Source organism: Danio rerio, chromosome 20 (assembly GCF_049306965.1).
Source record: "Danio rerio strain Tuebingen ecotype United States chromosome 20, GRCz12tu, whole genome shotgun sequence".
In the NCBI taxonomy this organism is placed as follows: Eukaryota; Metazoa; Chordata; class Actinopteri; order Cypriniformes; family Danionidae; genus Danio; species Danio rerio.
The window spans coordinates 10,136,230-10,273,130 of NC_133195.1; the positions used below are offsets into that span (position 1 = coordinate 10,136,230).

The window sequence follows — 136,901 nt, forward strand, 5'->3', positions numbered from 1 at the left end:
CTGTGGCAAACGCACAGAATTTTCAGTTTTGTTGTGCACCATGGGAGAGCTTATTCTCACGGTGTTTAAAACAAAGGAGTGCAAAAAGAACTTTTATTCTCCGTGTTCACCATGGTTGAATGAATGATTAGCAAAACTCATAGACTGCTAAACATTTTGGAGAAATAAAACAATTTTTTATGACTAATTTATAAATAGAACTTTTAGTGTTTTTTTTCTAAGATAAGCTTTTTCTGATTAAAAAAAAAAATTAAATAAAAAAATAAATAAAATAAATAAAAACTACCATCGCATGCAGGGACCAGCTTGGACAAATATTTTCCTCATCTGCAGTTCAAATAGGATCTGAATTTCCACATACGGAGATGAATGGAACTCCCAGCTCCCGGACTATTCCCCATTGGAAATGAATGACTTCCGGTCTTTCGTTTGTCGTGTGCAGTGGAAAGGCAGCTTCAGAGGAAAAACTCAGTTTAATTTCAAACTACAGCTGATCAAATCATTAAAAAACAGGTGACTTTTTGAGTCATTCTATCTTCTTTATATGATAGTGCTGTATTTATACCACAGGAATCTAGTAGTGTTTGCTTTTCTTTGGCTTTTTTGGGGTAATTATTGTGATTTCCCGATTGCAACAGAGAAATACTGGGATATCTCTGTAGACTGATACCATTTCATGCTGTTCAGTTTTATAATCTTAAAATGTCAGCACCTGTTTTGTCATTACTTCATGCTAGAGAATCATTTAAACACTAGCTCTAAAGTGATGTTGGTTCAGCTGCAGATGTGAATGAAGGGTGGAAGAAAGTAGTTCCTCATTCAAAAGGATTTTGAGACTCTCTGTGTTTAAATTTTTTGTTTATATACATGATTATGCCATCAAACTGTTGTTTAAATGCAATGTCACACTTGTAGCAGTGTAATATGGCTGTATATCATCACTTTTGGGACACTAAGACACACTTCCCACCAGTGTCGATAGAGAGCCACACTGCTACTTGTGTATATATTCATTCATTCTATTGTCGGCTTAGTCCCTTTATTAACCCGGGATCGCCACAGCAGAATAAATCACCAACTTATCCAGCAAGTTTTTACACAGTGGATGCCCTTCCAGCCACAACCCATCTCTGGGAAACATCCACACACACTCATACACTACAGACAATTTAGCCTACCCAATTCACCTGTATCACATGTCTTTGGACTGTGGGGGAAACCAGAGCACCCGGAGGAAACCCACACAAAGGCAGGGAGAACATGAAAACTCCACACAGAAACACCAACGGAGCCAAGGTTCAAGCCAGCGACCCAGCGACCTTCTTGCTGTGAGGCAACAGCTCTACCTATTGTGCCACTGACTCACCCTCGTGTATACATGAGGCAGTGGCGCAGCAGGTAGTGCTGCTATATATATATATATATATATATATATATACATATATATATACATATATATATATATATACATGTATATATATACATATATATATATACATATATATATATATACAYATATATATATATATATATATATATATATATATATATATATATATATATATATATATACATATATACATATATATACATATATATACATATATACATATATATACATAAATAAATATATATATATTTATATATATATATATATATATATATATATATATATATATATATATATATATATATATATATATATATATATTTTTTTTTTTTTTTTTTTTTTTTTTCTAAATGACCAAGACATCAAACATTTATAAAAATAGTTGTCTTTGTAAAAAAAAAAAAAAGGACCCAAATGCATTATTTCAGCATTATTTTTAATTTTGTATGATGCATTAATAGAGGATTTAGGACAATTTTGAATATAAAAAAAAATATTTCCTCAAAGTTTTTTTTTATTATTGTTTATTTAAAAACCAATAAATATTCACATACAAATTAATTTAGGAACAAGTACATAACTACAAAAAATGTGCACTTTGGTGTAAACATACTGTACAAGGAAATATAAAGGCAAAAACTGCCTGCATGCATAACATGCGGAGGTAATGTTAAGAATTTGAGCAGGTTATCATTCAAAATCAGTAGCGTATCCTGGGCATCATTACATTTAGAAGCACTTTCTATGGACGATGGATGGACCGGCCTCATCATATTCCTGTTTGCTGATCCACATCTGCTGGAAGGTGGACAGGGAAGCCAGGATGGAGCCACCAATCCAGACTGAGTATTTGCGCTCAGGGGGAGCGATGATCTGTGAGAAGGAAGACGGTTGTTATCATACATCTACATGCTTGTCAATAAGACAGGAAAGTTTAAGAAATGCTGTACCTTGATCTTCATGGTGCTGGGGGCCAGAGCTGTGATCTCCTTCTGCATACGGTCAGCAATACCTGGGTACATGGTGGTGCCGCCAGATAGGACGTTGTTGGCATACAAGTCCTTACGGATGTCAATGTCGCACTTCATGATGCTGTTGTAGGTGGTCTCATGGATGCCAGCAGACTCCATACCTTTAGTAGGCAAAAGAAGCAGTTGTTAAAATATCTGTTTATTAAAAAATAAAAGCAAATGCCAGATAAAAGACTAAATTGCTAATAAAAAATAATAATAATACTAGCCCATACAGTGAAATTTATATTATAGTTTACAAATATATCCCAAGTGACTTTTTAACAGAGCAGGGATATTTTATATTTGTCTTTTATATTTCATGTCTTTTAGGTTGCTCGGAGTAAAAGGCAGTTTTATTTTCACCTTTAGGGTCAATATCACTAACCCCCTTATGAAATTATTATATTTGATTGACTACAGAATGGCGATGCAGTGGCGCAGTAGGTAGTGCTGTCGCCTCACAGCTGGAAGGTTGCTAGTTCGAGCCTCGGCTGGGTAAGTTGGTGTATCTGTGTGGAATTTGCATGTTCTCCCTGCATTCATATAGCTTTCCTCCAGGTGCTCCGGTTACCCCCCATCCCCCCCCCCCCCCCCCCCCCAAACCCCAGTCCAAAGTCATGCAGTTCAGGTGAATTGGGTAGGCTAAATTGTTCATAGTGCATGTATGTGTGTGAATGAGTGTTTATGGGTTTCCCAGTGATGGGTTGTGGCTGGAAGGGCATCCACTGCATAAAACATGCTGGATAATTTGGCGGTTAATTCCGGTGTGGCGACCCCAGATTAATAAAGGGAGTAAGCTGAAAAGAAACTGAATGAATGACTTGAGAATTAATGGTTCATTCTGCTCTGGTGACCTCTGAAATAGAGAATAAGCCAAAGGAAAATGAAAGAATAGCTACAGAATAAACCACTGTTGTCCAATTGCTTGCCTAATTAATACAACTTGGCATAATTAAACTAGTTAAGCCTTCAAATTGCAATTCATGCTAATTACTAGAATCTTACAAAATGACGAGTGCAATATTATGTGCTGTCATCATGTAAAAGACAAAGAAATTGTTTTTAGAAATGAGTTATTAAAACCAAGTTTTAAAATCTGCACTTGGGAAATATTTGGAAAATAAAAAACTATTTTGCCTTACAGTAACATATATAAATAATAAAAGAAATATGAAAATTGCTTAAAGAAATTACTTTACTTACTACATTTTAAATGAAAAAAAAAAATCTTAAACATCTGAAATATTACAGCAAATATAAACTGAATGACTACGCTCTGAAATAAATAATAGAAGAGTTTAGATGCAAAAACCTCTAAATGCTGTTTGATATTTTCTTCTAAAACTAATATTTTTTGTCTGACTCTTGTATGTACTAATTTTTCTTTTACAGTGATGGATAAGTTATTTGTATTGCCTTTAAAGCTAAATAACTGAACATAAACATAGGAGGCTAAGAAAAATGCAAATTTTAAAAACACATTTAGAGGTTTTTGCATCTGATTGCTTCAATTTTAGATAAAACTAATCAAAAAGTAACAATAAATACAGTAGTCTATATGTATTATTCCTTCTAAACTAGTTTAGGACAACACACAATATTATCATACTTGTCAGTATGACAGTTCTATCTTACAGTTTTTACAGTTCTATCCCGCTATCATCCCGTAAAGGTATTTTCTCATATTTCTCCCGTATTTTCAGTCTTTCTCTGAAGAGTGGCAAATAAACATTAAAGCACCAATCCTCCCTATATGCAACCCATACCGCCTTGCTCTTAAATGTGAGTCTGTTCTGTGCTTTCGCTTTGTTTAGGCATGAAAAAACTTTGAAACAAATATAAAAACGGCGGGATTCCCTTTTCTTTTCATTACAGGTACTGTCTCGTCTTCATAATCCTCAAAACAGCCATACAGTGGTGCATAACTGTCAGCAGATGCACTCCATAGTGATAAACAGACGCTGTTTCCCAAACGGATTCTGTACACGTGATTTGAAGAGGAACGAAAGTCTGGGTTTTGAGTGCGTGTTTGAACAGACATATACACATAATTATCAATAATAGTATCTAAAGATGTTGATCTTGGTGGGGAGTTTTTCAAACACAACTAATTTTGTCCTAAATGAGCATAAAAAGTAAGGAAAGAAATTGAATGCTTTCATTATGTTGTTAGATGTGTGCATTTTTAAAGTGACACATCTGTTAATGTAATCAAACAGAACAAAATCTAAATAAGAGATTCATTCATTGCACTTTAATCAGAATGTGTAAGTTATGCAGTGAAGCAACGGCTAATGAGATTTGATAGCTTGATTCTATTTCATTATAAAAGCTATTAATTTTAATAAGCTGAAGTGTTTGTATTTGCTGCTAATATACTATTTATTTTTTCTTTTGTAAATAAAAATAATAAAACATATTACTGACCATTTAAATGTTTATAAACAATGAAACAGCTCCAGAAGAACATATTTAGTAATGTGTGGAATTTTAAAAGGGGGTCAAGGAAATCCCTTATTATGGTGGGCATATCCCTTACTTTCACATCCCAATGTTGACAGGTATGAATATTAAAGATGGATAAATTAAATAATATCACGCACCAATGAAGGAAGGCTGAAATAGGGTCTCGGGGCAACGGAAACGTTCATTTCCAATAGTGATGACCTGGCCATCAGGCAACTCGTAGGACTTCTCCAGAGAAGAAGAGGAAGCAGCAGTGGCCATTTCATTCTCAAAGTCCAGAGCTACGTAGCACAGCTTCTCCTTGATGTCACGCACAATCTCACGCTCAGCTGTGGGAAGCCAATTCCAGTGTTAACCGAATATTAGTATAATATAAAGTGCAATACATGGTTTAATAATGACAGCTTATTCATACCAGTGGTCACAAAAGAGTAGCCGCGTTCAGTCAGGATTTTCATCAGGTAGTCAGTCAGGTCACGACCGGCCAAATCCAGACGCATTATGGCATGGGGCAGAGCATAACCCTCGTAGATGGGAACGTTGTGGGTCACTCCATCTCCAGAGTCCAGCACAATACCTACAAACAACAACAAAAAGTGAGCTCCCCTGCTCTTTCAATCTTGATCAGTGTTTTCTAAACCTGTTCTGATTGGAGGACTACAGACTTACAGCCAGGGCCGGAGTGGGACTCTTTTTCAGCCCTGGAGTTTCAAGCCTTAGAACGGCCCACCTCAGTTCACCACTGACTATCTTAAAATAAGGTCATTTCCAATTCAGTTTCTAATTACACTATCACGTCTTTTTTTGAGAAAACAGCTGTTTTAGAAACTTCAAATGTTCAACAACCCTTACAGTATTATATGTCTTAACAATAAAAATGAAAAAAAAAAAATCTTTATAGACCTGGACCAAACCCTGGCTGGCCATGTCATAACCTAACATGCTAACCACTGTACCACAACAGCTGTACATTGAATAGTGACTTATCTTGTTATATCATCATTAACCTGCAGGCTGCATCTTGCTCACGAGGCTACGAGAAAATAGATAAAAAGAGCAGAGCTTCTGTAAAATAATAAATAAGAAGGATGTGGTCAAGTAAATAAATAAATTATATTTAAATAGTGTAACTGCTGAGAGCAACAGATTCTGGAGCTAGGGACACCGGCCCTCTAGGCCAAAAAATGGACCGGCCCTCCGGGAATTCTCCTGGTCCTCCCGATTAGCCAATCTGGGTCTGCTTACAGCTCTAACTCTAACAAGAATGAAATATTGAGAAGTAGAGGGATGTTCGAGAACTTGTCCCAGGGATGGTACAACGGCTGCAGCATATGTGATAATCAATAGTGGAAAGAGTACTGAAAAATCATACTTAAGTAAAAGCACTTTACTTGCCTAAAAATGTAGTGCAAGTAGAGTAAAAGTAGCCTTTTTCAAAAAATACTCAAGAGTAATAATGAGTAGTGAGTATTTCGCTGTAAAAAGCTGATGCATTTACATGTAATTTGTGCATGTGTGTAAACTTAATATTCTGTATTGTGTTTAGTTATTGCCCAGCAGGAGGCACACAACGTCATAAGATGTTAATATTACAGTAGTTTAGATTTAAGTTCTGTCGGGTGACCAAAATTTGATGTCTAGTCAGCATCTAAGGACAATGTTATTTTGACGTCCAATAATGTCATTAAACCACATTGATATTTGGTTGATTTTAGGTCAGTGACCAAAATCCAAAGTCGATCCAACATCTTAAACCAGCAACATATTGACATTAAATACTGACATTTATTCATCAGGTATAGCATTCAAAATCCAACGTCTAATAGAATTTATAGTGGTAACGTCTACATAACGTAAAGCTATAACATCATCAGATGTTGATATTTGGTTGGTTTTAGGTTGGGCATTGACTTTGGCCTGATGTTGAGTTCTGAAGTCAACCCTATTTTTATTTCCAAAAAAATGCAACATTCCCATGATGTTAGGGTACAACGTCAAACTTGTGCCTGTTGGGTGTTTAAGGCCATTTCGTCAACATACAGTAAACATCCATCATCTTCTCATCAGTGACCAGTCTCTGGATCAATGCATGTAAAGATTTTGGGCATCTTCTTGGACACTTTTACTGCTTCCAAAAGGTTTGCTGCATTTATAAAGCGCCCTTGACTTGAGGTAGTACATTCTGAGGTGATTTATCTTCTATGTGCGCTCTGATTGGACTTTAATTACAGGACTGACTTTGCTAATTCTCATAGACAAGTAATAATGAAATAGTGACTGCAGATTGAAGGAAAATAATTCTGTAAAAGTACAGACACAGCACTAAAAATATACTCAAGGGAAAGTAAAAGTACACATTTTTAAAACTACTTAATAAATTACAATTCCTTGAGTATTTGTAATTAGTTACTTTACACCACTGATAATAATTTACAAGTTTAAAATTGAATTTCATCAAATTGAAGGCATATATGCATATTTGGCATACTGTAACAGAGGACGGCTCTAAGTTTACATTTTTGGCTTGAAGCCAGAGTATATTGAGTGCTGCTTGAAAACTGTTCTGGGACAGAAGTGAATTAGCTATGTTTATGTATATAGATCTCAAATCATGCTGGCTACACAATCTAAACATCTTCCTCCCAAACTTTGTCGAAGTCATTTGATCCGACTGAAGAAGTTATGTCGTTCCATACACAATCTTGGAACTTAGGTGTCATTTATACATATGCTTCTTTTAAAATAAATGTTATTTTATAAAGCAAGCATTTCCAAACTAAAGCAGGGTCATTATCAGTATCAAAGCACTCCATTTTCGCAGGTTAAAGATGATTGTAAGAAATTTGTATGATTTTTAGAACAGCATGAAAGCCTACCCCTAACATAGGTGTCATCGAGGCATGGTCAAACGAAACTAATGAGATTTCATTTAAATTTGTCACTAAATTAACTACATTTAATATGGTTACTTGTCATGAGATTGTGTTGGTCCTGTGCAATCTTATAAGGAATGTGGTATTTTAGTTCATGTCTTCACAAACACTCACCAGTGGTACGGCCAGAAGCATACAGTGAAAGCACAGCCTGGATAGCCACATACATGGCCGGAACATTAAAGGTCTCAAACATGATCTGCAAATTAAACAACACAAACAACAGGTTAAGTCATTTAAGTATTTCTGCATCATTTTAAGTTTGTAGAGTTGTTGCTAGATGCTAGAGGCTATGATCTTTAGCCTCCTTGGTAGAGCAACAGACCCTCATGCAGAAGGTCGCCTGTTCGATATCAGCTCGAAGCGGGTTGGGTGGTGTAAGACCGTCGGGGTTACACATGCACATTTTAAAGATTTTCAAGCAGGATTACCTGTGTCATTTTCTCTCTGTTGGCTTTAGGGTTAAGTGGAGCCTCTGTGAGCAGCGTAGGGTGTTCCTCAGGGGCCACACGCAGCTCATTGTAGAAGGTATGGTGCCAGATCTTCTCCATATCATCCCAGTTGGTGATAATGCCGTGCTCAATCGGGTACTTCAAGGTCAGGATGCCTCTCTTGCTCTGGGCCTCATCACCCACGTAAGAGTCTTTCTGTCCCATACCTACCATCACACCCTGTTCAGGACAAGATGATGTCAAAAGTTCAGTACATACAGTATTTGCATTATGCATTTGGCAACAACATTTATTCAATACAACTAATGGTATATAGAAGGGAATCAATCACTTGACCTTGGCTATGTGTTCTACTGTTAAACTAAATTCATTGTAGTCTCAGCACTAGCTGACAGCTTAAAACTGGCATTATGGCAAACCCCTCATATGGAAGAAAAATCCATATAACTAAAAAAACGCATTAACATGTATTATGATCAACCTCCTGGAGTGTTTTTATTCTTTATCAAATATTTCCCAAGTCTTATATTCTTATACTGTGAAAAATTCCTTGCTCTGTTAAACATCATTTGAGAAATATTTTAAAAAGAAAAAAAAAGTATTTAAAATTCAAAGGGGGGCTAATAATTCTGACTTCAACTGTATATATTTATTTTGGAGAAAGTTTTGTTTCTTTTAGTTTAGCTGGAATAAATATATATTTTTTATTTTTAAATGAAAGTCAAATGTATGTTTAAGGCATGTTTAAATTAAGGTCAATATTATGAGACTTCTCAAAAAAAAATATTTTTTTTTGTTGCAGAACAAACCATGTTTGATCTGCCTAATTAACATAACTTGCCTATTAACCTAATTAACCTGGTAGGTTACAACAATGCTTAGCGAATGTAAAAAAAAAAAAAAAAAAAAAGAAAGAAAAGAAAATTAAACTGCCTAAAAAGATCAAATAATAAATCTAACTTTCAAAACTACAAAACTGCTCAAACTATCAAATAATAAATCAAAATTCATTCTCAAACGAGAAATCAAATGTATTTGATATTTAATTTTCATGAACAACTAAAAATCCTGTAAGATTTCAAAAACGAGTCAAATGCTCAAACTATGATTCAAATAAAGGAACCAGTTTCCTGATCACATACACAGCTGGAAGTTCATGATGGACTACTTATTAGGACACCATTTACAGACTCTTGGCTGAGTCTTGTTTTTTTTTCCCTGTGAGTCATTATAAAGCATTTTCCCTGTTTGTCCTGCCATGTTTTGATCCTTGTCTTGTTTACCGTCATTGTTTTTTTGCCTCCTGTCTTGTTTCTAATAAATGTTTTGTTAACATTTGTCTCTGTTTTTTTTTTTCCCCATAATGTAATACTTTTCATTTAAGACATTTTAGATCAGTGCAACTGATGTTTTCAAAAGTCAAGTAAGCAAGAAAAAGTGAAAGGAAATATAGATTGAGTTTTTTTTTTTCTGTTCACTCAACTTCAGGCATTCGTTTTGTAAAAAAAAAAAAAACATTTTCACTTGGCACAGTTTAAATGGTTTTGTTATAGCGTAGCTGACCTCTCCAAAAAACAAATAACCTTATGTTACCCCAACAAAATGTTTTTTTTGTAATACTGACAAAAAATTTTAGGTCAGTGCAACTGATATTTTCAAAAGTTGAGGAAACAAGAAAAAATTAAAGGAAATAAGGATTATGTTTTTTTTGTACTAGTCAGTTAGTTTTGCTGTGTTTTTCTCCCTGCGTTCGCGTGGGTTTTCTCCGGGTACCCCCACAGTCCAAAGACATGCGGTACAGGTGAATTGGGTAGGCTAAATTGTCCGTAGTGTATGAGTGTGTATGTGTGAATGTTTCCCAGAGATGGGTTGCGGCTGGAAGGGCATCCGCTGCGCAAAAATGTGCTGAATAAGTTGGCGGTTCATTCTGCTGTGGCCACCTCGGAATAATAAAGACACTAAGCTGACAAGAAAATGAATGAATGAACCTGCATGTGTTGCTAATGGTTTACACTCTGTAAATTACTTTCAAGTTTCCTACATACATTTTTTTTCTATAAGAAGTCTCAAGGTTTCAATGTATATGTTCATAAAAATGATGCAGAACAAAACACATTGTGATGTATTTCTTTACATGAAGTGATCCATAACCAATAGGGAATGGAAAAGAGTCCAGACCTTGTATGTGTGAAGCTCTGGCTAAGTGAGACTAAGTTTAATGAAAGTATAATGTTGCTATCTTGCATTAAGAAATAAACATTGTACCTGGTGGCGAGGACGACCAACAATGGAGGGAAAGACAGCACGAGGAGCATCATCTCCAGCAAAGCCAGCCTTCACCAGGCCAGAGCCATTGTCACACACAAGAGCAGTGGTCTCATCGTCATCACACATGGTGTCAGCTGGGGTTCTGGGTGAAGATCAGACACACAACTGTTAGAAAATTCTGTGAACATACATGACAGTTTGTTTGCATTCCAGCCAGGGTTGTGTTTTCACTTCATTATAAATCATATTGATCTAAAACAATTGTCATTAATGACTCTATGATTTAATGTCCATAAAATGTCTTCATTGGATATTATTATTTTGCTGATATATGAATAATTATTTGACTGTGTAACAAAATTAATCATACTATTGTATTGCTGCAAAAAAAAATAAAAAATAAAAAATCTTATTGGGTCTTTATTTTTAAGAGAGCAGTTTAGTAATTCATGCTGCTGACATGCTTGTCCTTGATTGACTTCTCCTCATAACAAGGTTTTAAAAGTAAGAAAATTAAAACTTCACTAAAATTCAAAGTCAGCAAAGTATTCTTAACTGGCAACTCTAAGCCTCTGAAAGGTTTGTTTAGCTCAAGTCAATTACTTGCATTGTAATTCCAGCCATATAACTGACCTAGTTTAAATCCTAGCATTCAGAAGATCATCCCATTAAATGAAGTCTGACATTTCTGAAAGCTTTAGCTGTACTTACCAGATCAGCACCAGGAGCTGGTTCCCTTGGAGAGTGAATGGTAGAAAGCGCCTTGAGTCACGGCCAATTTATAGACACTGAGTGGCCCTGGGTCGCTGGACTTCCCTCTCCATATTTGGTAGCCCGAGCGCCATTGAGAGCGGAGTGGCCATGAATGGAAGGGCGCAGAGAGGAGAGCCCGAGACCCGCGCTAGGCTTTTCGTCCTGCGCCCATGTATGGAGACTTGGAGAAAGACGCGGAAAGGCATCGCAGGGGGCGAGTGATGTCATTATTAATCAACGCGGAGCACACTGAAATACCATAGAAATGACATCCCGTAAACTCTGCATGTCATAGCCTATATATACATTTGAAGTCCGAATTATCAGCCCCTTTTCTTTTTTGAATATATCCCAATTGATGTTTAACAGAGCAAGGGAATTTTCACAGTATGTCTGATAATATTTTTTTTCTTCTGGAGAAATTCTTATTTGTTTTATTTCGGCTAGAATAAAAGCAGTTTTGATAAAAAAAAAAAAAAAACATTTTAAGTTCCAAATTATCAGCCTCTTTAAGCTATATTTTATAGTCAACAGCAGTGGTTCTTAAATTTTTTCATCAAGTACCACCTCAGAAAACCCTTCAAGTACCAAAATAATAAGCATTATTGAAATAAAGTAGCGTAGTGGGCACAGTGAAGCAGCTACAGCTCTGTACAGTTCAACAATGAGTCGGATTATTTTTTATTATTAAGAGTATTATTGTCAGCCACTTTAAACATTATAAATTGTTTAAACATTAACACTGTAATGTGCTTATACGTAAAAAAAAAAAAAAAAAAAAAAGTCAAATTTTAATTTAAATTGTGCTTTTAAAAGTAAAAAAATGTTAGGTTACTATTCTTAAAGTTAAAAAAAAAACTGTACTTAAATGTGAAGTATAACACTTAGAAATATAGGCTACATGTCATCATATTCATATATAATCATTTTTTATACATTTTTAATATATGTATCTACATATGACATATTTGATTCCTCAGCGTATCTAATGAAGCCCACATACCACTTGTGGTACACGTACCACAGTTTGAGAACCACAGGTCTACAGAACAAACCATCATTATACAAAAACTTGCCTACTTACCCAAACCTGCCTAGTAAACCTAATTAACCTTTAAACCTTAAAATGTCACTTTAAGCTGTATAGAAGTGTCTTGAAAAATATCTAGTCAAATATAATTTACTGTCATCATGGCAAAGATAAAATAAATCTGTTATTAGAAATGAGCTAATAAAAAAAATATGAATTATGTTTGTCATACACACTGAAATTGGGCACAAAATAAACAGGGGGGCTAATCATTCTGACTTTAACTGTATATAAATCATACAACACGCTCTTTAAACAACAAATAATCCACCATTTACACTAAATGTTGTCTTTTTAATTTCGAAATGAAGATGAATTCTAAGGGTATAAAGGGTTAAAAAGAGAATTGTATGTAAAATAATACTATAGTAATGTGTAGGTTATATAGTATACTGTTTTTAAGCCATACAGTTTGTTATACTGTATATATTATAGTACTCAGAATTTACAGCACTTGGTTCAGAATACTGTAACAATAGTGAAGTGATACACTGTAGGTACTGTTGTGTACTTTAGTTTTACTAGTGTATTGTGGTATAATATACACTAAAGTTGGAGAAAATGCAGTACATTTATTGAATTTCTTTTCAGCTTAGTCCCTTTTTAATCTGAGGATGCCACATCGGTCGCTGTGGCTTGAACTATCTATCTATCTATCTAAATTCATTTTCTTGTCGGCTTAGTCCCTTTATATATCCGGGGTCGCCACAGTGGAATGAACCGCCAACTTATCCAGCAAGTTTTTACAGCTGCAACCCATCTCTGGGAAACATCCACACACACATTCACACACACACTACAGACAATTTAGCCTACCCAATTAACCTGTACTGCATGTCTTTGGACTGTGGGGGAAACCGGAGCACCCGGAGGAAACCCACGCAAAGGCAGGGAGAACATGCAAACTCCACACAGAAACACCAACTGAGCCGAGGTTCGAACCAGCGTCCTTCTTGCTGAGAGGCGACAGCACTACCTACTGCGCCACTGCCTCACCATCTATCTATCTATCTATCTATCTATCTATCTATCTATCTATCTATCTATCTATCTATCTATCTATCTATCTATCTATCTATCTATCTATCTATCTATCTAAAGTCAAATATCATATCAGTATGTGATCTGACAATATAAATGTACAAATGCCCTATTCAGACCCTATTAAGTCTTTCATCCCCTATTGGTTCTCAAACTGTGGTATGTGTACCACCAGTGGTACACAGGCTTCCTTCAAGTGGTACACGGAGTAATAATTATAGTAAAAAAAAACAAAAAACACTTTTAACCCTTTGGCGCGTGCAATAAATTGATTTTAATAAGCTAAACCTTTTATTTTATTTAAAATTTTCTGTTTAAAGCTAATTTCCTCCCTATATTTGTAATGGTTGTTGGGCTTGTATTTTTATATCCCAATGTTGACAGATATAATCACTTGCTTTTCTGAAACTAATAGCCTACTATAACGTGCAGTAGGCAGATCTTATTTCTAATTTAAATATGTAAATCCAATTCATGTATCTGAAATACAAGTTAATGTTTAGATTTCAAAGAAATGCAAATATGTTATATATACATGCAACATATTTTAAAATTTATTTATTTAGAGTTTATATATGAATATGATAACATATAGCTTATATTTATAAAAGGTTTTGATAAATAGGATACTTTATGATAATACTTTACATTTAAGTACAGCAGATTTCTTTTTACTTTTTAAGAACATTTTTTAAATAACTTTTTTTAATTGTACCGTAAACTGAAGAACATCTCTACCGTATTTTTAACGATAGATTTCTGGCAACCACAGCTGTCAGTTTTTTACCGTAAAATTTCTGTTTCACTTACATATACCGTAAACTGAAAAACATCTCTATCCTATTTTAATGATAGATTTCTGGCAACCAGAGCTGCCAGTTTTTTACCATAAATTTTATGGGTTTTTTTTATATACTGTGTGTTTTACCTGTAAGCACAGCGCAGTGTTAATTTTCAAACTATTTATAATGCAAGTGGCTGACAATAATAAACATTCATAATAATAAGAATTAATCTGTTTCGTTTTTGAACTGTGCAGAGCTGTAGCTGCTTAATTAGGCCGGCATTGCTACTGGATTTCAATACTGGTCATTATGGTAATACTTAGAGAGACAATTGTCTCTGAGGTGGTACTTGATGAAAAAAAGTTTAAAAACCACTGCCATAGCAGACACCTTGATATCAAACAATATAAATAAATAAAAACTTGTCACATGTGAATAATGATTTGATATCAAAACTTTAAGTTCTGTTTGACGTAAGGTCTGGGTGTTTCCCAGTTGGAAGGACATCTGCTGTGTAAAACATATTCATTGCGATTCATTGGCAACCCCAGATTAATAAAGGGACTAAGCTGAAAAGAAAATGAATGAATTATTATTATTATTATTATTATTATAAGCTTTAGAGTAATCATCACCCATCTAAACTCTAATGATTAAGTTGCATTTTATTCAAAGTGAGCCGCTCTGATTCTGACTGGCTGCCTTTTTAGGAGCGCTTTAAATAACACCTGAAGTTCCAAATCAGCACACTTGAAAATCCATGTCAAAGACCCTCCACCCTTAGGTTAGCAGAGTTATTATGACGAATAGAGGATTGTTAAAATAGGGATTGTAGAAGCCACATCACTCACCAGCACCGGTGTGCACTGTAAGTATTCAGCCAAAAAATGCTGAGTTGTATTATGGTTTCACCTCATCACTCCTGTATCAGCATTTCGCTTCACTTCTGGATTTATGGAGGTCAAAAGAAAGTGTGTGCTGTGCTGCGATTCCACTGAAACGTTCATTTGCACGACATTGTGTCTCCTAGTAATGATGGTTTCCTCTCATAATGTTCAATTCATCTGATGTAACGTGCTGCTTTTTGAATAATCCCCAACATTCTCTGTCTGAGCATCTGTCAGCCGGCAGGGGCTTAGGGTTTGCTCTATTTGAACTTGTTTCAGTGTTAAGGGGGATTTGGCTGATGCAGAAATAACCTTGATATTTATTTCAACCGCTTGTGGGCAAATATGTCAATGTTTGTGTATATACTGCACAGTTGAAGGCAAAATGATTAGCCCTCTTGTCAAATTGTTGTTTTTTGTGCTGTTAGATGGAGATTTTTTTTTTCGGACACATATTTTTAACCCTCCTGTTGTGCTTACATCACTCTCCTTACGTTAGTGTTCCCTGTCAAAATTGGACGGTCTTTTCACCAGCATGTTTTTAATTAGCATTCTATAGCTGTGAACACTGTCTCAATAGTATTTAACAGAATTTGTAGAATTAGACATAAAATAACTGCAGTGACAATAATAGGCATGAAAATGTATTACAAAAGAAACTAAGTAAATTTGGTAGACAAACTTTATGGTGGCTTGAGAAAGCCTCATCTGAAAGTTGTTCCTGGAGGGCCGGTGTCCTCCAGATTTTTGCTCCAACCTTAATCAAACACACCTGAACAAGCTAATCAAGGTCTTACTATACTTGAAACACCCAGGCAGGTGTGTTGAGGCAAGCTGGAGCTAAACCCTGCAGGGCACTGGACCTTCAGGATTGAGATTGGTTTAAATCATTGAAGTAGTTTTTAAGAAGTTTGAAACAGCTGCCATAGACAGATCATATAGGCTAGCATGTTTCTAGCAAAGAGCTTAGAATGACCAAGAGGCGACACTCAATAGAACGTTCCATTGCAACAGCAGCGCCCAGCAACAGCCCCGGATTCTGCCATTTTGGAGTGAAAGTGATCGGCCGTCGATAGGATCTCATTACTGTCGCGATGGCAAGCAGCTGCTTTGTTTTTTATTAATTTATTTTAAAAGCGCATTAAAGCCGAGATACAACCTGAAAGACGACAATACAACATTTGTTTTCATAATCATCAGCACTTTTAATAGTTTATTTTACAGACTTATAATATGCTGTTGTTCTATTGGAGTTTTCATTCCATAAGGGCCGACGCCCTCTAGTGGCTGTTTCCCAAATTACACTAGAGTGTCGCCTCTTGGTCATTCTAAGCTCTTTGGTTTCTAGTATGGATTGGCATGTTTATTGTTGCTAAGTGGTTGCTTAGGTGTTGCTAGGCGATTGCTAGGGTGTTCTGAGTGATTGCTTGGTGGTTGCTCAGGCATTACTAGACGGTTGCTAGGGTGTTTCGGGTAGTTGTTAAGGTATTGCTTGGTAGTTGCAAGTTGTTGTTATGCAGTTGCTCGGATGTGGTTCCTAAGATGTTGCTAGGTGGTTGGCGGGGTGTTGTGGGTGGTTGCTAAGGCATTGCTAGGTGGTTGCTAAGGTGTTGCTAGGGTGTTATGATTAGTTGTTAGGCAGTTGCTAAGGTGTTTTAAGTCGTTGATAGGGTGTTTTGATTGGTTTCTAGGCGGTTGCTAAGGTGTTGCTTGGGTGTTCTAGGGCATTGCTAAAGGCTGATTTATACTTCTGAGTCAAGTGCACGCATGTGTTATGACGCAGCCTATGTGTGGTTGCATAGCCCTCACCGTGGCCATTGTCGTCGCTGACGTTGCTGATGTGCACCTCTTAAAAAATGTAACTACACATCGCACAACACGTAGTGCAAGCTCTGTGATTGACACAGATAGAACCTTATAATTCCAAGGTGACAATATATTTGTATTCAGCTTAAAGTGTCATTTAAAGGCTTAATTCGGTTAATTAGGCAAGAAGTTGAACAACAGTGATTTAATAATATGTTTTTTAACAGCTTCCAGCTAAATAAAAATAAATAAGACTTAGAAAAGAAAGAAAATAGATACCTTACTCTTGCCTCCAACTGTATATCTATAAATAATTCCCAAAATAGTTTGGTAATACTGAAGAATAATCTTTATATTCATGTTGCTATGGAAAAAAAGTCTTCCTGACTTGCAGATCACTCACTTTGAACTTACAGTAAACTTTAATCCCTTTTAGAAGCAAAACAGACTGTAAGGGCCCAGCAGCAGTTATGCTTAATCTGCTTGCCGTTTCTACTGCAGCTCGACCAGTAATCCACTGACACTTCAAAAACTGTCATGATGAGGGAATCTCCTTGTGGTTTTCCAGAACTGTGGTAATCACAATGTTCCTAGCTAATCTTAAAAGACTATGCAGTTCGTTTCCCTGCCATTTTTTTACAAGTACATCTCATATGTCCTTTTGTGCTGATTAGTTACTTTAAAAAGACAACTGAAGGTCATCATTTTTAGATGAGCTGTGAGCTGAGAAACAATATTATTCTAGGGTCACATTCTCTGGATAGTTATGCCACCTGGTCTTGTCACAGCATATGTTGCCTGTTGTCAGCAAGATCTTTCAATGGGACTCTGAGGCACTTACCACACAAACATGGGTATTTTCAAAACCTCCTTTTTTCTGTTTTTGCTGTTTGTCCTTACGCATTATTACTGGACTGAAACTCAAACTTTTTGAAAACCACAGCTAGGGTTTAGAGTGTTGTTGTGTGGCCTCTGGAGTTTGTGTCCCACATTGTTTTCTCCTTTCTTATTGTCCAACATGTTTTAATTTTGCTACTTTTTCGAGAGGGGTCTGGATGCAGATTTAGTGCAGTTGCATTCTGAGCTGCATGCAATATTTTTTAATTCCCACACCTAACCTCACCCCTAACGCTGCCTTCACAGTGACACCACTAGCTCCATAACAGCTTGTAGATGCTTCTTACAGTCAAGGATAAGTCTTGCTGAAGGCATTTTGGAGCATTCTTCCTCGCAAAAAATTCTCCAGTTCAGTCAGGTTTGATGGGTGCCGAGTATGAATGAGTATCAAATTAATTCATAGATTTTTAAAGATGTTTAAGTTTGGGGACTGGGATGGCCATTCTAGAACATTGTACCCTGTCTAAGCATGAATTACTTGGTAGATCTGGAACTGGGCTTTGGGTCATTTTCCTGCTGAAACCTCCAATCCTGTCATAACTTCAGCCTCATTGTTCTTTAGATTCTGCTGATATTAAGTGGAATCCATGCAACCTTTAACTCTTACAAGGTTTCCAGCACCTGTACTTGACCCCCACACAACATAATGAACCTTCCACCATATTTTACAGTAAGAAGCAGGTTGTCCTCCTGGAATGCTGTGTTCTTTCTCCACCAAAGGACTTTTTCTGCATTACCTTAAATTGAGCTGTTATTTGTGAAGAATGTGCCGAACTGTGGAACTATGTACAATGGCATTATTAGCAGCAAGATGTTCCTGGAGCACTTTGGAGGTGGTCTGTGGTTTGTCTGTGACCATTCTAACCATTCTTCACCTTTGCCTTTCAGATATTTTTCTTGGTCTAGCACATCCTTCTTCCATTTCTGTTCCTGTGGCCTTCCATCACAAGTTGTCAAAGACAGCCATATTCTCTGCCTTTAAGCTGCTTCTATGAGCCCTCACATTTCATAAGTTTGACGTGTTCCCCCCTACACGCAACTTGTGTGTGTGTGTTTGTAGTCCACTTAGAATCCAACATGGAAATCATTTTTTTGTTATTGACATAGATTGTATTGAAATTCAAATGGCAATTACATGCCTGTATTTTTATTTTTGTAATAAATAAGGCTTTTCGTGATTAATCATGAATAATTACAAAAAAAGTGTGATTAATTACGTTCATTTTTTAATTATTTGACAGCCCTAATAATATATATATATATATATATATATATATATATATATATATATATATATATATATATATATATATATATATATATATATATATATATTGGCCTGAGGGGTCACTTAAAAACTTTCATATGCTTATATGCTATTATAACTATTCATTTCACAGAGTATGTTATAGTGTTGTTGCTCAAGTGTTTTATAATGCTTTATCAGCAAAGTGTAGAATAACATAACATTATATCCAACTGCGGAGAAAAAATTTATAGGCACTAACTAGACACAAATGGCAACAACTGAAGTCACTTCCCTACTGTTAACTAATAAGATGACAGCAAGATGAGATGACTGGCCTGTCATACATATTACATAATGTTTGGTTATTTTGAGATTTGAAAACATTTTTGTAAAGACATTTTTCAAAACACAAGGAAAAAACTTCATGTTTTTGGATACACTGTTGTCATGCAAATATAGCTGAGTGTATTTCATCCACCAGTTTAATAAAATCAATTGAGTGCATTTATCATGCACACCAGAAAACGCTTAATCAGATATCCTGTATTTGTAGTGAGCAATGTTTTCACATTGTCGTTCACATTTCATAAATGGCTCATTACATAATTATAATGTGAGCATGTCACTAAGCTTTCTCATCACTCATAACAACTGACACTCAATAATTTATTACACTCAGTTATGTTAGGTGATCAAAGATATATCCCTAAGGGTGGGAAACTAAATAAAATGCATTTTGTTAGCAGTAAAAAAAACCAAGAACTTCACACAGTTGTGAATTGGTGAACAATAACTGCAATACATGAAGGCCAGAGGTGTAGTTTGATGGATTGGGGATTGAGTGGTCTGTGTCAAGTGTAATCTCAGATGAAGGCTGGATGAGAGCCAGACATTATATAGTGGCACATTGAAAGCAGATCTTGCTCTATGTGTGGAGAGCTGAACTTCTGCCAGCTCCACAGGAATAACCTGTCACCACCCTTGTTCTTCTTCTACTCTCCGCTGTGGTGTAGATATGCATGATATAGATATGTGCACCACTGCAGTTGGTAACAAACATACAGTTAACACTTGTGTCTCTTTATAGACATTGCTTATAATGTTTCTAATAATCATATATTCTGGGTATAGTTTTTTTCAGAGATATTGTTATAGTAAAGTACACGAACAGATTCACCAAAAAGTAAACACAATATATATTGATTTCTTTCCACATTGTACAGCTATTCAATTCATCCATGCAAATTAGATCGGTTCAAATACACCATAGTACACAAACAAAAACATTCGGTAAAGATTTCTCTCTGTGAAAGCAGATTAAAATATGATACTTTTCTTATGTTTTTAATATATGTTGACATTTTTGTCATTTATAATATAGTGCAAACGCCCTTTCATGACCCAAAAAGTGTGTTCTTATCTCATGGGGCATAAGTAGAAGTCCAAATGTAAAAATGCTGCATCTGAAACAGCATAGGAGGATAATGGATGAGCTATATGTTTCTTGCTGATATGTTTCATGACTTTTTTACATTACACTGAACTTTTTGACAGTTTTTCTCAGTCGCTTTGGTGCATTTCTCACACCAGTGCATTTCTGCAAAACAGTTAATGCATTTCTCAAAACAATTAGTGCAAACTGCAAAACCTAGCTGATAACCTGCAAAAGCGCATCACATGCTCAAAATGTATTGCTCATTCCTCAAAAGCAAGTATTCATGTCAATCAAAGTGTCAGTGTCATCAAAATGAAAAGTCCTGACACCATTGTTTATGAACAAGATAGTCAAATGGCTTTGTCATGTTTTCATTATGAGTTTACTCTGGACATTTTTTCAATGCAAAAAAGTCAGATGTTGGTGACACTTCCTGAAAATGCTCAAGACAGCACTATATACTATTTGCACAGCCATTTGAAAACTACAGTAAAGTTGGACATCACTGCATTTACTCTGCATTTGCTCTTTACAATCCTAATTTATTCACAGCATTGTGCAAAAGAATAAACACACCCTTATTTGCAACAAACTCCCTTGGGTTGAACTGTGCACAACTGTAAACAATATTGCAGTACATATTGGACTTGAACCTGCAACCTACACAGGTCTGTAAACCATTCATCAAATTGTTCAATTTTAAAGACATTTTCAGAAAAAAGTGGATTCAACATAAAACAATTTAGTTGTCCCAACAAAATCTCAAGAACTTAGTTGTTTCAGCTCATTTTAAATAAGTAGTTTGAGCAAGCAACAACAACAACAACTCACACACACACACACACACACACACACACACACACACACACACACATACACGTACACACACGCACATACACACACACACACACACACACACACACACACACACACACACACACACACACACACAGACACATATATATATATATATATATATATATATATATATATATATATATATATATATATATATATATATATATATATATATATATATATATATTAGGGATGTAACGGTAAATACCGTCATACCGCAATATTAATTTTTTTCGATATTACCGAAGTCGCATGACTCGGTAAAACTATAGGTCTTCTGAGAAAATTTGCTTAGGCGAATGAAGCGAACAGGAGGTAGCGAAAACTACAATACCCATCAGCCCATGCTTGACCATCATCCCTTGCGGTCTGTTGTCGCTACAGATCCAGTAATGCGGAAATGGAGTGTGCTGCTAGAAGCGGGGATGAAAAGAGCTGGAAAACTCTAAGGCCCCCTTTACACTAATGCGTTTTAGTTTGAAAACGCATAAGTTTTGCTACGGTTACGCCAACCGTCCACACTACGCCGGAGTTCTCGAGCGCCGAAAACGGAGCGTTTCGAAATGTGTGGATAATGTCTCAGTGTGGATAATGGAAAACAGAGACATCTGAAAACGGAGGCGGGGCTGCAGACGTTCGCCTCTCTGATTGGGGCTTTTCCTGAATATTAAGTAGCCTAACACGCACAGTTCAGTCCTGCATCTTCTCCTTGTAAGTTCAGACTTCGCAAGTTTGATCAAGGCTGCAGTCTCTTCTTCTCAGTTTGATATGGAAAAGCAGACTATACCGAGGACACGGGTAAATCTTCAAAGGGAACAGTGTACTTTATAACTTCATTCACATCACCCTGGCTTCGTTGTTTTACTTTATCAACAATAAAATGTAAACATGATTTAAGGAACTGCCTATTTTCATTTTAATATTAGCAACTTAGACAGCAGACATGTTGAGGCGTCGTGCTGCATAAGATGAGCGTCATCTTCACTGTGTGGATATTTATAACAAAACGGAGCCGATAACAACTGCCTCCTTTCAATTTCAGTGAAAATACGAAACACAGCCTCTCTTTTGCTGAGTATCAGTTTTAATAATCGATAATGGCCATTTTAAAAGTATAACATACAATAAGTTTATACATTATAGGAAATAAAGGCAAGCGATCAGTCAATATACAGAATGTACGTGGTTACATTAATCATTAACTTATCTTTGCGCTCAGCCAAAACACGTTACCTGAGAACAAGTAATAGATTCCAATGACCAAAGTCAGGGAATATGTAGTTAGATAAAGACAACAAGATAAATGAAATATCCCTTTTAATAAATATAGTGAGATTAGATCCAGCGGGAGATGCTTGATGAGAAGTCCGACTAGCAGAGCTCTCATCTGTGTAGATGGGCTGAGTGTGATTAAATGTTGAATGTGATGAGTTTTCAACAATACTAAATTGAAACTTTATTGTTTTTACATGGTTTAATAATTTTTTGTTATTAAAATTGAAGTTCCTGTTTCAAAGCTTACAGATAGATGGCTAATTTGTATGTCATTGACACTTTTGGCACTTTTTTGGAGTATTTTCATAAGTTTTGTTTTTTCCTGTAAATGATTCAATAAATACCGTACCGTGACATTCATACCGAGGTATTACCGTACCGTGAAATTCTGATACCGTTACATCCCTAATATATATATATATATATATATATATATATATATATATATATATATATATATATATATATATATATATATATATACTTTTTTTTTCGTGAGTGGATGTTACTTTTTATTACCTGGCTAAGGGTTTATTTCCTTCATTTGTATGATAGGAGTTCTGCAATAAACACTCCACTTTATAACCTACACCTACATTTAGCTTTAAAAAACAGATAAAAAAATATTTTAAGTATAATGTTATCTAAAAACTTCCTGACCCCAAAGCTTTACACCCCGTATATACAGATTATAGAAGGTTTAAAGCAATGTGTTTGCTACATTTCTACTATTTGTACAAGTAAAGTGAAATCTCTCTCCAGGCCTGGATTGGCTAATCGGGAGGATGGGAGCATTCCGGTCCCATTTTTTGGCCGCGAGGGCTGGTGTCCCTAGTTGCCTGCACTTTTAGCAGTCACATTTTAATTTTATTTATTTATTTATTTATTTGTTTGTTTGTTTGTTTTACCAAACCCTCCCTTTTTATACATTATTTTACCACAGGTGGAGCGACTCCCTTCAGATTCAACACGCATAGTCGCGTTCTGGAGAAAACGCTGGAGAGCCTGGTGATGCCACATTAATTGTTTTATACTGAAACTTGCTTTCAAAAAGTGCTTCCTTGGCCTTATCCATATATATATATTAGTCCCTTTATTAAACTGGGGTCACTACAGCGGAATGAACCGCCAACTTATCAAGCATATATTTTATGCAGCGGATGCCCTTCCAGGCGCAACCCATCTCTGGGAAACATGCACATGCATTCACAACAAACAATTTAGCCTACCCAATTCACGTGTACCGCATGTCTTTGGATTGTGGGGGAAACTGGAGCAACCAGAGGAAACCCACGCAAACTAAAGCATGAATTATTTTAACCAAATAAAAACATTCTTTTAGGCTCCAGGTGTCTTGAGGAGTTTTTTGTCACATGTGGTCCAGCAGTCCTGAGATTTGTTTAGAAACATCATTGTGCTTAAAATCTTCTTTCTGTTGTTTCATCTGCTGAAGGACTTAAATCAGGACAGAACAACTGTTTCTTGACTCCCTGGTGTTTCCTGTTCCTTTCAATTTGATTTGGTTTGTATGTGTGTGTGTGTGTGTGTGTGTGTGTGTGTGCGTGCGTGCGTGCGTGCGTGCGTGCGTGCGTGCGTGTGTGCGTGCGTGCGTGCGTGCGTGTGTGTGTGTGTGTGTGTGTTTGTGTGTGTGTGTGTTTGTGTGTGTGTTTAGGGGGATGGTCATTTAAAGAACAGCTGCTGTTTGACACAGCTTACTCACACACAACACCACACACATGCATGTGCACTGTAAAACTCAAGAGTTGCCAAGATGTTGTCTTTAACAAGACAGGAAAATGGTGACAAATACTCATTAAAGTGTTTGAGCCACACATGCAATTGTTGTGCCCCCTTAGAAGGGAGTAACTAAAGAAACATTTAAAATTTGAAATAAACCAATTTGCTCAAACTTGAAACTTATTCAGTTGAAGTCAGAATTATTAGCCCCCCTTATAATTTATTTATTTATTATATATTTCCCAAATGATGTTTAACAGAGGAAGTAAATTTTAACAGTATGTCTGATAATATTTTTTTTCTTCTGAAAAAAATATTATTTGTTTTATTTCAGCTAGAATAAAAGCAGTTTTAAATATTTTTTGTATGTATTTTAAGGTCAATATTATTAGCCTCTTTAAGCTATATTTTTATTTTGATAGTCTACAGAACAAACCATTGAAATACAGTAACTTGCCTAATTACCCTAACCTGCCTAGCTAACCTAGTTAACCTAGTTAAGCCTTGAAATGTCACTTTAAGCTGTATAGAAGTGTCTTGAAAATATCTAGTCAAATATTATTTACTGTCATCATGGCAAGGATAAAATAAATCAGTTCTTAGAAATGAGTTATTAAAACTATTATGTTTAGAAATGTGTCCATTTTTTTTCTCCGTTAAAGTTTTTCTCATTTGGTTTGGTTCATTTCTTGGAACAGGAATACATTCTTAACACTCTAGGATTGTTTTGTCAAACAGTTTTATAGTTTAGCACAACACTACAGCTCACTTGCAAAAGCTCATATATTTCCCAAACTGCTCACTTGTGTGTCAAAACTAAATTTCCTTCTCATTTAAATAGTCAGTGCCCACAAAATCCTTTGTCCCTTTGGTGTTGCGTAAGCACTGCAAGTGAGAATGTTTAGTTGTTTTGTCACTGTCGCAGAGGACCATTGAAATATCCCTCATGTCCACATTACAGTGTTAGCCCAGTTTTTGTAAATGGTTACTGTACTGTTTTTTGTATTTTCACAAAATGCAATTGTGTATAAAACTAAATAAAATAAATGTATAAGATTTTTTAAAAGTTTTAGGATTTTAGTTTACAGTTTTTCTTGATTGCTTTGATGCAGCCGTCAACTGAAACTTCACATTTTCAAAACAGTTAACACGCAGGCCTAAACAGCAGCACTCATGGTCAAAATGACACATTTTTGCTTGCAAAACACACACACCGTGTCAAAACATTTATAATATGCAACAAAAGCTAGTTTTACCTTCAAACAACACAACTTGCAAACAAGTATATGAGCTCTTTCAATTAATCATTAAACAATGGACTACAAAATACAAAATACTGAACTCAGAGTGAATCAGTGCACCATTGCTTGACATTGTAGTCTATTGCCAATGCCGTTTGTTGTCTTTCTATTTGGGCTGTAAAATTTACCATTTTGCAAAAGAGTTGTATCCAGAATGAGAAATGTTTTGAAGAAATTTATATTGAATACAGGACATTTTTCAAATTGTGGCTAAAAATTTAAATACTGTGAAGAAAAAAAAAAACAGACAAAAGTACTAAAATACTGTAAATATTAGTAAAAACACATGTAAACCAATATACAGTCAAATCTATGGGTAGTATAGGACGTAGCCACTATTGACCTCCATGCTGGCACTGAACAACGCAGACCTTCCACCGTTTTCAATGTTCGCAGACTGATTGCTACATGAAACTTTGGCCCCGTTTACACTTATGCGTTTTAGTTTAAAAACGCATAAGTTTTGCTATGGTTACGCCATCCGTCCACACTACGCCGGAGTTCTCGAGCGCCAAAAACGTAGCGTTTCGAAAACGCTGGAGAGGCCGTTTTCATTCTGTGTTTGGATGTTGGAAAACGGAGACATCTGAAAACGGAGGCGGGGCTGCAGACATTCGCCTCTTTGATTGGGGCTTTTCCTCAATATTAAGTAGACTAACACACACAGTTCAGTCCTGCATCTTCTCCGTGTAAGTTCAGACTTCGCAAGTTTGATCAAGGCTGCAGTCTGATATGGAAAACAGACTATTCCGAGGACACGGGTAAATCTTCAAAGGGAACAGTGTACTTTATAACTTCATTCACATCACCCTGGCTACGTTGTTTCACTTTCTAAACAATAAAATGTAAATATGATATAAGGAACTGCCTATTTTCATTTTAATATTAACAACTAAACAGACAGTAGAAATGTTGAGGCGCCGTGCTGCATTTATGAGCGTCATCTTCACTGTGTGGATATTAATAACAAAACGGAGCCGATAACAACTGCCTCCTTTCAATTTCAGTGAAAATACGAAACATACCCTCTCTTTTGCTGAATATCAGTTTTAATAATCGATAATGGCCATTATAAAAGTATAACATACAATAAGTTTATACATTTATAGAAAATAAAGGCAAGCGATCAGTCAAGAATGTACGTGCTTACATTAATCATTAACTTATCTTTGCGCTCAGCCAAAACACGTTACCTGAGAACAAGTAATAGATTCCAATGACCAAAGTCAGGGAATATGTCGTTAGATATAGACAACAAGATGAATGAAATATCCCGTTTAATAAATATAGTGAGATTAGATCCAGCGGGAGATGCTTGATGAGAAGTCCGACCAACAGAGCTCTCATCTGGGTAAATGGGCTGCAGCGCTTGCCAAAGAGTGTGTGTGTGTGGTTACGTGATGTGCGTTTTCAGCGTTTTGGTGTGGATGGAGAGCAGTTCAGAAACGCTGGGTAAAACGAGAGTGTGGACGCGGATCGTTTTCATTCTAAAACACCGTTTTAAAACTAAAACGCACTAGTGTAAACGGGGCCTTTGTGTGAAAGAGTGTCAAACCGGTGCTTCAATGAATACCACACTGATCTTGGTAGTTTCTAATGGTAAGGAATAGATGGTTTCTGTTTGGTTACCATAGCTAAAACAATGGAGTTTGGACTGCTTGAATGACATCTGTGTTAACTGTTTTGAAAAATGTTGGAGGGAATGTGTCAACCCAATAAGAAATGGTTGACACATTTGCAAGACCTGTTTTTTGCTCTGCTGGAATAGTGATAATGAAAATGAAGTGGAACCTAGTTTCTTTAACCAGATCAAAGCAAACAAGAAAAACTGTTGTAGCCTCAAATGTTTGACATCACACATTGCACTCATACTGCCAATGAAACAATGAAAATTATATGCAGCCTACAGTGCTTATTTGGTCATCTGAGATGTGTGAAATTCCTCCTTTGTTAGTCAAGTTCTAGTTTCACCTGACTGTCAGTTGCTGTAATAAATGTATCAAATGTTCCGCGAATTCATATATGGCATTCATGGTATTATGTTCTTGACTAATTTTAACAATTGAACAGACTATTTAGCATGCGATGACTTATCCATTCCAATGACGCTGACATATTTTGGAGAGAACAATCAGTTTAGATCAACTAGATCTATTCACTTGGAAATTGTGCTAAATATGGGCTACCTGTATTTAATAATTTGCAAACATGTACTTAGACATTTGCAATTTGAATAAATGAATGAGAAAATCAAGTCTGTTGTGAACAATTGCCAAGTGGTTTTGAGATTTATCCATGTTGTTTTGGGAACGTAATTCCTGTTTCAAGAAATGAGCCAAACCAATAGAGAAAAACTGTAAACAGAAATCGGGGAAAAAATAAACAGGGGGCTAATAATTCAGGGGGTCTAATAATTCTGTACAACTGTATGCTCAAACAAATTCATATTTGGATTACATATACATAAAATATGTAACATATGCAACATATATTTTGAAATATTGCAAAAATGGCTGCAAAGTGCAAAGCGCAGGGCAAAAACACATTCAGAGCGTGTCAGAATCCACTTTTGCTAATATAAGGATGGAAAAATCCGCTTTGCGCCATGGCACGTGGTCTAAAAGGTTGAGCTTATTTTCTTAATGAGTTACAGGTGTGTTTTGAGAATAAACCAATCAGAGTCTCATCTCCCATTCCCATTAAGAGTCAGTTGGGTCACGCCATGGCACATTTGCTATTTACATGACATAAAGTAAGTGTAAGAAAACTGAACATTTCACTAGCAAGAAAACAGTTAAACAGAGCATCTACAGCGCGAGAATGAGAGATAAATCTTTAACTTTCACTTTTGCTCTCATGGATAGGGAAACCTTGTAGGCACAGATATCAATTAGCCTATAAATAATTAATTTCGTTTGTTAACCGCAAAGATTTGTTTTAAAACTATTTCTAAATTTAGTTCTAATTTCCAGCAAACAAATAAATTAACAATAATAACGAAGTGTGGTCAAAAAACTGAGTTATATCCTAATACACTTGCTTTGCCCCATATGGTCTGAAACCTGACAGGTGGATAAATCTAAGCTTGTTTTTAATAAAATAAATATGAATACGCATATAATAAATAATACTGCTACTAATAATAACATTATACAAAAGCAAATTGTTATGAATCAACTAAAAAAGCCTCCTGAGATGAAGAAGGTATGAAGGCAGTGTTTTTGTAGACTGGAAAATAATATGTTTTGTAATATTTTAATCCTTTATAATTATATCCTAAATATATTCTTATTATATCCTATTTATATCCTTAATATTTAAATTCTTTTTCATATGTAAAGATATTTGCATATTGCTCTACATCTTGTGTGTATAAAGCAGTGTGTAAGCGAGGCGCACAACTAACGCGCTCTGCGCTGGACAATAGACTGACTTTGTTTTGGTCTATTGAAAAAATATATAATAGTTTCTCAAAAGAGCAAAGCTCCTGCAATACACCTCAACACACCTCTCTTTTTAGACCAGAACGCCTATGGGCGCACATATGAGCGCAAATGCATTTGTTATTTAAACAGATTCAAGTTTGCGCCAAGCTGAAACTAGCAAACAACAATTTCGTCGTGCCTCGCGCCACATTGCGCCGGGTGTATAAAAGGGCCCATAGAGTTTTGCAGATGATGTTGAGATAATTGGTATTTGTGTGGTAACAGACAAATATTGTTAAGCATTTTGATAAATGTGTCAATGTTATGAAGCTGAAGTAATGGTTTGGAAAATTAGGCCATCTGGATTAGCAACAGTCTGTTAGCAACCAAGAAATAGTGAAACACCTTGCTAAACTCCCATCATGCAATGGGTCTTTGCAACAGCTTTGCTGTTATGTTAGGGAAGGTTAGCAGAAAGTTGCTCTGTCATTATTACAATATGTCTGGTCATTTAAAAATAGAAAGGTCACACTTTATTTTGATGGTCTGTTTGTTGAATTTAGTTACGTTGCATCTACATACAAACTCAGTAGATTATACGTAGACTGTTAGGTTAGGGTTAGGGTTTTTGTAAGTTGACATGTACTTGCAAAGTGTCTTATAGCCAGTTAAATGTCTGTTGAAGGAGCAGTATTAACATATATTAAGCAGACAGTCTACTAATATTCATAAACAACCCAGTCCAACATGAGCCAAAAAGTTATTTGGGGGTGTGTACATCAATTATGTATTTTGTACAAGTGATATTATTACTCAAAGCACCATTTAACATTAAATGACTCAAGTAAAATTAGAGTGCTTTCACATCAGTAGTTTGCTTTATTTGGTAATAATAAATTGTAGCATTTTTTGCCATCTTTGAGTCCTTTTCACACCACACTGATTGCTTTGGTCTGAACCAGTGGAAAAAAACAAAATGCAGCCATGTGACAAAATCATTATCATTCCTTGGCCAGATGTTGTTAAACATATTTCCTAAACTGCTTTTCAATTGATCAAAATTCACATCCAGGGAAAATGTCAATGGAACTTCTGGAAATATTACCAACGATCCATCAGGTAATGTTTTCCTTCTCTCTCTCTCTGTTTAAACTGTTGGAAAAGCGCAGCAACAAATTTTTTTCCTCCACATCCCATAATTCACAGCTCATCGGCGTACAGCAGCTGAATTAGTCCAAAAAGGCGCAGTACTTTTTGCAGTTGGGTATGTTATAGTTCGAATCATATTCTCACCACAAGCGAACAACTAGAGTTTGTTTGAAAGCATGCCGAGACCACTTCTTCAAGGAGGTCTCGACGCGATTTTTTTGTGTACTTTTGGTGCGGATTCGAGTGCGACTGCTGCATTCACATCTGCCCAAACGAACCGCACCAAGAGGGAAAACGAACTCTAGTGCAATTCAACCAAACTAAATAAGGCAGGTGTGAAAGCACCCTTAGAGACTTATCAATAATCAACCAACAGCAACAAACCTCCAAACAAAACAAAACAATGACCTCCCAGTCCCGAATACCTGACCCACTATGGTTGTCTGTGAAGTTGTGGAGCTGAGTCACATTAAGTTAGTTCATGTGGTGTAAGGTTTCTGTGCTTTGAGACAGCCTTGAAACTGGAACCTGAAAAACCCTTGGCCAGACCGTCCAAAATATCCTGGCTCACTACCCTTAGAGATGCCTTTCATTCTTACCCCAGCTCCAAAGATTCGTCCCTGCATCATCACACACTTAACCTTCTATTATTACCACATGCACAAGCACACAGCAGAGGGCCATCAGACAGACAGACCCTGATAGAGAACCCTGTGGCTTCAGACCACTGGAATGTGTGTAAGTGTAACTTCATCCAGGCTTGGCTAAGAAGGCAATCTTTAGGATTTTGACAATGTCACAATAGATGTGGGGAAGGGGTATGAGAGGAGTATGTTTGTGGTGCCTGTGGATAAATCACTTTGGCTGACATAACAGATTAGAAATTATAACATGACTAATGAGATAGTTGTCACTTATTTTGGGATCCTGGGTTCATGATACTGGATCAAGAGTTCAAATAAAGAGAAGCACCAGAAGTGGAATGGACACAAGTGATATCAATGATTGTTTTTATGAGGAGAGCCTTACTATTATTTTTAGGCCCAATCCCGGTTCTATCCCTTAGCCCTTCTCATTACCCCTCATTTTGAAGCCGTAGAGGTGCTCCAATTCTCAAGCTTATGGCTCTTTTCCACTGACTGGAACAGTACGATACGGTTCACCTTTATCAGGCTTGGGTTTTCATTAGCAAGGATACCCTTTTGGTGGGCGTGGTGTATGACAGAAAGTTTCCATCGACATCCTTTTCGCTCGAGAAAATGTCTAAAGTACAGCTGTACGGGTCGCTTACATATCATATGAGAAGCACTTTTCACAAAACAGATGCTTTATACACATAAATACTTCTGTATAAATGTTTATTACTAACATATCTTTTGACATGAGTTGATTATAACTGTAGATCAATGACAGTGCAAAATAGCCTACTGTAACGTCTGCAAGTGTGTAAAATAAATAAATAAATGCAACATCTATGAACACATACAGACCCTTACAGTCTCCGATATGTTGCCAACTACAAAAGAACTACACACAGCATAAATTTATTCCCTATTTAGGTCCAAAAAGAACATAAAATATAGCCCACAGTCAGAGCAGACCTCTCATCTGTGTCTGTAATCTTCACCAGCACATGTAGCCTCTGCTAGAGAGTAATTCCATCATTCTGAGTTCATAATAATCTAAAAGGTGATGATAATAGTTAAACATGGCAGTTAAATCAGGTTAGCTGAAAAAATAATGTGCTTCTTTTTTTCCGGCAAGCAAGAAAGCAAAACCGGTCGTGTTTTAGACTGGCTTGAAGGTGCACAGGGTATATTTGCTCTTCTTTTTGGCTTTGTGGCTGTTCATCAAGACAATGACAAGGTTTGTTTGAGCCGGGTTGACCATGGCTCGTTATTATATGTATATATAATTAACATTACGCTGTAATTTCTCGGCTATGTATTTTAAATATTGTGGATCCTTTGTTTTTATTCTGGCAATCTGTTTGGTACCCTTTCGAAAGATTCCCAAAAAAAGTGGTAGAGTTCGGTTCGGTACACCTTTTGACAGTGGAAATGGCCATAAAAGCGAATCAAACTGCACCATACCACTCAGTGGAAACAGGCCATTAAAGGTGTAGGGCTAAAGGAAAGGGCTAGATAGCCCTTGAAATAGAGATTTTTCAGGACCACACTTGAAAACAAGCAGTACAGAATTTCCTAGAATACACCACCAACAACGGCCGCATGACTGCACACAGTAAGGAAATGCACAAATGAGATTTTTTGTTATTATTACAAGTTTTTACGACAAACAAGCATAGGTTTAAATACGATCATAGCGGCGCTTGTGTAATACCGTCATGCTTTAAAAAAACGCTAAAATAAAAACAGCTATCTATAATTCCATTAATAACTGCTATATAGTAGTCCCATAAACATACCCCGGGTCCTGATGACATTGGATCTCAATCCCCGGAAGTTGGGCACCAGAATCCCATCCCCAACTCCATCCTTGGCCTGTTTAGAATTAAATATTTAGAGTTGGTGTGACACAACGCGTACTTACATGTGCCTTTGATGCACCCCTTGATGCTTCTTAAGGGCATCAAACACTAGATGTGCTGCTCAGAGTCGCGGCACGGCGCGGACATGACAGTTGATAGTATCACACACCAGACGCGCACATTCACATGCTATTTAAAATATGAAACTATATGGCTCTCTCTCTGTGGCATGGCAGAAATATGAACAGTGTCCTGAGTCATCAGTGACCTGCTTTACGTTTTTGTTACAGCATCAGTGGCACTGGAATTAGGCAGTCCAGTGTATACCAGTTTCAGGGGTTCTGGCACCCAACCCTACTCTCCACCATGGTTTCTTACAGCTTCATGCTGAATGCAGTTAACCAGTCACAACAGACTAGGTCATTGGACCAATCACCACAAACTAGCGTCACGTAAAGGAGGGGTTCGGAAAAAAAAAATGAATTACTGAACAAATTATGTGGGAGTTGTTGTGATAATTAGGCAAAGATAAATGCATATTATAAGACAATGAAAGTATTTCTTGCATGCATATCGACCTGTTGTTAGAGATCCAAAAACCAAAGTGTGACCTTTTGTAATGCATAATAAGTCAAATCTATTTCCTATGAAGCAAATAACAAATGATTGGGATAAAATCTAAATTTTGCTTTAGATATTACACACATTTAATTATATTTCACAATAATTACTCTAAGTTGGCAATGAAAGGTTGTCAAGCATTAATACACTGGAAGTTCCGAATCTAAATCTCATCAAAACACATTGACAAATGCATTATAGCCCTATTAATAAAACCCATATTTGCAATCAAATAAACTACAGTCTTGCCTAATAAAGTCTCAGATGTACAGTATGAAGTTCAACAGCTGCAATGTTTGTCAAACTATTATGAGATTAGTCCTCTGATTGGCATACAAAGAAGCCAATTTCAGAAGCAAAGAACAGTTCAGATACTTGTAGAATATCACACAGATCAGATTTGAGAGCTAAAAAGTGTGTATGTATGTATGTATGTATGTATATAAATCATAGATTGAACAAATGAATGAATGAATGAATCAATCAATTAATCACATAGATTTTAATCTATCAAAACTTAAATCAAATCAAGTGTGTGCTTTATGTAATCATTAAACATATTTTTATTTATTTACAGGACTCCTGATCTATGTGTGTGTCCTTGCATGACTGGGCCTACTTAAAGAAAATTAAACCGTTGGATTTCTGTCGCCTGCAGGGAATCTGACATTGTCTCCGCTTCTTAAACTGAGTGTGGCAGAGCCCTGCTGAGAGGTGTACTTGGCTGACATCTTTTACAGGCTCATAATAAAAACATACAGCACTCTACTTCACTTTCTGGGGTCATTTTGGAACAGTCTCATTGACACTGAGCTGCCATTGTTGAAATAAAAAAGGGATAAAGGGATTTGAAAGGGGATCCTCACACCACAGAGAAAGCGGTTAAACGTACATGTACAAATGGGCAAACACTACAGGAAAATGAGAACATCTGAGCCCTGAGGATTTTAGTTGAATAGAGAATTTAACAAAAACCCATATTTCAAGCAAGGGATTATTTTGGAATAAGTTCTAAAGTTATCATTTACATTTAGTCAAATAGCTGACACTTTTATCCAAAGCAACTTGCAAATGAGAAAAGCATCTGGCAACTCATCATAAAAATGATATTCTTACAAGAAGTTCTACTAATGCAAAATGTCTGACATTGTTAGAGAAAAAAAACTATTTTCAAAACTATTTCTAAATTCAGTTCTAATTTCCAGCAAACGAATAAATGAATAATAATAACACAATGTGCTCAGAAACCTAAGTTATATCCTAAAACACATGCTGTGCCCCATATGGTCTAAAACCTGACAGGTGGGCAAATCTAAGCTTGTTTTAAATAAAACAAATATAAATATGGATATAATAAATAATACTGCTAATAATAATAACATTATACAAAAGCAAATTGTTATGAATGAACTGAAAAAGCCTCCCGAGATGAAGAAGACATAAAAGCCCTGGTTAGTTTTGGTCCAATGAAAAATCTATTATAGTTTCTCAAAACAGCAACGCGCCAGCGGTCCGCCTCAGAACGCCTTCCTTTTTAGAACAGAACGCCTATGGGCGCACAAATGAGCGCTAATGCATTTGCTATTTAAACAGCGTAGCGCAACGCCTCAAAACGACTCTTGCGCCAAGCTGAAACTACCGAAAGACCATTGCGCCGCGCCATGCACCACACTGCGTCAGGTCTATGATAGGGCCCTTAAAGCTTTTGTGTAGTGCAATCCATAACTAAAACCTCAATTTCAGAACCCAATTGCAACATTAAAAAGCTTTAAATTATCTTTTTTTTTCTTGTCTAATGAATCTAAAGACACTTAAGTCATAAGTGAGATTTGATCCCACGCCTGGAAAACATAATACTCATTACAAGAGAAGGTTGATATACCTTGCCTCTGGTGCCTTAGCGCACTCGTCTATTCTGACACACATTTAAAATTTCATTGTAGTTCATTCCAAAAACTAAGCCTAAATTTTGACAAAATTACAGAGAACACAAGCAACATTATGGATGTCTGAATTATCTCCATTTCTTTTTCTAATCTAATCAATGTGAAAACTCTATTGTCAGAAGTGGGATTTGAGCCCACGCCTCCATCTGGAGACCAGAATTCTCATTACCTGAAAAGTTTCAATCACCTTGAGGCTGGCACCTAAAGACTAAATTAAACTTCTGCATCAAGCAAACGCTTATACTACACCGCAGCCTACGCATAGCTCTTGCCATGGCTGTCAGTGATGCTGACGCACACCTCTCAAAAAATGTAACCACATGTCACAACGATGCGTAGTGCAAGCTCTGTGATTGGTCGGCTTGGTAGCGCTGATAAGTGTGGGCAGGGGTGAGAGGCGTGCGAGTCTGATGGAGCAAGTGTTTACAAGTGTGAAATCCCTTGAAGGAGCTCTGAATGGAGACTATTGTTTTGTTTACCATATGATTAAAGTCGTTGTACGTTTGCCGGTTCCAGCCTCAAAATAAGAAAGTTTGAGCCACTTGTACATTAAGGTAGCATTTAGAAATAAACAAAACACCAACGAAGAAACTCGACAGAGGAGAACATATTGCAGAGCAACAGAAACAGCCTGCAGAAGTATAAATGCACCACAATGTGCAAGGTGTGATCGCCGTGGGTCACGTCGATCACACAACGCAGAAGTATAAACCAGCCTTTAGATCACTCTGGCATTCTGACACACGTTTCATAGTATGGTGTAATGCACTCTATAAATAAATCCTCCATTGAGGCAAATTTCAGCAGCAGCATTAAAAACCTCTGATTTAATTCCATTTATTTTTCTATCAAATTCAATATGATAACTCCAATGTCAAAAGTGTGATTTCAACCCACACCTCCATCTGGAGACCAGAATCCTCATTACTTGAGAAGCTTCTTTCACCTTGAATATGGTGCCTTAAATTACTTGGCTATTCTTAAACTTGCTACTTTTATGGTGTAGTGCACTCCATTGAGGCAAATTTCAGAGCACAACAGCAGCATTAAAAACTTGTCAATTATCTACATTTCTTTTTTCTAATCTAATCAATCTAAAATCTCTTTTGTCAGAAGGGGGATTTGAACCCACGCCTCCATCTGGAGACCAGAATTCAAATAAAGACTGTTGAGGCAAACTGGAAAGGACAACTGCAACATTAGAAATCTTTGATTTATTTCCATTTCTTTTATAAGCAATATGAAAACTCCATTGTCAGAAGTGGGATTCGAACTTACACCTCCATTTGGGGACTAGAATCCTCATTACTTGTGAACGCTGATTCACCTTGAGTCTGGCACCTTGAACCACTCTGCCTTTCTGACACATGTCTTACAGTAGTGTGGTGCACTTCATAGATAAAGGCTCCACTGAGGCAAAATACAAAGGACAACTGCAACTTTTGAAAATTTTTAATTTCTTTTTCCAATCAAATCAATGTGAAAACCCTATTGTTAAATGTGGGATTTGAACCCAGGCTTCCATCCGAAGACCAGAATTCTTATTACCTGAGATGGTTGAATCATCTTCAGGCTGGCACCTTAGACTACTCGGCCATTCTGACACAAGTTTCTTGTTAAAGTGTGGTTTACTTCACAAATAAAGACTTTGTTGAGGCAAACTGCAACATCAGAAATTTTTGAATTATTTCTAATTCTTTTTCTATTTTAATCAATATGCCTGTGATCAGAAGTGGTATTTGAACCCACACCTCTAACTGGAGACCAGAATTCTCATCACCTGAAAATGATCAATCACCTAAAGTCTGGGGCTTTAGAGCACTCCGCCATTCTGACAAACATGACAAATCATGCTGTAGTGCACTCCACAACTAATGCCTCCATTAAGACTCCATTTCAGAATGCAACAGCACCAATAAAAACCTGTAAATAATCTGCATTTATTTTTCTAATAGAATCAATCTAAAATCTCTACTGTCAGAAAAGAGATTTGAACCCACACCTCTATCTGGAGACCAGAATTCTTATTGTTGAGAAAATTGAATCACTTTGAGTCTGCCGCCTCAGACCACTCCACCATTCTGACACACAGTTTTAGCTCCTGTGTGGTGCACTCTACAAATAAAGACTCTGTTGAGGCCAACTGCAATGGACAACTGCAACATTAGAAACCTTTGAATTATTTTCATTTCTTTTTCTATTATAATCAATATGAAAACTCTGTTGTCAGAATTGGGATTTGAACCCACGCCTCCATCTGATGACAAGAATTCTCATTGCGTGAAAAGGTTGAATAACTTTGAGTCTGGCACCTTAGGCCACTCGGCGATCCTGACACACGCCTCTTTTTATAGTGTAGTGCACGCCATTGAGGCAAATTTCAAAGCACAGCAGCAGCATTAAAATCTTGTAAATAATCCAGATTTCCTTATGTAATCAATGTGAAAACTCTATTGTCAAAAATGGGTTTTGAACCCACGCCTCCAGCTGGAGACCAGAATTCTCATTAACTGAGAATATTAAATCACCTTGAGTGTGGCCCCTTAGACCACTCGGCCATTCTGACACACGCTTTATCTATGGTGTAATGCACTCCATTGAGGCAAATTTCAGGGTGCAACAGCAGCAAAGAAAACCTGGAAAACATCTACATTTCTTTTTCTAATCGAATCAATCTAAAAGCTATTTTGTCAGAATTGGACCCACGCCTCAACACAGAGACCAGAATTTTCATTGCCTTAGAGTGTTTAATCCCCTTTAAATCTGGGGCCTTAGACCACTCTGCCATTCTGACAACCGTGACACTGTTATTCCACAATTAATGCCTCTATTGAGGCAAATGCCATAGCGCGAAAGCAGCATTTAAAACTTGTAAATTATTTACATTTCTTTTTGTAATTTAATCAATGTGAAAAATCTATTATCAGAAGTAAAATTTGAACCCACGCCTCCATCTGAATACAAGAATTCTCATTACATGAGAAGGTTGAATCACATTGAGTCAGGCATTTTAGACCACTTGGCGATCCTGACACACGCCTCTTCTATGATGTAGTGCACTCCATTGAGGCAAATTTTAAAGCACGGCAGCACTAGCATTAGCATGCTTTAAATTATCTAGATTTCCATAAGTAATCAATGTGAAAAATCAATTGTCAGATGTGGAATTTGAACCCACGCCTCCAGCTGGAGACCAGAATTCTCACTACCTAAGAAGGTTAAATCACCTTGAGTTTGGCGCCTTAGACCTCTCGGCCATTCTGACACACGCTTCCTATATGGTGTAATGCACTCCATTGAGGCAAATTTCAAAGCACGACAGCAGCAGCAGCAACTCTCCCACTCTATTTTTTTCTTTTGTTGTTAATTCCAGAGAACAAACTTGCAAATAACACCGCTTTTCTCTGGTCTACCTCCGAAAGCAGCACCTCCAATTCATATTCTGTTCAAAGTTTCTCTTTTTGCTTGCTTTTGACATTGCTTTTTCGTTGGGTTTTGCCATTAGCATAGTCATTAGCATATTCATACGGGGGAGGAGGCAGGGGGGGGGTTATGTGCTCGTGCAAGTTGCGCTCAGTTTCACGTTCATTCAGATGTACAAAAGAATATGCGTGAGATTCGGCGTACGCAGTGTTTCATACATCTGAAATTTTTTCTGCGTATGCACATTTACAGCTTTGTGCGTACGCAATGTTTTAGTAAGATTTCCACGCAAGTCTTCGTACATGAGGCCCCAGAAGTCTCATTTCTAGAGAAAATTGAATCACCTTGAGTCTGGTCCCTTAGACCAGTGGTTCCCAACCTGGGGTCCAGAGTTCACAAGGGGGGCGCGGGAGAGGATAAGTGTTGAGGTAGAAAAAGGCATAAAAATGCTCCACTATAATATAGGGCTGTACAATTAATCAAAAATCCGATTTCGCTTTCAAACGACTATAAAAAAGCATTAATCGAGATAAACGATTATTGCATTATATACTGCCACCTTTCTAGTTGTACACGTGTTGCTCTTAAAAGCGCGAACGAGCGCGTGCTTATGTGTGTGTGCAGCAAGCACACTCAGTCAGAATCATGCGGCCGGTCAGCATTCGCTCATTCGCACTCTGAGACGAGCAGAGGAGCGCAGACATCTAAAGTCATTAACGTGAGCACTTTAATGGTCAAATAGGTGTCAAAACGCGGTGTTTAGTGATTATTTATATTAACCCTCATTTGTGTAATAAACAAGCGAGTTGAGAATCAAAAGACACGTGAAAGAGAAACCAAAGAGACAGCGAGAAATATTCCTGCTGCCGCCTGTTTCTATGATTATTAATCAAACAACAAGAAAATTTTCACTAGTCTTGACTGAAGAACTGCTGTAGCTAAAGTGTTTTTCTTACAGTGAAGATGTTTAAAGCACAGTTTGTTTAATATTTTTATTCTATTGTATTTATTTCTCTTTCCTTTGCAGGGTGGAAAATAACTGCATGTATACACGTGAAGTCAGAATTATTAGCCTTCCTAAATATTAGCAACCCTTTTCCTCCCAATTTCTGTTTCATGGAAAGAAGTTTTTTTTTTTTTTCTGAACATAATAGTTTTAATATCTCATTTCTAATAACGGATTTCTTTTATCTTTGCTATGATGACAGTACATAATATTTTACTAGATATTTTTTTTTAAATACAAGCATTCAGATTAAAGTGCAGTTCAAAGGCTTAAATAGGGTAATAAGGCAAGTGATTGTATAACAGTAGTTTCTTCTGCAGACAATCAAAAATTGTCTGACCACAAAAATTGTCAGACCACTCGGCCATTGATTAGCCACAGCATTAAAATATTGTACATCATGTTGATTTCCTTATGTAATCAATGTGAAAATTGTATTGTCAGAAGTGGGATTTGAACCCACGCCTCCAGCTGGAGACCAGAAATCTCACTACCTGAGAAGGTTAAATCACCTTGAGTCTGGCGCCTTAGACCACTCGGCCATTCTGACACACACTTTATTCATGGTGTAGTGCACTCCATTGAGGCAAATTTCAAAGCAAGGCAGCAGCAGCATTAGAATCTTGAAAATTATCTAGATTTCCTTAAGTAATAAATGTGAAAAATTAATTGTAAGAAGTGGGATTTAAACCCACTCCTCTAGCTAGAGACCAGAATTCTCATTACCTGAGAAAGTTGAAACACCTTGAGTCTGGCGCCTTAGACCACTCGGCCATTCTGAAACACGCTTCAGTTATGGTGTAGTGCACTCCATTGAGGCAAATTTCAAAGCACGGCAGCAGCAGCATTAGAATGTTTTAAATTATCCAGATTTCCATAAGTAATCAATGTGAAAAATCAACTGTCAAAAGAGGGATTTGAACCCACGCCTGCGAAGGTTAAATCACCTTGAGTCTGGCGCCTTAGACCACTCGGCCATTCTGACACACGCTTTATTCATAGTGTAGTGCACTCCATTGAGGCAAATTTCAAAGCACGGCAGCAGTAGCATTAGAATTTTGAAAATTATCTAGATTTCCTTAAGTAATCAATGTGAAAAATCAATTGTAAGAAGTGGGAATTAAACCCACGCCTCTAGCTAGTGACCAAATTCTCATTACCTGAGAAGGTTGAAACACCTTGAGTCTGGCGCCTTAGATCACTGGGCCATTCTGACACACGCTTGAGGCAACTTTCAGAGCGCAGCCACAGTATTAAAACGTTGTACTTCATGTAGATTTCCTTATGTAATCAATGTGAAAAATCAATTGTCAGAAGTGGGATTTGAACCCACGCCTCCAGCTGGAGACCAGAAAGCTCACTACCTGAGAAGGTTGAATCACCTTGAGTCTGGCGCCTTAGACCACTCGGCCATTCTGACACACACTTTATTCATGGTGTAGTGCACTCCATTGAGGCAAATTTCAAAGCACGGCAGCAGTATCATTAGAATTTTGAAAATTATCTAGATTTCCTTAAGTAATCAATGTGAAAAATCAATTGTCAGAAGTGGGATTTGAACCCACGCCTCCAGCTGGAGACCAGAAATCTCATTTCTAGAGAAAATTTAATCACCATGAGTCTGGTACCTTAGACCACTCGGCCATTCTGACACACGCTTCAGTTATGGTGTAGTGCACTCCAATAAGGCAAATTTCAAAACACGGCAGCAGCAGCATTAGAATGTTTTAAATTATCCAGATTTCCATAAGTAATCAATGTGAAAAATCAACTGTCAAAAGTTGGATTTGAACCTACGCCTCCAGCTGGAGACCACAGTTCTCACTACCTAAGAAGGTTATATCAACTTGAGTCCGGTGTCTTAGACCACTCGACCATTCTGACACACACTTCGTTTATAGTGTAGTGCACTCCATTGATGCAAATTTCAAAGCACGGCAGGAGCAGGATTGGAACGTTGTAAATTATCTAGATTTCGTAAAGTAATCAATGTGAAAAATCAATTGTCAGAAGTGGGATTTGAACCCACGCCTCCAACTGGAGACCAGAAATCTCATTTCCAGAGAAAATTGAATCATCTTGAGTTTGGCGCCTTAAACCACTCGGCCATTCTGACAAACGCTTGAGGCAAATTTCAGAGCGCAGCCACAGCATTGAAATCTTGTAAATTATCTAGACTTCCTTATGCAATCAATGTGAAAAATCAATTGTCAGAAGTGGGATTTGAACCCACGCTTCCAGCTAGAGACCAGAATTCTCACTATCTGAGAAGGTAGAATCACCTTGAGTCTGGCGCTTTGGACCCCTCGGCCATTCTGACAAACGCTTGAGGTAAATTTCAGAGCGCAGCCACAGCATTAAAATCTTGTAAATTAACTAGATTTCCTTATGTAATCAATGTGAAAAATCAATTTTCAGAAGTGGGATTTGAACCCACGCCTCCAGCTGGAGACCAGAAATCTCATTTCTAGAGAAAATTGAATCACCTTGAGTCTGGTACCTTAGAAAACTCGGCCATTCATTAGCCACAGTATTAAAACGTTGTACCTCATGTAGATTTCCTTATGTAATCAATGTGAAAAAGCAATTGTCAGAAGTGGGATTTGAACCCACGCCTCCAGCTGGAGACCAGAAATCTCACTACCTGAGAAGGTTGAATCACCTTGAGTCTGGCGCCTTAGAACACTCGGCCATTCTGACACACGCTTTATTCATGGTGTAGTGCACTCCATTGAGGCAAATTTCAAAGCACGGCAGCAGTAGCATTAGAATTTTGAAAATTATCTAGATTTCCTTAAGTAATCAATGTGAAAAATTAATTGTAAGAAGTGGGATTTAAACCCACTCCTCTAGCTAGTGACCAGAATTCTCATTACCTGAGAAGGTTGAAACACCTTGAGTCTGGCGCCTTAGACCACTCGGCCATTCTGACACACGCTTGAGGCAAATTTCAGAGCACAGCCACAGCATTAAAATCTTGTAAATCAACTAGATTTCCTTATGTAATCAATGTGAAAGATCAATTGTCAGAAGTGGGATTTGAACCCACGCCTCCAGCTGGAGACCAGAAATCTCATTTCTAGAGAAAATTGAATGACCTTGAGTCTGGTACCTTAGAAAACTCGGCCATTCATTAGCCACAGTATTAAAACGTTGTACCTCATGTAGATTTCCTTATGTAATCAATGTGAAAAATCAACTGTCAGAAGTGGGATTTGAACCCACCCCTCCAGCTGGAGACCAGAAATCTCACTACCTGAGAAGGTTGAATCACCTTGAGTCTGGCGCCTTAGACCACTCGGCCATTCTGACACACGCTTGAGGCAAATTTCAGAGCGCAGCCACAGCATTAAAATCTTGTAAATTATCTAGAGTTCCTTATGCAATCAATGTGAAAAATCAATTGTCAGAAGTGGGATTTGAACCCACGCTTCCAGCTAGAGACCAGAATTCTCACTACCTGAGAAGGTAGAATCACCTTGAGTCTGGCGCTATGGACCCCTCGGCCATTCTGACACACGCTTGAGGCAAATTTCAGAGCGCAGCCACAGCATTAAAATCTTGTAAATTATCTAGACTTCCTTATGCAATCAATGTGAAAAATCAATTGTCAGAAGTGGGATTTGAGCCCACGCCTCCAGCTGGAGACCGGAAATCTCACTACCTGAGAAGGTTGAATCACCTTGAGTGTGGCGTCTTAGACCACTCGGCCATTCTGACACACGCTTTATTTATGGTGTAGTGCACTCCATTGAGGCAAATTTCAAAGCACAGCAGCAGTAGCATTAGAATTTTGAAAATTATCTAGATTTCCTTAAGTAATCAATGTGAAAAATCAATTGTCAGAAGTGGGATTTGAACACGCGCCTCCAGGTGGAGACTAGAAATCTCACTACCTGAGAAGGTTGAATCAACTTGAGTTTGGCGCCATAGACCACTCGGCCATTCTGACACAAGCTTTATTTATGGTGTAGTGCATTCCCTTGAGGCAAATTTCAAAGCACGGCAGCAGTAGTATTAGAATTTTGAAAATTATCTAGATTTCCTTAAGTAATCAATGTGAAAAATCAATTGTCAGAAGTGGGATTTGAGCCCACGCCTCCAGCTGGAGACCGGAAATCTCACTACCTGAGAAGGTTGAATCACCTTGAGTCTGGCGTCTTAGACCACTCGGCCATTCTGACACACGCTTTATTTATGGTGTAGTGCAGTCCATTGAGGCAAATTTCAAAGCACGGCAGCAGTAGCATTAGAATTTTGAAAATTATCTAGATTTCCTTAAGTAATCAATGTGAAAAATTAGTTGTAAGAAGTGGGATTTAAACCCACTCCTCTAGCTAGTGACCAGAATTCTCATTACCTGAGAAGGTTGAAACACCTTGAGTCTGGCGCCTTAGACCACTCGGCCATTCTGACACACGCTTGAGGCAAATATCAGAGCACAGCCACAGCATTAAAATCTTGTAAATCAACTAGATTTCCTTTTGTAATCAATGTGAAAAATCAATTGTCAGAAGTGGGATTTGAACCCACGCCTCCAGCTGGAGACCAGAAATCTCATTTCTAGAGAAAATTGAATCACCTTGAGTCTGGTACCTTAGAAAACTCGGCCATTCATTAGCCACAGTATTAAAACGTTGTACCTCATGTAGATTTCCTTATGTAATCAATGTGAAAAATCAATTGTCAGAAGTGGGATTTGAACTCATGCCTCCAGCTAGAGACCAGAAATCTCACTACCTGAGAAGATTGAATCACCTTGAGTCTGGCGCCTTAGACCACTCGGCCATTCTGACACACGCTTGAGGCAAATTTCAGAGCACAGCCACAGCATTAAAATCTTGTAAATTAACTAGATTTCCTTATGTAATTAATGTGAAAAATCAATTGTCAGAAGTGGGATTTGAACCCACGCCTCCAACTGGAGACCAGAAATCTCATTTCTAGAGAAAATTGAATGACCTTGAGTCTGGTACCTTAGAAAACTCGGCCATTCATTAGCCACAGTATTAAAACGTTGTACCTCATGTAGATTTCCTTATGTAATCAATGTGAAAAATCAATTGTCAGAAGTGGGATTTGAACCCACGCCTCCAGCTGGAGACCAGAAATCTCATTTCTAGAGAAAATTGAATGACCTTGAATCTGGTACCTTAGAAAACTCGGCCATTCATTAGCCACAGTATTAAAACGTTGTACCTCATGTAGATTTCCTTATGTAATCAATGTGAAAAATCAATTGTCAGAAGTGGGATTTGAACCCACGCCTCCAGCTGGAGACCAGAAAGCTCACTACCTGAGAAGGTTGAATCACCTTGAGTCTGGCGCCTTAGACCACTCGGCCATTCTGACACACGCTTGAGGCAAATTTCAGAGCACAGCCACAGCATTAAAATCTTGTAAATTAACTAGATTCCCTTATGTAATCAATGTGAAAAATCAATTGTCAGAAGTGGGATTTGAACCCACGCCTCCAGCTGGAGACCAGTAATCTCATTTCTAGAGAAAATTGAATGACCTTGAGTCTGGTACCTTAGAAAACTCGGCCATTCATTAGCCACAGTATTAAAACATTGTACCTCATGTAGATTTCCTTATGTAATCAATGTGAAAAATCAATTGTCAGAAGTGGGATTTGAACCCACGCCTCCAGCTGGAGACCAGAAATCTCATTTCTAGAGAAAATTGAATGACCTTGAGTCTGGTACCTTAGAAAACTCGGCCATTTAATAGCCACAGTATTAAAACGTTGTACCTCATGTAGATTTCCTTATGTAATCAATGTGAAAAATCAGTTGTCAGAAGTGGGATTTGAACCCACGCCTCCAGCTGGAGACTAGAAATCTCACTTCCTGAGAAGGTTGAATCACCTTGAGCCTGGCGCCTTAGACCACTCGGCCATTCTGACACACGCTTGAGGCAAATTTCAGAGCACAGCCACAGCATTAAAATCTTGTAAATTAACTAGATTTCCTTATGTAATCAATGTGAAAAATCAATTGTCAGAAGTGGGATTTGAACCCACGCCTCCAGCTGGAGACCAGAAATCTCATTTCTAGAGAAAATTGAATGACCTTGAGTCTGGTACCTTAGAAAACTCGGCCATTCATTAGCCACAGTATTAAAACATTGTACCTCATGTAGATTTCCTTATGTAATCAATGTGAAAAATCAATTGTCAGAAGTGGGATTTGAACCCACGCCTCCAGCTGGAGACCAGAAATCTCATTTCTAGAGAAAATTGAATGACCTTGAGTCTGGTACCTTAGAAAACTCGGCCATTCATTAGCCACAGTATTAAAACATTGTACCTCATGTAGATTTCCTTATGTAATCAATGTGAAAAATCAATTGTCAGAAGTGGGATTTGAACCCACGCCTCCAGCTGGAGACCAGAAATCTCATTTCTAGAGAAAATTGAATGACCTTGAGTCTGGTACCTTAGAAAACTCGGCCATTCATTAGCCACAGTATTAAAATCTTGTAAATTAACTAGATTTCCTTATGTAATCAATGTGAAAAATCAATTGTCAGAAGTGGGATTTGAACCCACGCCTCCAGCTGGAGACTAGAAATCTCATTTCTAGAGAAAATTGAATGACCTTGAATTTGGTACCTTAGAAAACTCGGCCATTCATTAGCCACAGTATTAAAACGTTGTACCTCATGTAGATTTCCTTATGTAATCAATGTGAAAAATCAATTGTCAGAAGTGGGATTTGAACCCACGCCTCCAGCTGGAGACCAGAAATCTCACTACCTGAGAAGGTTGAATCACCTTGAGTCTGGCGCATTAGACCACTCGGCCATTCTGACACACGCTTGAGGCAAATATCAGAGCACAGCCACAGGAATAAAATCTTGTAAATTAACTAGATTTCCTTATGTAATCAATGTGAAAAATCAATTGTCAGAAGTGGGATTTGAACCCACGCCTCCAGCTGGAGACCAGAAATCTCATTTCTAGAGAAAATTGAATGACCTTGAGTCTGGTACCTTAGAAAACTCGGCCATTCATTAGCCACAGTATTAAAACATTGTACCTCATGTAGATTTCCTTATGTAATCAATGTGAAAAATCGATTGTCAGAAGTGGGATTTGAACCCACGCCTCCAGCTGGAGACCAGAAATCTCATTTCTAGAGAAAATTGAATGACCTTGAGTCTGCTACCTTAGAAAACTCGGCCATTTATTAGCCACAGTATTAAAACGTTGTACCTCATGTAGATTTCCTTATGTAATCAATGTGAAAAATCAATTGTCAGAAGTGGGATTTAAACCCACGCCTCCAGCTGGAGAGCAGAAATCTCACTACCTGAGAAGGTTGTATCACCTTGAGTCTGGCGCCTTACAGCATTAAAATCTTGTAAATTAACTAGATTTCCTTATGTAATCAATGTGAAAAATCAATTGTCAGAAGTGGGATTTGAACCCACGCCTCCAGCTGGAGACCAGAAATCTCATTTCTAGAGAAAATTGAATGACCTTGAGTCTGGTACCTTAGAAAACTCGGCCATTCATTAGCCACAGTATTAAAACATTGTACCTCATGTAGATTTCCTTATGTAATCAATGTGAAAAATCGATTGTCAGAAGTGGGATTTGAACCCACGCCTCCAGCTGGAGACCAGAAATCTCATTTCTAGAGAAAATTGAATGACCTTGAGTCTGCTACCTTAGAAAACTCGGCCATTTATTAGCCACAGTATTAAAACGTTGTACCTCATGTAGATTTCCTTAGGTAATCAATGTGAAAAATCAATTGTCAGAAGTGGGATTTAAACCCACGCCTCCAGCTGGAGAGCAGAAATCTCACTACCTGAGAAGGTTGTATCACCTTGAGTCTGGCGCCTTACAGCATTAAAATCTTGTAAATTAACTAGATTTCCTTATGTAATCAATGTGAAAAATCAATTGTCAGAAGTGGGATTTGAACCCACGCCTCCAGCTGGAGACCAGAAATCTCATTTCTAGAGAAAATTGAATGACCTTGAGTCTGGTACCTTAGAAAACTCGGCCATTCATTAGCCACAGTATTAAAATGTTGAAGCACATGTAGATTTCCTTATGTAATCAATGTGGATTTTTTTTTTGTCAGAAGAGAGATTTGAACCCACGCCTCCAGCTGGAGACCAGAAATCTCATTTCCAGAGAAGATTGAATCATCTTGAGTCTGGCGCCTTAGACCACTCGGCCATTCTGACACACACTTGAAGCAAATTTCAGAGCGCAGCCACAGCATTAAAATCTTATAAATTATCTAGATTTCCTTATGCAATCAATGTGAAAATTCAATTGTCAGAAGTGGGATTTGAACCCACGTCTCCAGCTGGAGACCAGAAATCTCACTACCTGAGAAGGTTGAATCACCTTGAGTCTGGCGCCTTAGACCACTCGGCCATTCTGACACACGCTTGAGGCAAATTTCAGAGCACAGCCACAGCATTAAAATCTTGTAAATTAACTAGATTTCCTTATGTAATCAATGTGAAAAATCAATTGTCAGAAGTGGGATTTGAACCCACGCCTCCAGCTGGAGACCAGAAATCTCATTTCTAGAGAAAATTGAATGACCTTGAGTCTGGTACCTTAGAAAACTCGGCCATTCATTAGCCACAGTATTAAAACATTGTACCTCATGTAGATTTCCTTATGTAATCAATGTGAAAAATCAATTGTCAGAAGTGGGATTTGAACCCACGCCTCCAGCTGGAGACCAGAAATCTCATTTCTAGAGAAAATTGAATGACCTTGAGTCTGGTACCTTAGAAAACTCGGCCATTCATTAGCCACAGTATTAAAACATTGTACCTCATGTAGATTTCCTTATGTAATCAATGTGAAAAATCAATTGTCAGAAGTGGGATTTGAACCCACGCCTCCAGCTGGAGACCAGAAATCTCATTTCTAGAGAAAATTGAATGACCTTGAGTCTGGTACCTTAGAAAACTCGGCCATTCATTAGCCACAGTATTAAAATCTTGTAAATTAACTAGATTTCCTTATGTAATCAATGTGAAAAATCAATTGTCAGAAGTGGGATTTGAACCCACGCCTCCAGCTGGAGACTAGAAATCTCATTTCTAGAGAAAATTGAATGACCTTGAATTTGGTACCTTAGAAAACTCGGCCATTCATTAGCCACAGTATTAAAACGTTGTACCTCATGTAGATTTCCTTATGTAATCAATGTGAAAAATCAATTGTCAGAAGTGGGATTTGAACCCACGCCTCCAGCTGGAGACCAGAAATCTCACTACCTGAGAAGGTTGAATCACCTTGAGTCTGGCGCATTAGACCACTCGGCCATTCTGACACACGCTTGAGGCAAATATCAGAGCACAGCCACAGGAATAAAATCTTGTAAATTAACTAGATTTCCTTATGTAATCAATGTGAAAAATCAATTGTCAGAAGTGGGATTTGAACCCACGCCTCCAGCTGGAGACCAGAAATCTCATTTCTAGAGAAAATTGAATGACCTTGAGTCTGGTACCTTAGAAAACTCGGCCATTCATTAGCCACAGTATTAAAACATTGTACCTCATGTAGATTTCCTTATGTAATCAATGTGAAAAATCGATTGTCAGAAGTGGGATTTGAACCCACGCCTCCAGCTGGAGACCAGAAATCTCATTTCTAGAGAAAATTGAATGACCTTGAGTCTGCTACCTTAGAAAACTCGGCCATTTATTAGCCACAGTATTAAAACGTTGTACCTCATGTAGATTTCCTTATGTAATCAATGTGAAAAATCAATTGTCAGAAGTGGGATTTAAACCCACGCCTCCAGCTGGAGAGCAGAAATCTCACTACCTGAGAAGGTTGTATCACCTTGAGTCTGGCGCCTTACAGCATTAAAATCTTGTAAATTAACTAGATTTCCTTATGTAATCAATGTGAAAAATCAATTGTCAGAAGTGGGATTTGAACCCACGCCTCCAGCTGGAGACCAGAAATCTCATTTCTAGAGAAAATTGAATGACCTTGAGTCTGGTACCTTAGAAAACTCGGCCATTCATTAGCCACAGTATTAAAACATTGTACCTCATGTAGATTTCCTTATGTAATCAATGTGAAAAATCGATTGTCAGAAGTGGGATTTGAACCCACGCCTCCAGCTGGAGACCAGAAATCTCATTTCTAGAGAAAATTGAATGACCTTGAGTCTGCTACCTTAGAAAACTCGGCCATTTATTAGCCACAGTATTAAAACGTTGTACCTCATGTAGATTTCCTTATGTAATCAATGTGAAAAATCAATTGTCAGAAGTGGGATTTAAACCCACGCCTCCAGCTGGAGAGCAGAAATCTCACTACCTGAGAAGGTTGTATCACCTTGAGTCTGGCGCCTTACAGCATTAAAATCTTGTAAATTAACTAGATTTCCTTATGTAATCAATGTGAAAAATCAATTGTCAGAAGTGGGATTTGAACCCACGCCTCCAGCTGGAGACCAGAAATCTCATTTCTAGAGAAAATTGAATGACCTTGAGTCTGGTACCTTAGAAAACTCGGCCATTCATTAGCCACAGTATTAAAATGTTGAAGCACATGTAGATTTCCTTATGTAATCAATGTGGATTTTTTTTTTGTCAGAAGAGAGATTTGAACCCACGCCTCCAGCTGGAGACCAGAAATCTCATTTCCAGAGAAGATTGAATCATCTTGAGTCTGGCGCCTTAGACCACTCGGCCATTCTGACACACACTTGAAGCAAATTTCAGAGCGCAGCCACAGCATTAAAATCTTATAAATTATCTAGATTTCCTTATGCAATCAATGTGAAAATTCAATTGTCAGAAGTGGGATTTGAACCCACGTCTCCAGCTGGAGACCAGAAATCTCACTACCTGAGAAGGTTGAATCACCTTGAGTCTGGCGCCTTAGACCACTCGGCCATTCTGACACACGCTTGAGGCAAATTTCAGAGCACAGCCACAGCATTAAAATCTTGTAAATTAACTAGATTTCCTTATGTAATTAATGTGAAAAATCAATTGTCAGAAGTGGGATTTGAACCCACGCCTCCAGCTGGAGACCAGAAATCTCATTTCTAGAGAAAATTGAATGACCTTGAGTCTGGTACCTTAGAAAACTCGGCCATTCATTAGCCACAGTATTAAAACGTTGTACCTCATGTAGATTTCCTTATGTAATCAATGTGAAAAATCAATTGTCAGAAGTGGGATTTGAACCCACGCCTCCAGCTGGAGACCAGAAATCTCATTTCTAGAGAAAATTGAATGACCTTGAGTCTGGTACCTTAGAAAACTCGGCCATTCATTAGCCACAGTATTAAAATCTTGTAAATTAACTAGATTTCCTTATGTAATCAATGTGAAAAATCAATTGTCAGAAGTGGGATTTGAACCCACGCCTCCAGCTGAAGACTAGAAATCTCATTTCTAGAGAAAATTGAATGACCTTGAATCTGGTACCTTAGAAAACTCGGCCATTCATTAGCCACAGTATTAAAACGTTGTACCTCATGTAGATTTCCTTATGTAATCAATGTGAAAAATCAATTGTCAGAAGTGGGTTTTGAACCCACGCCTCCAGCTGGAGACCAGAAATCTCACTACTTGAGAAGGTTGAATCACCTTGAGTCTGGCGCCTTAGACCACTCGGCCATTCTGACACACGCTTGGGGCAAATTTCAGAGCACAGCCACAGCATTAAAATCTTGTAAATTAACTAGATTTCCTTATGTAATCAATGTGAAAAATCAATTGTCAGAAGTGGGATTTGAACCCACGCCTCCAGCTGGAGACCAGAAATCTCATTTCTAGAGAAAATTGAATGACCTTGAGTCTGGTACCTTAGAAAACTCGGCCATTCATTAGCCACAGTATTAAAATCTTGTAAATTAACTAGATTTCCTTATGTAATCAATGTGAAAAATCAATTGTCAGAAGTGGGATTTGAACCCACGCCTCCAGCTGGAGACTAGAAATCTCATTTCTAGAGAAAATTGAATGACCTTGAATCTGGTACCTTAGAAAACTCGGCCATTCATTAGCCACAGTATTAAAACGTTGTACCTCATGTAGATTTCCTTATGTAATCAATGTGAAAAATCAATTGTCAGAAGTGGGATTTGAACCCACGCCTCCAGCTGGAGACCAGAAATCTCACTACCTGATAAGGTTGAATCACCTTGAGTCTGGCGCCTTAGACCACTCGGCCATTCTGACACACACTTGAGGCAAATTTCAGAGCACAGCCACAGCAATAAAATCTTGTAAATTAACTAGATTTCCTTATGTAATCAATGTGAAAAATCAATTGTCAGAAGTGGGATTTGAACCCACGCCTCCAGCTGGAGACCAGAAATCTCATTTCTAGAGAAAATTGAATGACCTTGAGTCTGGTACCTTAGAAAACTCGGCCATTCTGACACACGCTTAATGCAAATTTCAGAGCACAGCCACAGCATTAAAATCTTGTAAATTAACTAGATTTCCTTATGTAATCAATGTGAAAAATCAATTGTCAGAAGTGGGATTTGAACCCACGCCTCCAGCTGGAGACCAGAAATCTCATTTCTAGAGAAAATTGAATGACCTTGAGTCTGGTACCTTAGAAAACTCGGCCATTCATTAGCCACAGTATTAAAACATTGTACCTCATGTAGATTTCCTTATGTAATCAATGTGAAAAATCAATTGTCAGAAGTGGGATTTGAACCCACGCCTCCAGCTGGAGACCAGAAATCTCATTTCTAGAGAAAATTGAATGACCTTGAGTCTGGTACCTTAGAAAACTCGGCCATTCATTAGCCACAGTATTAAAATCTTGTAAATTAACTAGATTTCCTTATGTAATCAATGTGAAAAATCAATTGTCAGAAGTGGGATTTGAACCCACGCCTCCAGCTGGAGACTAGAAATCTCATTTCTAGAGAAAATTGAATGACCTTGAATCTGGTACCTTAGAAAACTCGGCCATTCATTAGCCACAGTATTAAAACGTTGTACCTCATGTAGATTTCCTTATGTAATCAATGTGAAAAATCAATTGTCAGAAGTGGGATTTGAACCCACGCCTCCAGCTGGAGACCAGAAATCTCACTACCTAAGAAGGTTGAATCACCTTGAGTCTGGCGCCTTAGACCACTCGGCCATTCTGACACACGCTTGGGGCAAATTTCAGAGCACAGCCACAGCATTAAAATCTTGTAAATTAACTAGATTTCCTTATGTGATCAATGTGAAAAATCAATTGTCAGAAGTGGGATTTGAACCCACGCCTCCAGCTGGAGACCAGAAATCTCATTTCTAGAGAAAATTGAATGACCTTGAGTCTGGTACCTTAGAAAACTCGGCCATTCATTAGCCACAGTATTAAAACATTGTACCTCATGTAGATTTCCTTATGTAATCAATGTGAAAAATCAATTGTCAGAAGTGGGATTTGAACCCACGCCTCCAGCTGGAGACCAGAAATCTCATTTCTAGAGAAAATTAAATGACCTTGAGTCTGGTACCTTAGAAAACTCGGCCATTCATTAGCCACAGTATTAAAATCTTGTAAATTAACTAGATTTCCTTATGTAATCAATGTGAAAAATCAATTGTCAGAAGTGGGATTTGAACCCACGCCTCCAGCTGGAGACTAGAAATCTCATTTCTAGAGAAAATTGAATGACCTTGAATCTGGTACCTTAGAAAACTCGGCCATTCATTAGCCACAGTATTAAAACGTTGTACCTCATGTAGATTTCCTTATGTAATCAATGTGAAAAATCAATTGTCAGAAGTGGGGTTTGAACCCACGCCTCCAGCTGGAGACCAGAAATCTCACTACCTGATAAGGTTGAATCACCTTGAGTCTGGCGCCTTAGACCACTCGGCCATTCTGACACACGCTTGAGGCAAATTTCAGAGCACAGCCACAGCAATAAAATCTTGTAAATTAACTAGATTTCCTTATGTAATCAATGTGAAAAATCAATTGTCAGAAGTGGGATTTGAACCCACGCCTCCAGCTGGAGACCAGAAATCTCATTTCTAGAGAAAATTGAATGACCTTGAGTCTGGTACCTTAGAAAACTCGGCCATTCATTAGCCACAGTATTAAAACATTGTACCTCATGTAGATTTCCTTATGTAATCAATGTGAAAAATCAATTGTCAGAAGTGGGATTTGAACCCACGCCTCCAGCTGGAGACCAGAAATCTCATTTCTAGAGAAAATTGAATGACCTTGAGTCTGGTACCTTAGAAAACTCGGCCATTCATTAGCCACAGTATTAAAACGTTGTACCACATGTAGATTTCCTTATGTAATCAATGTGGAATTTTTTTTTGTCAGAAGAGAGATTTGAACCCACGCCTCCAGCTGGAGACCAGAAATCTTATTTCCAGAGAAGATTGAATCATCTTGAGTCTGGCGCCTTAGACCACTCGGCCATTCTGACACACGCTTGAAGCAAATTTCAGAGCGCAGCCACAGCATTAAAATCTTATAAATTATCTAGATTTCCTTATGCAATCAATGTGAAAATTCAATTGTCAGAAGTGGGATTTGAACCCACGCCTCCAGCTGGAGACCAGAAATCTCACTACTTGAGAAGGTTGAATCACCTTGAGTCTGGCGCCTTAGACCACTCGGCCATTCTGACACCATTGAGGCAAATTTCAGAGCACAGCCACAGCATTAAAATCTTGTAAATTAACTAGATTTCCTTATGTAATTAATGTGAAAAATCAATTGTCAGAAGTGGGATTTGAACCCACGCCTCCAGCTGGAGACCAGAAATCTCATTTCTAGAGAAAATTGAATGACCTTGAGTCTGGTACCTTAGAAAACTCGGCCATTCATTAGCCACAGTATTAAAACGTTGTACCTCATGTAGATTTCCTTATGTAATCAATGTGAAAAATCAATTGTCAGAAGTGGGATTTGAACCCACGCCTCCAGCTGGAGACCAGAAATCTCACTACCTGAGAAGGTTGAATCACCTTGAGTCTGGCGCCTTAGACCACTTGGCCATTCTGACACACGCTTGAGGCAAATTTCAGAGCACAGCCACAGCATTAAAATCTTGTAAATTAACTAGATTTCCTTATGTAATCAATGTGAAAAATCAATTGTCAGAAGTGGGATTTGAACCCACGCCTCCAGCTGGAGACCAGAAATCTCATTTCTAGAGAAAATTGAATGACCTTGAGTCTGGTACCTTAGAAAACTCGGCCATTCATTAGCCACAGTATTAAAACATTGTACCTCATGTAGATTTCCTTATGTAATCAATGTGAAAAATCAATTGTCAGAAGTGGGATTTGAACCCACGCCTCCAGCTGGAGACCAGAAATCTCATTTCTAGAGAAAATTGAATGACCTTGAGTCTGGTACCTTAGAAAACTCGGCCATTCATTAGCCACAGTATTAAAATCTTTTAAATTAACTAGATTTCCTTATGTAATCAATGTGAAAAATCAATTGTCAGAAGTGGGATTTGAACCCACGCCTCCAGCTGGAGACCAGAAATCTCATTTCTAGAGAAAATTGAATGACCTTGAATCTGGTACCTTAGAAAACTCGGCCATTCATTAGCCACAGTATTAAAACGTTGTACCTCATGTAGATTTCCTTATGTAATCAATGTGAAAAATCAATTGTCAGAAAGGGGATTTGAACCCACGCCTCCAGCTGGAGACCAGAAAGCTCACTACCTGAGAAGGTTGAATCACCTTGAGTCTGGCGCCTTAGACCACTCGGCCATTCTGACACACGCTTGAGGAAAATTTCAGAGCACAGCCACAGCATTAAAATCTTGTAAATTAACTAGATTCCCTTATGTAATCAATGTGAAAAATCAATTGTCAGAAGTGGGATTTGAACCCACGCCTCCAGCTGGAGACCAGTAATCTCATTTCTAGAGAAAATTGAATGACCTTGAGTCTGGTACCTTAGAAAACTCGGCCATTCATTAGCCACAGTATTAAAACATTGTACCTCATGTAGATTTCCTTATGTAATCAATGTGAAAAATCAATTGTCAGAAGTGGGATTTGAACCCACGCCTCCAGCTGGAGACCAGAAATCTCATTTCTAGAGAAAATTGAATGACCTTGAGTCTGGTACCTTAGAAAACTCGGCCATTTAATAGCCACAGTATTAAAACGTTGTACCTCATGTAGATTTCCTTATGTAATCAATGTGAAAAATCAATTGTCAGAAGTGGGATTTGAACCCACGCCTCCAGCTGGAGACTAGAAATCTCACTTCCTGAGAAGGTTGAATCACCTTGAGCCTGGCGCCTTAGACCACTCGGCCATTCTGACACACGCTTGAATCAAATTTCAGAGCACAGCCACAGCATTAAAATCTTGTAAATTAACTAGATTTCCTTATGTAATCAATGTGAAAAATCAATTGTCAGAAGTGGGATTTGAACCCACGCCTCCAGCTGGAGACCAGAAATCTCATTTCTAGAGAAAATTGAATGACCTTGAGTCTGGTACCTTAGAAAACTCGGCCATTCATTAGCCACAGTATTAAAACGTTGTACCTCATGTAGATTTCCTTATGTAATCAATGTGAAAAATCAATTGTCAGAAGTGGGATTTGAACCCACGCCTCCAGCTGGAGACCAGAAATCTCATTTCTAGAGAAAATTGAATGACCTTGAATCTGGTACCTTAGAAAACTCGGCCATTCATTAGCCACAGTATTAAAACGTTGTACCTCATGTAGATTTCCTTATGTAATCAATGTGAAAAATCAATTGTCAGAAGTGGGATTTGAACCCACGCCTCCAGCTGGAGACCAGAAATCTCATTTCTAGAGAAAATTGAATGACCTTGAGTCTGGTACCTTAGAAAACTCGGCCATTCATTAGCCACAGTATTAAAACGTTGTACCTCATGTAGACTTCCTTATGTAATCAATGTGAAAAATCAATTGTCAGAAGTGGGATTTGAACCCACGCCTCCAGCTGGAGACCAGAAATCTCACAACCTGAGAAAGTTGAATCACCTTGAGTCTGGCGCCTTAGACCACTCGGCCATTCTGACACACGCTTGAGGCAAATTTCAGAGCACAGCCACAGCATTAAAATCTTGTAAATTAACTAGATTTCCTTATGTAATCAATGTCAATATTCAATTGTCAGAAGTCAGATTTGAACCCACGCCTCCAGCTGGAGACCAGAAATCTCACTACCTGAGAAGGTTGAATCACCTTGAGTCTGGCGCCTTAGACCACTCGGCCATTCTGACACACGCTTGAGGCAAATTTCAGAGCACAGCCACAGCATTAAAATCTTGTAAATTAACTAGATTTCTTTATGTAATCAATGTGAAAAATCAGTTGTCAGAAGTGGGATTTGAACCCACGCCTCCAGCTGGAGACCAGAAATCTCGCTACCTGAGAAGGTTGAATCACCTTGAGTCTGGCGCCTTAGACCACTCGGCCATTCTGACACACGCTTGAGGCAAATTTCAGAGCACAGCCACAGCATTAAAATCTTGTAAATTAACTAGATTTCCTTAGGTAATCAATGTGAAAAATCAATTGTCAGAAGTGGGATTTGAACCCACGCCTCCAGCTGGAGACCAGAAATCTCATTTCTAGAGAAAATTGAATGACCTTGAGTCTGGTACCTTAGAAAACTCGGCCATTCATTAGCCACAGTATTAAAACGTTGTACCTCATGTAGATTTCCTTATGTAATCAATGTGAAAAATCAATTGTCAGAACTGGGATTTGAACCCACGCCTCCAGCTGGAGACCAGAAATCTCATTTCCAGAGAAGATTGAATCATCTTGAGTCTGGCGCCTTAGACCACTCGGCCATTCTGACACACGCTTGAGGCAAATTTCAGAGCGCAGCCACAGCATTAAAATCTTATAAATTATCTAGATTTCCTTATGCAATCATGTGAAAATTCAATTGTCAGAAGTGGGATTTGAACCCACGCCTCCAGCTGGAGACCAGAAATCTCACTACCTGAGAAGGTTGAATCACCTTGAGTCTGGCGTCTTAGACCACTCGGCCATTCTGACACACGCTTGAGGCAAATTTCAGAGCACAGCCACAGCATTAAAATCTTGTAAATTAACTAGATTTCCTTATGTAATCAATGTGAAAAATCAATTGTCAGAAGTGGGATTTGAACCCACGCCTCCAGCTGGAGACCAGAAATCTCATTTCTAGAGAAAATTGAATGACCTTGAATCTGGTACCTTAGAAAACTCGGCCATTCATTAGCCACAGTATTAAAACGTTGTACCTCATGTAGATTTCCTTATGTAATCAATGTGAAAAATCAATTGTCAGAAGTGGGATTTGAACCCACGCCTCCAGCTGGAGACCAGAAATCTCATTTCTAGAGAAAATTGAATGACCTTGAGTCTGGTACCTTAGAAAACTCGGCCATTCATTAGCCACAGTATTAAAACGTTGTACTTCATGTAGATTTCCTTATGTAATCAATGTGAAAAATCAATTGTCAGAAGTGGGATTTGAACCCACGCCTCCAGCTGGAGACCAGAAAGCTCACTACCTGAGAAGGTTGAATCACCTTGAGTCTGGCGCCTTAGACCACTCGGCCATTCTGACACACGCTTGAGACAAATTTCAGAGCACAGCCACAGCATTAAAATCTTGTAAATTAACTAGATTTCCTTATGTAATCAATGTGAAAAATCAATTGTCAGAAGTGGGATTTGAACCCACGCCTCCAGCTGGAGACCAGAAATCTCATTTCTAGAGAAAATTGGATGACCTTGAGTCTGGTACCTTAGAAAACTCGGCCATTCATTAGCCAGAGTATTAAAACATTGTACCTCATGTAGATTTCCTTATGTAATCAATGTAAATAAAAAATCAATTGTCAGAAGTGGGATTTGAACCCACGCCTCCAGCTGGAGACCAGAAATCTCATTTCTAGAGAAAATTGAATGACCTTGAGTCTGGTACCTTAGAAAACTCGGCCATTCATTAGCCACAGTATTAAAATCTTGTAAATTAACTAGATTTCCTTATGTAATCAATGTGAAAAATCAATTGTCAGAAATGGGATTTGAACCCACGCCTCCAGCTGGAGACTAGAAATCTCATTTCTAGAGAAAATTGAATGACCTTGAATCTGGTACCTTAGAAAACTCGGCCATTCATTAGCCACAGTATTAAAACGTTGTACCTCATGTAGATTTCCTTATGTAATCAATGTGAAAAATCAATTGTCAGAAGTGGGATTTGAACCCACGCCTCCAGCTGGAGACCAGAAATCTCATTTCTAGAGAAAATTGAATGACCTTGAGTCTGGTACCTTAGAAAACTCGGCCATTCATTAGCCACAGTATTAAAACATTGTACCTCATGTAGATTTCCTTATGTAATCAATGTGAAAAATCAATTGTCAGAAGTGGGATTTGAACCCACGCCTCCAGCTGGAGACCAGAAATCTCATTTCTAGAGAAAATTGAATGACCTTGAATCTGGTACCTTAGAAAACTCGGCCATTCATTAGCCACAGTATTAAAACGTTGTACCTCATGTAGATTTCCTTATGTAATCAGTGTGAAAAATAAATTGTCAGAAGTGGGATTTGAACCCACGCCTCCAGCTGGAGACAAGAAATCTCACTACCTGAGAAAGTTGAATCACCTTGAGTCTGGCGCCTTAGACCACTCGTCCATTCTGACACACGCTTGAGGCAAATTTCAGAGCACAGCCACAGCATTAAAATCTTGTAAATTAACTAGATTTCCTTATGTAATCAATGTGAAAAATCAATTGTCAGAAGTGGGATTTAAACCCACGCCTCCAGCTGGAGACCAGAAATCTCATTTCTAGAGAAAATTGAATGACCTTGAATCTGGTACTTTAGAAAACTCGGCCATTCATTAGCCACAGTATTAAAACGTTGTACCTCATGTAGATTTCCTTATGTAATCAATGTGAAAAATCAATTGTCAGAAGTGGGATTTGAACCCGCGCCTCCAGCTGTACACCAGAAATCTCACTACCTGAGAAGGTTGAATCATCTTGAGTCTGGCGCCTTAGACCACTCTGCCATTCTGACACACGCTTGAGGCAAATTTCAGAGCACAGCCAAAGCATTAAAATCTTGTAAATTAACTAGATTTCCTTATGTAATCAATGTGAAAAAACAATTGTCAGAAGTGGGATTTGAACCCACGCCTCCAGCTGGAGACCAGAAATCTCATTTCTAGAGAAAATTGAATGACCTTGAGTCTGGTACCTTAGAAAACTCGGCCATTCATTAGCCACAGTATTAAAACATTGTACCTCATGTAGATTTCCTTATGTAATCAATGTGAAAAATCAATTGTCAGAAGTGGGATTTGAACCCACGCCTCCAGCTGGAGACCAGAAATCTCATTTCTAGAGAAAATTGAATGACCTTGAATCTGGTACCTTAGAAAACTCGGCCATTCATTAGCCACAGTATTAAAACGTTGTACCTCATGTAGATTTCCTTATGTAATCAGTGTGAAAAATAAATTGTCAGAAGTGGGATTTGAACCCACGCCTCCAGCTGGAGACAAGAAATCTCACTACCTGAGAAAGTTGAATCACCTTGAGTCTGGCGCCTTAGACCACTCGTCCATTCTGACACACGCTTGAGGCAAATTTCAGAGCACAGCCACAGCATTAAAATCTTGTAAATTAACTAGATTTCCTTATGTAATCAATGTGAAAAATCAATTGTCAGAAGTGGGATTTAAACCCACGCCTCCAGCTGGAGACCAGAAATCTCATTTCTAGAGAAAATTGAATGACCTTGAATCTGGTACTTTAGAAAACTCGGCCATTCATTAGCCACAGTATTAAAACGTTGTACCTCATGTAGATTTCCTTATGTAATCAATGTGAAAAATCAATTGTCAGAAGTGGGATTTGAACCCGCGCCTCCAGCTGTACACCAGAAATCTCACTACCTGAGAAGGTTGAATCATCTTGAGTCTGGCGCCTTAGACCACTCTGCCATTCTGACACACGCTTGAGGCAAATTTCAGAGCACAGCCAAAGCATTAAAATCTTGTAAATTAACTAGATTTCCTTATGTAATCAATGTGAAAAAACAATTGTCAGAAGTGGGATTTGAACCCACGCCTCCAGCTGGAGACCAGAAATCTCATTTCTAGAGAAAATTGAATGACCTTGAGTCTGGTACCTTAGAAAACTCGGCCATTCATTAGCCACAGTATTAAAACATTGTTCCTCATGTAGATTTCCTTATGTAATCAATGTAAAAAATCAATTGTCAGAAGTGGGATTTGAACCCACGCCTCCAGCTGGAGACCAGAAATCTCATTTCTAGAGAAAATTGAATGACCTTGAGTCTGGTACCTTAGAAAACTCGGCCATTTATTAGCCACAGTATTAAAACGTTGTACCTCATGTAGATTTCCTTATGTAATCAATGTGAAAAATCAATTGTCAGAAATGGGATTTGAACCCACGCCTCCAGCTGGAGACCAGAAATCTCACTACCTGAGAAGGTTGAATCACCTTAAGTCTGGCGCCTTAGACCACTCGGCCATTTTGACACACACTTCATTTACAGTGTAGTGCACTCCATTGATGCAAATTTCAAAGCACGGCAGCAGCAGGATTGGAACGTTGTAAATTATCTAGATTTCCTAAAGTAATCAATGTGAAAAATCAATTGTCAGAAGTGGGATTTAAACCCACGCCTCCAACTGGAGACCAGAAATCTCATTTCCAGAGAAGATTGAATCATCTTGAGTCTGGCGCCTTAGACCACTCGGCCATTCTGACACACGCTTGAGGCAAATTTCAGAGCACAGCCACAGCATTAAAATCTTGTAAATTAACTAGATTTCCTTATGTAATCAATGTGAAAAATCAATTGTCAGAAGTGGGATTTGAACCCACGCCTCCAGCTGGAGACCAGAAATCTCATTTCTAGAGAAAATTGAATGACCTTGAGTCTGGTACCTTAGAAAACTCGGCCATTCATTAGCCACAGTATTAAAACGTTGTACCTCATGTAGATTTCCTAAAGTAATCAATGTGAAAAATCAATTGTCAGAAGTGGGATTTGAACCCACACCTCCAACTGGAGACCAGAAATCTCAGTTCCAGAGAAGATTGAATCATCTTGAGTCTGGCGCCTTAGACCACTCGGCCATTCTGACACATGCTTGAGGCAAATTTAAGAGCGCAGCCACAGCATTAAAATCTTGTAAATTATCTAGACTTCCTTATGCAATCAATGTGAAAAATCTACTGTCAAAAGTTGGATTTGAACCCACGCTTCCAGCTAGAGACCACAATTCTCACTACCTAAGAAGGTTATATAACCTTGAGTCTGGCGTCTTGGACCACTCGACCATTCTGACACACACTTCATTTATAGTGTAGTGCACTCCATTGATGCAAATTTCAAAGCACGGCAGCAGCAGGATTGGAACGTTGTAAATTATCTAGATTTCCTAAAGTAATCAATGTGAAAAATCAATTGTCAGAAGTGGGATTTGAACCCACGCCTCCAGCTGGAGACCAGAAATCTCATTTCTAGAGAAAATTGAATGACCTTGAGTCTGGTACCTTAGAAAACTCTGCCATTCATTAGCCACAGTATTAAAATGTTGTACCTCATGTAGATTTCCTTATGTAATCAATGTGAAAAATCATTTGTCAGAAGTGGGATTTGAACCCACGCCTCCAGCTGGAGACCAGAAATCTCATTTCCAGAGAAGATTGAATCATCTTGAGTCTGGCGCCTTAGACCACTCGGCCATTCTGACACACGCTTGAAGCAAATTTCAGAGCACAGCCACAGCATTAAAATCTTATAAATTATCTAGATTTCCTTATGCAATCAATGTGAAAAATCAATTGTCAGAAGTGGGATTTGAACCCACGCCTCCAGCTGGAGACCAGAAATCTCACTACCTGAGAAGGTTGAATCACCTTGAGTCTGGCGCCTTAGACCACTCGGCCATTCTGACACACACTTTATCATGGTGTAGTGCACTCCATTAAGGCAAATTTCAAAGCACGGCAGCAGTAGCATTAGAATTTTGAAAATTATCTATATTTCCTTAAGTAATCAATGTGAAAAATCAATTGTCAGAAGTGGGATTTAAACCCACGCCTCCAGCTGGAGACCAGAAATCTCATTTCTAGAGAAAATTTAATCACCTTGAGTCTGGTACCTTAGACCACTCGGCCATTCTGACACACGCTTTATTCATGGTGTAGTGCACTCCATTGAGGCAAATTTCAAAACACGGCAGCAGCAGCATTAGAATGTTTTAAATTATCCAGATTTCCATAAGTAATCAATGTGAAAAATCAACTGTCAAAAGTTGGATTTGAACCCACGCCTCCAGCTGGAGACCACAATTCTCACTACCTAAGAAGGTTATATCACCTTAAGTCTGGCGTCTTAGACCACTCGACCATTCTGACACACACTTAATTTATAGTGTAGTGCACTCCATTGATGCAAATTTCAAAGCACGGCAGCTGCAGGATTGGAACGTTGTAAATTATCTAGATTTCCTAAAGTAATCAATGTGAAAAATCAATTGTCAGAAGTGGGATTTGAACCCACGCCTCCAGCTGGAGACCAGAAATCTCATTTCTAGAGAAAATTGAATGACCTTGAGTCTGGTACCTTAGAAAACTCTGCCATTCATTAGCCACAGTATTAAAATGTTGTACCTCATGTAGATTTCCTTATGTAATCAATGTGAAAAATCATTTGTCAGAAGTGGGATTTGAACCCACGCCTCCAGCTGGAGACCAGAAATCTCATTTCCAGAGAAGATTGAATCATCTTGAGTCTGGCGCCTTAGACCACTCGGCCATTCTGACACACGCTTGAAGCAAATTCCAGAGCACAGCCACAGCATTAAAATCTTATAAATTATCTAGATTTCCTTATGCAATCAATGTGAAAAATCAATTGTCAGAAGTGGGATTTGAACCCACGCCTCCAGCTGGAGACCAGAAATCTCACTACCTGAGAAGGTTGAATCACCTTGAGTCTGGCGCCTTAGACCACTCGGCCATTCTGACACACACTTTATCATGGTGTAGTGCACTCCATTGAGGCAAATTTCAAAGCACGGCAGCAGTAGCATTAGAATTTTGAAAATTATCTATATTTCCTTAAGTAATCAATGTGAAAAATCAATTGTCAGAAGTGGGATTTAAACCCACGCCTCCAGCTGGAGACCAGAAATCTCATTTCTAGAGAAAATTTAATCACCTTGAGTCTGGTACCTTAGACCACTCGGCCATTCTGACACACGCTTCAGTTATGGTGTAGTGCACTCCATTGAGGCAAATTTCAAAACACGGCAGCAGCAGCATTAGAATGTTTTAAATTATCCAGATTTCCATAAGTAATCAATGTAAAAAATCAACTGTCAAAAGGTGGATTTGAACCCACGCCTCCAGCTGGAGACCACAATTCTCACTACCTAAGAAGGTTATATCACCTTGAGTCTGGCGTCTTAGACCACTCGACCATCCTGACACACAATTCGTTTATAGTGTAGTGCACTCCATTGATGCAAATTTCAAAGCACGGAAGTAGAAGGATTGGAACGTTGTAAATTATCTAGATTTCCTAAAGTAATAAATGTGAAATATCAATTGTCAGAAGTGGGATTTGAACCCACGCCTCCAACTGGAGACCAGAAATCTCATTTCCATAGAAGATTGAATCATCTTGAGTCTGGCGCCTTAGACCACTCGGCCATTCTGACACATGCTTGAGGCAAATTTCAGAGCGCAGCCACAGCATTAAAATCTTGTAAATTAGCTAGACTTCCTTATGCAATCAATGTGAAAAATCTACTGTCAAAAGTTAGATTTGAACCCACGCCTCCAGCTGGAGACCACAATTCTCACTACCTAAGAAGGTTATATCACCTTGAGTCTGGCGTCTTAGACCACTCGACCATTCTGACACACACTTCATTTACAGTGTAGTGCACTCCATTGATGCAAATTTCAAAGCACGGCAGCAGCAGGATTGGAACGTTGTAAATTATCTAGATTTCCTAAAGTAATCAATGTGAAAAATTAATTGTCAGAAGTGGGATTTGAACCCACGCCTCCAACTGGAGACCAGAAATCTCATTTCCAGAGAAGATTGTTACATCTTGAGTCTGGCGCCTTAGACCACTCGGCCATTCTGACACACGCTTGAGGCAAATTTCCGAGCACAGCCACAGCATTAAAATCTTGTAAATTAACTAGATTTCCTTATGTAATCAATGTGAAAAATCAATTGTCAGAAGTGGGATTTGAACCCACGCCTCCAGCTGGAGACCACAATTCTCATTTCTAGAGAAAATTGAATGACCTTGAGTCTGGTACCTTAGAAAACTCGGCCATTCATTAGCCACAGTATTAAAACGTTGTACCTCATGTAGATTTCCTCAAGTATTCAATGTGAAAAATCAATTGTCAGAAGTGGGATTTGAACCCACGCCTCCAACTGGAGACCAGAAATCTCATTTCCAGAGAAGATTGAATCATCTTGAGTCTGGCGCCTTAGACCACTCGGCCATTCTGACACACGCTTGGGGCAAATTTCAGAGCACAGCCACAGCATTAAAATCTTGTAAATTAACTAGATTTCCTTATGTAATCAATGTGAAATATCACTTGTCAGAAGTGGGATTTGAACCCACGCCTCCAGCTGGAGACCAGAAATCTCATTTCTAGAGAAAATTGAATGACCTTGAGTCTGGTACCTTAGAAAACTCGGCCATTCATTAGCCACAGTATTAAAACGTTGTACCTCATGTAGATTTCCTTATGTAATTAATGTGAAAAATCAATTGTCAGAAGTGGGATTTGAACCCACGCCTCCAGCTGGAGACCAGAAATCTAATTTCTAAAGAAAATTAAATGACCTTGAGTCTGGTACCTTAGAAAACTCGGCCATTCATTAGCCACAGTATTAAAACGTTGTACCACATGAAGATTTCCTTATGTAATCAATGTGGAATTTTTTTTGTCAGAAGAGAGATTTGAACCCACGCCTCCAGCTGGAGACCACAAATCTCATTTCCAGAGAAGATTGAATCATCTTGAGTCTGGCGCCTTAGACCACTCAGCCATTCTGACACACGCTTGAAGCAAATTTCAGAGCGCAGCCACAGCATAAAATCTTATAAATTATATAGATTTCCATATGCAATTAATGTGAAAATTCCATTGTCAGAAGTGGGATTTGACCTCACACCTCCAGCTGGAGACCAGAAATCTCACTACCTGAGAAGATTGAATCACCTTGAGTCTGGCGCCTTAGACCACTCGGCCATTCTGACACACACTTTATCATGGTGTAGTGCACTCCATTAAGGCAAATTTCAAAGCACGGCAGCAGTAGCATTAGAATTTTGAAAATTATCTATATTTCCTTAAGTATTCAATGTGAAAAATCAATTGTCAGAAGTGGGATTTAAACCCACGCCTCCAGCTGGAGACCAGAAATCTAATTTCTAGAGAAAATTTAATCACCTTGAGTCTGGTACCTTAGACCACTCGGCCATTCTGACACACGCTTTATTCATGGTGTAGTGCACTCCATTGAGGCAAATTTCAAAACACGGCAGCAGCAGCATTAGAATGTTTTAAATTATCCAGATTTCCATAAGTAATCAATGTGAAAAATCAACTGTCAAAAGTTGGATTTGAACCCACGCCTCCAGCTGGAGACCACAATTCTCACTACCTAAGAAGGTTATATCACCTTAAGTCTGTCGTCTTAGACCACTCGACCATTCTGACACACACTTAATTTATAGTGTAGTGCACTCCATTGATGCAAATTTCAAAGCACGGCAGCTGCAGGATTGGAACGTTGTAAATTATCTAGATTTCCTAAAGTAATCAATGTGAAAAATCAATTGTCAGAAGTGGGATCTCATTTCCAGAGAAGATTGAATCATCTTGAGTCTGGCGCCTTAGACCACTCGGCCATTCTGACACACGCTTGAGGCAAATTTCCGAGCACAGCCACAGCATTAAAATCTTGTAAATTAACTAGATTTCCTTATGTAATCAATGTGAAAAATCAATTGTCAGAAGTGGGATTTGAACCCACGCCTCCAGCTGGAGACCAGAAATCTCATTTCTAGAGAAAATTGAATGACCTTGAGTCTGGTACCTTAGAAAACTCGGCCATTCATTAGCCACAGTATTAAAATGTTGTACCTCATGTAGATTTCCTTATGTAATCAATGTGAAAAATCAATTGTCAGAAGTGGGATTTGAACCCACGCCTCCAGCTGGAGACCAGAAATCTCATTTCCAGAGAAGATTGAATCATCTTGAGTCTGGCGCCTTAGACCACTCGGCCATTCTGACACACGCTTGAAGCAAATTTCAGAGCACAGCCACAGCATTAAAATCTTATAAATTATCTAGATTTCCTTATGCAATCAATGTGAAAAATCAATTGTCAGAAGTGGGATTTGAACCCACGCCTCCAGCTGGAGACCAGAAATCTCACTACCTGAGAAGGTTGAATCACCTTGAGTCTAGCGCCTTAGACCACTCGGCCATTCTGACACACACTTTATCATGGTGTAGTGCACTCCATTGAGGCAAATTTCAAAGCACGGCAGCAGTAGCATTAGAATTTTGAAAATTATCTATATTTCCTTAAGTAATCAATGTGAAAAATCAATTGTCAGAAGTGGGATTTAAACACACGCCTCCAGCTGGAGACCAGAAATCTCATTTCTAGAGAAGATTGAATCATCTTGAGTCTTGCACCTTAGACCACTCGGCCATTCTGACACATGCTTGAGGCAAATTTCAGAGCGCAGCCACAGCATTAAAATCTTGTAAATTATCTAGACTTCCTTATGCAATCAATGTGAAAAATCTACTGTCAAAAGTTGGATTTGAACCCACGCCTCCAGCTGGAGACCACAATTCTCACTACCTAAGAAGGTTATATAACCTTGAGTCTGGCGTCTTAGACCACTCGACCATTCTGACACACACTTCATTTATAGTGTAGTGCACTCCATTGATGCAAATTTCAAAGCACGGCAGCAGCAGGACTGGAACGTTGTAAATTATCTAGATTTCCTAAAGTAATCAATGTGAAAAATCAATTGTCAGAAGTGGGATTTGAACCCACGCCTCCAACTGGAGACCAGAAATCTCATTTCCAGATAAGATTGAATCATCTTGAGTCTGGCGCCTTAGACCACTCGGCCATTCTGACACACGCTTGTGGCAAATTTCAGAGCACAGCCACAGCATTAAAATCTTGTAAATTAACTAGATTTCCTTATGTAATCAATGTGAAAAATCAATTGTCAGAAGTGGGATTTGAACCCACGCCTCCAGCTGGAGACCAGAAATCTCATTTCTAGAGAAAATTAAATGACCTTGAGTCTGGTACCTTAGAAAACTCGGCCATTCATTAGCCACAGTATTAAAACATTGTACCTCATGTAGATTTCCTTATGTAATCAATGTGGAATTTTTGTTTTTTTTGTCAGAAGAGAGATTTGAACCCACGCCTCCAGCTGGAGACCAGAAATCTCATTTCCAGGGAAGATTGAATCATCTTGAGTCTGGCACCTTAGACCACTCGGCCATTCTGACACACGCTTGAAGCAAATTTCAGAGCGCAGCCACAGCATAAAATCTTATAAATTATATAGATTTCCATATGCAATCAATGTGAAAATTCCATTGTCAGAAGTGGGATTTGAACCCACGCCTCCAGCTGGAGACCAGAAATCTCAATACCTGAGAAGGTTGAATCACCTTGAGTCTGACGCCTTAGACCACTCGGCCATTCTGACACACACTTTATCATGGTGTAGTGCACTCCATTGAGGCAAATTTCAAAGCACGGCAGCAGTAGCATTAGAATTTTGAAAATTATCTATATTTCCTTAAGTAATCAATGTGAAAAATCAATTGTCAGAAGTGGGATTTAAACCCACGCCTCCAGCTGGAGAACAGAAATCTCATTTCTAGAGAAAATTTAATCACCTTGAGTCTGGTACCTTAGACCACTCGGCCATTCTGACACACGCTTCAGTTATGGTGTAGTGCACTCCATTGAGGCAAATTTCAAAACACGGCAGCAGCAGCATTAGAATGTTTTAAATTATCCAGATTTCCATAAGTAATCAATGTAAAAAATCAACTGTCAAAAGTTGGATTTGAACCCACGCCTCCAGCTGGAGACCACAATTCTCACTACCTAAGAAGGTTATATCACCTTGAGTCTGGTGTCTTAGACCACTCGACCATTCTGACACACAATTCGTTTATAGTGTAGTGCACTCCATTGATGCAAATTTCAAAGCACGGCAGTAGAAGGATTGGAACGTTGTAAATTATCTAGATTTCCTAAAGTAATAAATGTGAAATATCAATTGTCAGAAGTGGGATTTGAACCCACGCCTCCAACTGGAGACCAGAAATCTCATTTCCAGAGAAGATTGAATCATCTTGAGTCTGGCGCCTTAGACCACTCGGCCATTCTGACACATGCTTGAGGCAAATTTCAGAGCGCAGCCACAGCATTAAAATCTTGTAAATTAGCTAGACTTCCTTATGCAATCAATGTGAAAAATCTACTGTCAAAAGTTAGATTTGAACCCACGCCTCCAGCTGGAGACCACAATTCTCACTACCTAAGAAGGTTATATCACCTTGAGTCTGGCGTCTTAGACCACTCGACCATTCTGACACACACTTCATTTACAGTGTAGTGCACTCCATTGATGCAAATTTCAAAGCACGGCAGCAGCAGGATTGGAACGTTGTAAATTATCTAGATTTCCTAAAGTAATCAATGTGAAAAATCAATTGTCAGAAGTGGGATTTGAACCCACGCCTCCAACTGGAGACCAGAAATCTCATTTCCAGAGAAGATTGAATCATCTTGAGTCTGGCGCCTTAGACCACTCGGCCATTCTGACACACCCTTGAGGCAAATTTCAGAGCACAGCCACAGCATTAAAATCTTGTAAATTAACTAGATTTCCTTATGTAATCAATGTGAAAAATCAATTGTCAGAAGTGGGATTTGAACCCACGCCTCCAGCTGGAGACCAGAAATCTCATTTCTAGAGAAAATTGAATGACCTTGAGTCTGGTACATTAGAAAACTCGGCCATTCATTAGCCACAGTATTAAAACGTTGTACCTCATGTAGATTTCCTAAAGTAATCAATGTGAAAAATCAATTGTCAGAAGTGGGATTTGAAAGCACGCCTCCAACTGGAGACCAGAAATCTCATTTCCAGAGAAGATTGAATCATCTTGAGTCTGGCGCCTTAGACCACTCGGCCATTCTGACACACGCTTGGGGCAAATTTCAGAGCACAGCCACAGCATTAAAATCTTGTAAATTAACTAGATTTCCTTATGTAATCAATGTGAAAAATCAATTGTCAGAAGTGGGATTTGAACCCACGCCTCCAGCTGGAGACCAGAAATCTCATTTCTAGAGAAAATTGAATGACCTTGAGTCTGGTACCTTAGAAAACTCGGCCATTCATTAGCCACAGTATTAAAACGTTGTACCTCATGTAGATTTCCTTATGTAATCAATGTGAAAAATCAATTGTCAGAAGTGGGATTTGAACCCATGCCTCCAACTGGAGACCAGAAATCTCATTTCCAGAGAAGATTGAATCATCTTGAGTCTGGCGCCTTAGACCACTCGGCCATTCTGACACACCCTTGAGGCAAATTTCAGAGCACAGCCACAGCATTAAAATCTTGTAAATTAACTAGATTTCCTTATGTAATCAATGTGAAAAATCAATTGTCAGAAGTGGGATTTGAACCCACGCCTCCAGCTGGAGACCAGAAATCTCATTTCTAGAGAAAATTGAATGACCTTGAGTCTGGTACATTAGAAAACTCGGCCATTCATTAGCCACAGTATTAAAACGTTGTACCTCATGTAGATTTCCTAAAGTAATCAATGTGAAAAATCAATTGTCAGAAGTGGGATTTGAAAGCACGCCTCCAACTGGAGACCAGAAATCTCATTTCCAGAGAAGATTGAATCATCTTGAGTCTGGCGCCTTAGACCACTCGGCCATTCTGACACACGCTTGGGGCAAATTTCAGAGCACAGCCACAGCATTAAAATCTTGTAAATTAACTAGATTTCCTTATGTAATCAATGTGAAAAATCAATTGTCAGAAGTGGGATTTGAACCCACGCCTCCAGCTGGAGACCAGAAATCTCATTTCTAGAGAAAATTGAATGACCTTGAGTCTGGTACCTTAGAAAACTCGGCCATTCATTAGCCACAGTATTAAAACGTTGTACCTCATGTAGATTTCCTTATGTAATCAATGTGAAAAATCAATTGTCAGAAGTGGGATTTGAACCCACGCCTCCAGCTGGAGACCAGAAATCTCATTTCTAGAGAAAATTGAATGACCTTGAGTCTGGTACCTTAGAAAACTCGGCCATTCATTAGCCACAGTATTAAAACGTTGTACCTCATGTAGATTTCCTTATGTAATTAATGTGAAAAATCAATTGTCAGAAGTGGGATTTGAACCCACGCCTCCAGCTGGAGACCAGAAATCTCATTTCTAAAGAAAATTAAATGACCTTGAGTCATGTACCTTAGAAAACTCGGCCATCCATTAGCCACAGTATTAAAACGTTGTACCACATGAAGATTTCCTTATGTAATCAATGTGGAATTTTTTTTGTCAGAAGAGAGATTTGAACCCACGCCTCCAGCTGGAGACCACAAATCTCATTTCCAGAGAAGATTAAATCATCTTGAGTCTGGCGCCTTAGACCACTCAGCCATTCTGACACACGCTTGAAGCAAATTTCAGAGCGCAGCCACAGCATAAAATCTTATAAATTATATAGATTTCCATATGCAATCAATGTGAAAATTCCATTGTCAGAAGTGGGATTTGACCCCACACCTCCAGCTGGAGACCAGAAATCTCACTACCTGAGAAGATTAAATCACCTTGAGTCTGGCGCCTTAGACCACTCGGCCATTCTGACACACGCCTTATCATGGTGTAGTGCACTCCATTAAGGCAAATTTCAAAGCACGGCAGCAGTAGCATTAGAATTTTGAAAATTATCTATATTTCCTTAAGTATTCAATGTGAAAAATCAATTGTCAGAAGTGGGATTTAAACCCACGCCTCCAGCTGGAGACCAGAAATCTCATTTCTAGAGAAAATTTAATCACCTTGAGTCTGGTACCTTAGACCACTCGGCCATTCTGACACACGCTTTATTCATGGTGTAGTGCACTCCATTGAGGCAAATTTCAAAACACGGCAGCAGCAGCATTAGAATGTTTTAAATTATCCAGATTTCCATAAGTAATCAATGTGAAAAATCAACTGTAAAAAGTTGGATTTGAACCCAAACTCCAGCTGAAGACCACAATTCTCACTACTTAAGAAGGTTATATCACCTTAAGTCTGGCGTCTTAGACCACTCGACCATTCTGACACACACTTCATTTATAGTGTAGTGCACTCCATTGATGCAAATTTCAAAGCACGGCAGCAGCAGGATTGGAACGTTGTAAATTATCTAGATTTCCCAAAGTAATCAATGTGAAAAATCAATTGTCAGAAGTGGGATTTGAACCCACGCCTCCAACTGGAGACCAGAAATCTCATTTCCAGAGAAGATTGAATCATCTTGAGTCTGGCGCCTTAGACCACTCGGCCATTCTGACACACGCTTGAGGCAAATTTCCGAGCACAGCCACAGCATTAAAATCTTGTAAATTATCTAGACTTCCTTATGCAATCAATGTGAAAAATCAATTGTCAGAAGTGGGATTTGAACCCACGCCTCCAGCTGTTGACCAGAAATCTCACTACCTAAGAAGGTTGAATCACCTTGAGTCTGGCGCCTTAGACCACTCAGCCATTCTGACAGACGCCTTATTCATGGTGTAGTGCACTCCATTGAAGCAAATTTCAAAGCACGGCAGCAGCTGCATCAGCATGTTTTAAATTATCTAGATTAGCACAGCAGGAGCAGCATTAGAATGTTGTAAATTATTTAGATTTTCTTAAGTAAACAAAGTGGAAAATCAATTGTCAGAAGTGGGATTTAAACCCACTCCTCCACCTGGAGACCAGAATTGTCATTACCTGAGAAGGTTGAAGAATCTTGCGTCTGGCGCCTTAGACCACTCGGCCATTCTGAGACACACTTCATTTATGGTGTAGTACACTCCATTGAGGCAAATTTCAAAGCACGACAGCAGCAGCATTAGAATGTTGTAAATTATCTAGATTTCCTTATGTAATCAATGTGAAAAATTAATTGTCAGAAGTGGGATTTGAACCCACACCTCCAGCTGGAGACCAGAAGTCTAATTTCTAGAGAAAATTGAATCACGTTGAGTCTGGTACCTTAGACCACTCGGCCATTGATTAACCACAGCATTAAAATCTTGTACATCATGTAGATTTCCTAATGTAATCAATGTGAAAAATCAAATGTCAAAAGTGGGATTTGAACCCACGCTTCCAGCTGGAGACCAGAATTCTCACTACCTAAGAAGGTTAAATCACCTTAAGTCTGGCGCCTTAGACCACTCTGCCATTCTGACACATGCTTCATTTATGGTGTAGTGCATTCCATTGAGGCAAAATTCTGGCGCCTTTTAAATTATCTAGATTTCCTTATGCAATCAATGTGAAAAATCAATTGTCAGAAGTGGGATTTGAACCCACGCCTCCAACTGGAGACCAGAATTCTCAATACCTGAGAGAACCTCAGCCATTCTGACACACATATTGTGTATGAATTTTATGGACACTCAGTAACTCAGTCTACACATTAGTCCAGATGAACACACTAAAACTTCCGCTTTATTTTCCACGCGCACGCACCACATGCACGCGCACACACACTTCAATAAATCTTATAACATGCTGAACACAACAATCCCCCACACAACAATTGATGACTTAGTAAAACAAGTTTTAATGTGGCAGCCAAAACAGCAGACACATCTTAACATTTATGCATGAAAGTCTATGATATAATCCTTAAGATAGGCTGGACGAGTCTTCGCCCGAACTGGTCTACCTCCCTAACCATCCTGCTGTTGCATTTCTGGAACATCCTGGATAGGATCGTGCAATGTTTGGGAAGGACAGGGGTCAGTGTCTGCCAAGAGTGGTGGCGGATCAGGCTCCGCCTGTTGTGGGGGCTCCCTGAGCTGACGACCCTGAGGTGCCTGGTATAGCTGCTGCTGAAAGTTTATTCCTCGTGTTGCTGCCCCCATTGGTTCTGTTGCCCTTGGGCCTCTTGTTGTAGTAAGGGGAATAGGCACTCTCTGCAATCTACTTGCATGCCAGCGAGAACCATCACTCAACATATATGGGGTTGAGCCTAACCGACGGACTACTTGGTGAGGTTCAGACCAGAAAGATGCCATTTTACTGCTACGGTGGGGTCTGCGGGCCTGCACCCAGTCCAGTACCTCGATGTTAGCATGTCTAACCCTGTGTCGTTTGTCAAAGTTATTTTTCATACGATCCTGGTTTGTAGTGACAGCCACTTTGGCTTTTGCTTGGGGCTCCTTTACTGTCGTTGCTGGCAAACCACGTGCTCTGAGCTGGTCTAGGGACAGTTCTATCTCCCAGCCAAGCATGAGCAGAGCAGGTGAAACGTGAGTGGTACTGTGCTGACTAGCCCTGTAGTGCAGTAAGGTTAGGTTAAGTGCCATTTGGAATGAGTATCCCTGTACCAGATGTGCCCGAACCCCATTCTTAAGACTCTGGTTAAACCTTTCCACTCCGCCATTTGCTTGCGGGTGATAGAGCGCGGCACGAATGTGTTTGATCCCCTTACTGCTTAGGAAAGTAGAGAATTCTGCAGACATAAATTGGGGACCGTTGTCAGTAGTTATAGCACGGGGCATGCCCCAACGAGCAAACAGGCTATCCAGTATCTGTGTGATAGTTTGGGAAGTAACTGTTCCCATTGGCACTACCTCTGGCCATTTGGAATGGAGATCATAGATGACAACCAGAAAGCGTTGATGAGGGGGAACTCCATGACCATGAATTTCACCACAGATATCTACCTGAAGGTGCTCCCATGGACGTGATGGCCATGCAACTGGCTGCAAAGGGGTTGGAGCTGGTTGCCCAGTCTTTCCACTGAGAAGGCATGGTTCACAGTCTCTGACTAGTCCTTCAATATCCCGGTCAATGCCTGGCCACCAGACCAGATCCCGGCATCTCTGCTTAAATTTCACAATGCCTAAATGGCCCTCATGCGCCATTGATAGGACACAGGCACGCAAGCTACTTGGCACTACTGTACAGAGACCCCTGGAAACACACACATCACCCCAGCATGACAGTTCATTCCCCACCCTGGCAAATGGCACCAATTCCTCAGGTACTCGTGCAGGCCACCCTGAGCGTATATATGTGCGGATAGTTGATAGTATAGTTTCCTGCTCAGACTCTTTCTGCAACTCCTCCAAGGAAACAGCCGATTGCAAAGGTGCATGGAGCATCTGAATGAATTCTGGCTCCGCATCGTTACTGCTTGGTGGGACTGCTGGTGTGGGTGCAGTAATAGATCTGGATAAGAGATCTGCTACCACATTGTCTCTCCCAGGTCTGAATTTGAGTTGATAATCATACTGTCTCATGCGCTCACCCCATCTGTGTAGGCGCACAGGTTTATGACCTGAGCTGGAAGCTGATAAGAGTGTGGTAAGCACCTGATGATCTGTGCAGAGTGTGAAACGTCTGCCATAAAGATAGAGATGCCACCTCTCTGAGGCCCAGACACAGGCAAGGGCTTACCGTTCACCCACAGAGTATCGCTGTTCAGTGGGCGTCAGGGCCCTGGACGCAAATGCTACCGGCCTTTCAACACCATCCTGTTCTTGTGAAAGAACAGCTCCCAGTGCCTGTGTGGAGGCATCACAAGTGACAATAGTCAGACTGTTTGGGTCAAAGTGAGCTAGAATGGGAGATGTGGTTAGCTGAGATTTTAGAATTTTGACAGCCTCAGTGCATTCTGCAGTCCAATTCCACGGTTCATCTTTCTTTAGTAATTGGCGGAGGGATGCTGTGGTTCGGGAGTACTGAGGTAGAAAATGCAGGTAGTAGGCTGTCATGCCCAAAAATGAAGCTACCTGGGAAGTGGAGGAGGGTTCTGGGATTCTGTGAATGGCCTCGATATTTGACTGAAGCGGGGCAATGCCTTGGGATGTGAGACGAAACCTAACAAAATCAATGGCTGACGTAGCAAATGTGCATTTCTCCTCATTCAGTGTGAGATTATGCTCCATGAGCGCGGTAGCCACCCTGTAGAGACGATCATTATGTGTTTGGATATCTGCTGCATGCACTACAATGTCATCCAAGAAAACAGCAACCCCGGGGATACCAGCCAAGACAGTTGTCATCACCTTTTGAAAACAGCTGGGGGCGGAGCTTAAGCCAAATGGCATGCATGTGTAGCGATATACCCCTGTGTGTGTGACAAACGCTGTGAGGTTTATGCTAGAAGGATGCAGTGGCACTTGCAAATAGCCTTGTCGCAGATCCAGTTTTGTGAACACTTTTGACCCATAAAAAATGAGTGGTCAGCTCCTCCGCTGTGGGTAAAGGGTATTTGTCTGGTATAACAGCCTTATTGACAGATCGCAAATCCACACATAACCGAATTCCACCAGACTTTTTCCTAGCAATGACCAGGTTAGAGATCCAGGGGGCAGCATTGACTGGTTCAATCACTCTTATCGCCAGCATTGTTTGAAGCTCTGCAGTCACTTCATCCCGCAGTGCGAGAGGGATTCTGCGCAGGGGTTGAATGACTGGCGACACCTCCGGATCCACCAGAGGCCTGTGGGTGAAAACTGTGAAGCACCCCAGTCCATTAAACAGCGCCGGCCATCTCTGCTGCCATGTAGTGGTGATGTGGTGGATATCCGACCCCTTGTTGTCTCGCAGTGTGAATCCTAAACATGTGAAAAGGTCCAATCCCAGAAGGTTGGCACCGCGCTGAGTAATATAGAAGGGAAATGATGGTATGTGTTTAGAGCCATAGCGGACAGGAACATGAAGAACACCCAACATAGTGATCTTAAAGCTGTCGTAACCACAAAGAGATGTAGGGGGCTGTTGCAGTGGCAGATGGGAGAAGAACTTGTGGTATGTGTTGGCATTGAGCAGAGAAGCTGCCACACCCGTATCCAGCAACAGTGGAAGGCTCACCTCACCAAGGAGTACAGTACATGTCCTAAAAGCTGCTTGCCCTCCTGAAACATGTCTGATTTCAGTGCAGTTATACGGAGCATGTGGGTGTCGCTTCTGTGATGCTTAGGTGTTGTAAAAAAATAAATGAGTGAAAAAAGAGAAGAACCCAGTCCAGGAGACTCGAAACAAGCAGGATTCCTTTATTGAGACGTGTTGGTTAATCTGCAGTCATACAGCGTCTTTAAGATGTCCATGTGTCTGCAAGAGCCTACTAGAGGTCCGCAGTCTGCAAGTTCTTTCACAAGTCTCTCACAAGTCTCACACAAGTCTGATTTAAGACAAAGATTTCATGGCTATATTGTGTTCTTAGGAGGAGGGGATATGGCTAAACAAAGCATGCAAATTAAGAGTTGTGATCGGCAGGGTAAACTGCTCTTTCAGGCTTTGATCTCATCATGTTCTGGAGACAGAAACCGCCTGACCATTTGATCGAAAAGAGAAAACAATAGACACCCCATGCTGTGAAACTGATAATTGCATCACTTTGGCTTAGCCTGTAGTCAGCAAGGCAAAGGTTAAATGACCCTCCTAGCTGGCATGTCAATGAAATAATATAATTAAAAACCAGAGAATATAACTTTTTAGTTATACGTAGATTATTGTTAAGTTGAAATTAGATGATATAAATTTATATTTCCACAGTTCCCCCTTTGAGAGTTATTTAAAAACTCTCACAAAAAAATATAAATTTGTAAGCTTTCCTAAAACCATTCAATGGCTTCTGTTTGATAACAGAAGCACCATCTTCTAGTCATGTAACTTGAAAAGTTACAGGCACATTTAACTTATTCTGTGTCATTTCAATATCTACGTAGATGTAAGTGTAGATTTCTAAACTGTTCACACGTTTATGACAATCAGTTGTAATGTCATAAATCCTACATGATGACACAAAAAAATCATGTAGTTAAACTGCAGATCTTCTGAAAGTCGATGGTTTGTGAATAGTGTTCAGTCTTTTGTAAGGTGTGTTTCTTGTGGTTCTTCTCCAGCACAGAGTTGATCTGATGACTTCCTGTCATTCATGGATCTTCGTAGTGATGCTCTGGTTTAGAGTGTTTCTTCAGAAGATGCAGTGTTTATGTGTTTACCTGCACACAAGAAAACACGGAAACAACAGACCAGCAGTATTCATGCATAGACTTGTATGATCATACAGTTCATGTGTCTAGTTATTCAGGTGATCGTATAGTGGTTGTGTTAAGTTGATGATCGTGTAGTGTTGTGTATTTTCTGTCTCCTAATCTTAAAGTTATGACACCTATAAAACAGTGAGGTGAGGATAAATGGGGAAAAGGGAGTCTTCACCACAGGGTGCGGCCCCTGAAGCCTGTTGCTTTCAGTTCTGCCCTGGGCTCCTCACTGGTTTGTGTGTCCTGTTCTGTCCCTGAGTGTGGTGGGCAAACTTTAAAATGTGAGACACAAACTATCATTCAACAAATATCAGTCCTATCAGACATCATAACATTGAATGGGTAGTGATTGGAAAATGTGTTAAACACATTCAAGGCTGTGAGTGGACTTATGCAGATTTCCCCAATAAAAAGGAAGAAGTTTCCTTTGTGTCTTTTTACAAAGAGTCTTTCATCTTAATTGTAAATGAATGGGGACAATAAGCACTTACAGCCAAAAAATGGTTAGCATCTTTGTGGACAGCTCAATGGATTTAGTGATGAGGGGAGAGGTATGTTGAGGGCATTTAGCAAACTGTTCAGAAGTTGATTTACCCTGTTCATCTCTTTAAAATTCTTTTTATTCTTTCTACACTCTCTCATCCAATGTACTTTTTTACCACAGTAATGACAACAGATATTGTTCCTAAGACATTTGTGATTTGATGTCTTTTCTGTGTTTACCTTAGTGGCGGCTGCTTCAAATCTGACTCTGTCTTTGATATGAGAGTCTCTTTCCCACAAAGCTAAACTGTTCAGATTATTTCTGAGAGTGGTGGAAGACCAGGTGATGTTAAGAAATGGCAAAGCTTGTCTGTATTCGGTTGCAAGGCCATCTGACCAGATGCGGACTAGGGGTCCCTTATCATCTAGCACACTATCCGAATTATCAGCTAATCCACTGTAAGTTATGGCGGACTGACAAAATCTCTCAGTGAATTCACTCACAGATTCATCTTTCCTTTGCACACAACAAGACACTTTTGACCAGTCGATCTTTGGGCCAACAATGTTCTTTAGAGCTTTCAAAACACCCTCTCTGAAATCATCCTTACTGGTATGTTGTAATTTAGAGGTCACAGTATGCTCAAAACTGTTGAATTCAGATTCAATGAGAATTTGAGACATTAGCTGGGTGACTTCTGTTAAGGACATGTCATAAAGACGCATTTTGCTGATTAGTGCTCTGCTAAACTCTGAAAAATTTGTGCGTGCTGATGGTAAGCTTTGAGACAATCTGTCTATTTCTCTAGGTCCTAGTGTTCTGGAAACTGTTTGAATTTGAACAACAGAAGTGTTGTTGTGTGAACTCTCAGTTCTCTTAGATCTTCTGGCACCACAAACCTCCACTGAACCTATGAGCAAATCACTATCTGATTGGATGGAAATGTCTGTTTCAGAGACAATTTGTAAGTCTGGATGTTTATTATCAGGCTGACTAACCTTCTCAATGTCAGTTTTTGATTTCTTTAGGTTCAGTTGTTTTGTTAATGAGGTTATCTTAGCATGAAGCTCTTGGATCTGTTTCTCTAATTCTGATTTAGCTTGAGCTTGTTGTTTAGCTCGAGATAAACTGAATTCTCTGTAGCAGCAGATAATGCCTTTTACATTGTTTTTGCGAATGCATGCATCAAGCACTTTCTTGCATTCATCTAATGTCCAAACATTATCTGGGTCAATGCTAAATTTCTTTGTCAAATTTAGCCTGACTGACTCTGTTATTGAGTCCATGTGCTGTCTTAGCAGCGATTTGAAATCCTGATCTGACAATAAAGGAGTTGTTAAACTACCTTTTTCAGTTGTAGTGATCAGTCTTGTATTCTGTCTGAACATTTTGTGAGCTTATTATCACAAAGTAAAAATACTAAAACTTTTCAGATGAAAGTGTAGTAATTTCTTCTCTGGCGAAACAGAGGGTAACAATATTAGCACATGTGGCTAAAACTTCCTGCCTGAACAAGAGATAACATAAATTAGCTTGTATAGCTAAAACTTCTCTGGTTGAACAGAGGGAAAACAAAATAAAAGAAAAGAAAGTAGCGCATAAGGCTTAACTTCTCTGAAGAGAGGATAACTTTTTAAAAGAAAATAGCACGTAAGGCTTTACTTCTCTGTCTGAACAGAGGATAAAACTGTTACTTCTCTATTGAAATAGAGAATAACTTTTTGTTAAACAAACCCTGCAGCTGTTTGTTAACTTTTCTCTGATGGAGCAGAGTATAACCATGTGTATAGACTGGTCTGTATGGTTCTTTTGATAGAGTGAAACTCACCAAATCGAGGTTAAGCTGAAAAGACTCAGTCTGGAGTGATCTGATCTTTGTATTCAGGTCTTTAATGTTCATCAGGGTTGCAGTCAGCAAATAGTTGAGAATTTGTGACGTACGCTGAGTGACTTCAAATTGCCGTTGAGCTGAAAATTCCGTCTGAAGAAGTTTCCTTGATCTTGAAGGTTCAAGTTGAATTCCAGGTGGATTTCAGTCTTTTGTGGCAAATTGTTGAGAATTTGATGATTTCAGTCTCTATCCGGGTCACGGCACCAAGTTGTTGTAAAAAAATAAATGAGTGAAAAAAGAGAAGAACCCAGTCCAGGAGACTCGAAACAAGCAGAATTCCTTTATTGAGACGTGTTGGTTAATCTGCAGTCATACAGCGTCTTTAAGATGTCCATGTGTCTGCAAGAGCCTACTAGAGGTCCGCAGTCTGCAAGTTCTTTCACAAGTCTCTCATAAGTCTCACACAAGTCTGATTTAAGACAAAGATTTCATGGCTATATTGTGTTCTTAGGAGGAGGGGATATGGCTAAACAAAGCATGCAAATTAAGAGTTGTGGTCGGCAGGGTAAACTGCTCTTTCAGGCTTTGATCTCATCATGTTCTGGAGACAGAAACCGCCTGACCATTTGATCGAAAAGAGAAAACAATAGACACCCCATGCTGTGAAACTGATAATTGCATCACTTTGGCTTAGCCTGTAGTCAGCAAGGCAAAGGTTAAATGACCCTCCTAGCTGGCATGTCAATGAAATAATATCATTAAAAACCAGAGAATACAACTTTTTAGTTATACGTAGATTATTGTTAAGTTGAAATTAGATGATATAAATTTATATTTCCACACTTGAGCAGCTGGTGCAGAACGGCATACTTTTGCAAAGTGATTTTTTTTTTGCCAATTCCTGCAGATCTGTCCTCGTGCTGGACAATTTTGAATAGAGTTGTGTGAATTAGATCCACAATTGCTGCAGAAAACTAAACTTCTATGATTTCCTTAATGCTGTGTAAGCTGCACTGGAAAACATGTTTCTTCAGTTTCTGTATTATGTGGGGATAATGAGCCGTGGTTTGTGAGACAGACAGATCCCATCTGCTGTAACGGTGCGTCCGCCAGGGGGCGCGCATCTGCCAGCAACGTAGAGCATTCAGTGGCCGCCTCCACCTGCACAGCTATAGCAACAGCATGATCTAAAGTTAATTCATCAGGTTCCAGCAGCAGTTTCTCCCGGGTCTTGTCAAACAATACCCTTTCGATAAACTGATCCCGAACAATGTGATTTTGAAGAGTTCCATAATTGCATGAGCGTGCCATATCTCGCAGATTAGTTACCTAATTCTGCACGGACTAACCCGAGTGCTGAAGCCGTTTGCACAGCTTGTATTGGCGCAGCAGCACGCGCTGTTGCCCGGTGAAGTGATTCGCGAGGAGATCATATGTTTCTGCATGTCCCAGAGCACGATATATTCTCTGTTCCTCCGCCTCGAGACAGTGGCGAAGCAGAGAGATTTTTCTCCGATCGGAGATGTCCGTGAAATCTATTGCCTCAAGGTACACTGTGAAATCATCTAACCAGTTCGCCGATGGAATAGGCGGGTCGCCAGGCACTGGGAGGAAAGGTGGTGGTGCAGGTAAGCTAAATTCAGCCATCTTCGTCGCCAATATTGTGTATGAACTTTATGGACACTCAATAACTCAGTCTACACATCAGTCCAGATGAACACACTAAAACTTCCGCTTTATTTTCCATGCGCACGCACCACATGCACGCGCACGCACTTCAATAAATCTTATAAAATGCTGAACACAACAACACGCCTCTTCTATGATGTAGTGTACTCCATTGAGACAAATTTCAAAGCGCAGCAGCAGCATTAACAGCTTGTAAATTTTTCAAAATTCCTTTTGTAATCAACACGAAAAATCTATTTTCAGAAGTGGGATTTGGACCCACGCCTCCACCTGGAGACCAGAAATCTCATTTCCAGAGAAGATTGAACCACCTTGAGTCTGGCGCCTAAGACCACTCGGCCATTCTGACACACGTTTTCTTTAAAATGTAGTGCACTCTATTGAGGCAAATTTCAAAGCGCAGCAGCAGCATTAATATCTTGTAAATCATCTAAATTTCCTTATGTAATCAATGTGAAAACACTATTGTCTGAAGTGTGATTTGAACCCACGCCTCCATCTGTATACAAGAATTCTCATTATCTGAAAAGGTTGAATTACCCTGAGTCTGGCGCCTTAGACCACTCGGCAATCCTGACACACACCTCTTTTATGATGTAGTGCACTACATTGAGGCAAATTCAAGAGCGCAGCAGCAGCATTAAAATCTTGCAAATTATCTAAATTTCCTTAAGTAATCAATGTATAAAATCTATTGTCAGAAGTGGGATTTGAACCCACGCCTACAGCTGAAGACCAGAATTCTCATTACCTGAGAAGGTTGATTCACCTTGAGTCTAGCGCTTTAGACCACTCAGCGATTCTGACACACGCTTCATTTATGATGTAGTGCACTACATTGAGGCAAATTTAAGAGCGCAGCAGCAGCAATGAAAACCTGGAAATCCTCTACATTGCTTTTTCTCATCGAATCAATCTAATATCTATTTTGTCAGAATTGGGATTTGAACCCACACCTCCATGGCAAGACCAGAATTTTCATTGGCTAAGAGTGATCAATCAACTCAAGTCCTAGACCACTCGGCCATTCTGTCAAACATGACACTGATACTCCATAACTATTGCCTCTATTAAGGCAAATGCCATAGCTCAAGAGCAGCATTTAAAACTTGTAAAATATCTAGATTGCCTTATGTAATCAATGTGAAAACTCTATTGTCAATAGTGAGATTTGAACCCACAACTCCAGTTGATGACCAGAATTCTCACTAGCTTAGAAAGTCAAATCTCTTTGAGACTGGTGCCCTAGACCACTCGGCCATTCTGACACACATGTCATCTATCGGTTTAGTGCACTCCATTAAGGCAAATTTAAGAGCGCAACAGCAGCATTAAAAACCTGAAAGTCATCTACATCTCTTTTTCTAATGGGAAAGTTCCTTTGTCAGAAGTGGGATTTGAACCCACACCTCCATTTAGAGACCAGAATTCTCATTGCCTGAGAACAATCAATCATCTTAATTCTACGACCTTTTTTTTTTTTTTTTTTTTTTTTTTAAAGTCTGCGTCTCACTATTTCGCTCAGGCTGCACTGCAGTGTCTATTCACAGGAGCGATTCCACTACTGATTGGCACGGGGGCTTTGACCTGCTTCGTCTCCGACCTGGGCCGGTTCACCCCTCTTTAGACGACCTGGTGGTCCCAAGCTCCCCAAGGAGCACCATATCGATACCGAACTTAGTGCGGACACCCGATCGACATAGCCCACTGCAGCCCAGAAGCCCTGAGCTCAAGCGATCCGCAGCCTCAGCCTCCCAATAGCTTGGATTACAGGCGCGCGCCACTGCACCCGGCAATTCTGCGACCTTAGACCACTCTGTCATTCATGACTATCCATTGAGGCAAATGCCATAGCGCAACAGCAGCATTAAAAACCTGTTAATTATCGACATTTCTTTTTCTAATGTAATCAATGGGAAAAATCTTTTGTCATAAGTGTGAATTGAACCCACGCCACCATGTGGAGACCAAAGTTCTCATTACCTGAGAAGTTTGAATCACTTTGAGTCTGGAACCTTAAACCACTCGGCCGTTCTGACACATGCTTCATTTATGGTTTAGTGCACGCCATTAAGGCAAATGTCAGAGCGCAACAGCAGCGATAAAAACTTGTGAAATATCTAGATTTCTTTTTTGAATGTAATCTATGTGAAAACTCTACTGTCAGAAGTGGGATCTGAACCCACACCTCTAAATGGGGCCTCATGTACGAAGACTTGCGTGGAAATCATACTAAAACATTGCGGACACACAAAGCTGTAAATGTACGTACGCAGAAAATAATTCAGATGTATGAAACACTACGTACGCCCTATCCCACGCATATTATTTTGTACATCCGAATGAACGTGATACTGAGCGCAACATGCACAAGCACAAAACCCCTCCCTGCCTCCCCCGTATGAATATGCTAATGACTCTACTTTGGCAAAACCCAAAGAAAAAGCAATGGCAAAAGCAAGCAAAAAGAGAAACTTTGAACAGAATGTGAATTGGAGGTGCTGCTTTTGGAGGTAGACCGGAGAAAAGCAGTGTTATTTGCAAGTTTGTTCTCCGGAATTAACAATAAAAGAAAAAAATAGAGTGGGAGAGTTTAGCTGATGCGGTTAACACAGTTGGGTCAGAACATCACACTGAGTGAATTAAAAAAGAAATAGTGTGATTTATAGTTGTAAAATGTTGCAGCACCTTAACCAGTATCAGTGGCTCAGCTTGTAAAATGCATGTCAACATCTTTTGACATGTTCGAGCATGAACTCGATCGAATCCAGCATCTGATGAACTCTTTCTTCTTTTTTCCCTGCTACATCAAATTTTTATCACGAGAAAGACAAGTAGGAATCATTAATAAGTTTGTGCATCATATTTTATATGCACATTTATTGAATGGAAATGTTTCTGATTCACGTATGCAAATTCATCTCCAGATAGTGTCTTTATACCAACGTGCTTGCAGTAGATAGCTCAGATTACATTGGGAAAACAGGCGACTCTTATTATTTTTACCAATTACATTATTGACTTTAATATTTATGTAGCAGAATAGAATATAACCAAAATTCATCTAAAAAAATAATTGTAATTTACTTTTCATCAACGATATTCAATGTCGTGTCAAAAGGATCAGCTGGAGTATCAATCAACCACAGCCTACCTCGGTATTGTTGCTGACCATGTCCATTCCTTTATGACCACAGTGTACCCATCTTCTGATGGCTACAGTCAGCAGGATAATGCGCCATGTCATAAACCATGAATAATCTCACACTGGTTTCTTGAACATGACAATGGATTCACTGTACTCAAATGGCCTCTACAGTCAGATCTCAATCCAATAGAGCACCTTTGGTATGTGGTGGTATGGGAGATTCACATCATGAATGCACAGCTGACAAATCTGCAGCAACTGTGTAATGTTATCATGTCAGTATGGACCAAAATCTCTGAGGAATATTTCCGGTACCTTGTTGAATCTATGCCATGAAAGACAAAGGCAGTTCTGAAGGCAAAAGGGGGTCCAACCCGGTTTATTAGGTGCACCTAATAAAATGGCCTGAAAAATCTTGGGTTTGGTGCCTTTGATCACTCAGCCTTTCTGACTTCTATCAGATAGAATGAGGTAATTTTTTTCACTGTCTTAGGACAGTGTATTTTACTGAAGCAATTGGATTTCTCACTTATGACCTGCCAGTTGTGAGTTAAACTCTCTGCAAAGCAATATCCACTTTAGTCTAGGTCACGCATTAAAGAGCACGGAAGTAATATGTAACTGTGACATTACAGCATTTGAAAAACCACTAGGGGATATATCTGCTGGGATGAACAAAATCTCTTTGTCTCACCACAAAACATCATTAGCCAAAATTTAACAATGTATTTGACCTAAATGATCCCATCAGAGTAGCTCAGGCAGATAGACACTTTTCCCTGGATTAGACTTTGTGTTAACCTCCTCAATAGAAATATAAACGATCAGAACAAAGCTTAATCTGAGGGTGACCTAGAATCTAACTTTAACACTGACAGAGTGTGAACTAAAATGTAATGTGAGGTAAAATAAATAAATAAAAAACATTCATTTATTCTCTTTTCGACTTAGTCCCTTTATTAATCCAGGGTCGCCATCGTGGAATGAACCGCCAACTTATCCAGCAAGTTTTTACGCAGCGGATGCCCTTCCAGCCACAACCCAACTCTGGGAAACATCCACACACACACTCATACACTACGGACAATTTAGCCCAAATCACCAGTACTGCATGTCTTTGGACTGAGGGGGAAACCGGAGCACCCGGAGGAAACCCACACGAAGGTAGGGAGAACATGCAAACTCCAAACAGAAACACCAACTGAGCCGAGGTTTGAACCAGCGACCCAGTGACCTTCTTGCTGTGAGGCAAGAGCACTACCAACTGCACCACTGCCTGACCCTAAATAAAAAACAACAACAAAAAAATGGATGTCAAGATAAACAACTAAACCTGGAATTCCGGACAAAACTAACATAGCTAGTCATTCTGTGCTATAACAATAAGAATAGTAATAAAAAAAGTCCACTCTAATTTTCCCTCAAGGCAAAAGACCCTCATCTTAGGCTAACAGATAACCATTTTTTAAGTTCATGTTTGTTAATTATTTTCATTTAATTAAAAGCATAGTAATGTCAATCAGAGTTCAATATAACATTATCAACCATGACATAACAGGGAGGTCAGTGTGAGTTAAACTGACCTTCAAGTCAGACTTGAATGAAGCCAAGGTTCACAGATTGATTTCCTGTTAGTTATGAATCGTTATTTTGATTGGACTTTGGGTTGCTAAGTTAAAAATAAACATTGCAATAAACATTTGCTTAGATTGGCAAATAGATATTTTATTGGTCACCATTTACAAAAAGATTTCATTAGTTAATGCATTTGATAAAATGAACTAAAGCTGCGGTCACACTGGCCTTTTCCTCCCATAGACTTCCATTCATAAGCAAATGCGTCAGACCGGAAACGCAGGGTCATGCGTCAAGTTTTGCAGGTTGCTGCGGTGCAAAGTTCAAGCTTGGTGAACTCTGACCTGCGAAATCGCATCACTTGACTGCTTTAGACCAACCGAGGATCAAATCATGACATCAGAAATTTAAAATATGGAGCAATCGCTCGTTTTTTTTTAAATGTCTGATCATCTTGTTAAATCCTGCCCCTTTTCGCAGAGCCATATGACAGAATTTCGCAAGCTCAAACTCTAGTATAACCCCAGCTTAATAATGAACTTACAGCATTATTTAAAGGTTCACATTTACTAATGCATTATTAAAATCCTAATTCTTGCTTGTAAACATTAGCTAATGCACTGCGAGTCTGAGTTAACATGAACAGTCAACAACTTTGACTATTACCCAAGATGAATAAATACTGTTATAACTAGATTGTTTATTATTTGTTCATGTTAAAGTGCAAAATTGAATACCTTAAAGTGTTTATATATCTGTGTGTGTGTGAAATTTTAAACCATTGAATATGTAATTAAAGGCATATGTCAATTGTGCAAGACATAAATATATTGTGTGAATCTGGTTGGTAGAATTTTAAAGGCCATAAAAATCTGTTATTTTAATGCCCTAGAAAATTATGATAGGCAATAGAGAGAAATGCAAGCACATTGCACCATCCAGTGGATGTAGATGGAACTACTGCAATGATGAAATGATCACTTTGTGGAAAGATGGTTCTTGGCTTCTCCGAAAAGCAAAAACAAGTGCTGTGTTAGTGAACCACTGGTGTAGAAAATCTTTGATGTACAAAGTGGTGGCGATTTAATTATATTATTAAAGAAATGAGCCAACAACTGCTTAATCACAACAAAATTTCATTGTTTTATTTTAGAGTTCCTTCTGGTTTCATTTTTACATCAACACATTGTGTACTTTGACACTTATTGTACAATGGAATAAAACAAAAACAAAATGTAAAAAAAAAGGATATGAAAAAAGAAAACTTAACGATAATTATGGTCTATATGTCAGAAAACTTGTAGCACTAAAATATACATAGAACACAGCTGATTTAGTGAGAAATGCCCCTTGATGCCCTAACGTCCTAGCTGGACAACCCTTGAGGTATGTCTTCGAACGTGTGGGTCAACATGTGTGCTTTCATATTATGGGACTGTGTAAAGCCCTTCTGACAATGAGGACACTTGTATGGCTTTTGACCAGTGTGACTAATAATGTGTCTCTTTAGTTTGGACGGTACATTAAAGACTTTGAAGCAAATGTCACACTGATGGAATTTCTTGAATTTCTCTGTAGACTCTAGGTTGGTACATTTATGAGCATAGAATTTTTGCTCTGTGGGGAAACTCTGGCCACAGTCAGAACAAATGAGGAAGTCATGTTGAGGTTTGTTACAGTGTCCACTAGGATCTTGAAAGTTCAACTGCCCCCTAACATCAGCATTACTCAAGTTGGAATTGTCTGGTTTCTGAGTGTGCAGACTTACAGGGGGAACGGAAGACTCTGGGACATGTTTAATAGTGTCAGAATCCACAAAGGAAACTTCTTCTTTAATATTACCAGTGTGATGTGCCCAGGTTTGCTCGGTTCTTGAATTGGAGGCACAAGGCTGGAGAGATGAATCAGTTTTGGGTGGAAAGTCGCTCACTCTGCCAAAAGGCACAATGTCAAATGCCTTTTTCTCAGCAGGCACAGAGATGTCAGTGTTATGCGTCAAACCCAAAACAGTTTTCTTGCTAGACTGAGTAATGACCTCGGAATTGGGCACAACATTTCCTAGAAAACGAGTACCATTTGAGGTCAATCCACCTGAATCACTGCAGTTACCACTCATTTTCTGAGATGCATTATCTGCAAGCATGTTTGGATCTTGGTGAACTGTAGCTCCATCTTGAGACGATGGCATTTTCAGATCTTGGTCTTTAGATGCGACAGCTTTTCCAGAATCTGCACAGTCCTGTTGTGAATTGCCTGCAATTTTCTCCTTAGCCGCTTTGTGGTGCATCTTCTTGTGGCTCTCCAAATTACACAGATATCGAAATGATTTCAAGCACACATTGCACTTTAATGGTGTGAAATCTGCGTGGCCCAAAAGATGTTTGAAAAGCAAAGGATGATTAGGAAATATCTTTAGACAGATGACACACTGATTCACACCCCCACTTCTGGACTCAGGGTACATTGGGCTGGAGTTTCCTGGAGTCTGTGTTTCAGTATCTGATGAAACATCAGATAAATTTTGGCTTTGATTTTCATCTGTTTGGGTGTCTGATCCCTTGTCGTCCATCCCTTGCTTTTGAGGGACTCCATGCAACCGAGAAGAATGGTTTCTCTTCTTTCCCTTGTGTATCTTGAGGTGTTCAGAAAGATATTCGGGCAGTCTGAATGACTTCCCGCAGATCATGCAACTGTAAGGCTTGGCACCCGAATGAATGCTAAGATGTCGTTTTAGCCTGGAGGGGAAATTAAACTTCTTCAAGCATATTTCACACTGATATACAGGACCGGAATAGGCAGATATTCTTTTTTTGCCAGTTTTCTTGTGGAACTTCTCATGGCTTTGCAAATTGGACTCATTTCGAAATGATTTCGAGCACACTGTGCATTGAAATGGTTTGAAATCTGTGTGGGTCAAAAGATGTCTGGAGAGCTTAGACGGATATGGAAAGGTCTTCAGACAGATGACGCACTGATTCTCATCATTACTTTTGTCCAAGCTATTTGTTGGGCTGGAGTTTGCGGTTGGTTCTTCAGAATCCTTCAAAACATCCTCACTCTCAGTCTTTACAGTATTTGACGACTCTGTCAAGGAGACATTTTGGTCAAGTTGGCTGTGGTCTTGAAGCTTTTCATTTGTTTGGCCATCTACAGAGTCTAATTCCTTAGGCAGGGACGCATTAGCATCATTTGGTCCACAATTATTTGTCTGCAAAGCACCAGTTATTGATGATTTTGACCCTCTCAGCCAATGCAACAGGGAAGGACTGTTTACTTTTCCTGTATGTAACTTGATGTGTTTTGTGAGGGAATAGGCCTGACTAAATGACTTTCTGCAGATCATGCAAGTGTAAGGCTTAGTGCCTGAATGAACAATTTGGTGTCGCCTTAGTTTAGAGGGGACACTAAATGTCTTTAAGCATACATCACACTGATACCCACTGTCGGTTTTAAGTAGACTTGTAGATGTAACATTAGAAGAATAGAGTAATTGATGCCCTGTTTTGTTGGCAATATACTTTTTTTCTCTTTTGTGGATCTTCTGGTGCCTCCGCAAATGATACGGATTCCGGAATGATTTCGAGCACTCGCTGCATTTAAATGGTTTATCATCTGTGTGAACCAAAAGGTGCCTGGAGAGCCTAGAAGGATATGAAAATTTCTTCAGACAGATTTTGCACTGATTCACATTTTTACTTGTGTGCTTAAAATATGTTGGGTTGGCGTCTGCAATTTGCTCTTCTATTACCTCTTCCTTTAGGGTGTCAGCACTGGAATTTATTAAAGGGGCATTTTGGTTAAGATGGTTGTCACACTGTAACATTTCAAGATGTTGCTTGTCTACAGTGCTTAAATTTTGAGACACATCACCGGCATTTAGCCTGCTGTTATTTGAACCATCAAAAGCTCCAGGTGTTGAAGAATTGCCTTCATTTTTCTTCTTGACATCACACATCCTAGAAGGAAAGTGCCTTTTTTCTTTATGTTGCTTGAGGTGTTTATGGAGATAACGGGCCTGCTTAAATGACTTCCAGCAGATTGTGCAAGTGTAAGGCTTGGAGGCTAAGTGAACAAACCGATGTCGTTTTAGATTAGAGAAGACACTAAATACCTTCAAGCATATTTCACACTGATATCGATTTTTCTTTGTGAGTAAAAGTGGACGCACATCTGATGATTTGGACACAGGTGCCATCCTGGTTCCGAGATCTTCACCCTCTACCCTGTTCTCTTCTACCAGCCCATTCCCCAAAAAAGTATTGCACTCGGGTCTAATTTTACCTTTACACTTGTGAATTTTCAAATGAGATCTTAGATGGAAGGTTTTGGAGCACACGTAGCATTTGAAAGGCTTTTGCTCAGTGTGTATCATAATGTGACGCTTAAGCTTTGATGGCGATTGAAAACATTTTAAGCATAAAGGGCACCGAGGTCCCTTTATAATTTTTAAACCACTCTCTGAACCAATAGTTTCAACATCTGAGTAAGTCTTGGTTAAATCTACTTCAACTGATTTATGTTCATCTGTTGAATTGGCATCACTTTGGGCAGTTGACGCTTGATTACAAGGTACACTGCTAAATCCATGTTTCTGGATTGTACTTTGCATCACAGGATTAGTGTGAGTTCTGAGATGTACTTTTAGGTGAGAGCGTTCCCTAAAACTATGCACACATATGGGACACTGAAATGGCCTCTCATTGGTGTGAATAAGGCAATGCCTTTTTAGTTTGTATAGGACACCAAATCGCTTAAGGCACAACGGACATTCGTGAACTTTTTTCTTTTCACTACGATTATCAGAGACATTTGACAATACTTCTGAACTTGCATCCTTGTCCATACTGTGTTTTGCCATCACAGGTTCTTGTTCCTTCTCAAATTCTTGTTTTTTCCCCATCCATACATCCTCTGAAGATTTGGAAACACATGCAGAACTTTGTTCAGTGTCCCAATCTGCAACATTCTTGTTTGGAAGTGAGACATCCATCTAATTTGGCATCCAAGTTCTCTTCACACACTGCAAAGACAGATTAATGTTAATATATCAGTGTTGACTCCCCCATATGCATTTTAGTTTAGGACATTAATACGAGTGCACCTTGCTTTTATCAACTTTGTCATCCAAGGCTCAATCATCTAGTTCTTAGTGGAAAGCCTTGCCATTGCACATTGGTTGTAAAGCGTTTGGGCATGGACCATCCATCAACTGATTGCTCCTTCAGATTCCTCAACACAGTGTTCCTGAAATTATAAAAACAAATGTATCGAATGAAAGAAAAATCAACATTGCATGTCTGTATGTATGCATGTATAGTACTGTGTGAAAGTCTCAGGCCAAAAGTATTTTCACCACCAAAACTTAGTGAGTTTAATATTTTGGTGTAGCCATTAGAAAAAAAAAAATCTAAATATTATTTTTGTTTATAATTTTAGAAATCCTGTGATATTTTTGTGTGCACAGAATCTGACAGCAGCCAGTGCACCAGCCAGAGAACTGATCTCACCTTCAGTCCATCTGGAAGGACATGAAGGCACAGAACAAATACAGAAGAACTGTTGCAACATCTCCAAAACACTTACGGAAACATTGTAGCAAAGCTACCTGAAAAACTATGTGCAAGTGTACCACTGGTACAAGAGTACCAATTATATTGGCACATTCATTCATTTTTGAACAGTGACACTTTGTGACAAGCTACTTTGAATATTCAGTTTGAAATCGCAAAACAAAATTGGCACTACTTAATTGAATGTCGTACTTTGATATTCATTAGCTATTAATATCATTTCCCTATTTAGAATTTGCAAAGAATACTTTTATGAAATTATATTAAGTAGGTGAAAGTCTGACTGTGTGAATATAAAACCAACTTTGCATTAATAAGTGTACTTACCTACTGTACTCTAGGTCAAAAGCATTTTTAAATGCAAAAGATGGCTACAACAAATGTTGATTTAATCATTTTTTTTTTATGGCACTTAGATTATAAAAAAAAAAATCTTGAAAGAAAAGAATCTTGACTAAAACAGCTTTGTGGGTTGATTTCTTGAAGGCTTTTGGAAACAGGCCTGTATGATTAATTGCTTTTAAACTGAAAGTAAAATTTGAATAGGTTTAATTTTCATATCGCAAAGGCTGTGATTATTTTAATGGCGAGGGAGGCGTGCAGGAGTAATTCAAACGACCCTACAAATGCTACTTAAAAAGCAGACAACTGTTACAGCAGAACCCATGAGCTCCTTTTCCTGCATTGGTTAAAATAAAAGCTCTAAACTTTATCTCTGCTCTTCTTGTCTCTGTGTGTGGACCTTTGACCTGCTTGCAAACACTTGCTCCATCAGGCTCGAGGCTCTCAGCACCGCCCACACTCATCACCAAGATTGTGCAGGACCATAAGCGTGAGCTTGATGCAGAAGTATAAATCAGCCTTTAGAGCTAATCGCAGCACTTTCTGTTGTGTGCGTGAATACAATGACCAATCTGAGGCATTTAAGAACTTGCTCGAAAATGTTCAAAAAGCAACTAGATATTATTTACATTTATTTATTTGCTATAAATGCACATGCTACTCTGTGCTTGTCCTCGAGTTTTGTTTGATACGTTCAAAAAAAATTGTTTTTTTTAAGAAAAAAATATTAAAGGTACTGTTCATATATCTGCCTGCATTTAAATGACAAAACTGTATTAATGTGTGTGTGTGCGTATATATATATATATATATATGCGATATTTAATGCAAGACTTTTATCGCGCAGTAAAAATAATTGCCGTTAATCTATTCTCAAAGTTGCGTTGTGAGCTGGGTCTGTTCTACGCAAGCTATCATGACTTTCACTTTGATATTTTAGCATGCATGTATACCTGACCCGTGAGCCTTCTAACAAAAATGTGCAATTCTGAATCAAATGAACAGCATGCTCTTCTGGATCTTTCATTAACACCCCAACTAACTATGTGTCTTAACTAAACTTTGCAGGACACTGGCCCTCCAGGACCGAGTTTGGACACCCCTGGTCTAATTTCGCAGGTCACCATACTGGAACTTTAGAACTCAGCAAAATGTGAAACTTGTCGCATGAGCTTGTGTTTCTTTTGGATTTTGCAGTTTAAATCATAGAATTTCTACAAAGTATGCTGTGTACTGTACAACAGCAGACTTTTTTTTGTCACGTTCATAACACACGTTTATTTTCCACATTTAAAGTACAAAACATGTTTACTGATTGATATTTTTATGGTCCCTTAACTCTATGGTCAGTTGTTCTGGAAAATATAAACAAACATTTCAATATAATGTTAACATGCACTTTCTATGTGAATTTATGTTTTGAGTTTTTACTGCAGCTGTCAGATCCATAACGCTGGAATTGCTCATATTGTGCTGAGAAGTAAAATCTTGTGCATGGAATGCATTGTGAATGCACTGTGAATGCAATCAATATTGACAATTTAACACAATTTTAATGTAAATGTTTTATATACCTATAAATAAGATTTTACTAAATTAAATTCAAAATTCTGTGGTTATCTTCTTAAATTGTCATGACAACTGACAACTTGGCATAGTGTAGTGTTTAGCATAGCATAGTTTTTTGTGATTTTCTTTCTTGGGTGCTGCTAAAACCACAACATTAAACCTGCAGCTTTTGTATAAAATTATAGTAAATCACATTTTTACAGCACATTTTGATCAGATAAATCACAATTTAATTGTTTCTCCAAAATGATAAAGAAAAAGTTGGTTTTATATTCACACATTCGTTCATTTAGACGTCTCAATATTGTTTACCATGTTACTTTGAATATTTGGTCGAAATTAGCATAAAAATATGACTTTTAAACAACATTAACAAACTATAATTCACTGTGAACAATGCTGTACTAAGATAGTTATTTGGTGCTAAAATGATTTCTCTTTTTACAATTTGCAAAGAATACTTTTCTGAAATTATATTATTAAGAAAAATGTCTGAATATCCAATTATAAAACCAACTTTACCTCTTTTCCAAAATGTTGCAGCCCTATTTGGAGATGTTGCTAACCTAACTTACCTGGATTTTAACAGTTATAACCTCATAACCAACCTGGATTTTAACAATTATAAGCAAAGCTAATATTTAGAAAGGTAAACTGAGATTTGGCACGGGAACAGTAATTCTTAAGACATAAATAACGGACTATTTTTGATGGAGAAAAAAAATAGTGGCCCAAGACATTTGCAGCATCGCAAGAGCATCGTCCATTATACGCACCGTTCAAAAATATACTTATTGACGGTATTATAAGTAGACATTTAGGACAGGCTACAATAAAACAAACATAAATAAACAAAATTCAATACTACCTGCAACAATTGTATTATTAAAACAGCAGAGTTCTTCAGTACCGCTAATAATGTCACTCTTCCGTTCACGGTGGACAATGAAGGACTTCCGCTCCATAACACAAACGTTAGGAAACAAACTATTCATTTTCAAAGGTTCCGCCCTCGCGTTTTTCCTATCGGCCCAGAAAAGCGACTGGAAACTATATTTATATTATTAGATCTATTAGATTTATTTATTTATCTATTTATTTATTTATTTATTTATTTATTTATTTATTTATTTATTTATCATGTATGTATGTATGTATGTATGTATGTATGTATGTATGTATGTATGTATGTATGTATGTATCATGTATGTAAAGAATACCGATGTGCATCCACTGTTTTACCAGACTGAGCCAGTTCAGTTGGATGACTCAATTAAATGCGCATCTAGTTTACCAACAATGCACCATGATGATGTACTACTACTACTACTACTAATCATAATAATAATAATAATAGGCTACTAATACTACTACTACTACTACTACTACTACTACTACTCCTACTACTAACAACAACAATAATAGGCTACAATAATGACAATACTACTACTAATAATAATCATCATAAATAACAATAGGCTATAACTTCTACTTCTAAAAATACAATAGGCCATAATAATGATAATAAAAAAAATAATAATAATAACAACAATACTACTACTACTAAAACATTAATAAATAATAATAATTATCATAATCATCATATTCATAATAATATTAACAGGCTACTACTACTACTAAAACAACACAATAATAATAATAATAATAATAATAATAATAATAATAATAATAATAATAATAATAATAACAAAACAACAACAACAACAACAATAATAATAATATTAATAATAATAATAATAATGATAATAATAATAATAATAATAATAATAATAATAATAATAATAATAATAGGCTATTAGTACTACTACTAAAACAACAACAACAACAACAATAATAATAATAATAATAATAATAATAATAATAGGCTATTATTTCTACTACTAAAATAATAATAGGCTAAAATAATAGAAGAACAGTAGTAGTAGTAGTAGTAGTAGTAGTAGCCTACCATTGGTAATGATAGTTAAAACCTCATCCAAAGTTAATCCAACCATCTTAGCCTGGCTGAAGTTTCAGAATAGAATATATTACATTGCATTGTGTTTAATATAATAATGTATTATTATTATTATTATTATTATTATATAAAAATAAACAAATAACATATAATATTTCCTGAAACACTTTGCTTGACAGTGTGATATAAATAAGGCTAATGTATGCAAATATGAAGTATACCGATATACAACAGCTACAAATATTTATGTATTATTTATTTTTATAAATAATACATATATTTTTTAATAAAACAATAAAAAGTTTTTTTATTATTATTATTTTGTTTTATTTAAAAGTGTTGCTTTAACTCGTGCACAGAAACAGAGCTTCACCACACGATGTCAGTGTTAAGCTGTTAGGTAGAATAAAAAGCACAGGCGTATATGAAAAGCAGCCAGTTCAAACAGCCTATGTGCAAACAGTTTTCAGAACGTTTCGTTAAATAAATAAATTCAGTTAGGTTATATTTACATGTATCATCCATATGGGAAAATCAAATACATCTGAATAATAATTATAATTCTGCTGATAATGATATAAACATGATATATATATATATATATATATATATATATATATATATATATATATATATATATATATATATATATATATATATATAATACTAATAATAAAAAAAAATATTTAATCATAATGATGGTGATAATAATAATCGTATAATAACAACACAATAATAATAATATCACTTAGTTGATGTAATTAAAAAAAGTAAATAACTACATATATAAAAATATTTTTACAATCGTCCTATACACAATTAATTGTTTAATAATAGATATAGGTTAGTTTATTCATAACCTAAAATAATAAACAAAAATCTTAAAATCAAATCAATTTACAATTGCTTTAAAATAGTATCTAATGTTTTAAAGCACGCTCAAAAATTAAAAAGGCGCATATTTCAAAGAAGTCCCACGCAGGAGGAGCACAGTTTGTGCAACCACCCCATCACCGCGCGCTTGTCCATGCAATTAGCCCTTATCTGTAAGCAGTTTAATTTTCTGCGACATGGCGCGAGCGGCTCTGGCCTGATGGATGTGACATTAACGGGAGATGAAGCAGGGGAGATTGGACGCTGCAGTCACATAGTGGCATTTGTCACTGCCCCGGTCATGCAGATTGCGCCAGCACCGGCCACTGACTAAGATTAATGACGACGGCTCTCAGTCTTTGTTTCTCTCTGTGCTTGTGTCGAGCCTAAATACCATTCACACAAACCAGGCCTTTATGATAAGACCTTTTGCGTACAGACTGAACGAGAGCCGTTGTGACCAGCATCAATTGTTTCCTGGTAATTGCAAAATTTTTGTAGCCTTCATTTATTAATGTATATTCAACCAGTCGTGACGATAGTGACGCGCGCTAAGGAAACGGCACTATTTTATGTTCAGGTGACCATAAAATGGCGTAGGCCTAGGCTATGTTTTTAAGCGCCCCTTAAACACGAATAAGTATTTCCCAAATAGCGTATGTTGTTTTTAAAACAAAAAAGATTTTTATAAATGTTAAAAACAGTATTGTGGCCCATTAAATGGCGAAAATATGTAAACACTGCAGCAGTAGCCTAGCCTATGCTATATTGTTGCGGCTATGGTGACTGCAAATGTTATAGATATGTCTTAACTGTTGTTCACTGCGCTTCCTCTCTTGAATCATGAAAGTTGATGTTGGAGCTAATTGGAACATTAAAAATTAGCTACAGTTTTAGGCTAAATAACTCAATACATGTTTCCTTGTTAAAGTGTAAGGATGTAGGAAATAGCAAAAAAAAAAAAAAAAACCTGACTCGGAGATGGACCAACAACCAACCTAGAAACCACCAAGAACATTCCAGCAACCACCCAGTGCACCTCGTAAACCACAAAGCAACGTACTGGTAACCATTGCCACACCACAGTGTAACAGCGAGTTTGCAGGGGTAAGCAGCACTTTGTTTTCCTCTAATTTATTGATTTAAATCTAGAATTCCTATAGTTGTTTTATTTATTTGTATTTGCATAGCTTTTCTTTTATATTTAATCTTACCATGCGCACACACACAGGATGGTAGCACCTGCAGACCGATATCATTTTGGAAGTGGCAAAAGCAAGGTGATAAATAGGGACCGAGGGATGTCTACCGATTAAACAAAAATGCAATTCTTGGAATCTTTTAGAAAAACGCTGTGTAGAATCATGAAAGGAATTCCTAAGAAGTGTACGAGACCTCCACGTATCCCCTCGGTTGTAATAAGGGAGAGAGCGGTAACCCCAAACTGGCTGCTCGGCTGCACAGAAAATGGTTTTCCTTGACAAATGAGGTGATGCGGACCAGGCTCAGATGGATGGGGGTTTGGGCTGGTTGTATCAGGGCTCTTGGGATGCTGGGTATTTACTCAGTCATTCATCATCCTCTGGCACATCCACTTATACAGGATCTGCACCGCACACCCATACTGATGTAATTCTCCACATGGAGAGCTGAATTACCATAGCCTGTCCTCAGTATGTGTGTATACGGATATGTTATTGTGAAGCGTGGAACAATTTTCTGCATGTGAGTCTGCACACTTTTATGTATCTGTGAAGCTCAAACTGTCACAGCTGACTGTTTTATGGGAGTTTTTAAGCATTTTGCATTTTAGTAAATAATTCTTATGAGTTTGTGATATTTCATTCATGTTTTTTAAATTTTGCTTACACCTGACTGATGGTTGAATGTAGTGGTGGAGCTTCATGCTTACTGTATATTTGACATTTTTCTACAATTTATATTGTACTCAAAACCATGACCTGTAATAATAGTTGCATTTTTTATTCGATGTAATGAGAAATGCAGAAGTGTTTTGCTCCTACATTGCTTCCCAATCAAGTCTTTTAACAAAATGTGTGAGAAGGCAGAACTATTAATGGACTTAAAGATAAAAACGTGTAAACAATGTTTAACTAAACTGTGTGTTTTGTACTGGCTTGTCAGAAAGGCCCAGTGACACCCAATAGTGGACATATTAGCCAAAACTGTCTCTTTCAAAAGAGCTTCTGTGCTGCTTTTAGTCAACATCACTTGTCTAAGCAGGCACAGGACGTCAACATGACGTCAGATTGACGTTGGACCCCAATGTAGTGGGATCTGGCATTTTGAAATTGGAAATGAAAATCGGGATAACGTCAGAGCCCAACATCAGGCCAACTTCTTTGTCTAACGTTGGGCAGACATTGCATTTTGGTTTCCAAACGCAACCTAAAAACAACAAAATATCCACATCCAATGATGTTTTAACTTGACGTTGTGTGGACGTTACCAAAATGACGCATGGTTTCCGCTACATTCATTCTTTTATGGTGGGGCACCAAACCAAAATGAATTCCCACCACAGTTACATTACAGCTTATTCAAAACCTTCAGTTGTTGCAATTTTTTTATATAGTGGGTAATAATCACACAAAAACGTATTACATTTAAGTGAATTTTAACAGGGCAAACTTTTCTGTAATTGTAGTTGTGTTGTACGTTATTTGTTTAAACCTTTAGGGGTTACTTGCTGACTGATTGACAGGGTTGTGTGATGTGTGAGGCCAGCAAACATAATGTAGCTTTCAGTTATGATAAACATAGTTTCTATAATTATATTTTTTATAGATAAAGGTCTATAGTTCTGCATACAATGACTTTACCTTGCTGGAGTTTATGGCTTTTTCACTTCACCTCAGGATGCACCAATGTCATTCTTTAGATCTAATGGAGACATTCATAAATATTCCTAGCAAATCTAATAAATGTTGGAGACATACTCGTTACATAAATGCACTAAATCGCACTACAGCAGCGTTTATTTGAGAGCGGACAAGAAAATCTTTTTTTCTCATGTATTTGAGGGTGTGCTAGGGCTGATAGTGTGGCAAAAAATTATATCACAATATATTTCTTAATTTTGGTCGATACGATATAATTCTGATATCTATATGGACAACATTAGAAAGACAGGAAAAAATGCTAAGAATGCACACAATAGATTTCTGGACCTACAAATGTCTGCAAACTGAATAATACCTCCAGGCTCTTCATACTTTTTTTTCTTCACTTTTTATTTGTATTAAATCTTTACAAACAGAGTATATATATATATATATATATATATATATAGTTCATGGGGGTTAGCTTGACCAACGTGATGAACAGAAACTTTTATCAGTGTTTTTTGTATATGCTGAATATTTAACCATCAAAATAATACCAAAATCTCACAATTATGACATCCACATCGTAAAAAAAAAAAAAAAAAAAAAAAAAAAACAGAATAATAATTATAGTAATAAAATAAATCAAAGTATAGGCTACACATAAGAGTTGTTTGAGTATCTTCATAGTTCTGGTTGCTTTTCATCTTGAACGTCCTTTAAGGGTTCTATCTGTCTATTTATATTTGTGTATAATTACCTAATTAAATTAAAAGGTTTAACATAAAATAGTTGTATATTTTATATAGTCTTTTTATATAGACTAATATTTGTTTGACAGAATTAATACCTCTATTAATCACATTCTTTCTATTTCATAAGATTTGTAATAACCAGATTCCTGATAAATATGTTTGTGAATTTTATTTTGTAAGTTTGCTCAAGTGCTATACCAGCATGCAGCGAGTTTGTGTGTGTGTGTGTGTGTGTGTTAATTTGGATGTTTATGCAAGGATCAAGTATATGCAAGGATCGAGTGTGTATGTATGTGCGTGTGTATAAGGGTGTATGCATGCATCAAGTTTATATGCGCAAGTTTCATACATGTTTTGAACATAGTAGAGTTTTATATACAAGTAATTTATAGGTGCAAATGTTGATAAGCAAAGTTTTATTTAAATCCTACACGGCACCTCATAGTCATCTGTGTTTGGGGTTGATGTTGGGAAGGTGGATGGTGAGGCAACAAGTTGGCTTAAACTTTTAGTTTGCCTCATCTTCTGACTCTCAGTATGTTTTATCGGGCGGAATTGATTAAATGCGTTCCCGCTGCTAGTTGGCAACACTCTCCCACACATTTTGCAGATCACCAAAACTGCAAGTTTATCGGAACTTTAAAAAGCTGAACCACTTCCACACCATGTCTTTCCTCTCCCGTCAACTAATTTGTCTGCATTCATACTTGTGGAAGCTTGTTCCCCCTTAACTGTATTCAGGGCACTCATTTTGTAGCTTTGGCGACGGAGCAGCTCAACCAACTGCTAAGTACTGGCAGCGTGTGATATACGTCATCACTAGGCCCAGCTGGAATCTGCGCGCGCAGATTTTCCGCAGATATTAAGCCCATCATTAATACTGTTTATTTACTTGAGTAATTGTGTGTAAATCTATATTTATTCAGATTATTTTTATTAATTACAGTAATATTATTGACTTATATGAAAATGTTCATCTGATTTTTATACAATGCAGTGTGTACAATATTATTTTCTGTCTTTTACTTGATATATATTATATGACAAACTTGCTTCATTTATCAAATAAAGTGAATCTAATTGTATTTGCATTTTAGATAATAAAAGTTAAAAAGATATCATTTAGATTCTAGATTAACATTATTGCACATTTCTGCTGTGTGCCTGGCTCTTAGATTAGACGGTATAGAGTAAAAAGTGCAGAGCTTATCATAGTTATTGACATAAATTTTGATTCGATATAATATTGTTTATCAGCTCAGCCCTAAGTGGACCTATGAAGAACCTTCTCGTTTGAAGCCTTTATTTAAAGAATTTTAAAAATAAATGGATATGATTTCTCTTGAGCTTGCGTTGTGCCATGTTGGTGTTTTTTTTTTATTTATTCAGGGATCATGACATATCAATTAGGATTAGGTTTGAAGAGCTGCATCTTTGTTGTTTTTTTATTTTTTATTTTTTTTACTTTAATACATTAAAATCACAATGTTCTGTATGTATGACATCGTGCGAAAGCCTTCCTCACTGAAAAACAGCTGTTTTATTTCTATAATCAGGTTGTGTGCTGGAAATTGTTTTAAAATACGTCCACAGTGATGTAAATTTATTCAAAGAACATGACGTCCTGACACTTAGGTTTAAGTATAAAACTTTATATTAACTTGTTTTTTTTAGGAATACTGCTGGATGAATCATATCATAAGAAAAACCGTCACCTCATAAAATAGTTGCATTTCCTGAGGAGAACAGGTTGTTCTGTGTTTGTCCAGTTCACAATTGTGTAAATTTATTCAGTCTGTCTGGCGTCTCACTGGTTAGGATTAGTGCAGAGCCATCATGCTAACTTTTTTCAATATTACCCAGTTTCATACAATTTAGGGATATGTTTATATATAATTATAAACATTATTTAATTCATCCAGGTTCTTCGAAATCACCTTGTACAAAAACGATCCCCTCATAACAGTTTTCTCACATGATTGTATTATCACTTGTGCATTTCGTTTGTAACCAACCCATCAGATTGTTTTCAGTTTGTGTTTTGTTCTAATGTGCTCACTTTAGCATAATTTTTGTCATCAAAATACAACTCAGACTTCGGATTATAGGTGAACTCTTCATGTTTACTTTTTCGTTTCTTTTTTTTTTTTGACCAACTGCTTTATAAAAAAATTGAATGCTCTTAGGTTATTCCTTAGTGCTTTTCACGCTGCACATTAAATTGGCCATACAAACTAAATTGCCACTATATTTGTTAGCTCATGATGCAAGTCCTGTGATGAACAATTCATCTTTGCAAGTTGATTCATGGAAACAAAAATGTTGGTGTTGCTTATCTTCAGTCATAATCTGAAAATTTACTGTGAGAGAACCATGACGAGGTGGAGGGCCTAAATAAAACTTTGCCTTTTATTAAGTGTTAAGTTTTAGCAGGAAAAACATATCAACATTTAAGTAATGTTGGTTTATGTGGACTTTAACTTTGGGTAAAGTAACCTTTCACACGTCATTTAGTTCACATCATTTGTAATGTGAGGGTTATAAAACTCTGCTCTGCAGACCACTTCATTTTAACCTTTATAGTTCAACTAAAGTCCAGTTAGAAAATATTTGCAACTGCAAATACTGTAATAGCTTTATGTTCAATCTACACATATACATGCCATGTTCATCCAATCAATGACTTTGACACCACAAATAGCATAAATCAGGACCCAGATAGGCATGGGATATGCGATGACCATTTTCAATACTGCGGTTTGGAAAAGCCAAGGTTATAAAACCACTTAAATTGTTCGTACCTTTCCTATGGTATATGTAAGATTTTTATTTTTTATTTATTTTTTTAGGACAACCAGTATCTCCATCAGATAAAGATATAAAGATATGCAAAGGTGCAAATAGTAAAGAAATCTGTGTAAAACTAATGAAAACAGCAGATATCAATGATTCATTTTCATTATTTAGCCTCACATGTTTACTGATCCAAAATATTTAAATGTTTCTCGAAATAAATTATATTATGTTCAAAGGGGAAAAATGTTTTTGCTTTTTACCCAGACATTTAAAAAGAATATATATTTTAGAGCAGTAATCATAATACTGTGAAACCGTGATATTTTTATCCAAGGTTATCTTGCTGTCAGAATCTAAAAACAGCCCATAGACCCACAGTTTATAAATGTAAGAGGAACTTCAGCTTATAAATGGCCAAGACCAATGGTGCACTTTTTTCTTACACACATCAATTTAGCTGTGCTTTTACTGAATGAGCACTGTGCTACATCCGACAGATCGCACTCTTATGTCTTTCTTTTATTTAAAACCTGTTTTAACACATTTTCATTTATTTTAAATTATTTTTATTCTATGTTGTTTTTATTTTATTATACTTGTTTCTTTTATTCCTGTTTATGTAAAGCACTTTGAATTACCATTGTTTATGGAAAGTGCTATATATAAACTTGCCGTGCCTTAATATTACACAGTTCTATACAAATCCAGTGTAATGTCATAAGGAAATTGATCTATGCAATGTATTGTCAGAAAAGTGGTTAATTCGAACAATTTTATGTTATTTCATTCATTCATTTTCTTTCGGTTTAGTCACTTTTTTATCAAGGGTAAGCACAGTGGAATGAAACACCAACTATTCCGGCATATGTTTTACACAGCGGATGCCCCTCTAGTCGGAATCCGTTATGTTATTTTATTTGTATAACATACAATTTTTTTAAGTATGCATACCTCCAAACCTTACCCCTCATTTAGGGATTATCAAATTGTATAAAATGTATAAATGAAGTTGTTCAAATGAATAGGAATTAGCCACTAAATCTAAAAGTTACAAATTGCAGAGAGATTGCGTTGTACAAATAACATAGATAAAAAAACACCACTTCATAATGTACAGTATTTTATGTTTCCGCAAACAATTCAGCACATATTTCTTCCAATATGTGTCATTGATAGTTTAGACTTGCTTTTATTTTTAAGAAACAAGCAGAAACTCTTAATGAGCACATCCCACAGTAATTATTTTAATTTGAACAGCTTTGATCCTGCTCTCCAGTCATCTATGAACCGTGCATTGTCATTCAGTCCTCGAAGCTGCTCGGAAATGACAGAGTCTCGCATCGCCCAAATGTTGAGGATCGATCTGGCCACGGTTTCTTGCTGTCCGTCTGCATCTCCTGACAGCAGCTCCAACTCCCTTCCCTGCTTGCTTATGCACCTCTCGCAATGGTGTACATCACAGTGCGGACACCATATCCCATCATGCTCCTTATTCGGGCTCGTTCTCAGCATGGGCTCCAGCTTGGCCACTCATGCGTGAGTGACATTTGCTCTAACAGAACATTGGAGTTTCAATCAAACCGCATGGGTCCTGGGTGCAGTTTGTTCTTCAATACAGTATGGAGTGAAAAGACAATATTTACCCCCATGTGGAAATCCCATGTGGATTCACCCTCGGCCGGTTCGCGTGCCAACTGTCTGCCCCGGAATCCCAGGGTGCTCCGGGAACAGGCTGGTAATGTGGCAGAGGGTGATGATGCAAGCAGCTCTGGGCTCCCTGGGGGACATGAATGTTGATTAAACATGTGCTCAGCCTTGGCTATTGAGCAATGGGACGTGGAACAAATGTCAAACGTTTGTTAATTTCTCTGCAGCGGTAGACTTATCAGTGGAGGGGGTGGAACCCGCACCAATGAGCCATGACCCCAATGAGAAACCGATTGGCCAGCCAGACGAGATCAATCTTCTAGAATCAATTTTGAGGAAAGAGCGATGTTTCTTTCCGGTGTGTATGTTCACGCATTTGTGGTGGCTCGGTGTGTGTCTTTGTGGTAGTTTTTGGGAAATGTAGTCATCCAAATTGCAGCGTACTTATGACCCTTTTATACCTAAAAATAAAGTAAGCTAATAATATTATGAAGATGAAAAGATGCGGCAAATTCTTTATTTATTTGCTCTTGTTGGTTTCATATTGAATTTTCTATAAGGTCCAAGTGTTTATTTTATTTATTTATTTTTTACGAATCTAGTCTTGTTATAATCTAAACAAATCTTTTTATTTTATAATTGTCACTGTATTACATGATGGATTTATGAAATAATTACTTAATCAACATTTAATTTCTTTTTTCTTTTTCATGGTAAGACAATTTTAAAACTTAAACAAATATTTCCATCTAAATTCATTCATTCATTCATTAATTTTCTTTTCGGCTAAGTCTCTTTATTAATCAGGGGTGGCCACAGCAGAATGAACTTATCAAGCACATGTTTTACACATCGGATGCCCTTCCAGCTGCAACCCACCCATTACTAAGAAACATCCATTCACTCTCATTCACATACACACTTATACACTACAGGCAATTTAGCTTACCTAATTCACCTATAGCACTTGTCTTTGGACTTGTGGGGGAAACCGAAGCACCTAGAGGAAACTCACACCTCCACAGGGACAACATGCAAACTCCACACAGAAATGCCAGCTGACCCAGCTGAGGCTCGAACCAGCGACCTTCTTGCTGTGAGGCAATCATGCTACCCGCTGCACCACTGTGATGACCGCCATCTAAATTAATAATGCATAATATTTTATGTAACTTGACCTTGTTTTTATTTCTGTTAAATTTTGCATGCTTCTACATATTTGTTGAGCCACATCTTTCATAAATTGGTAATTTGTTATTAACCTCTTAGTAGAAAATAACAAATAATTATGACAAACTATACATTTTAAATTTCCTCATAGAATGTTTTAAAATAAAAGTAAAAGATAAAAAATATCCAATGTTGTGACTCATGACAGTTCCATAAATTAATTTATAAATAATATTTTGAAAATAATTACAATACAAAATAATTTGAATAATTAGAAATAATAAAAAATCAGAAAAGCAATAATAATTCACATTTCTTATTACACATTTTCCTCAGTTTTAAAAGAATAAATTAATAAATAAAAATAATTATATAATAATAATAATAATAATTCCTTCATTCATTTTCTTGTCGGCTTTGTTCCTTTATTAATCCACGGTCGCCACAGCGGAATGAACCGCCAACTTATCCAGCATGTTTTTTTACGCAGCGGATGCCCCTCCAGCCGCAACCCATCTCTGGGAAACATCTACACACTCATTCATACACACACATACACTACGGACAATTTAGCCTACCCAATTCTCCTGTACCACATGTCTTTGGACTGTGGTGGAAACCGGAGCACCCGGAGGAAACCCACGTGAACGCAGGGAGAACATGCAAACTCAACACAGAAACGCCAACTGAGCCGAGCCGAGGTTTGAACCAGCAACCTTCTTGCTGTGAGGCGACAGCACTACCTACTGTGTCGCCCTATAATAATAATAATAATTTAATTATATTTATGAAATTTCTTTTTTGTGAGTGTGATATGTTACATATTAGGCCTTTTTTCATTAAATTTAAATTGTATTTACATAAATTGTATTTTAATTATATTTTAAGATGTTTATTGACTTTTGATTTAGTTATTGAGTTAAAATATTATTAGTAGCTTGATCTCTTCACAGCAAGAAGGTCACTGGTTCGATTTCAGTTTCCCCCACAGTCCAAAGACATGCGCTAAAGGTGAATTTAATAAGCTAAGTTGGCCGTAGTTTGTGTGTGTGAATGCTGCGTAAAACATATGCTGGAGAAGTTATTAAAGGTACTATATGACAAACTGATTAATGCAGATGTAAAACTGTCAGGTTAGTCACTCTTTGAATAAGACAATGGTTCTATATCAATATGTTTATAGCATTTCTATAATCCTAAAAAACTTACTTTACGTAAAGAAAGAAAGAACTATTTTCCATTGCCATCATAAAATAAATGAATGTTTTTGGATGTTAGTTGCACCACATGACAGTGGTTTGTCAGACAACTTTTTTTTTTTTTTTATAATAGTAATGTAGTATACTGCTTTACTTGTCCCCCTGCAAATAATAAAAAAAAAAAAGTTAATGCCGAAGTCATTAACCCATAAATCAATGATCATTTCACATGGCAATCTGATAAAAGAGAAGCGCTTTTAATCTGGATTTTGTGGAATCACAACCTGAGGAGTTGGGATGTCAAACAACCTGCAGTTCTGCTGCCTCCATCCTTCATTCAGTCTCAGCTCTTTGCTGGGGATTCAGCTCAAACTGTATCATCACTCTGTGCTGAGGCATTTGACGTTAAGTGTGAATTCCACAAACAACTGAAGGGCTTGCTGACGGCAAGATCTACAGAGAATCCCTATCCAAACATCTCCCCCGATAAAAAGCACGGAGTCTGAGCTCTTAGGATGTTCAGAAAGAGAGAAGATACAGATGAATGAAAGCGAGCGAGAAATGCCCACCTGGTGCAGAGCAAATGTGAAGAGCGTTTATACATTCTCACATCCGTGGATTGCCAGCCGTCAGTGTTTCAGAGCAGCCCTCCATTTGTCTTACCGCGCCGCGCTCTGACAATGAACCACCGGTTTCCTTTATTTCCTCCAGTCCAATCTAATGAGCATCTTCTGTGCGCAGGGATGGAGGCTCTCTCCTTTGTGAGGGCCGGACAGGTGTCTAACTGAATGATGAATGTCCTTGCATCCTTCCATAATTGGCTTCTCTCTGTTTGGCCTCAGTCTGGCTGCATGTCTGCCGGGCGGCCACCTCCATCTGTCAATCACGTTTGCCCCGTTGCCGACTGGCTGGCCCTCTGATAGCTATGCTAATGCAGCTGGCGGCTTCTGATTGGCCGCTGCTTGGCTGGCCTAGGCTAATCCATTATGGCCCTGACAGTAGTAATCTCCCCCCCAACACCGGGTCCCGTGTGCTAAACGTTATTTGACCGTTCCTGTCACGTTCCCGCTGGCAAACGGACAGCGAAGGTGATGGATGACCCTGCACTGAGCGCGCTCGTTCATCACCCCCTCTGACTTGTTTGTGTGGCACAGGAAAAATTAGGCTCTTTGATGTTTTTTTAAAGATTACTTTTTCATTAAGAAAAGCTTTACCAGAAAGCACCGGCGGCGTATGGAATCAGTCAGTTGATTTTCAGGATCAGCTACATTCAGATTAAATTCACAACAGTTTTGACCAGCCGTTGGATTGTGTGAACCTGTGACCATGTTTATTCGGCGGAGTAATTGCGACAGATCGTTGTGATTGATGTAATCAGTGTTCAGAGTCTGAAGCTGACATAAGTAAATATACAGTCATGGGACTGTGGCTTGCGCCCATTAACTCCAATGGTTTGTTTTCTTACCTCACTCAGCGACTGCGGAGGGTCTTCGCACATGCTCACATCTGAAAAGTGCTATGCAGAGAGCGTCTTAGCGGTTTATGCTAACGCTAACATGGCTGCCGACAGCTCGAGATGTGAGGTCCCATGAAATCATGGATGAATCTTGTCTTCTTGACCGAGTAAGCACAGATTTACAAAGAGACCCATGGGAAAGAGAAATCACAAACACTATGAGTTTTAGTTGTTTCTCACAGACTCTAACGAGATTAAATAGAGAACAAATGAAAATGTAGGTCTCTTGCTACTTAGATGTTTTCTCCTGAGGTTCCTGAGTTTTAAAATGAATGAATGAATTTATGGGTCATTGATTATATTTCCCCCATCCATTAGAATGTTTCATTTATAACTCTTACGTGCTGTTGGGGATGTTTTCATCCACTCTGTGGTGATTTTGAGTCTTAATTTGGCCATAACCTTTTCTGTGTGTCGGCAAATGTAATGATTTTTGGTAACATCTTATTTTGACACATATTTTGTAAAAAAAAAAAAAACTTAACAATACACTCTACCCTTTTGCTATGTTTTGGATGAAAACATTCACTAAATTAAACTGCTCTAAAAATACATGAGATAAATATATATATTTTTAAATGTTCTTGCGTAAATCTGTTCAACTTCAGTCCTGATCAAAATTACTAATGCTGAGTTCAGACTGCCTGATTTTCAAAGTAGTCGTGTCAAAGATGTTTTCACACTGCTTGACTATCTGGGCTAGCGTTTTGTCGCTGGTTTGTTTACACTGCAAGATGGATCGGCAACAGGGCCTCTCATATTGCATGACTTTACAATAGCAAGAATCGCAGACAACTTCGTCCAAACTACGTCTCACAGCCAAAAACATGTCTTATATCTTTTTTTATTAACTACATAATGAGAAAGAAGCCTTTAATGGGGTAGAAAATGTGCATATTTGCTCACCTGGGTTTAAAGGGAGCAATTTCTCCTCAACTTTCTTTTTTAACATTCTGTATGAAACGTCAAACACACACGAGTGCTCCTGTCAAACCTCCACTAGTTTTTCCTCCATTTCTTGGGTCCAAATAAACCGAAAATGAGCGCTTTTAACTACTCCCTCAACCTCCCGCTGGCCTGAAGGTACACACACACACAACTGAATGCTGCTCTCTTATTGGCTGTAGGCGATCGCCAATGCTATTTTCAGTCAAAACTTATTTCACATGGCATGATTTGAATAGCTGACAGCTCCAGATATTTAGCATGCCAAATATCTCACAGGCATCGGCGACTCATCAGCAATTCTCTCAGATCGCGTCTTTGATAGTTCATACTGTGTGATTGTTTCTCATGTGCACGAGCAATGATTTGCCTGTGATTTCAGGCCTTTGTCGGCGAGTCAGAATTGGGGCTAAAATCATGCAGTCTGAACTCGGCATCAATTTTTTAGAAAATTGCAGGGTTTTAATGCTTTAAAAGCCAAATTCATTAATGATGTATGTCACTGATTTGGGTAAAAAAAGCACAGAAATTTACATATGTTCAATATAAAATGTAGTTGCGGGCAATATTTATTTTTTACCTTTAATCAGTCTTGATTGTGAAAGATTAGTAACAACATTGCCTTTGATGCATTGTTATTTTTTGTGCAGCATAAGATTTATTTATTTTTTTCTCCCTAATTTGCTGTTTGTGGCTGTTTTTGCCCCATTGACTTCCATTATAACCAAAAAATTTAAAACCATGACAACATATGATGCATTTTTGATTGTTCCCTGTTGGTAAGTGGTAAAATTTGTTATTTTCACTGTTGATCATCAGCTGGCACCATTAACCCTCTAGTTAGGCCTGTACGAAAAAAAAAAAAAAAAAAAAAAAAACGTAGTTTTTAGATTTAATACTCATTCCATGGTTTCTGCTATATTCATTCTTCCATGGTGGCGTGCCAGACCAAAATTCATCCTTCCACGGCTACATTACAGCTTCTCATTCAAAACATTGAGTCATTTTTTTTTTTTTTTATAGCGGGTTATAATCACACAAAACGTATTGAAAGGAAAGTGAATTATAACAGAGCAAACTTTTCTGTAACCGCAGTAGTGCTGTGCGCTATTTCGTCACCTTAGAATTATAAGATTCTATCTGACATTTTTGTCAAAATTGAGTTATAGGCATATTCTTATTAAATGACAACTTACTTACATTATGGGATGTTTTTAAGTTGTTTACATTTTTAAGACTTTTTATAAAAAAAATGTAAAAAAAAATGTTAAACACGTACTGTTTGCTATGGAATACAACAACTTTGAAGCTCAATATCTCAAAATCATTCAGATTGCAAATAGAACCTTAGAATTCCAAGGTGACGACTTGTTTAACCCTTTAGGGTGACATGCTGACTGACTTACTGACATATGCGTGAGGCTAGCAAGACGTACAGGCCTGCCACAACAGCTAAATGTAAATGTAAATGTAATGTGTATTTATATAGCGCATTTATTGTGCATGGCCATACACCCAAAGCGCTTCAAAATCATGAGGGGGGGGGGGTCTCTCCATACCACCACCAGTGTGCAGCATCCACTTGGATGATGCGACGGCAGCCACAGGACAACAGCGCCAGTGCCCTCCCCACACACCAGCTATTGGTGGAGTGGAGGGACAGTGATAGAGCCAATTGGGTGGAAGGGGATGATTGGGAAGCCATGATTGTAAGGGCCGATAGAGAGACTTTGGCCAGGACACCAGGGTTACACCCCTGCTCTTTCACGAGAAGTGCCATGGGATTTTTAATGACCACAGAGAGTCAGGACCTCAGTTTAACATCTCATCCGAAAGACGGCGCCCACTGACAGTGTAGTGTCCCCTTCACTTTTACTGGGGCATTAGGACTCACACAGACCACAGGTTGAGCGTCCCCTGCTGGCCTCACTAACACCCTTTCCAACAGCAACCTAGTGTTCCCTAGTGGTCTCCCATCCAGGTACTGACCAGGCTCAGCCCTGCGTAGCTTCAGTAAGTAACCGGTCTTGGGCTGCAGGGTGACACGGCTGTGGCGTGAAAACAATCCTAGAGGAAACTTTGCATTATATTTACCTTGATGCATCTCAGAACTACATGGAGTAAACAAAAAAAAAGGACTACTTGGATGTTTTCATCCTTAACACAACTAATTAATTCTACTACTTTTTAATCTAATTTAGGTTTCTGACTGTCTGTCTGTCTGTCTGCCTGCCTGTCTGTCTGTCTGTCTATCTATCTATAAAAGTATATCTGAAAGTAGTATCTGAAACAAAGTTGGCATTTGTATGAAATTAATAACACTTCCTAAATGTTCGAGGGAAATCTGAGTAAAACATTTTCCTCTCATGGGGTTTTGGTGCTGTAATGTTATTTTAAAACCACTCATCACTGTAAAAACAAATCTGCGGTGTTTATGAAGCGTTCAGTCTTCTTATTGCACACTTTCAGAAGAACTTGTTTACATCATTAATACGTTTAAAGGGTGTCTCATATATCTATGTTGGCTCACAATGCAAACAGTCAGAAGTGTTTTGTTTAAAATAACTTCATATCGCCGAGGGCTGGTTTAAAATTCTTCATCCGATGACAGCATCGCTAGTTTTTTTTTAAGTTTTTTTCTCGATATAACATTTTCATCTTTCATTCCACTAAAAAATGTCATTGCGCGTTTTCTGGGGGAAACTCTTGAGATATAAACCAACGGTCTCTCGTTTGACCAAAACTGGAGATGAAAAGAGCAATGATAAATTTGTAGAAAAGAGACTGAAGAGGATCCATGCCGTCTGAAAAAAATGCCTGTTTTGTCATGGCAGGTCCAATAAAAGATCTCCCTCTGTAGTTTTTTTGGGGTGTTTTTAGGGGTCAGCGTGTGAGATTTATGTGATGAGACTGGTCTGTGTGCACTTCCTCTCTTCTCTGGCCTTGTCAGATCTGGTTGCAGACAGAGGGCAAAAACATTTGTCATGCGTGTGAGATTCTCACCACAGGCTTTCATCTCATCTAACATAATATGGACGCATGGATGGAGCATTTGTATGTTGGCTGATGTATGAGCATTAGATTTGCCAAGAACCGTCTGACAAAAATAAATGCATGTTTTTGCTCACTGTGATAATAAATATTAGGCAGTAACAGTGAGTGTAAAGCATTGTCTTAGCTGACATTAAATTGTAACCATGCCATGGTTCATCTAAAGATTAATTTAATAGCATAATTTTCAGAGTTCTATGTAATTATTATTATGACCTTTTTTTTTTTGGGATGTTTGCACTTAAAAAAATCTCTTTTCACAGTTCAGGGATGTTTAAATAAACAGTCAAAAAAGTTAAATGATTAAAAATGCATTTGTCACATATTGGACTATTAAATTGAACTGCAAAAAATGTAAAACAATGTCAATGTAAAACAATGTCAAACAGCTGAGATAAATATTAAAATAAATTAATTTGTTACAATAGAATCTTTATTAGGGTAATGCAGTGGCGCAGTAGGTAGTGCTGTCACCTCAGTACAAGAAGGTCGCTGCTTCGAACCTCAGCCCAGTTTGCGTTTCTGTGTGGAGTTTGCATGTTCTCCTTGCATTTGCGTGGGTTTCCTCCGGGTGCTATGGTTTCTGGTTTTATATATATAAAAAACACTTTATGTAGGCTGAATTTATACAAACAAATTTAATTTGGTAATGTTCAGCATAATTTGTTTGTTGAAATAAAAAAAAAAAAAAATTGTAAGTCCAATGAATCTAGGGCTGGTCGATAAAATCCGTACTGGTATTTAATAACCAAACATTATTGTCAATATCGGTATTATAAAGAATTCGCTATGAAGCGCTATAGTTTTATTAAAATGTGGCTGCTGAGCACATGCCTTGGAAGCAATGCCAATAAGCTTAGGGTGTAAGTTTGTTATTTTTAATGGAGGAGCGCATATGGAAGCGATGCACACATGTTGTGCAAGCAGTTTACACGTGACGCATGTGCATTTTCCACACACACCTAGTTCAAAGCATCTTAACTTTTTCAAGTGCCGTGAACGCGCTGCGATTCATACAAGTTGAACTAACCAATCTGCTTCACAATTTGTATGGAATAAATAACTTTCAGTAATAACGTTAACTAATTACCTCCGACAAACACAGCGCATCTAAACACTGCAGTGCTTTTTACTTTTCTTTTTAAACTTACATCGGAGCTGCAGCAATGGTTTGTCCATTTGTCATCCTATGAGAAAATGGCTGATAGTTGCCTAATTTCGAAAGGCACAGAGAACGCGCGAGCGCATTGAATATGGTGGAGGAAACCATGCACTTAAGCTTGTCACTTCAGGTCAGAATAACAACACACTTAAAAATGAGTGCCGTAAAGCAGCAATGAGAAGATTGTAAATAAAAAGGATGTCACCAGAATGGCTTTTTGGTTTCTTTTCTTGTTCATCCCAACAACTATCACCCCATCTGTGTTGCGGTTCCCAAACAACAGCGTAACTCGCGGCTGAACTATCATAGTATGATGCATCGTTTGGCAAAAGAACTTTGTAGTGACAAGTGTTTTCCAAAATCCGTATTTTCTCTGTCGCAGATCCATCGATTGAACCACTTTAGTTTTAACTTAAAATAATAATAATACTCTAAACTTGGTGGTGTAACTACTTCTTTAGAAAAAAAAAACATTAATTTCTTTGTGTAAGTTATATTGTTTTACACGCACATATAGGACCTATATTTGCTTTACTCTTACAAAAGCTAACACGTATTCTAATACCATATAAATCATAAATAAATAAATAATGAGGCTATTTATTATAAAATAAAATGTAGTATTTATTATTTATAAAAAATGAAGAAAATCATACTTTAATAATAATATTAATGATGATGATGATTTTTATTATTATTATTATTATTATTATTATTATTATTATTAAGTAGGATCTTGTTTATTTGTTTACTTTTTTTTTAAAGTCTACTTTTATAATTTGACACTTGTAAACCCTAGCAGAAAGTTCTAACCAGCAGGCATATGTCACATACAGTACAGATACTTAATAAATAACCCACTATAAATTTAAAAAGGTGAGGCAGTGGCGCAGTAGGTAGTGCTGTAGCCTCACAGCAAAAAGGTCGCTGGTTCGAACCTTGGCACAGTTGGCGTTTCTGTGTGGCGTTTGCATGTTCTCCCTGCCTTCCCATGGGTTTCCTCCGGGTACTCTGGTTTCCCCCACAGTCCAAAGACATGTGGTACAGGTGAATTGGGTAGGCTAAATTGTCCGTAGTGTGTGTGTGTGTGTGTGTGTGGATGTTTCCCAGAGATGGGTTGTGGCTGGAAGGGCATCCACTGCGTACAAGCTTGCTGGATAAGTTGGTGGTTCATTCTGCTGTGGCGACCCCGGATTAATAAACTAAGCTGACAAGAAAATGAAAGAATGTATGCTTTTTGTTTTCACAAGCTTCAGCGATGTAACATAAATTCCGCTTTTAAATAATACGTTACCTATAGCTTTCGTCATGAGGCTGTGTTCAAAATGACATCAATGTTTTTAAAGTGCACTGCGAAGGGAGCACAATTGTAAACATGAATATTGCTAAAACTGAACTGTAAAAATTGTTTGAATGCAAATTACACCTAAGGGAGATGACCTTAATGCTTTATTTACTTTTAATATTTCTAACTAATAGGGCATAGGGGGATTAGTGGGAATAGAACGCAGCCAGAAACGATGTTTCTAACTACAGCTCCAGGGCTGTAGCTGCAAATGCTCAAGTTAGCGACGCAGTTTGCCAATGTTCGTTGGATTTGGGAAATGGCAAATCAACAAACAATGTTAGTAACGATGGAACTTGCGACCTTAGATGGCTTTTGGGAAACGCACCCCTGAAAGATTCTTTTAGCATAGGGGTAATGTAGTCATCCAACTTCACCATTTGTAATGTTGCAGTATGTATCTGAATAATGAAGGCTGGTTCTTTTACTTAAAAGGTCAGATCTGATTCTCATAATTTGTTTTGTTGACAGAGTTTGAGTTTTATTGTAATACTATTATTCACACCTTAAAGTTTGCTTTGATTGTTCAGCATTTTTATTATAAAGATATCATATTATATATATATATATATATATATATATATATATATATATATATATATATATATATATATATATATATATATATATGTGTGTGTGTTGTTAAGTTTGATTAAATCTAACATATTTATACCATTCATTCATTTTATTTTTTAGCTTAGTCCATTCATTAATCTGGGGTCGCCACAGCAGAATGAACCGCTAACTTATTCAGCACATTTTTACACAGCGAATGCCCTTCCAGCCACTACCCATCACTGGGAAACATCCATATACTCTCATTCACACACATACACTACGGACAATTTAACCTACCCAATTCTCCTTTACCGCATGTCTTTGGACTTGTGAGGGAAACCAGAGCACACGGAGGAATCCCACAGGAACGCGGGGAGAACATGCAAACTCCACACAGAAATACCAACTGACCGAGCCGAGGCTCAAACCAGCAACTATCTTGCTGTGAGGTGATGGCACTACCTACTGTGCCACCGCATCACCAATATTTATACCAGTTTCTGTAAAAAACATTTATTTTTTAAACTTGTATTTGCATGATATTTTATTGAATAAAAACCATGTGTCCATATTCCAAGTCCATATTTAATTTGTCAGAAAACTAAGATTTCAGCCATTGCTACTGGTTTTACTCTATGTATTCAGCTGGGATTTCTGGGGTTAGTGTAAAGGGTGGGAACAGTAGAGTATTCCAGTGGGAAGACAATTCCAGGAGGACAGGTCCTGCTCACAGAGATCTGACTCAGGTGTCAACTGGAGTCATGTCCCCTGGCCAAACCGCAGCCGTCCCTTCACCAACCCCCACTCAGGGCCCGCGTTACCTCTGCCTGCCCTGCTGTCTGTCAGCTAAAGCTGCTCCACTGAGGCCCTTATGCAGAACCAGATGTGCTGGCGGAGCCCTGAAACATTCTCTTCCCCCTGACATCTTAACCTGAAAGGTGTGTGTGTGCATTTGAGAGAGGGGTCAAACTTTAGCCTGGCCTCTAAGTGAAGTGAGTGAGGATTACATTTCGAAGCTTGTGTTTATTGCTTCAGCGCTGATTGTGTTTTGTTGTATGTTTTTATCCTGTACGAGAAGAACTTCACAGTACAACCACATACGTAATAAAGAAAAAAGTACCCAAGCTCATTGGAAAAAACATGACTTTCTACTGATACAGTTTGTTTGCAAACTCCAAACATTTTTTAAATCAAAAATTACCAGTAGAGGAAGTAAAATACCACCAACTCTTATTACTTTTGATGCAGTTTATGATTGTGGCACACAATATCAATGAAGACTTAACGTACACATGGTTTCATCCACAATACCTTCTATTTATTTACTTATGTAAATGTGTGTAAATCCAGATTTTATAATAATTGTATTAATATTAATAAATAAAATGCAAATGTCTATATGATATTAATCTACAGTAATAGTTTATAGTTTATATCTTTTATCATAAATATAGTATATGAGAGACTTTGTTTCCTAAACAAATGGTTCTAATTAGATATTCATTGAAAGCCTTAAATAAGAGGTAGCAAGTAAATATTTCAAGTTTTCAATCACTATATTAAAACCATTCCACAAAAAGTCACACAGTTTGTACAAACGTCTGTGCAAAAATAGCACAAAATGTCCACAGTCTTTGTCTGGTCCATATCATCACCTAAATACAACTCACACTAGTCTACATTTTTGCGAAACATAAAATACATTCATCGAGTACATTTCATTGCACGTTTCAGATGACAAATCTTCAAGAGGGTGCTGTCTACATTTTTGAGAATCTGAAATATGTTACTTGCGGTTCGATTTGTTGTACATTTCAAATACTATTCCTCCTTATACCATGGAAAGGCAAAGCTTGACGTGCAGACAACAAGCAATCCACTGACCTAAAACCTTCCCTGAAGCCAGCAAATAGTGATTTCACTGGCAAACATAACATAAAAGTGCAGTGCAATTATGTAATTTAGCTTGATTCTACATTGCTTTTATCTCGTTCTCAAATCTCATCATTGTTTATATGAAGTTTTTTTTTCAAATGTTGTAAACTTGCTTGGCAGCTCACCTGATACAGTGTTGCTTTTAACAATGTAAAAGTCAGGTGAATTAGCATGAATGCTTTAACACTTAGCTTTATTGATACTGTTTAATCTAAAGTTCCCTTTAGGCAGTACTTTTCTAAAAGCGATAAATTTTGCACCCTTAAATGTAATATGAACAGCAATTTTCATTCTGCTGCAACAATATACAGACTAAAACAAAAGGCGAACTTGATGAGCATCTTTACATTTAAGGATTAAGCCTCTCCATCTTGTAACTGCATTGTTAAACTTCATCTGGAAAGCATCAGTTTTGTACAAAAGTCTGATAAGTGTCTTTAAAATGTCTGTTTTACAAACATTCTATATAATAAACATCTTAAAGACATATTCTGAACATTTGTTTTACATCAAACAAGAGACATGATTTAGACATATTGTAGGTGAGCAATTGCTTAAAAAAATATGGATTCCAGATGTAAACAGACATGTACATAATGCACTTGTGCCATCAGGGAATCTTTTACTTTTCTTTTTTGTTTTCTTAAGTTTGCTTTAACTATGTCCAAATGCCCTGTTCACACAGATGTAAATAAATAGGATTATAAATATGACTAGTATTATGCACCAATAGGATTTTGATGTGAACACCATCTTGTGGTCAGACATGAACATTTATTTGGTGAGCGAACTCTCACTATGCATTATGGGTATTTTTAGCTGTTGTCTGTACATGGACATTCATTATTGTGGTGCATTATAGAGTGCACATCAGAATGCTCAATATTAGTGCTATTTAATGGCATTAGGGGCTGCATTTCATCATTAAAATGAATGCTATGAGATGGTATGATGCTGTTCCTTTTCTCGCTTTCCAGCTTTCCCTCCATATGGACTGCTTTTCCGCTGTTACCAGTCGTCCGGTGGCTTGACATGTACATTGGCGGAATTGAGACGCAAAGTGGAGTTGACAACATGGTTCAAGTCCGGTGAAGAACGATTTTAACAACGGGTAAGACAAAAACAGAAGCCAAAAGATAAAATAAACAAGTAAATAACAGGGTGAGAATGTGGTAAAATCTGAAAACGTGGTAAAAATTAGGCGAGGGCTTTTCTTTTTCTGGATTGCTTTTTAAAACACTGTCGGTTGGATTTGGGGAAGGAGGTGGGCGGGTCAATCGTTGCTTTTTAAGACACTATTGGTTGGGTGTAGGAAAGAAGGAGGGTGGGTCGGGGTATCGGTCAGTCAGTCAGTTAGTCAGTCAGTCAACAGCGATCTCTGGTGGATTCACTTGAAACGAGCAGGGGCAAATGGCACTCGTGAGAGATTTGCTCTGAAAATACGTATATACCAGATTCAAGAAAAAAAATAAATAAATAAAAAAAAAATAAATAAAATAAAAATAAAACAACGTACTCTAGCTCTTGGGAAGTATTTTACTCTCTTCAGAAATGTATATAGGGGTACGTAATCAGAATAAGCCTGGGTTGGCTTCTGCACTTGCATTCTATAGTCCATCATTGTAGTTTTGTTTGTCAAATGCATATGCGCACATATTTGTTTTCACAAAATATTGTTTTCGTAGTTTTGAGGGATACAGTAATGGTCAAAAACCTGCACTTTTAAAACAAGATTTAAAATGTAGCACTTTCACTAACCCAAAATAGGTTGTGCTATCCCCTCCCAGCAAGAAGGTTGCTGGTTCGAGCCTCGGCAGGGTCGGAGTTTGCATGTTCTCCCCGCGTTCGCGTGGTTTTCCTACGGGTGCTCCGGTTTCCCCCACAAGTCCATAGACATGCACTATAGGTGAATTGAGTAAGCTAAAATTGTCTGTAGTGATGTATGTGAATGAGTGTATGGGTGTTTCCCTTTGATGGGTTGCAACTGGAAGGGCATCCACTGCATAAAACATATGCTGGATAAGTTGGCGGTTAATTCCGCTGTGGCGGCCGCAGATTAATAAAGGGACCAGGCTGAAAAGAAAATGAATGAATGAATGTAATTGATTTATATGTGTGCATTTTAACTTCTTATGCATCAAATATACGCTCCATACCTTTTCTTGATTGGGACATGTTGAATTCTGCATCATTTGCAATGTTTCCAAATTGCATTGTTAGCAATTTTTCTTACCATTTATTTTTCACTGTGCCATCTATTATTATCTTTAAAGGTATGCCTGACCATGACATGTATCATTCTCCTGCAGCATCCTTCATTTATTCTCTTAGGTAAGGAGAGATCCTCACTTAAGTCGCATACTTATAGGGAAATGTGCTTTATGCATTATAAAGCTCAAAGCATCAGAATCGGTACTCTGTATCAACCGATCACCATAGCAAGGAATTGGTACTCGGTATCAGCTGCAAAAATCCTGATCCGAGCATCCTCAATAAAATACATAAAAATAATTGCTTTTAATTGAAAACAGAGATTTGTAAATGCCCCATATGTCACATCTATCTGATTCTGAGTAAATTAAGCATGCATTTTAATGCCATGTGTCACGTTTGAAACTGTTGTGAAAGTGTAGTCTTTACTTTGATTTCACACTCATGCACAAGCCTATAAATTGAACATACAATGCACATGATGTTTTAATTTTTACAAATAAATGAAAATTATATCCTATTCAGAAACGTTCACTGTAAAATATATGAAGAGTTAAGATGTAAACTACCATTTGAAATTTTCTGAAATTAGCCTGTTTCTCCCTATGTTAATGTTTACTTATTCCACTTTAAAAGGAATTGAATTGAATTATGAAATAAAAACTGTCAAGGATACAAACACAATAAAGACCTGGGTTTGTTTTCATTGTGGTCCTCACTATTAAATAAAAAAAAAATACTATAAAAGAAAACATTTCAGAACCTACATACAGCAGTCTAATAAAAATGCTCATTTTTGAACATCTTAGATAGAATTTAGAGGCTTTTCCGTCTGTCTCATTGTAAAATCTTTGCATTTTCACGCCCTCAAATCTCAGATGTTATATAAATGAATTGCCAAAACAAAGTTCAATACTTAGGTGAAGATGGTGTTGTGTAAACTCCCCCTAATATTCATTATTGGGATCAGAATGAGAAGTGCATGTTTTGATTGTGTTTGTGTTTGGGGGAGCTCTAGCCGTATTGGTTTTATAATCAAAGTCACATTTGAGCCCCATGCATCTCGCTTCACCCTTTCACCCACAATTCATCATCTCATTCCGACCGATATACGATATCTAATTTATCAACACATGCCCAATCTAAGCAGCCCCACACATGTGCGAGCAATTAGGCTATAGAACAGTTGCTAACACAAACACTTTCTGATAGATGACACTCCAAATGTAAGGCCAAACCATGGCAAACATGACTCAAGGAACGAAAGTATCAATCAGATGAGCAGTGGCCTTTACTGTCACCTCCATTGATTAAACGCATTGTTTGGACTATCTGAAATGTGTTGCCATACTGAAGTCTGTAGACGATTGTGGTGTTTACTGTATAGGTTCACAGGGGTGACAATTCCTCTCACAAATGATACACCATGTCACCAAAAAAAGAGTATTAGGAAGATATTTCAGGCGGAATAAGGAGTTGCAGACAATGGATGTCTACATTTAAACCATATGTAAAAATATTTTGTCTCTTATCAATGATCGCATCCACAAGGGATTGTCAGGAGAAGATTTTACTACGCTGGAGATTTAATGGAGAACTTTCAACATGAGGAGAAATAAAAAAGACTGAGGACTATGTTGACATGCACTGCAGTTAGAATTATTGAGCTATAAAATGAGCATAGCCTAGATAAATTTGTCTTCTGATGAAAAATGTTTGAGTTCTTGAAACTAAAGCTTCTGAATGTAGATGAGTGCGCACCTGAGCACGTTAAGATGTAAAATGAAATTCAGAAGGCGGGGGTGAAAGAAAAAAAACTCAGCTGGAGTCTTACTGTAGATGTTCACACATTCATCTTTAAATAAAAATCGATAATTTGACTTCTAAGACACTCATTTATACAACACCATTGCTTTGGAAACAGGGTTTTAAGTGCTATTTTTTAATCATACTGTTACTGTTTGTGTGAACACGGCAAAAAAATGAATTTTGTGAAAACATTAAATTAATTTATTTTGACTCATTTCATTTATAACATTGATTACTTGACAACCAAAACACCAGTAATGGACTACAGGACAATATGTGTGCAAATGCATAGTTTTTCTTTCTAAAGTGACGTTGCTATGTACTGGCCTGACATGCATTACTGTTTTGTCAATGTGGGTAACTTTGACAATTTAGTGAGTTTTAAAAACTCAAAACATATTTATTTTTTGTGTATTGTTGATTTTTCAGTGTGAGTCCAATTTATTCTCATTCATATATTTGACAAACAATTAAAGGGATAGTCGACTACGATATCATATTTTAAACTAATTAATGTGTTATGTAGCTAACATAAACAACATCTCTGAATGTAATGCGCTCAAAGTTCAATGCAAAGGCAGATATTGGCTTATACAGAGTTAGCTTAGCAAAGCTTACAGCGAACAACGTTTGGGGACTGTCAAATATATCCAGGTTAATGATGTCATAAACCCTTCAGGTTTCGTGCAAACACTCAATGGGTGTGTCCAGAGACACTGTAATGTTATAGCAGAGAAAGCTGAAATGCTGTCCAAACGCTGCTTTTCCACGGAACTTCCTCTGTTTCTGTATTTGGGCTTCCAAAGGACATGACACAAAGGGAGGAGTGCTTACAGTTTAATTTCAATTATGTTCCAGAGAATTATAAAAAATATACAGCTCTAGCATTTGACAAAGGAAAACTTCCAGCATCTCTCTTGGTTCAATGCTGGATTCGGCTAAAAACTCCTCATAATAGACGTAGTTGTGGATTGTGAGCCACAACCTGGTAGTATTTTTGTTTGTTAAAATTGATCAGTTACATGCACAGTTTCTAGTGTTAACGGTATGCTGTAGCAAGGACGTAAACCAGGATGTAAACAACGGGAAATGCTGTCTGGCACCTCTAGCAATTTAGCTACAAAGCCATATTCTTCCGTCAAATTGCTGTAAACACCCACAATCTTCACCAGCGCTGCAGTGTCTCTCTATGCTGCTGCTTTCTGTGTGTTCTACATCTCAAATAATGAACTCTTAAAATAGAGCTGCACGATTATGGCAAAATTGTGAATCAAATTTTTTTTTTTTTGCTTAAAATCAAGATCACGATTTTCTCACAATTCTGTAAATGTAAAATAAAGGTTAATATGACTAGTCTATTATTATTATTATTATTATTATTATTGTTAATTCTCAAATATATGGTAAAACAACAATACTAATATTAGGCCTATGTGTTGGTCTACTGTTGGTTAAAATTCTCAATTTTGTACAGTCATTATTGTGGACTTGAACAGACTTTCAGTATGTCCTGTTTGTTAATTTACAGTAAAATGATGACATCAGAATACAACGGTTCATAATTGTAAAGTTGTTTCATTATGTTTAAGACATGTGCTTGTCATCTTTTATTGACAACATTATTAGACCATTTGTTTTCACTGGTAAAACTAGAATTTTGTCATTATCAGACTGCTTGCATTATACATAACATTATATATAGGCTAGGGTTGTTATACTGACACAGTAAACATTTATTTTCATGCACAACACTATGTGTTCGCTATGAAAGAAAAAAAACATAACAAATGCTTGTCATAATCATAACTCTAAAATCCATCATTATGATCATTTAAATGATGTACACACAGCTTTCACTTTCACTTCTGAGTGCGCCTCGTGGCTGCTGTCACTGTGAAAAAAAAACACACACATGCAAATCAGACCTCCCGCACGACCCTCAACGATTGCTCCGTGCAACAAACTTCATTATTTACAACTTCATTACCTGTTCTTCCAGCCTGATCTCACAAGAAAGCGTGAGTATTTTACGATTTATCAGTTTAGTGAATAATTCGTACGAGTTCCGTCATACAAAATTGTACAATTTTAAAAAGGAGGCATGGCACCTAACCCCACCCCTAAACACAACCATCATTGGGGGATGAGCAAATCGTACTAAATTGTACAAATTAGATTGTAGGAAATCGTACGAATTAGCCACTAAATCAAAAAGTTACAAATTGCCGTGAGATTGTGTTTGTTATTCACAGCCTATGCCGGTTGTGTTCAAAAAAGTAGGCGTCATGCGTTCTCGGTAGTAAACAAACAGCTTGCGGTCAGCTTACGTGTGATTTCGCAGCAATGAATAGATCATTACATAAAGACAGAAATTAGATTTTTGGGTGAATTATCTCAATTTGCCAGAATTGAGAATTGAGGTGCCAGAATTGAGATTGTGATCTTTTTTTTTTTTTTTGATTAATCGTGCAGCCCTATCGTAAAACATTTCATATTACTTAAACATGCTTATTTTGAATAATATATTTTAGAGAGCAGGCATGAGGTTTATCTTTTATATTTTCTGTCTGATTCAGGCCCAAACTGACACGGACTGACAGTATTTACACAGCAGAGACCATGCGTGTGCTTGTATAGGCATGGCGCCTCCTGGTGACGTGGAGCCGATCTGCGAATTACAGTACATCATATTAGCTGACCAATCAGAACCTCTTGAGAGGGGGCCATTCGAATGAACTAGGAAATATGACAATCGTTTTCATGTTAGCTTAGTAGCTTTATATAATGAAAGTAAGATATATGAAAGATTAACGTTATTTTCTACAAGTGAAGCATGAGCACACATTGTTTTGCATCTCATAAACCCAACCAAGCCTTAAGATACACTCTGGGCAACCCCTTTAAGATGCTTTAAAAATATAGGGTGATTTGTCTTTCAAAGGTTTGGGCAAGGCAAGACATTTTAAGTAGTCTATTATGCGCACAAAGGCTGCATTTTGATTGCAAAAATACAGTAAAACTGTCAAATTTAGAAATATTACAATTGTACATGACTAAAGATGTAAAATGATTCAGAGCTGAAATGTCAGCTTTATGATTCCAAATTCATGATATTTGAGATATTAGACTGATTTAACATTAGTTGTGCTTATTAATAGTTTTATGTTTTTTTCAGGAACATTGAGTGTAATTAAATCTTTAACGTTATAAATGCCTTAACATTTTTTGTGAATAAAAGTAATAATTTCTAAATGTCTGAAAGGAATTGAACATATAAAACAGGACTGTTAATTACAACAAACAGTATTTATATAGTATATTCTATAATATATCAAAACAAAGTTTTAAATAAACACCAAAATAGCTGGATTAAATGCACAGCAGACGTAAACTACAGTGTGTGAGGCTGTCAGATCCAAGAAACCGAAGTGGAGATAAAGTTGTCAGGTGAAAAAACCTGGACCGACATGTGTCACTTTAATTCCAGTGCATCTGGCCGACGGTTGAGCTCCACTGTCCAGCATGACTGTCCGAATTGAATTCCTTCTGATCTTAATAAAAGTGAAAATCCTTCAGCTCCACAGCTGGGGACCTTCTATATAGCCTGCAATCCTGAATCTGACATTTTCCTCTTTCTTTCTGGGGGACTCTTCACTTTATGACATGCTCGGCCTCGTGCAATGAATTTAATTGTGATTCTGAATGGCGGACATCACTTTAATGATGCTGTTTAGCCATTTGTCACCAGTTTACATCCTTCAATCAGCAAACGCTTGGTCTGTTTTCCTTGTTGGACTTAGGAAGACCTGGTTTTGCTCATCATATAGGGAGAGCGCTTTAACGTTGATCAGCTTCCCAGGACTTGAAAGAGAGAATGCACAGAACTCCAGGCATGTGGAACAATCAGTGTTAGAAGCAAGATAGCTCTCCTGCTGGCCCCGTTCTCAACTTTGACCCCTGACCTCTTGGCACACGCACTGCTGTAAATAAAGCTGAAAAGAGGCCTCCCCACCTAATTTCCTTTGGCCTCAAATTTAAACACCAATCCCTCCGACTGCTCTGTAACCAGGGGATAAACATCTCCTCACGTGGACCCAGGTTCTCAACACGACCACTCCAGAAATCCAGAGAGAGTAGATATACACAATAGAAATTGTGTTTGACAAGTTGGATTCAGCGGGTCTGGACGAGCCCTTGGCTGTAGATCTAAACTATTGTCGAAATGAGGAGGGGTGAACTGGGTTGCTTGCTACTGCCGTGACAGGCTGATTCATAAAGTCATAATTGCAATAATAATTCAGTAATAGACCGTGATTTCATGCTTTAAGAAGTTATTGCACCAAGTTGCACCAGTTGTGATTGCATTTATGCCATGATGACACACCATTATAGACCAGCACTTTTGTTTCAGATGTACTTTAAGTGAGTTTTTACTGTTCACCATGCATCTAAATGTGTGCTGAGGGAAGTCAGAGAGGAAACCTAAAGAAAAAAAAATGTATCCAAAAACAAGGCAGAATAACCGGCGTGGAGGGAACAGAGTTTTTGTAGTATTTAATTGGATTGTAGATGGTCAAATTACCAATTACACTAATTTTGAGTCAAGATTTGTGTTTCAAAAAAATCTTTCATATAAAATATATGAGTAAATGTCTGCTTAATATGTTGAAATAAGAATTTTATAAATTTCTAATTTAGTTCCAGAAGTTTACCTCATTTAATGTAGACATTCTTTAGTCAATTATTAGTAGGCTATTAAACATTTGTGACTGTTGATGACACAACCGATTTTCCATAGGTATATTTTTGGCAATAAGCAAAAATACATTAACTGTACGAGAATTATTTTTTTTCTTTTCATGACAAAAAAATCCTTATAATATTATGATAATATCAGGTTCCACAAAGACATCTTGTGCATTTGCCACTGTAAATATATTACAACTCAAATTTGAATTAGTAATGCACATTAATCTGGACAAATTTAAGACCAATTTTGTTAATATTTAGAATTTTTTAGCTTTTAGATTCTAGATTTTTAAAGTATCTCGACCAAATATTGTCCATCCATGCATGGGAAGCTTATTTATCATAAATCTCACATTTAAAAAAAAAATGAAATTCATGACTATGCCTATGTTGATTTAATTGCCCATCAAATGATTTGTCATTTGGGAGTAGTCTGTTTGGTCGCTTAGTCCTTGACATTTCATTTGTTAAACCTTGTCATCCTAAAACCAAACAGAACCACCAGGTTCAACCTGGCTATTAAAGGGTGGTCATACATTGCCAATACGTAATTAACCTATTCCTAATAACAAACGGGAGTCAAGAGCCTAAAAGTTTGTCAGTAGCGCAACGCTCTTTTTTCTTGAAGGTAAGATGTAAAAGGCTCATTTAGAACTGTCTTTGGAAAGGCAAAACCACTAACAGTAACATTCAATGATGCATACAGTAAGCCGGCCCTGTGCCAAAAAAAAGAGAAAAATTAGCTCCAATAAAAACATTAAGAAAAAGTCTTCCAAATGTTGTTTTATTGCTTTAATTTATTTTTACTTATTGATTATTCTTTTAAGATTACTTATTAGGTTACTAGATTTATATTAAGCTATTAATCATTTTTACAAAGCTTCACAAACACAATACTTTATAATGGAACGGGGTTTGTTTTTACGCTGCTGAGCAGTGTGTATATTATTAGGCTAAGTGTGGATTGTGTTTCCTCCATTTTATGTTGTGTCTTTTAACGTGATGTTGCTCAGTGTGGGAAGGATGACCCATATTTCATTAAGCTGTGCTCTTGTTTCCGGCAGCTTTCACAACGAATTTATCTCTGACCAAGATATACACACTCAGCATTTGAGTTATCTATATCAACACTGGCTGTGCTCGAGATAATAATGCAGCTTTAAACTATTTTTTTTATATTCTCCAAATGCGCAGTTTTAAGTCACAGAAACACATAAAATAAGATTAATAAGTCATTTTCCCCGACTGTTGAGTCTTTTTCTTTGTAACCTTTTATTATTTTTTTTGCATGCACCCAAAATAATATAATATAATTTAAAAGATACCGTAAGAAATAAGAGCATACTAATTCATAGGCTATATATATATATATATATATATATATATATATATATATATATATATATATATATATATATATATATATATATATATATATATATATATATATAATTTAGCAAATGTATGAATGCTATTTCGTTGTTCTGAACGAAATGTGCAGTAAAACTTGTCTTTTTCAAACACAGACTTTGGATATGTTGAGCAGTCGAAACAACACGAATAAAAGATAATAATAAAATAAAAGAAGGAGAAACAAAACGGATTGGAAAGTCTTATTAAAATAATTACATTATCGAAAGGAATGAGATGAAGCTCGCGCGCGGTCGGGCACTGGGCGTCGCGTTATTGCAGGTATTGTTGTGCCTGTGGCTTCTCCTCCAGCAGCGTAATTCTCCTCATCAATACTGCAGTGAGATCGTTACGCCGCTGACATTGATAAATGACCACCAAACTACAGCATTTTCTCACCAGTACTGCAGGCTAGAGAAACACAAACTGGAGGTCGAAATAAGCAGGGAAACGTCTGTAGGAGCAGTCTTAGCTAAGATATCAAACAGCATGAGGAAAACCATTTAAAAATGTCACCGCGAAATTGCGTTTAAAAGATGCTCGGAGATGAAAAAGTGCGCGGTGTTTGTTTTCTGAAAAATTACTCGCGGTCCAGATGCTTGATTTGAAAATATTGAATTAATGTGATTTATTTCTTAACATATTGCCTCGAAGATTTTATAGGAAACATCTTGCCTACATGATTTTTAACTGTTTTGATGAGTAGCTATAGTTAAGAAATTATTATTTTACACTTTCCGGGCTGTCTTTTAGTGGATATTATTTATGCAGTATCGAAATTCATCGTTTGTTCTTTTTTCTATAAGGAATTGCCTTATACGCCGTCTTTTTTTAGGCTACGCTTAATATTATAGGCTACATTTTAAAAAGGCCACGCTTCTTTATGAGAAGGAAAATAATTATGCATTAAAAATAATAATTAATGTGCAGCAGTTGCGATCTGTCATCAAAATAAATAAGATATTGTTTATAGACATTTAAAAATGAAATATTTAAAAATGGGGATTCACGGCATTGCCTTAAAATAATTTTCCCCTTTGGATAATTTCAATAACCTACAAGCTCTATATATTAAAAATAAAACATTCTCAAGACTTGTCAGTTAAGGTACAGATATTTAATGTTCTTCATGGAGCCATCAATGCCTACGAGAATTTCCTTAAATTAATTTCAACCGAATATCGCATCAGTATCGATTCAGTGCCAGAAAATGACATAAGATCCAAAACAAGAGATTTAACGTTTCGAAAATGAAGCCTTTATTACAAGAATTTGACTTTTGACTGTGTAGAAATACTGCTTTAAAAGACTCCTAAAAGGAAAAAATGGACAGAGCGGGAGAATCGATCAAACGTTCCAGTACATCAACAAACATATAATCGACTTTTTTTCCATAGAGAAAAGCAAGAGTGAAAACGGACCAAAATGTACAACAAATATCCCATCTTAATTTTTTAAAGGATCTCGACTGAATGTCTATTTGACATTGATGCGTTTTACAAATAACATTTACATAATTATGTACAATGGAACATCTCTAGTGGTTTTAAAAACTCCTCCAGGCATACTTAGCCTTACAAGAGCACTGTTGCTCTCCAATTCAACAAATAAACGCACAGCTCATTTCTTCAGCGATGCTTTTTAAAGCATCTCATGTGGGGAAGACTTTGTGGTTTCAGATACTGGAATTTGTGTCAGATGTGTGCTACAGTGATCCCACCAGTGGTTTCATTTCCTTCAAACTGTGTAGAATCATAAATGCAAAGGTCTAAAACTAGTCAATGACACAAACTCAAACATCGAACATTTCCCAAAAGAAAAACAAAGCAAAATGTCATTGTACACTCACAGTTCAGTTCTTGAGGGCTTTTAGCATCTTTTACTATATTCCACTGTTAAATGCATTTAATATGAGTGTGTGTGCGCTTGTGCATGTGGAGGTATGGAGTATTTTCTTCTGGGACCGCCACTCTATGGTTGAGCAAAGTGCACAAATGGTGTGGTCCCCCGTGCTTCTTGACGTTATAACAAGAATAAATAAATAATTTAAAAGGAAAAGATCTCCAATTGTCTTTTCAGAAGTCTCTCTTTTGGCACAAATGCTTCAAGTCTGTATTTTGTTCTGTTGGTGTTCCTGCAGGAAGTCCTTTGGCTGGAGATTCTGATGGCTAGGTGAGGAGGGGTCTGTGAGAGGTTTCTCGTGACGAATGAAGATGATCAGTGATCAGGTGAGGATGAATGTGATGTGACTCCTCATGATTCCGGCCAGCACTGGGACTATTCCTGAGGCCACCATCAAAACCTAGAACAGAGAGAGATAAAGATTAATACATATTCAGGCATTTATTTATCCACATCCTCAATGTGAATTGGTTTATTTGGTTTTATTTTAGGTTGATTTACTAGGTTTATTTAACTTTAAAATGAGCATAAGAATTGGTCATTTGTAAAAGTTAAAAGGATGTTTCATGGGTATAACCACAAGATGTAAAGAATATGTGGCTTAAGTGATTTTAGTAGAGAAAAATAATATAAATAGTAATTCCTGTGTAAAGTAATATACAATTTTACAACTTTATTGCCATAATAACTTACATAAAACCCACAAAATAACAAGAAAAATGATTGCAGCAAGGTTACCCAAACCAAACTTGATTTGAGGCTAGTGGAGCAAAGGTAAATATAAAGGTGGGGTAATTTTCCATGGGCAATTTCAATTTTATTTAATAATGTTCAAAAATGACTAAAACATTGCTTTAAATTAACTAATACAGTATTGTTTTAACAATTAATTTATTACAGTAAAAACAAAATAATGTAATATATAATGAAATGACACTAGTTTTTGCCTTGGTTTGCTTGCTGATGTCTTCTTCATAGTCCTCTATCCGTCGAGTGACAGTATTTACATTTTTAAAAGTCAGATTCATTTACAACATTGAATTAAAAACATTTAATTTCAGTTTACTTTTTTGTTGCTCATTAATAAAAAAACAAAAGGTTACGTCAAATTAGAAATTACGATCTCTGTGTTAAAGGCATTAGCCCCAAACCTCTCCATCCCTCTCAAATGGGATGATGGGCCAATTAAAAGGGTAAAATGGCCCAATTAAAAGGGTAAAATGGGCCAACTTTGGCCCGTGAACTTTACTTTGGACTTTTCTGCACTAAAGAGCTCTACATTAAAAAAAAAAAAAAAAAAAAAAAAAATTACATTTATTCAATCATAAACTTCAGAATTATTTTAACTTATGAAAGAGCTAAGCCTTTTGCACGATAACAAACAAGACAATAAAAAAAACAAGACTTTAACTCTTCCAGCTGGTTACGTTTGGTATCTTCTTCTTAAATATTACAATAAAATCTTAAATATTATATTATAATATATTACATTTAAGTAAAGTGTCATTTTTACTGTGACAAAACTAATTGTAAAATGAATTTGTCAAAATTTTAGTGATATAATGTCCCATTGTCATTTAATGTAAGCAAAAATGTATGTCTAAAAGCTATTCTGACTGGCACTATAACTGAATGTTCCTTAAGTAACACAAATGAGCTGAAAACAATTAACAAATACCATAACATATGCTTATTGTTATTTAACATTAGTTAGTGTTACCAGCTGGCTTAGATTAAACCTCTCTTGTAACCAAATCCCAATATTCCTTTAAATAAACATGCACCTGCCTCTAAGATCATAAATGTGTCTCAATCCGCTTTATGCATGAAAACAGATCTTCATAATGATCGTGCCGGTCCTCCGGCATATGGTGTTTAACCAGAGTGAATTAAGAATGAGGTAACATTCCTCTAAATGACGCAATTACAGTAACGACTCACTGATAATTCAATAAAAAAAAAGGATCGGATTAAATAGTCTGGAAATTATTTAGTCTGCATGTATCTGGCTCCCGCAAGCTGGAGCTGCTGATATCTCTATGTGTCTGTATTTCGGTGGGGGGTGTTAACCTCCGCTCACCTCCCCTCTCTTCTCCCTTCATTAGCACAGGCTAGGGTTGTTATTTGAGAGGAAAGGGCTGTGTTGGCACGATTGGAGAACTGGATGCGGTGCCTATTTACATATAAAGAGCTCTATTAATCAAGGTAAGTGTCATTATGGAGAGGCTCATTGGGCAGCACAGTGTGGGTATTAAATAAAATTCTCCATGCCAGGCCGCCCGCGGCGAGCGATACGTCTTGATTTGTGGACTGTCAGAGACAGGCAGCGAAGATGGAGCCGAGGTGCGCGAGTGTGTGAGGGGGGTGGGGGGTATGGGGTGGTAGAATTGCCACCATAATCAGATTTCACACGCCGAGCGAAAAAAGAAAGAAAGAGGATGCTCTAAGTATGCGTTTTCTTACGTTTATGGTTTGGGAAGCGGGGAGGCGTTTACATGTAGTGCCACTGTCCATCCATACCCATGTTCATCCCCATTCCTCCCATGGGACCTGCGAGATGAGAAATGAAATTAAAAAACAATAAAAGGCAGCACTTAAAGTGACTTATGCGTTATTATAATCAAAAACGCAACTCACCGCCAGGCCGAAGACCCATGTGTTGTTGGCCATCTAGCACAAAGCCGCCCATAGGCTGACCATCAGGGCTGTAAGCGGTTCCTTGACTTACTAAACACACAAAAACACAATATAAATGTGATATACGCTCGCACTGATACTAAAGATGGACCAAAATAAACCTGTGCTTTACCGGCTCTGTTAGACTGATCAATCATGGGCTGCACGATTCTTCTTCGAGCATTGATAAACCTGTCAAAGAGAAGAGCGAGAACACATTTACCAATCTATTTATATCACCGACGACACAGAGTATATTTTACTCTTAATTTAAACACTTAGGACTTTTACTACTGTGTGCTTTTTGCTATGATTTACTGCAAAATATCCAATAATGCAGTGCGGCTTCTCCTGGGCCTTTGGGTTAATGGACCTGTCAGGAGTCCACAAAAAAAGCTAATGTACTGTTTAAGTGGCAGACCAAAAGAAATTCTCTAATTTATAATGTAAACATGCTAGGGTTTTGTTAATAAAGACATTCTAACACCTTTTACAGGTGATGTTTGCGAAACATTCCATTTAATGGTGAATTTTATAGCGGGCAATAAAAACAAACAGATTTATTTGATTTGTGATGTATTTTCCTTTCCTCAGCACTTTAAAGTTAATCTCTGTTTTTTAAGACTTGCTTTAATTGCGCTTCTTGTTGCGATATATTAGTGAATCGAGTAAAGGGGTCATTGCTCAATAAATATTCAATTGATATAGCATTGGCCTGGTAGCCTGGGGGTATGATTAGCCTAACTGCTTTTCAGACGCTAATATGCTTCAGCAGCTCGTAACAGAGAGGTAGGAAATGCCCATGACATGCACTGGGGGAAGGAATTATTCATAGACAATGAGTCTTAGCCAAATGTTGCAAGCCAAACATTTGGGAACAACTTATATTGTAGCTGAAAAGGCATAAGTTTTAATTGCTTCTATTGTAGCGCTCAGCATAATTAAGTACATCCCATTTAAACAAAACAGTTTTATTACACAGATATATTTATTAAAATAATATTTTAGTCACTAAACATATTCAAAATTTAATGATAATACAATTAAGTTTAAGCCAAATATTGCAAAATAATAATAATAATAATAATAATAATAATAATAATAAATTACAACCTACAAAATTAAAAAAAAAATTTTTTTTCATTTTTTGCTTCTGATTTTTCCTCTCTTTTTTAAAATTGTATTTAATATTTTTCTATAACACAAAGTTGGGTATGCTTGTTTTGGACGCAAAACCAGTAATCTTGTTTTACATTGAGATTTATACATTATAAATAAATAAGCTTTTTTTGTAAGTCTGGAATCTGAGGGTTAAAATGTATATATTGAGAACATTATATAGAGAAAAAGCGTTTATATATTTACAGTAGGACTGCGCAATATTGGAAAAATTACATATTGCGATGTTTCTTTTTTTGGGGGGATATAAATGGAATTTCTCTAGATAAGTTGAAAAACTGTTTAGAAGGAATCTATAATTTTAGATTGATTTGAATGATCCATAGGGGGTGCATAACATATAACAAACAATCTACAAGCATAGATAAATTCAATACAGAAAAATATGCTGATTAAATAAACATTGTTTTATTGAAGAGTGAAAAGGTATTCATGTATGCAGTAATTGTATAGTTAAATATAAATTTATACTGTGTAGTCTTTGTTTTATGATCAATTCAATAAAATTAATCGTTATTCATTTTTTTTTTAAGTTACGAACAGTACATTATTTAATGCCTAATTTTTTTCAAAACCCTCACATAGTTACAGGCCTCACAAAACACTTGTAAAATGATCAGTTATAATCCAGACTCAACATTGCTGACTCAACATACTTACAATGTGATTATTGCAAATAATCACATTGCAATATCGATGCTGAAGTGATATATTGTGCAGCTTACTTAATATTCCAGTGATTTTTGGCATAAAAAAATAATAATTTTGACTGATGTTGTATATTTTTAGCCATTCCTACTACTATACTTGTGCAACGTAAGGTATTGTGGTACAAATGATATTATAAAAGATTATCTGTCAAAAAAAAAAAAAAAAAAAGGAAATATAATTAGCGTAAATGATACAGCTTATGTGTGTACAAATTTTAAAATAGAGATTCAATTGTCATGAATGAAAAACAAGTCTAAATTTAAAATTCATTTTCAAAAGATAGCAAAAAGTAAATAAAAATGTATTCATATAGATAATGTTGACTGTGTAACACTGGATCCAATTTATATAAAAAAATAATAAATAAATAAATCAAACATCTAAATATGCAAAAGAACATATGTAAAAAGAATGTCCATATCATACATGTGATAGTTGGTATCACTTTAGTTCAATCCAGTTAAATATCTTGTGAGCAAGATGAATACTAAACCAACAAAGGTTCAGGGGAACTCTTGTGCCCGAACGTCATTCCAGGATACCAATATAACGTTCGACAACTTTTCTAAAAGTCCCTCGGAGACCCTGGGCAAACCTCATCATTGCTCCTATTCGTACTTTTATTTGTCTCACTGGGGCTTTGAACACCGTCTAATAATAGTGTGAGAAATCAGGATCACCGGAGTTGAAATGGAAATGTTACAGAGATCCCCAACCCTGACTTTAAGTACTGAGAGGTCAAGCTGGCAAGTCAAAAGTCAGAGGTTAAAGGTTACTCACCAGTTATTCACTTGTAAGATGGTGAGGCCTGTGTCTTGTGCTAGCTGCTTCTTCTGCTCTTCAGATGGGTAGGGGTGCTGCAAGACAGAAACAAGCAGAAAAAAAACACGTTAAGAAACTTCATCAGTTAATAATATTGCTCTCTGATGATCCATAACGCGATAATAAATGGAACATGCAAATGTCTTCATTTTTTACTGTTGTGTATTTCTCCTCGCAGTCTCCATTAATAAAGCAAATCAAGATGACCTTACTTTTCCTTAAAAACTCATCTGTTTCAATGACTAATGACTTCAAGCGTCTACCAGCCCCGTTTAGGACTACCGGCAAGAACGTAGATCCCATATGACTCTTTCAGGAAATTACATCATTATGTATGATAGACTTCCCATATGCATCCCAGAGCTGGAGAATCTTATTGGCTGAGCGCTCGTGGTTTTGTTTGACATTATTTGACATTACTTGACAAATGATCGAGTGGGTGTGAAAGAGAGACAATGGAGAGTTTTGTTTAGGGTTGAATAGGGCTTGGCCCTTGGTGGCCCTACGGTGGCCCTTGGCCCCTGATCTTCTTGCTCTCACTGTGAGTGCAGAGGGAGGGCAGCAGATGGCAGGCAGGGGTGAATGTATAGACAGCACAGGGTCGTGGGTGTGCACCAATTTTGGCACTGTCATGGCCTCACCTCCCGTGGTCACTGGTGAAGGATGAGTCCTGTTACACGTCCCATGTTCTCTCTCTCTCTTGGTCTCACACTGATGGAGATTTCCCTGCTCACCTCCTGGCTTGCTAGCTGTCATTGTGCTGATGAATGACTGTAAGTCCCGCCCCTTTTCTACACAACCCAGTGACAGTCGAATGCGAGCCGTGCTCTGGGATCCATCTTTAAACTCTTATCAAAAAGCTCTCAGCAGGTTGCGCTGTGATTGTTCGCTAGAGTTTAGCGAGGAACCTGCACGCTCTAAAGATGAAGCTGACCGACAAGCTTGCTTTTAAAGGATCACTCATATTTGCATGAATTGCACTTATGTCTGTTAAGAAAGCGCCTTCCTCGTTCTCATTTGCATGCCAAAGGAGATCTCTCTATCTTGTTTCAGTGAAACTAACAGTTATAACTGTAATGTTCCACTGAATCTTAATGTTCCACCTTTCTTTAAGATTGGCAGCACAGGGGGTCTTTATCGCGGACCTCTGAATAGGTCACAAAAGATGGAGGCTTAGACCATATGTAAGAGCCCCCCCATCTCAAACGTCGCACACTGGCTCAAAGTAGAACCCGACAAAACGTAATCCTGCAGCTTTCATTCAGCCCCGACCCCAAATGAATGCATGATCGCCTGGGTGTTGCAATGGGGGCCATTCAGAGGCCAAAGTCCCCTCTAACA

At 37.8% G+C, this 136,901-nt stretch overlaps 3 protein-coding genes and 64 non-coding genes across 67 annotated transcripts in view; all 67 read right to left on the minus strand.

Moving 5' to 3' along the window:
- Window positions 1–1,906: 1,906 nt before the first annotated feature.
- On the minus strand, window positions 1,907–11,276 carry actc2 (actin, alpha, cardiac muscle 2). Its single transcript, NM_001002066.1, is given in 8 exon segments — window positions 1,907–2,263; window positions 2,341–2,522; window positions 5,007–5,198; window positions 5,285–5,446; window positions 7,917–8,001; window positions 8,234–8,473; window positions 10,520–10,664; window positions 11,234–11,276. Coding segments are annotated over 7 exon segments (1,134 nt in total). The 5' UTR covers window positions 10,649–10,664; window positions 11,234–11,276; the 3' UTR covers window positions 1,907–2,119.
- Window positions 11,277–40,135: 28,859 nt separating this feature from the next.
- Window positions 40,136–40,247, minus strand: trnal-caa (transfer RNA leucine (anticodon CAA)). The gene is made up of 2 exons: window positions 40,210–40,247; window positions 40,136–40,181 (listed from the first exon to the last, which is right to left on the minus strand). It is a non-coding gene; the product is annotated as a tRNA-Leu (tRNA).
- Window positions 40,248–41,005: 758 nt separating this feature from the next.
- Window positions 41,006–41,117, minus strand: trnal-caa (transfer RNA leucine (anticodon CAA)). Its single transcript has 2 exons — window positions 41,080–41,117; window positions 41,006–41,051 (listed from the first exon to the last, which is right to left on the minus strand). It is a non-coding gene; the product is annotated as a tRNA-Leu (tRNA).
- A 120-nt stretch (window positions 41,118–41,237) lies between these two features.
- Window positions 41,238–41,349, minus strand: trnam-cau (transfer RNA methionine (anticodon CAU)). Its single transcript has 2 exons — window positions 41,312–41,349; window positions 41,238–41,283 (listed from the first exon to the last, which is right to left on the minus strand). It is a non-coding gene; the product is annotated as a tRNA-Met (tRNA).
- A 352-nt stretch (window positions 41,350–41,701) lies between these two features.
- On the minus strand, window positions 41,702–41,813 carry trnal-caa (transfer RNA leucine (anticodon CAA)). Its single transcript has 2 exons — window positions 41,776–41,813; window positions 41,702–41,747 (listed from the first exon to the last, which is right to left on the minus strand). It is a non-coding gene; the product is annotated as a tRNA-Leu (tRNA).
- A 472-nt stretch (window positions 41,814–42,285) lies between these two features.
- trnal-caa (transfer RNA leucine (anticodon CAA)) lies at window positions 42,286–42,397 on the minus strand. Its single transcript has 2 exons — window positions 42,360–42,397; window positions 42,286–42,331 (listed from the first exon to the last, which is right to left on the minus strand). It is a non-coding gene; the product is annotated as a tRNA-Leu (tRNA).
- A 500-nt stretch (window positions 42,398–42,897) lies between these two features.
- On the minus strand, window positions 42,898–43,009 carry trnal-caa (transfer RNA leucine (anticodon CAA)). Its single transcript has 2 exons — window positions 42,972–43,009; window positions 42,898–42,943 (listed from the first exon to the last, which is right to left on the minus strand). It is a non-coding gene; the product is annotated as a tRNA-Leu (tRNA).
- A 1,372-nt stretch (window positions 43,010–44,381) lies between these two features.
- On the minus strand, window positions 44,382–44,493 carry trnal-caa (transfer RNA leucine (anticodon CAA)). Its single transcript has 2 exons — window positions 44,456–44,493; window positions 44,382–44,416 (listed from the first exon to the last, which is right to left on the minus strand). It is a non-coding gene; the product is annotated as a tRNA-Leu (tRNA).
- Window positions 44,494–44,937: 444 nt separating this feature from the next.
- trnal-caa (transfer RNA leucine (anticodon CAA)) lies at window positions 44,938–45,049 on the minus strand. The gene is made up of 2 exons: window positions 45,012–45,049; window positions 44,938–44,983 (listed from the first exon to the last, which is right to left on the minus strand). It is a non-coding gene; the product is annotated as a tRNA-Leu (tRNA).
- Window positions 45,050–45,493: 444 nt separating this feature from the next.
- On the minus strand, window positions 45,494–45,605 carry trnal-caa (transfer RNA leucine (anticodon CAA)). The gene is made up of 2 exons: window positions 45,568–45,605; window positions 45,494–45,528 (listed from the first exon to the last, which is right to left on the minus strand). It is a non-coding gene; the product is annotated as a tRNA-Leu (tRNA).
- Window positions 45,606–46,401: 796 nt separating this feature from the next.
- Window positions 46,402–46,513, minus strand: trnal-caa (transfer RNA leucine (anticodon CAA)). Its single transcript has 2 exons — window positions 46,476–46,513; window positions 46,402–46,447 (listed from the first exon to the last, which is right to left on the minus strand). It is a non-coding gene; the product is annotated as a tRNA-Leu (tRNA).
- Window positions 46,514–47,790: 1,277 nt separating this feature from the next.
- Window positions 47,791–47,902, minus strand: trnal-caa (transfer RNA leucine (anticodon CAA)). The gene is made up of 2 exons: window positions 47,865–47,902; window positions 47,791–47,836 (listed from the first exon to the last, which is right to left on the minus strand). It is a non-coding gene; the product is annotated as a tRNA-Leu (tRNA).
- Window positions 47,903–47,994: 92 nt separating this feature from the next.
- On the minus strand, window positions 47,995–48,106 carry trnal-caa (transfer RNA leucine (anticodon CAA)). The gene is made up of 2 exons: window positions 48,069–48,106; window positions 47,995–48,040 (listed from the first exon to the last, which is right to left on the minus strand). It is a non-coding gene; the product is annotated as a tRNA-Leu (tRNA).
- Window positions 48,107–48,902: 796 nt separating this feature from the next.
- On the minus strand, window positions 48,903–49,014 carry trnal-caa (transfer RNA leucine (anticodon CAA)). The gene is made up of 2 exons: window positions 48,977–49,014; window positions 48,903–48,948 (listed from the first exon to the last, which is right to left on the minus strand). It is a non-coding gene; the product is annotated as a tRNA-Leu (tRNA).
- A 1,277-nt stretch (window positions 49,015–50,291) lies between these two features.
- On the minus strand, window positions 50,292–50,403 carry trnal-caa (transfer RNA leucine (anticodon CAA)). Its single transcript has 2 exons — window positions 50,366–50,403; window positions 50,292–50,337 (listed from the first exon to the last, which is right to left on the minus strand). It is a non-coding gene; the product is annotated as a tRNA-Leu (tRNA).
- Window positions 50,404–50,495: 92 nt separating this feature from the next.
- Window positions 50,496–50,607, minus strand: trnal-caa (transfer RNA leucine (anticodon CAA)). Its single transcript has 2 exons — window positions 50,570–50,607; window positions 50,496–50,541 (listed from the first exon to the last, which is right to left on the minus strand). It is a non-coding gene; the product is annotated as a tRNA-Leu (tRNA).
- A 620-nt stretch (window positions 50,608–51,227) lies between these two features.
- Window positions 51,228–51,339, minus strand: trnal-caa (transfer RNA leucine (anticodon CAA)). Its single transcript has 2 exons — window positions 51,302–51,339; window positions 51,228–51,273 (listed from the first exon to the last, which is right to left on the minus strand). It is a non-coding gene; the product is annotated as a tRNA-Leu (tRNA).
- Window positions 51,340–51,783: 444 nt separating this feature from the next.
- Window positions 51,784–51,895, minus strand: trnal-caa (transfer RNA leucine (anticodon CAA)). Its single transcript has 2 exons — window positions 51,858–51,895; window positions 51,784–51,829 (listed from the first exon to the last, which is right to left on the minus strand). It is a non-coding gene; the product is annotated as a tRNA-Leu (tRNA).
- Window positions 51,896–51,987: 92 nt separating this feature from the next.
- Window positions 51,988–52,099, minus strand: trnal-caa (transfer RNA leucine (anticodon CAA)). Its single transcript has 2 exons — window positions 52,062–52,099; window positions 51,988–52,033 (listed from the first exon to the last, which is right to left on the minus strand). It is a non-coding gene; the product is annotated as a tRNA-Leu (tRNA).
- A 620-nt stretch (window positions 52,100–52,719) lies between these two features.
- trnal-caa (transfer RNA leucine (anticodon CAA)) lies at window positions 52,720–52,831 on the minus strand. Its single transcript has 2 exons — window positions 52,794–52,831; window positions 52,720–52,765 (listed from the first exon to the last, which is right to left on the minus strand). It is a non-coding gene; the product is annotated as a tRNA-Leu (tRNA).
- A 620-nt stretch (window positions 52,832–53,451) lies between these two features.
- Window positions 53,452–53,563, minus strand: trnal-caa (transfer RNA leucine (anticodon CAA)). The gene is made up of 2 exons: window positions 53,526–53,563; window positions 53,452–53,497 (listed from the first exon to the last, which is right to left on the minus strand). It is a non-coding gene; the product is annotated as a tRNA-Leu (tRNA).
- Window positions 53,564–54,008: 445 nt separating this feature from the next.
- On the minus strand, window positions 54,009–54,120 carry trnal-caa (transfer RNA leucine (anticodon CAA)). The gene is made up of 2 exons: window positions 54,083–54,120; window positions 54,009–54,054 (listed from the first exon to the last, which is right to left on the minus strand). It is a non-coding gene; the product is annotated as a tRNA-Leu (tRNA).
- Window positions 54,121–54,212: 92 nt separating this feature from the next.
- On the minus strand, window positions 54,213–54,324 carry trnal-caa (transfer RNA leucine (anticodon CAA)). Its single transcript has 2 exons — window positions 54,287–54,324; window positions 54,213–54,258 (listed from the first exon to the last, which is right to left on the minus strand). It is a non-coding gene; the product is annotated as a tRNA-Leu (tRNA).
- Window positions 54,325–54,590: 266 nt separating this feature from the next.
- On the minus strand, window positions 54,591–54,702 carry trnal-caa (transfer RNA leucine (anticodon CAA)). Its single transcript has 2 exons — window positions 54,665–54,702; window positions 54,591–54,636 (listed from the first exon to the last, which is right to left on the minus strand). It is a non-coding gene; the product is annotated as a tRNA-Leu (tRNA).
- A 620-nt stretch (window positions 54,703–55,322) lies between these two features.
- Window positions 55,323–55,434, minus strand: trnal-caa (transfer RNA leucine (anticodon CAA)). Its single transcript has 2 exons — window positions 55,397–55,434; window positions 55,323–55,368 (listed from the first exon to the last, which is right to left on the minus strand). It is a non-coding gene; the product is annotated as a tRNA-Leu (tRNA).
- Window positions 55,435–55,878: 444 nt separating this feature from the next.
- On the minus strand, window positions 55,879–55,990 carry trnal-caa (transfer RNA leucine (anticodon CAA)). Its single transcript has 2 exons — window positions 55,953–55,990; window positions 55,879–55,913 (listed from the first exon to the last, which is right to left on the minus strand). It is a non-coding gene; the product is annotated as a tRNA-Leu (tRNA).
- A 620-nt stretch (window positions 55,991–56,610) lies between these two features.
- trnal-caa (transfer RNA leucine (anticodon CAA)) lies at window positions 56,611–56,722 on the minus strand. The gene is made up of 2 exons: window positions 56,685–56,722; window positions 56,611–56,656 (listed from the first exon to the last, which is right to left on the minus strand). It is a non-coding gene; the product is annotated as a tRNA-Leu (tRNA).
- A 296-nt stretch (window positions 56,723–57,018) lies between these two features.
- trnal-caa (transfer RNA leucine (anticodon CAA)) lies at window positions 57,019–57,130 on the minus strand. The gene is made up of 2 exons: window positions 57,093–57,130; window positions 57,019–57,064 (listed from the first exon to the last, which is right to left on the minus strand). It is a non-coding gene; the product is annotated as a tRNA-Leu (tRNA).
- Window positions 57,131–57,398: 268 nt separating this feature from the next.
- On the minus strand, window positions 57,399–57,510 carry trnal-caa (transfer RNA leucine (anticodon CAA)). Its single transcript has 2 exons — window positions 57,473–57,510; window positions 57,399–57,444 (listed from the first exon to the last, which is right to left on the minus strand). It is a non-coding gene; the product is annotated as a tRNA-Leu (tRNA).
- A 91-nt stretch (window positions 57,511–57,601) lies between these two features.
- On the minus strand, window positions 57,602–57,713 carry trnal-caa (transfer RNA leucine (anticodon CAA)). The gene is made up of 2 exons: window positions 57,676–57,713; window positions 57,602–57,647 (listed from the first exon to the last, which is right to left on the minus strand). It is a non-coding gene; the product is annotated as a tRNA-Leu (tRNA).
- A 444-nt stretch (window positions 57,714–58,157) lies between these two features.
- Window positions 58,158–58,269, minus strand: trnal-caa (transfer RNA leucine (anticodon CAA)). The gene is made up of 2 exons: window positions 58,232–58,269; window positions 58,158–58,203 (listed from the first exon to the last, which is right to left on the minus strand). It is a non-coding gene; the product is annotated as a tRNA-Leu (tRNA).
- Window positions 58,270–59,245: 976 nt separating this feature from the next.
- Window positions 59,246–59,357, minus strand: trnal-caa (transfer RNA leucine (anticodon CAA)). The gene is made up of 2 exons: window positions 59,320–59,357; window positions 59,246–59,280 (listed from the first exon to the last, which is right to left on the minus strand). It is a non-coding gene; the product is annotated as a tRNA-Leu (tRNA).
- A 268-nt stretch (window positions 59,358–59,625) lies between these two features.
- trnal-caa (transfer RNA leucine (anticodon CAA)) lies at window positions 59,626–59,737 on the minus strand. The gene is made up of 2 exons: window positions 59,700–59,737; window positions 59,626–59,660 (listed from the first exon to the last, which is right to left on the minus strand). It is a non-coding gene; the product is annotated as a tRNA-Leu (tRNA).
- Window positions 59,738–60,181: 444 nt separating this feature from the next.
- trnal-caa (transfer RNA leucine (anticodon CAA)) lies at window positions 60,182–60,293 on the minus strand. The gene is made up of 2 exons: window positions 60,256–60,293; window positions 60,182–60,216 (listed from the first exon to the last, which is right to left on the minus strand). It is a non-coding gene; the product is annotated as a tRNA-Leu (tRNA).
- Window positions 60,294–60,561: 268 nt separating this feature from the next.
- trnal-caa (transfer RNA leucine (anticodon CAA)) lies at window positions 60,562–60,673 on the minus strand. Its single transcript has 2 exons — window positions 60,636–60,673; window positions 60,562–60,596 (listed from the first exon to the last, which is right to left on the minus strand). It is a non-coding gene; the product is annotated as a tRNA-Leu (tRNA).
- A 444-nt stretch (window positions 60,674–61,117) lies between these two features.
- trnal-uaa (transfer RNA leucine (anticodon UAA)) lies at window positions 61,118–61,229 on the minus strand. The gene is made up of 2 exons: window positions 61,192–61,229; window positions 61,118–61,163 (listed from the first exon to the last, which is right to left on the minus strand). It is a non-coding gene; the product is annotated as a tRNA-Leu (tRNA).
- A 120-nt stretch (window positions 61,230–61,349) lies between these two features.
- Window positions 61,350–61,461, minus strand: trnal-caa (transfer RNA leucine (anticodon CAA)). Its single transcript has 2 exons — window positions 61,424–61,461; window positions 61,350–61,395 (listed from the first exon to the last, which is right to left on the minus strand). It is a non-coding gene; the product is annotated as a tRNA-Leu (tRNA).
- A 268-nt stretch (window positions 61,462–61,729) lies between these two features.
- Window positions 61,730–61,841, minus strand: trnal-caa (transfer RNA leucine (anticodon CAA)). Its single transcript has 2 exons — window positions 61,804–61,841; window positions 61,730–61,775 (listed from the first exon to the last, which is right to left on the minus strand). It is a non-coding gene; the product is annotated as a tRNA-Leu (tRNA).
- Window positions 61,842–62,341: 500 nt separating this feature from the next.
- On the minus strand, window positions 62,342–62,453 carry trnal-caa (transfer RNA leucine (anticodon CAA)). The gene is made up of 2 exons: window positions 62,416–62,453; window positions 62,342–62,387 (listed from the first exon to the last, which is right to left on the minus strand). It is a non-coding gene; the product is annotated as a tRNA-Leu (tRNA).
- A 92-nt stretch (window positions 62,454–62,545) lies between these two features.
- Window positions 62,546–62,657, minus strand: trnal-caa (transfer RNA leucine (anticodon CAA)). Its single transcript has 2 exons — window positions 62,620–62,657; window positions 62,546–62,591 (listed from the first exon to the last, which is right to left on the minus strand). It is a non-coding gene; the product is annotated as a tRNA-Leu (tRNA).
- Window positions 62,658–62,776: 119 nt separating this feature from the next.
- On the minus strand, window positions 62,777–62,888 carry trnal-caa (transfer RNA leucine (anticodon CAA)). The gene is made up of 2 exons: window positions 62,851–62,888; window positions 62,777–62,822 (listed from the first exon to the last, which is right to left on the minus strand). It is a non-coding gene; the product is annotated as a tRNA-Leu (tRNA).
- Window positions 62,889–63,008: 120 nt separating this feature from the next.
- On the minus strand, window positions 63,009–63,120 carry trnal-uaa (transfer RNA leucine (anticodon UAA)). The gene is made up of 2 exons: window positions 63,083–63,120; window positions 63,009–63,043 (listed from the first exon to the last, which is right to left on the minus strand). It is a non-coding gene; the product is annotated as a tRNA-Leu (tRNA).
- A 296-nt stretch (window positions 63,121–63,416) lies between these two features.
- trnal-caa (transfer RNA leucine (anticodon CAA)) lies at window positions 63,417–63,528 on the minus strand. Its single transcript has 2 exons — window positions 63,491–63,528; window positions 63,417–63,462 (listed from the first exon to the last, which is right to left on the minus strand). It is a non-coding gene; the product is annotated as a tRNA-Leu (tRNA).
- Window positions 63,529–63,620: 92 nt separating this feature from the next.
- trnal-caa (transfer RNA leucine (anticodon CAA)) lies at window positions 63,621–63,732 on the minus strand. Its single transcript has 2 exons — window positions 63,695–63,732; window positions 63,621–63,666 (listed from the first exon to the last, which is right to left on the minus strand). It is a non-coding gene; the product is annotated as a tRNA-Leu (tRNA).
- A 119-nt stretch (window positions 63,733–63,851) lies between these two features.
- On the minus strand, window positions 63,852–63,963 carry trnal-caa (transfer RNA leucine (anticodon CAA)). Its single transcript has 2 exons — window positions 63,926–63,963; window positions 63,852–63,897 (listed from the first exon to the last, which is right to left on the minus strand). It is a non-coding gene; the product is annotated as a tRNA-Leu (tRNA).
- Window positions 63,964–64,315: 352 nt separating this feature from the next.
- Window positions 64,316–64,427, minus strand: trnal-caa (transfer RNA leucine (anticodon CAA)). Its single transcript has 2 exons — window positions 64,390–64,427; window positions 64,316–64,361 (listed from the first exon to the last, which is right to left on the minus strand). It is a non-coding gene; the product is annotated as a tRNA-Leu (tRNA).
- A 324-nt stretch (window positions 64,428–64,751) lies between these two features.
- On the minus strand, window positions 64,752–64,863 carry trnal-caa (transfer RNA leucine (anticodon CAA)). Its single transcript has 2 exons — window positions 64,826–64,863; window positions 64,752–64,797 (listed from the first exon to the last, which is right to left on the minus strand). It is a non-coding gene; the product is annotated as a tRNA-Leu (tRNA).
- A 268-nt stretch (window positions 64,864–65,131) lies between these two features.
- Window positions 65,132–65,243, minus strand: trnal-caa (transfer RNA leucine (anticodon CAA)). The gene is made up of 2 exons: window positions 65,206–65,243; window positions 65,132–65,177 (listed from the first exon to the last, which is right to left on the minus strand). It is a non-coding gene; the product is annotated as a tRNA-Leu (tRNA).
- Window positions 65,244–66,121: 878 nt separating this feature from the next.
- Window positions 66,122–66,233, minus strand: trnal-caa (transfer RNA leucine (anticodon CAA)). Its single transcript has 2 exons — window positions 66,196–66,233; window positions 66,122–66,167 (listed from the first exon to the last, which is right to left on the minus strand). It is a non-coding gene; the product is annotated as a tRNA-Leu (tRNA).
- Window positions 66,234–66,932: 699 nt separating this feature from the next.
- Window positions 66,933–67,044, minus strand: trnal-caa (transfer RNA leucine (anticodon CAA)). The gene is made up of 2 exons: window positions 67,007–67,044; window positions 66,933–66,978 (listed from the first exon to the last, which is right to left on the minus strand). It is a non-coding gene; the product is annotated as a tRNA-Leu (tRNA).
- A 92-nt stretch (window positions 67,045–67,136) lies between these two features.
- Window positions 67,137–67,248, minus strand: trnal-caa (transfer RNA leucine (anticodon CAA)). The gene is made up of 2 exons: window positions 67,211–67,248; window positions 67,137–67,182 (listed from the first exon to the last, which is right to left on the minus strand). It is a non-coding gene; the product is annotated as a tRNA-Leu (tRNA).
- A 323-nt stretch (window positions 67,249–67,571) lies between these two features.
- On the minus strand, window positions 67,572–67,683 carry trnal-caa (transfer RNA leucine (anticodon CAA)). The gene is made up of 2 exons: window positions 67,646–67,683; window positions 67,572–67,606 (listed from the first exon to the last, which is right to left on the minus strand). It is a non-coding gene; the product is annotated as a tRNA-Leu (tRNA).
- A 120-nt stretch (window positions 67,684–67,803) lies between these two features.
- trnal-caa (transfer RNA leucine (anticodon CAA)) lies at window positions 67,804–67,915 on the minus strand. Its single transcript has 2 exons — window positions 67,878–67,915; window positions 67,804–67,849 (listed from the first exon to the last, which is right to left on the minus strand). It is a non-coding gene; the product is annotated as a tRNA-Leu (tRNA).
- A 274-nt stretch (window positions 67,916–68,189) lies between these two features.
- Window positions 68,190–68,301, minus strand: trnal-caa (transfer RNA leucine (anticodon CAA)). Its single transcript has 2 exons — window positions 68,264–68,301; window positions 68,190–68,235 (listed from the first exon to the last, which is right to left on the minus strand). It is a non-coding gene; the product is annotated as a tRNA-Leu (tRNA).
- A 91-nt stretch (window positions 68,302–68,392) lies between these two features.
- On the minus strand, window positions 68,393–68,504 carry trnal-caa (transfer RNA leucine (anticodon CAA)). Its single transcript has 2 exons — window positions 68,467–68,504; window positions 68,393–68,438 (listed from the first exon to the last, which is right to left on the minus strand). It is a non-coding gene; the product is annotated as a tRNA-Leu (tRNA).
- Window positions 68,505–68,623: 119 nt separating this feature from the next.
- On the minus strand, window positions 68,624–68,735 carry trnal-caa (transfer RNA leucine (anticodon CAA)). The gene is made up of 2 exons: window positions 68,698–68,735; window positions 68,624–68,658 (listed from the first exon to the last, which is right to left on the minus strand). It is a non-coding gene; the product is annotated as a tRNA-Leu (tRNA).
- Window positions 68,736–69,087: 352 nt separating this feature from the next.
- trnal-caa (transfer RNA leucine (anticodon CAA)) lies at window positions 69,088–69,199 on the minus strand. The gene is made up of 2 exons: window positions 69,162–69,199; window positions 69,088–69,133 (listed from the first exon to the last, which is right to left on the minus strand). It is a non-coding gene; the product is annotated as a tRNA-Leu (tRNA).
- A 324-nt stretch (window positions 69,200–69,523) lies between these two features.
- trnal-caa (transfer RNA leucine (anticodon CAA)) lies at window positions 69,524–69,635 on the minus strand. Its single transcript has 2 exons — window positions 69,598–69,635; window positions 69,524–69,569 (listed from the first exon to the last, which is right to left on the minus strand). It is a non-coding gene; the product is annotated as a tRNA-Leu (tRNA).
- A 648-nt stretch (window positions 69,636–70,283) lies between these two features.
- Window positions 70,284–70,395, minus strand: trnal-caa (transfer RNA leucine (anticodon CAA)). The gene is made up of 2 exons: window positions 70,358–70,395; window positions 70,284–70,329 (listed from the first exon to the last, which is right to left on the minus strand). It is a non-coding gene; the product is annotated as a tRNA-Leu (tRNA).
- A 1,203-nt stretch (window positions 70,396–71,598) lies between these two features.
- Window positions 71,599–71,710, minus strand: trnal-caa (transfer RNA leucine (anticodon CAA)). Its single transcript has 2 exons — window positions 71,673–71,710; window positions 71,599–71,644 (listed from the first exon to the last, which is right to left on the minus strand). It is a non-coding gene; the product is annotated as a tRNA-Leu (tRNA).
- Window positions 71,711–71,829: 119 nt separating this feature from the next.
- trnal-caa (transfer RNA leucine (anticodon CAA)) lies at window positions 71,830–71,941 on the minus strand. Its single transcript has 2 exons — window positions 71,904–71,941; window positions 71,830–71,875 (listed from the first exon to the last, which is right to left on the minus strand). It is a non-coding gene; the product is annotated as a tRNA-Leu (tRNA).
- Window positions 71,942–72,292: 351 nt separating this feature from the next.
- Window positions 72,293–72,404, minus strand: trnal-caa (transfer RNA leucine (anticodon CAA)). Its single transcript has 2 exons — window positions 72,367–72,404; window positions 72,293–72,338 (listed from the first exon to the last, which is right to left on the minus strand). It is a non-coding gene; the product is annotated as a tRNA-Leu (tRNA).
- A 92-nt stretch (window positions 72,405–72,496) lies between these two features.
- trnal-caa (transfer RNA leucine (anticodon CAA)) lies at window positions 72,497–72,608 on the minus strand. The gene is made up of 2 exons: window positions 72,571–72,608; window positions 72,497–72,531 (listed from the first exon to the last, which is right to left on the minus strand). It is a non-coding gene; the product is annotated as a tRNA-Leu (tRNA).
- A 572-nt stretch (window positions 72,609–73,180) lies between these two features.
- Window positions 73,181–73,292, minus strand: trnal-uaa (transfer RNA leucine (anticodon UAA)). The gene is made up of 2 exons: window positions 73,255–73,292; window positions 73,181–73,215 (listed from the first exon to the last, which is right to left on the minus strand). It is a non-coding gene; the product is annotated as a tRNA-Leu (tRNA).
- A 9,514-nt stretch (window positions 73,293–82,806) lies between these two features.
- trnal-caa (transfer RNA leucine (anticodon CAA)) lies at window positions 82,807–82,918 on the minus strand. Its single transcript has 2 exons — window positions 82,881–82,918; window positions 82,807–82,852 (listed from the first exon to the last, which is right to left on the minus strand). It is a non-coding gene; the product is annotated as a tRNA-Leu (tRNA).
- A 5,035-nt stretch (window positions 82,919–87,953) lies between these two features.
- On the minus strand, window positions 87,954–95,285 carry znf770 (zinc finger protein 770). The gene is made up of 3 exons (XM_005160411.4): window positions 95,184–95,285; window positions 91,936–92,078; window positions 87,954–91,854 (listed from the first exon to the last, which is right to left on the minus strand). Exon 3 carries the CDS (start codon window positions 91,822–91,824, stop codon window positions 88,201–88,203), a length of 3,624 nt encoding a protein of 1,207 aa, XP_005160468.1. The 5' UTR covers window positions 91,825–91,854; window positions 91,936–92,078; window positions 95,184–95,285; the 3' UTR covers window positions 87,954–88,200.
- Window positions 95,286–129,372: 34,087 nt separating this feature from the next.
- meis2b (Meis homeobox 2b) overlaps window positions 129,373–136,901 on the minus strand; it is a 19,746-nt gene continuing 12,217 nt past the window's right edge. Inside the window, 5 exon segments of the mRNA NM_130910.1 lie at window positions 129,373–130,572; window positions 132,636–132,722; window positions 132,810–132,899; window positions 132,982–133,040; window positions 135,519–135,595. Coding sequence (NP_570985.1) covers window positions 132,664–132,722; window positions 132,810–132,899; window positions 132,982–133,040; window positions 135,519–135,595 — 285 coding nt within the window. The 3' untranslated portion in view covers window positions 129,373–130,572; window positions 132,636–132,663.

Excerpts from the sequence above, each read along its gene's own strand:
- znf770 (XM_005160411.4), bottom strand. The coding sequence starts at position 91,824 with ATGGATGTCTCACTTCCAAACAAGAATGTTGCAGATTGGGACACTGAA.